Genomic DNA, 144,179 nt, shown 5'->3' on the forward strand with positions numbered 1-144,179 from the left:
TTCGCTAGGTTGGTCCAGTCATTTTGCGGCTACCTAGCGTTGGGAACTGCCTATCCGTGTCCATGCCTTCGCTAGGTAGGTCCGGCCGTTTTGCCGCTTCCTAACGTTGGGAACTGTCTCGTCGTGTTCAGCGTTCTGTGTAATGAGTCCCAGCCCTCCGTCCTGTATCCAAGGAGGGGTCCCGGCTCGGTTTTGCATGTTCCTGTCTCTTACTAGGGTCTGTGTTCTGCGTCCCCCTCCCTTCCTCGACCAAGTCAAGGCTTCGGGGTCTCGTCCAGTCCCAGTCACGTCCTAGGTCCTTGTCCTGTCCAAGCCTCTGCTCTGCGTCCTTGTCTTGTCGATGTGCCTCGCCCAGCCCGGTGCTGGGATTCCCTCGTCCTGTGCTGGGGTCCCCTTGTCCTGTCCAATAGTCTCACGTCTAGTCCTGTGCCAACACCGCGTCCTGTAGCCCTGTCTTGTCCTCGCCGGGTTCAGGAGTCTGAGCCCGAGTGAAGACCCAGGGTCTGGGTCCTTGTCTAGTCTCTGACTGGAAGTCTGAGCCCAGGCTCCTTGTACCCAGTTCCATGTCCTGGTTCCGCTCTCCTTGTCAAGTCCTAGTCCAGAGCCGGAATCCTTGTCTCGTCCGGGTCCTGTGTCATGTCCAGCGTCTTTTCTTCCTCTCTTCCCTTGCTTCCTTCTCACGCCTAGTCCTGTTCCTGGTTGTTCAGTGTCTGTGTCGTGCTTTTGGGTCCACTGCCCACGTCTCCCCATGACGCTTTTTGAACACCTTGTCCATTCACCGTTTGTTCAGAGCTGCTTTTGAGAAGGTGCAAGTTCCTGCTAAGTAGATTGATTAGCGGGAAGGAGGAACTGTGAGGTGCATCCCGTCTAAACCTGTCATGTTACATTCTGGGAGCAGCTACAGCGACAGGAAACTCCTGTGAAATGTTCGAGGAATGGAAACAGGGATTAACTGATAAAATGTTGGAACGCGAAGACGCCTTTTCCACTGGCAGGTCTGAATTTGTTTTTTTTTCCCCCTTAAGTACTTGCCGCTCTATTAGAGCAACAGAGGGCACCTCTTTCCGAGAGAGGTCTCGCCGACTAGTTCCAGCAGGGAATCAATATATTTATCAGCTGCTGCTGAAACTGAATGAAGCTAAGTTTAGTCATGGAGCAGGAGTGCCTAAACCGCCAGGTGACTCGAGTGATAGACACGGGGAGACACCGACCAGTAGCCAGCCGGGAGACATGAGTGATGGACACGGGAGACAAGGTACATTAGTCAGCTGGGTGACACGAGTGATAAACACTGAAAGAGATCAAGGGGTGGTTGAAGGAGGAACCACTGACACTCCTGAATTCCCGTGAGTAGAGACGCAGAACCTTCACATGCTTCTCGCATGACAAAGCTTTCAACCCGGAATAATTTTCTAAACCACCTTTGAACCGTCTTCAGTGACAGCATACCCTATCTCAGACAAGGGGCTCCAAACTGCTCATAATACTCACGGTAAGGCCACGTCAGCGCATTTAAAAACTTGAAAATCCCATTGCTGCATCCATACTCCATTCCTCTCGAAATGATCGCGAACATCGCATTGGCCTTCCTCACCACTTTCGGAACCTTCATATCAACCCTCAGAGAATGCTGGACGAGGAACCTAGAGTCCCTTTGCACCTCCAATTTTCCAATTTCCTCTGCGTTGAAAAAATAGCCTTCCATTTTATTTCTTCTGCTCAAGTGCAGGACCATATATTTCCTGACAGTATGTACTATCTGACACTTCTTTCCCATTCTCTTAATCTGTCTCCGTCCTTTTGTAGCCTTTCTGCTTCCTCCAGATGTCCTGCACCTCCACCTATGTTCCTCCTGTCCGCAAACCCGTCCGTAAGATCATCAGTTCCAACATCCAAGTCATTAACATACGAAATAAAATTATTCATCCATCCATCAATTCTACTGTATCCTGCATTTCTATTTGATATTTTGCTACCTGAATTGCAACCTTTTTTTACATTTAATCTAGTACGCTTCTGTTGTACAAATTTTATTTTTATAACTTTCGAAATCATATTTACTATCTGCATTAAATGTTTGAGCTTTAAGTGAATAATTTTAAATCGTGCATATTCGATCCTCTGTCAATGTGTAATTCATATTAGAAAATACTTATGAAAGAAATCAGGAGGGCTAAAAGAAGACATGAGGTTGCTTAGGCATTTAGATTGAAGGATAATCTTAAGAGTTTCCACAAGTATGTTAAGAGCAAAAGGATAGTAAGGGATAAAATTGATCCTCTTGAAGATCAGCGTGGTCGGCTATGTATGAAACCAAAAGAAATGGGAGAGAAATTAAATGTTTTTTTTTTTGCATCTGTATTTACTAAGGAAACTAGGATGCAGTCTATGGAAACAAGGCAAACAAGCAGGGAGGTCATGGAACCTATAAAGATGAAAGTGGAGGAGGTGCTTGCTGTCTTAAGGCAAATCAGAGCAGATAAATCCCCAGGACCTGAGGGTATTCCCTCTGACCTTGAAGGAGACTAGTGTTGAATTTGTAGGGTCCCTGGCAGAAATATTTAAAATGTCGATATCCACGGGTCAGGTGCTGGAGGATTCGAGGATAGCTCATGTAGTTCCGTTGTTTAAAAAAAGCTCTGAAACTAAGCCGGGAAATTATAGGCCGGTAAGTTTGACATCCGTAGTAGGTAAATTATTAGAAGGAATACTAAGAGATAGGATCTACAATTTTTTGGGTAGACAGGGACTTATTAGAAAAAGTCAGCATGGCTTTCTGAGTGGTAGGTCATGTTTAACCAATCTATTAGAGTTTTTCGAGGAAGGTACCAGGAAAGCAGATGAAGAGAAGGGAGTGGATGTTGTATACATGGACTTCAGTAAGGCCTTTGACTAGGGCCCGCATGGGAGGTTAGTTAGGAAGATTCATTTGCTAGGTATACATTGACAGCTAGTAAATTGGATTAGACATTGGCTCATTGGAAGACGCCAGAGAGTGGTAGTGGAGGATTGCTACCCTGAGTGGAATCTTGTGACATGTGGTGTGCCACAGGGATCAGTGTCGGGTCCCTTGTTATTTGTCATCTATATCAATGATCTGGATGATAATGTGGCAAATTGGATAAGCAAATTTGCTGATGATATAAATATTGGAGGCTTTCAAAGCTTGCACAGGGATCTGAACCAGTTGGAGGAATAGGCTGAAAAATGACAGATGGAGATTAATGCGGACAAGTGTGAGGAATTTCACTTCTGAGGGTCAAACCAAGGTAGAACATAGAAGGTAAATGGTAGGACACTGAGGAGTGCATTAGAACAAAGGGATCTGGGAGTAAAGGTACATAATTCCCAAAAAGTGGCTTCACAAGTAGATATGATTGTAAAGAAAGCTTTTGGTACATTGGCTTTTATAAATCAAAGTATTGAGTACAAGATTTGGAATGTAATGGTGAGGTTGTATACAAGATTGGTGAGACCGAATATTGAGCATTGTGTGCAGTTTTGGTCATCAAATTACAGGAAGGATATTAATAAGTTTGAAAGAGCGCAGAGAAGGTTTACGAGGATGTTGCCAGGACTTGCGAAACTGAGTTACAGAGGAAGGTTGAACAGGTTAGGACTTTATTCCCTGGAGTGTAGGAGAATGAGGGGTGATTTGATAGCGGTGTATAAAATTATGATGGGTATAGATAGAATGAATGCAAGCAGGTTTTTTCCACTGAGGCCAGGGGAGAAAAAAAAAAACAGAGGACATTGGTTAAAGGCGAAGGGGAAAGGCTTAAAAGGAACATGGGGGGGGGGGGGGGCTTCTTCACGCAGAGAGTGGTGGAAGTGTGGGATGAGCTGCCAGATGAATTGGTGAATGCGGGCTCACTTTTGACATTTAAGCAAAACTTGGGCAGGTCTATGGATGAGAGAGGTTTGGAGGGACATGGCGCAGTTTCAGGTCAGTGAGACTAGGCAGAGAAATGGTTCGGCACAGCCAAGAAGGGCCAAAAGGGCAGTTTCCGTGCTGTAATATCTATTATTTTATAGTTCTATCTGGTTGTCTCTGTGAGCGGTAACACCTAAACAAACTCCAGTGGGCTTCGTAGTCGCCCTGGATTATTACATAAAATAACAATTAATATTGCTATTATCATTATTCTTTTGCTTGACTTTGCACAGTGTGTTATGTTATACATATTGAGTGTTTTGGCTGTCCTGTTAGTGCGGTCCTCCATGGATTTTATTGTGTTTATTGTGATGCCCACGAGAAAGTGAATCTGATTGTACATGGTGATACATGTATATAGAAAGGCTCTGATGCAAAATTTATTCGCTTTGAAATTTCAACCAATTGGGCCTAAGGCTATTTTCCGTGCTGTGCGATTTAAAACACCTGCATTGCAAAACAAGGAAGAGTGGCCTGTTAAACCACAAAAAGAGAATATAATCCTGTGCGGAATGATTAATCCGGTATTCCCAAATCCAGAAAGGTGTTAAATGCACGTAACTGAACTCCACGGCAGATGTACGCTTAAGAACGACGATGTAAAATGCCGTTTCAATATAGAGACCAACAACGTGTCTGAATTGCCCTGATGTCATTCTGCCCAAAAAACAGCCACGGCTGAGAAGGTGACACAGACGCTCCTCAACGAGGCCTCGTTCTCATCAAACTCCGCAGCCCGAATACCATGTCATGTGACCCGTTGTTCAGTTCTCTGTTGTGACTAAATCAAAATCTTTATCTTAATTGCTTCTTTCTCGTACTCCCAAACAGTTCACGCTTTGATCGCTCAGTAAAATTACAGTGATTGCATTATAAAACAGCACATGTAATACAGAGTATTTGTCAGGAGTGGGGTTCGAACCCACGCCTCCAGGTGGAGACCAGAACATTCGCGTTTACTAGGAAGCGGCTTTCTCGCCTTAAGTCTGGCGCCTTAGACCACTCGGCCACGCTGACAGCCCCTGCAGTACTCTCTCCACATGCCAGATAAACAGCTGTATTTCGGAATAAACTGACTGACTGTTTTGTTGAGCGGGTATACATACAAACACACACTATATCCTGGGATTTTAAATGAATATGGACGTAGTGCATTTTCTCAGAATGCCGAGCATGTGCGGAATCAGAGCGTACAGCATCACAGCACTGGAATTGTGCTGCACTCCGTTCAGGCCATCCTCCAGAGAAAGGATGACGCGGATTCGGAGAGTGTGCAGAAGAGCATCACCAAGATGCTACCTGAATTAGACGGTTTGTGCACTAACCAAAATTTGGACAACCTTGTTCTTTTTCTCTGGAGCATCGGAGGTGAGGGGGAAATGACACTTTCCCTTTTCCACCGATGCTGCCTGTCTGCTGCGCTTCTCCTTGCATGCTCAGCTATTCAATATAGAATAGATTTTAAAGTGAAATGATTGGTTGTCGGAATATTCAATGAATGGGCACGTGAGCGTACATTATGCCCTTTTGATCAATAGTCTGATTGTTGATGGGTAGTAACTGTTCTTGAACGTGGCCGTGCGAGTCCTGAGGCTCTTGTGCCGTCTATATATATAGTTTTGTTAGTCTCGAAGAATGCGTCGTTAGCTGATATATAACTACAACATTTCTCACTGGAAAGCAAACGGGGATTAAGTCTCCACAGATGCCGTTCTCTAATGTTTAAAGTGTTTGCGCAGATTTAGGGCTGCTTCGGCATATATGGGTGGCAACTGATTTGCGATGCGAACAGCTTACATAGGAATTATGGAACTGTATTCACAGATCCCTCTGCTCTCCCTCATTCCTCAATTCCCTAACAATTATTGTATATATCTACCCAGGTAGGTCCGGCCAAAGTGCAGTGGCTCTTGATCCCATCTGGATGGAATGTCACATTAGATTCCAACTGCAAAATGTTCGGTCCGTTTTTCCAGCTGTTTTACATACGCTGAAAGTTTTCATAAACTACTTCGCTGTCCACTCACGCTATGAAACCCAGGTGTCATCTGCAAATTAGGTTTCTCATGTTACAATTGACTTGTATATCCTGTTCCTTAGACTGTTTCTCAATAAGTTTGGGGCGCACACAGATTTGGGAGTGTCTCTGGATTTGAGGTGCATACTAATTTGATTTGCGGGCAGTTTGCAGATTTGGGGTTGTACACATATTTTGTCATTTCTTGAAAAGGTTTTGGGATAATCTATTTTTCTAGTCGGTGTGTACACAGGTTTCAAGTTGTATATAGACATGAGGGCACACACGATTTGGAGGTGCGCACGGATCTCAGTGTTCTTACAGATTTGGTGTGTCGGCGGATTTGATGGTGTGGCGAATCTGAAAGTTGTTCCATTTATCGATAAAGCAACAAAAATATCATTGAAATTGCGCTCTTATTTAGTGACGTGAACAGATTTGGAGATGCACACGTATTTGGTGATGTGTCTGGATTCAGCGGTGCATCGTCTAATACAGAGATGTACACTGATTTGACGATGTGTACAGATTCAGCGGTGTGTTGTCGAATACAGGGGTGCACACTTATTTGGGGATGTGCATATATTTACGGGTGTATAAGCCAATACCGGGATGTTTACCGATCACGGGCTTCTCACAGATTAGTAAGTTTTTGTCGATTTGGAGTTGCGACGCATCTCAAGGTTGTTTCATTTATAGATACTTTTAAAATAAATGCACTTTGAACTTTCAACAGTAATCTTGTTATTCTATGCTGCAACCTGCTATTTTGTGAACCGTTTGAAATAACTTTTGCTCCGCATATGGTACGCCTGGATTTGGAGATGCACACGCATTCTGGGCTGCGTGCCGATTTTTAATGTTGAGGTCAATATCCTTACCCACTTGTGTTCCGGCTCGACCTAGTCCTAAAACTGCTCGAGAAAGTGCGGAAAGGACAGAAGCTGTTTTCTCCCGGCAGGCATTAGTTTTTAGGGCCAAGTGCTCCGGTCACATTTTGTCACTCTGCAACCTTATCCTTCAATCTCTTTGAATTATGGAGGACAGCAGGAAATGTCTCTCTCCAGCAGACTTCATCATGATCATCATGACTCCAGTATTTCTAATTTTTTTTTTAATGATTCTTAATTGTACACGCGATTTTTTATGTTTTATCGCCGAGCAGCAGTGAAATATCTGTTTGGCCTTGCAGAATTTGGAGATGCGCACGGATATGGGGGTGTTTTATCAAATAAGGGGGTGCGCACTTATTTGGAAAATGCGCAGATTCAGGGGTGTTTAGGCAAATACGGGTCTGCAAACAGTATTATGGAGTGTACGTGGATTTGGCGAGTCGCGCAGATTTAAAAGTGATTACCTGAGTATTTACCTAAGTGTTGGGCAAGGATTTGGTGATGTGCGCAGATTTAGAAGTATGTTTAGAAGGGTTCACACAGATTTGTGTCTGTCGCCCTATCTGCAGTTGAAATAGCATTTTGGTGTGCGTGGGGATTTTAATGTCAAAACAGCCATTTGCTGAATGGTTTGAAATGATTCTTGCTCTGGAAAAATGTAATATATGTGGTGTGTCAGCGTGTTTGGAGAGCTCACTGATTTGCTGATATGCGCAGATTTTGGGATGTGTTTTCAAAGATGGGCGTGCACATTTGGAATACATATAGATTTGGCTGTGTTTGGCGGATCAAGGTTTGCGCACGAATATTTGCCTGCGTGCGGATTATTAATGACGAGGATGCCATTTTCACATCTATCTGAAGTGATTCTTGCTCTGGGAAAGTCTGATGTGCATGTGGGAGTTTCAGCAGGTATGGGGTGCGCACTGAATACGGATTGCGCATATTTCGTTTATGTCGGCGAAAACGGGAGTACACACGGTCTTGGGGAGGGCATGAACCCAGGGATGCGCACGGATTTAGGTGAGTTCTCAAAAATGGGTTTGCACACGCATTTGCACACGTGCGCTGATTTAGGGTTGTGTGTTCCAATATGGGGTTGCGGATATATTTGGGGTGTGTCGACGAATATGGGAGTTGCAAGGTTTTTGTGGGTGTATATGATGGTTCAGACGGATCTGGCTGCGTCGGACCTTCGGATGCGTGCGGATAATTTAATGTTCAGGTCGCCATTTTGTGTTTGGAGTGAATCTTCGTCTGGATAATTTAATATGCATATGGGAATATGCGCAGATTTGGGGGGTGCACGTGGATTTTAGCGATGTGCGCATTTCTAAGGGGTCATTTTAAACATGAGGGTGCACACGAATTTGGGTGGCAACCAGACCTGGGTGTTTAGGCCAATCTGCAAACGGATTTTAGGGGGCGTGATAGCTTTTATTGTCGGGACAGCCATTTTCTGCTCTGAACCAGATCTCTGTAATAGCTGGCTCACTACGTTACGTATTAATCCAGGTTCGAAGTACGTCTGTCTTAAGTGTTGCACACCTTTTGTGACATAAACTGACCACGGCTTCGGAACCACCGGGATCATTAACTGGGTCCAGTTTGGCCTTCATTTTGGCGTTCATTGACCTCGTCTCTGCCTTTTATTCGATACTACTTGCTCACCTGTAGTTTTAGTTCCTACTCCATCCCCCAACCCCCAATAGCAGGCTTGCGCATTCAACATGTTAATGCCCGGGCAGCTGCATCAAAGTCCCCAGTTAGAATATTAAATCACTTTAGGTCCAGGTGTAAAACCCGTGCTCCTTACACCAGTCACACCAAACTGGAAGAGAGTCCAACAATGTGTGTATACGATGACCTCCTGCACAAATCGTCAGCCACCCATTTACCTGGACTTCCTTAGCATCTCTTCCCTCGTCAGATCACTAATCCGGAGTTGCTCGTTCTTAAGCCATGAGCCTTCGGAACCACTAAATTAACTTATTTGGAAATTTTGGGGGATCTATAGGCTTGCATAGTACGACTCTCCTGTTCCTCCACACTGCGATCAAATCTACCATATGTACTCTGTAATCCAGTTTAAAATTTTATTGTGTATGAACTTCTTATTGCGATGAAATTCTACGCTGTCCACATTGATTCATTTAGAGATGAAGCGAAGAATAATGAGCCACGGCGCCCAGTAAGCTCAATTCTACCCCAGCCTAATCGCTAAGTTGTGTTCTTCTTCTTTTTTTGTTTACCTTGTGAGAAGACCCATAAATATCACAGAGAGAACGTACAAATTAATTCCAGAAGAACATCGGATTGAACTCCGATTTCCATTGCCCCGAGCTGGAATCTTCTGGTTCTAACCGCTATGCTACGTGGAGCCCCAAACTGCAAGTTACCAACTCACATATACAGTTCTTCTCTCAAGTCATTTACAAATATCAGATAAATATCTGTTATTTGTGAAGTGGGGTGCCGTGCGCAATCATAATCGATTGATAACGGACGTGGAAGCACGGAGAAACATCGGGAAATTCCAGGAAGACCTTCTTCGTTGCTGCTGCTGCTTTGAGGTCCGGGACTCTGCTGGGAAGAACAGGCCCCCAGTCATCGGGGTCGCGTTGCCGATGGCTGTTCGCGGGGTCGTCTTAATATGCTCGGCAGAGGATGGTGCTCGGAGAAGCTGTGCCGGTGGGGATCGTCGTCGGCTCGGAGGTTCGACGGACTCAGGTCGCTTTCGGTTTGTGCTGCTGGTTTCGACGGAGCTTCCATTGTGTGCTGCGTCTGCGAAGCTGAGTCGGGCGGCGCCTTGGAAGTCCATAGCTGGGGTATTCCCTTCTGCTACCGGTGTGGGATGGCGAGTCTGTCGGGACCCTGGGGACTTGTGGAAACTCTGGTGATTTATTTTGAACATACAGTCCTTTAACATCTTGGTCTATTTTTTACTGTGCCCATAGTCTGTATTTTTATCAACTATGCTATTGTTTGCACTGTTGTAACTATATGTTGCAACTATGTGGTTTTGTGCAGGTCTTGTAGCTTTAGTTTTTGGTCTTGTTTTTGTCTGGGGGATTTGGAGCTCCTTTCCGGGGAACGCGCTAAGACGGTAGCGCGATATTAAATCGCAGCAGCCTCTCCAGACACTGGATTGGGGATTGCCAAACGTTACGTGGATTTTCTGGTGTAATCTGTTTTGTCATATGCTTTTGTGATATCATTCTGGAGGAACATTGTCTCATTTTTTAACTGCATTGCATTTGTGGTTTCTAAATGACAATAAACTGAATCTGAATCTGAAAGCAGGGTTACAGAACACATCTTTTGGAAACGCCCCATCTACTGCCAGCCCGATACTCACCATGACTCCCGACGTTCTGGATCGAGCTATTGTGGGGGCACTTGTCAAACGCCTCACTCAATTCCATACACAGATCATCCATCTCCTTAATTTGTTTTGTCACTCTCTCAGAAAGTCATACAGGTGCGTACGGTATGACCTTCCCCTCACAAAGCCAGTTGATTGCCTGTGGTTCTGCTTCTATAATTATTTGTCAAACCTATCGTGAAGAATCCCCTTCAAACTGTTAGCCTCCATAAATGGCAGAAGTCACTGTTTTACAATTCCCAGGATTATCCTTACTACTTATTACCCGTCTTAACCAAGCTTATATTTAGAGTTTATACTTCGATAATACCCGCTCACGATTAAAATTAATAAACATCATGGACCAGCCTCTGAAGGACTCAGATTGATACCTCAATTCAGCTTTCTCTGGTGAATGTAACATCTGAATACAAACTGCCGCTACTCCCAACATCTTTCTAATTGTAATATAATTTGTCCCCGATCGTGTTTGTTTAGAGAGACCCTTCAATTTCCCAGTTGCGTCAATTCAAAATTAACTGAACCTTTGTACTATTAAATATCAAGTTTCTGTTTCTATAACACTGTACTTTTCAACCATATTTCGTTTTTTCTTTGTCCAGGGTCAGTTCTGTGTTGGCACAGCCGAATATCTCATTGACAGTGACTAGGATTAGACCAATCACAAGTAAGAGACAATCTGTAGACTCTAGAAATCCAAAGTGCTGGAGGAGCTCTGCAGACCAGGCAGCATCTGTGGACAAGTATAAACTGTGGACGTTTTGGGCAGAGACCTTTCCATCAGAATTGGATTTATTTTCCTCTCTCTCCAATTCTGCTGCCTGAGATGAAGACTTTCGCCAGCACTTTGTGTCGGATTAGATCATATCAGTTCCTATTTCGCTTCGCTGTGTCTTTTGTTCTTGGGTTCACAGCATCGCCTCGTCCACCCAACACCACTCCTCCACCTTCCATTTGAAAGCTAATATTCTGTTACTGGAAATTAGTCCAAATCGGAAAACAGGAGGATAAAATACAGGTAGGGACAGAGGAGAAAATCAGCGTGAAGTAAAGGAAGGGTAATGATGGGAGCAGGAGTGGTTAATATCGACGAAAGTATACTCCATATCAAGCTGTTTTGTCAGAATCGGGAAGAAGGGTTGTCAGGTTCACTCAAGGCACAACTTAAGCGGGACGCGTGTGAGATGCAAAGGGGATTTTTCTAGGATGCTGAGTCTAGTGGTGCTTGCGATCGACTGTACATATTTGTTGTGTAACTGTAAGGCAACACACACAAAATGCTGGAGCAATTCAGCAGATGGACTGCAACGTTGGGAAAGAGTAAACATTCAACTATTCGGGCCGACAACCTTCATGATTTTGTGTGTGTTGTTTTGTATTTCCAGCATCGACAGATTTTCTCCTGCTTTGTTTGAAACTCTGTTCATCATATTGTTTCCGTTTATTACAAGTGGGAGTGCAGAATAGGAGCGTGAAGGCAGCTGAATTGTACAACTGCATAGCATTTATTTCTATATTTTAATGAGTTTCAAAATCCGATTCAGTGGATATTTCAGCACATTCTTGAGATCCTCTCGGAATTTGCTCTGTGTCAAGGCGTAAATACACGTGTTGGTGCAGGAACTGAGGATCCGCAGCATTCCCGCTGTCTCATCTATAATGTAAATGGGATTCATGACAGAATAATAAACAAAACTCTTTGAAATCCGTTGATAGATGAGAAATACCAAACGTGTTCCCCACAACAATATGAAACTGCCGGTTATGCTGAAGAGCAAAACGATGGATTTCCGTCTGTTCTCCATCTCCCGGTCCTTGTCATTCTCTCCACTCTTTTGTCCCCGGAGCCCCCTGCGGGCTCGACTGACCACCAGAATCTGCCTGGCTGTCAGAATATTGAGCAGCAAAATCAGAAAGAATGGGACACAAGGGGTTAAAATGTAGTGAAGCATCTCAAATACCACCCACGAGGGAGAGTTTCTGTAGCTCGGTGTAAGAACACAATACCAGGGTATACCATCAATTATTATCATAGGCTCGTATACAAAGCCCCAGGGAAAACACTCTAAACAGGCCAGCACACTCACTGTCCCGATAACCACAGCCGCCGTTCTCTCGGTGCAATATTTTGTTTTCAGCTTCTCACAGCAAATAGCCACAAATCGATCGACGGTGAAAGAGACAGTCAACCAGACAGAGGCAGTAGTGCTCGCATGAATCAGCCATCTAGCGATCCTGCACACAGGAGTGATGAACAGGAATGATCGGCGAAAATAAAGCCAAGCAGTCCACATCAGGAGCGGTAGCGAGATAACGACCAGGAGATCGGCCGCAGCCATTCCCACCAGGTAGAGAGTTACACATTTGGAGAGACCGCACTTATCCCGGGACAGGATCACAATCGCCATCAAGTTCGCTGAAGAGAGAGGGGAAATAGGAAATTGAGAAAATACTGTAAAACCCATTGCAGCAGTTTTCGGGGATCATGTAATATTCCCATTTTATTGTTGCATTCAGCGGTAGAAGGGTGAAGAGAGGGTCAAGAGAACAGCCGAAGGACACAACAGAAACAGGAATTCCCGGAACCACTCATCCAGAAAAAATGGAATATGTGGGAGAGCAGTTAACGTGTATTTTCTGAGCTGTTTTCAGAGAGCCCCCATGACACGACTTTCTCTTACTCTTTCTATACAAGCTGCCTGAGGCTTTGTGTTTCCAGCATTTCCCGTGTTTGTTTCCTATTCCAGCATTTGCCACCTCGCCGACTTTACAGCAGAACTTTGACTGAGGCAGCAGTCACAGCCTAGTCTGATACAGCCTCTCAGAGATACTTGACGCCCTTGACTGAATCCATCACAGGGAAGCCGGGAGAATAATTCAACATCCATTCGCAGGCACGGTGACACAGTCAGATGTCTGTAGCGGTGTCAGATGTGGATATATTATAATACATTTTACAGTATTTATAGTTATATGGATAATATAATACATTTCACAGTGTTGGTAGTTATGAATCAACACGTCGGTTTTGTTAATTGATCAGCAATGACGTCATTGTGTTGTCCAGCAACTGCTTCACTTTCTGTCACACCGCTCACTTTTACTGAAAATCCTCAATCTTCCTGCTGCAACAGGGAGCTCCTCAAATTTGCTGAATCGTTACCACTAATCGATTGTTTGATCATGACACGTACCTCACACAACCGCTCACATACCAATGCAGACAATTAATTAGAATAATCTCCGCGGCAGTATAAACACAGTATTTGCAAATGCAGTGTAGCTGCTTCGAGACCAATAGCACAGAGACCCGGGTATCACATTATTGAACACAAACCGTTGGAAGATATCTGCCTGTCCCATTGAGGTCTTCCGATGATTTTTAGATCCAGATATCAGAATCCACAGTCGCTGGCTTCGATTCCATTCCTAGAATGCCGAATACTAGGACTTGACATGCGGCAGTGGAAACCAGCTCAGAAACAATCACTATATTGGCATTAACTTCCATTCCCCGCAACGGCAGCCGATGCCGCAGCTTACCGAGAATTCCAAAGGCTGAAATAAAAGGATAGTAAACTTCTCCTATCCGCAAAAGGACTGGATAACCCATTTCCGTGATAAACTGCCGATTGTGTTGCTCCTGAATTCACAGCTCCTTCAGAAACTCTGAGCTAATGTATTCAAAACGGCCTTGATTTATAGAAAGGATCAGTCTCCAGAGACACTGTTATGCCGCTGACTGACTACAGTCACTTGAACAGTCCTGGTAATTCATCACCATTCATTGTCTCTGATGTAAATATTGGGCCGACAGAAGACAAGCGCTTCTAAATTCCTAGGCATTACCTCCGCGGTTCCTCACCTGGTGAAAAGAATGTCGCAGCTCCATTGATAAACACCCGAAGCAGCCACATCTACGGATTTCATTTTTTCTCTCCGCTAATTAACCACTTGTGAACAGAGTTCAACGACACGTCCGAACCCAAACTTCTCTCCCTATGGTTTGTCATTTTCAACATCATCCTGGACGCGCACACACACACGCGGGATGGCGGTGTTCGGATGACCACGATGCTGATGTACTAAAGATGACAAAATTTGCAGATGCTGGAAATCCTCAGGGGAAGGCGACACACACAAAGTGCTGGGAAAAGAATTTTGAGATGTTGCTGATGAAATTGGATCTTAAGAGCATCTCAGACCTGCCAGAACTCAAAGGAAGAAATGATTCGATCTGCAAAGTGAATATTCAATAATAAATAGTAAACATAGGACTCTATATTGGGAGATGAATCGACGTAGGATGGATGAAAGTGAATGAAAGAAAGACAAGCATTATATGTTTTATTATAACTGTGTGAAAAAGGCAGAGGGTCGGACCGACAGATTGACAGTTGCACACGCTGCAACGGCCGCTTCACACAACCGTCTGGCATATACCTCTCCCTCACCGACCGACTTTCCTTCAACTACCAACAGGGAAGAACTTCAATCAACTCCGATTTTCCCTCCTGTGGAGTCACCAGAGCAGTCGCTCCTCTCCGACACGCAAGGTGTGTTACAAAGCACAGACACACCGACAGCTCATTAGTTCCACAGTTTCAGACAGCAGAGAAATTCAGATTCAGTCCCACACTGAACTCAAGACCCAGACACAGATTACCAATACAACGGCTACACTGAAACACAGATGGTTAATATTTCCATTGACCTCGGCACCACTGTCCTACAGTAGAGACACAGACCCAGTCTCCATATCCACACCCACGAAGTTAGCAGTGTCAGTCTGAGCTCAGGACTAGGCGAACAGCTGGAAAATTGGAAAATTATGAATGTGGTATTGGAAGAACTTAAGAAAGTTTCGGATAAGCTCGTGGGGTTCTGGATAATATGACTGTGTCAGAACTAGTCAGTTGGTTAATGTCAGACCGTCAGGAGGGGCCGGTTGCGGAAGGACTCAAGTGCAGACCAATGAATGTTCTTTTACCAGGATTTTATTAGCGGTCACAGGGGCAACAGTCTTTCAACAAGAGGAGGCAGGCACGTAGCTGGAATGGCAGGCGGAGGTCTTAACCGGGAAAGGCTGTCCGAGGGCAGACGATTACGAATGCTTCAGGTAAGAATCAGGTTCTAAACAGGCAGAATCCAGAAACACAAAATTCAACAATTTCAGTTGGCAGTAGTCACTATCGCATGCTGGAACGACTCAGTTCAGGACTGGGACGAACAGGCAGAGAGTGTGAATCGAGGCAGGGTTCAGATGGACCGGGTAATGGGCGAGAACAGAAACAGGTGAGTGCTATTGAGGAGATAAGTGAGTAATTGGCGAGAGTCCAATTAGGGAAGGGGCTGGTTCAAAGCCCACATGGCCAGGTGAAAGAAGGTAGAATTTAAGGGCTGTCGTGGTCCAAAGATGTCAGCAGAGCCCCTTTCACCCAGTGTTCAGGCCGTATCCCTAACAGTACCCCCCTCCCCACGGGCGTCTCCGGACGCCCTTCCTGCCGGTACGGGATGGCTTCTGTGAAAGTCCCTGATGAGAGAGGGATCCAGGATATCCCGAGCGGGACCCCAGCACCTCTCTTCGGGGCCATAGCCCTCCCAATCCACGATATATTGCAGTCCACGGCCCCTGCGTCGAACGTCCAGTAATCGGTGCACAGTCAAGGCCTCCGAGCCAGCGATGAGACGGGGAGGGGGAGGGGATTAGGAGCGGGACAGAGGGGTTGGCAGACGAAGGGCTTAATCCTTGGAACATGGAAGGTAGGGCGAATCCTGCGAAGAGTAGGGGGAAGATCCTATGGGGAAAGGTCAAATGTACCGTGGCGCCAGCTTGCGGGAGTCCACCTTTAAGGGGATATTCCGCGAGGATAACCACACTTTCTGACCCTGGCGGTAACGGGGGGCCTGGATGCGGTGACTGACTGCTTGCTGCTTCATTCTGGCCGTAGACTGAAGCAGCGCTGCTTTTGCTCGCCTCCAGGTCCCTGAACACCTCTGGCCAAACGCTTCTGCTGTGGGAACGCCCACTTCCTCCTCCTGAGGTGCGAATAAGTGGGGTTGATAGCCAAGACAGCACTGGAACGGTGACAGACCTGATGAAGTAGAAGGCAAGGAATTGATGGCGTACCCGACCCAGGGAAGTTGCCGACTCCAAGAGGAAGACTCCCGAGACGTCACACAACGGAGCATCACCTCCATCTGCTGATTAGCCCGCTCGGTCTGGCCATTACTCTGTGGATGAAACCCAGATGAGAGGTTAACCTTGATCCCGAGTAGTTTGCAAAAGGCTCTACAAAATTGGGAGGTAAATTGTGAACCACTGTCAGATACCACTTCAACGGGAAGACTGTGAATACGGAAAACATGCCGCATCACCAGGTCGGCAGTCCCCTTGGCCGAGGGCAGCCTGCGAAGGGGCACTAAGTGGACCGATTTGGAAAAACGATCCACTATAGTAAGAACGGTGGTGTTACCGTCAGACGGGGGGAGACTGGTGACAAAGTCCAGTGCAATGTGTGACCAAGGCCTTCTAGGGTCAGGTAGGGATTGCAGGAGACCAGTGGGTGGTTGGCTGGAGGTCTTGTTCTGTGCAAAAGCTGGCCAGGCAGAAACGAAGCATTCAGCGTCGTTTCTCAGGGATGGCCACCAAAACTTCGACTGATGAAAGTCGTCGTGCGTCTGATGCCAGGGTGACATGCCAGTCTGGAGGTGTGTCCCCACTGGAGAACCTGGGAGCGGACAGACTGGGGGCCATACAATAGGTTAGCGACTCATCCTGTTGGGCCGACCGGACCACAGATTCAATCTCCCATTGTGCTCCGGCGACCAGACATTGCTGGGGAGAACGGCCGTAACCTCGGCTGCCTCGTCGGTTGTGGGAAACTGCCTGGAGAGCGCGTCAGGCTTGCCGTTCCTAGAGCCAGGGCGGTAGGACAGGATGAACCTAAAACGGGCAAAAAACAGGGAGCGGGAATTGAGGCGTTTGGCGGAACAGATATATTCCAGGTCCTTGTGATCTGTCCAGACTAGAAAAGGGGTAGTCGTTTCCTCAAGCCAATGCCGCCATTCCTCAAGAGCAAGTTTAACCGCCAACAACTCCCTATCGCCGATGTCATAGTTGCGTTCTGCGGGCGAACATTTGTGGGAGAAAACGGCGCACGGGTGTACTTTGTCGTCCTCTGCTGAACGCTGTGATAGGATAGCCCCAACTCCTACGTCAGAGGCATCCGTCTCTACTATAAACTGCCTGGTTGGATCGGCCTGAAGGAGGATAGGGGCCCTTGTGAAACGAGCCGTTAGATCAGAAAAGGCTTTCTCGGCCGCTGGATTCCAGGCGAACTTCGACTTGGAGGAGGTTAGGGGAGTCACCGGGATGCCGAAGTTTCGAATGAATCAGCGATAGAAGTTGGCAAACCCAAGAAAGAGTTGGACCCCCTGTCGAGAGGCGGGTTGTGGCCACTCCTCTACCGCCTTGATCTTCTGAGGGTCCATCTGGATCTTTCCAGCGCTGATCACATATCCCAGGAACGAAGCTGAACTCCGGTGAAATTCACACTTCAACGGCTTCACAAATAACTGGTTCTCCAGGAGTCGTTGGAGTACCCGGTGGACGTGCTGGATATGTTCGGAGAGGGATCTAGAAAATATCAGAATGTCATCCAGGTATACGAATACAAATTGGTTCAGCATGTCCCGGAGGACGTCATCACCAGAGACTGGAACACAGCAGGACCATTGAAGAGTCCGAAAGGCATCACCAAATATTCATAGTGACCGGAGGGCGTATTGAACGCGGTCTTCCACTCATCCCCCTCCCTTATGCGGACCAAATGGTAAGCGTTGCGGAGGTCGAGCTTGGAAAAGATAGACGCACCCTGGAGCAATTCAAATGCGGATGGCATAAGCGGAAGAGGATAGCGGTTCTTAATGGTGACCTCATTGAGACCTCTATAGTCCACGCAAGGGCGCAGGGACCCGTCCTTCTTGGCTACAAAGAAGAACCCTGCACCTGCTGGGGAAGAAGAGGGACGGATAATTCCTGCAGCCAGGGACTCCTGGATATACTTGTCCATCGCCCCCCTTTCAGCGGGAGACAGGGAATACAGACGGACCCTAGGTGACGAGGATCCCGGAAGGAGATCAATAGAGCAATCATAGGGGCGATGTGGGGGTAAAGCGGTGGCCCGAGTCTTGCTGAATACCAGCTTTAGGTCCCGATATTCTGGGGGTACAGAGGGCAGATCGGAAAACTCTTCTGTAGGCAGAGGAGCCGGACTTGGAGTAGCATGAGCAACACCGAGACAATCATTTAGGCAGAAGGGACTCCAGCTTAACACTCTGTTATTCGACCAATCGATGTGTGGACCGTGCAGAGCGAGCCATGGGTAACCTAACACAACTTCAGCTGTGGGGAAGTCGATCACATGAAAAATAATACTCTCTTGGTGATTACCAGAAATGAGGAGGCTCACTGGAGCTGTAGAGTGGGTAATCAAGACCATTTTTACCCCGGATAAGTCTCTGGCCTCCAGGGTTGCTTTAGACGGGAGAGTGGCATCCCGAGTTTGGCCACCAAATTGGAACTGATAAAGTTTCCTTCAGCCCCGGAGTTGATGAAGACTGAGACGGTATGTCTCCTCCCTTCAGCCAGTTTAAAAGCGGGCAGCAGGGTTCGCGTGATGGGGGACCGGGAAAAGGAAACATTGTTCGTCCTTAGTCCCCTATTTACGAACGAGCGTTGTCTTTTACAGGACAACTGGATACAGTGATCAGCCTGACCACAATACAGACAGGAGTTGGCCCGGAGTCTCCTCCTTCGCTCCGAAGGAGACAGACAGGCACGATCAATCTGCATGGGTTCCGTTGGGCTGGATGGGAGTGATTGAGGATTCGGAGAAGGAGACGTGGGTGCGGGCTGGAAGAATATCAGACGTCCCCTGGTGGTTCTTCGGGAACCCCGGATCTCACGCTCCCGCTGACGCTATTTTATGCGGCTATCAATTTTAATGGTCAAATCGACCAGCTCTTGGAAGTCGGTAGGCAGGTCACGGGCGGCTAGCTCATCCTTAACCTCCTCGCTCAATCCATAAGGAACACGTCAGATTGGGCTTCCGAACCCCAGTGGGTAGTGGCGGCTCGCGTGCGGAACTCAATGGCGTAGTCCGAAACAGAGCGGTTACCCTGACGAATCCGCAACATTTCCCTCGCTGCTTCTTGCCCCTGCTGGGAGCGGTCAAAGACTCTCTTCATCTCCTCACAAAAGCCTTCAAATGTGTGGCAAAAAGGGGCTCTGCTGTCCCACACAGCCGTACCCCACTCTCTTCCTCTTCCCGACAGCAACGTGATCACATAGGCGATACGGGATCGATCAGTGGGAATGGTAGCGGGCTGCAGCTCAAAAATCAACGAGTATTGGGACAGGAAGGATCTGCAGGTGCCTGGTTCACCATTGTAAGTTTCAGGTGGAGTTAAACGGGGCTCTCGGGCTGGGAGGGTTGGAGTCTGTGTGGCTGATGTTGCCGCAACAGGAGGGTTAAGTCTCAGCGCTAGCTGAATCTGCTGTAGCTGGGAGGCCATACTGCTCAGAGAGGCGGAGAAGGCTTCCATCGACTGGGTGACAGAGGCGAACTGCGCTTCGTGTCTCCCTAATAACACTCCCTGTCAGGAAAGGGCCTCACGGACCTGGTTGGGGTCTGCTGAGTCCATATGTCCTGTTCGTTCTGTCAGGCGGGGCCGGTTGCGGTAGGACTCAAGTACAGACCAATGAATGTTCTTTTACCAGGATTTTATTAGCGGCCACAGGGGCAACAGACTTTCAACACCAGGAGACAGGCACGAAGCCGGAATGGCAGGCGGAGGTCTTACCCGGGAAAGGCTGTCCGGCGAGGGCAGACGATTACGGGTGCTTCAGTCAAGAATCATGTCCCAAACAGGCAGAATCCGGAAACAGAATTCAACAATTTCAGTTGGCAGTAGTCACTATCGCAGGCTGGAACGACTCAGTTCAGGACTGGGACGAACAGGCAGAGAGGGTGAGTTGAGGCAGGGTTTAAGTGGACCGGGTAATGAGCGAGAACAGAAACAGGTGAGTGCTATTGAGGAGATAAGTGGGTAATTGGCGAGAGTCCAATTAGGGAAGCGGCTGGTTCAAAGCCCACATGGCCAGTTGAAAGAAGGTAGAATTTAAGGGCTGTCGTGGTCCAGAGTTATCAGCAGAGCCCCTTTGACCCAGTGTTCAGGGCGGATCCTTAATAGGAACCTGTCTGCTCAGATCCCGGGAGGTCTCCTATGGATGGACATGAGTGGTGAACTTGATCTTCTATACTGACCATTTCTTCATTTTTCTGGATTGTGTTTTCATTTAACTTTAGTGCTAGGTGCTTCTTATTAGTTTTACACATGCTGTCATGGAGTGCTGAATGCTGGTTTCGTTGTAGAAAGTATATCCTGGGGAGATATTTTACTTGACCCCTCTGCATCCCGATGTTCACCCATGACCTACCAGCTTGTACTTCTTCCTCCGCTGTCCACTCTACATTCCTTACTTCGTCTTTGCATCATTTTTTCCACAAAAATGCCAATACGTCGGGGACAGAAGTGAGTATACAGTAGACGTTATTACTAAGGATAAAATGTGCTTTGGAAACTGAAAGTTCTGAAGGTAGATAAGTCTCCCGGACAGATGGTGAACACCCCAGGCTTCAGAAAGAGGTAGCTGAAGAGTTTGTGCAGACATTACTGCCAGAGAGCACTACAGCACAGAATAATGCCATTCGGTCAATCTAGTCTGTGCCAATCCGTCTATCTGCCGAGTTCCAGCAACCTCCACTGGGACCATATTCCCCCATACTCCTCGCACCATGAACCCATCCAAACTTCTTTTACATGTTGAAATCGAACCTGCCACTTGCTCTGGCAGCCCAGTCCACAATCTCATCGCCTCTGAGTGAAGAATTCCCCCCTCATTTTTCTCTTTAGGAATGTGTAATGACCTTTCAAGAATCACTAGATTTGGGAATGGGTCTGACGAACTACAAAGTTGTAAATATCACTCCATTCTTTAAGAAGCGAACGAGGCAGAAGAAAGGAAATCATAGGACATTTCGACTGACCATAGTGGTTGGGATGATCTTAGAGTCCACTAACGATGATTTTTCGATGGAAGAGCATGATAAAGTAGGATAACGTCTGCATAGTTTCCCTCAGAGGAAATCTTGCCTGACAAATCTGTTGGAATGCTTTGATGAAATAACAGGCAGGATAGAGAAAAGAGAAGCAGTGGATGTTGTTTGTTTGAATTTTCAGATGGTCTTTTACAAGATGCTGCACATGAGGCTGCTTAACAATACGACAATTAGGGTATTACAGGAAAGATACTGGCATGAATGAAGATTGGTTTACTAGCGGGAGGCAAAGAGTGAGAACAATGCAAAGCTGTTATATTTGCTGCCCGTAACTAATGGCGTTCTGTTGGGGTCGGTATTGAGACCGATTCTTTTCATGTTAGATATCGATGATTCGATGAGAGAATTGATGGCTTGGTTACCAACTTTGCAGTTGATATGAAGGTAGGTGCAGGGCAGGTGGCTTAGAGTAAAACTGGTGTCTGCAAAAGGACCCAGACAGGTTTGGAGAAGAGGCAATAAAGTGGGAGATGGAATACACTGTAGGGACTGCGGTCTACTGTCTGGTACTCAAGTTCTCTCAGCATAACGTTGGACGTTTTGTTACATTCAAAAATGCTATTTTAGTACTACAAGTACATTTCCACAGTAGTGGAGAAGTGCCCAATCGCCCCTCGCCAACTGTAAAATCCCTTCCAACTCCTACATCACTCCCCATTTCTGTAAACCCCTCCGACCCCGACAGCACTCGCCATCTCTGCAAAACCCTCTACCATCCGCCCTGGTACATTCAGCTGACAGCTGACACGATGAAGACACTGCCCGTGCCATATGGCAGGGTTCATAAAACACCATCAGACTTCCTGTTTGTAAACCTACCGATTTTCATGGTTATCTTGACTAAACCTCTTCCCACATTACCTCCTGAAAAAAAAGAACTATTCCCTTTTCTCAGTTCCTTTGTCCCCGCTATATATGTTCACAGGATGCGGTTTACCTTTCTGGGACACCAGAGATGGTCTCTTCCTTCATAGAAAGGGTTTTCCTTCCTCCACCATTGATGCTGATCTCAGTCCAATCGGTTCTATTTCCTGAAAATCCGCCTTCATTTCATCTTACCGTCCCCTTAACATTGGCAGAGTCCTTCTTGTCCTTACCTGCAAACCCACCAAACATCGGTGGCAGACGCTTCAGGTTAGAGTAATGAGCAGTGCTGGGATAATTAGGCCAACTCCTTTGGCAATGGGAATTACGGGTGATGACCAGGAAATATGGGTAGACTTGTCCAACTATAGTCAGCCTGGATCAAGCCAGTTCCCTGTGCATTGTGGGGATCATGTCAGTCTCCCAGCCTCCCGGACGGCCATATCTGCACATGCTGTGTGGAGCTGCAGCTCCTAATGGACCGCGTTAGGGAACTGTGGTTGCAGCTCGATAACCTTAGACTGGTAAGGGAGAGCGAGTATGTGATAGAAAGGAGTTAAAGGAGTGAAAGGAATTTGTCACACCGGGGCCACGGGAGACAGATAAGTGGGTAACAGTCACGAGAGTGAAGGGGAACAGTCAGGGACTAAAAAGTCCTGTTTGAGTACTGGTGGGGGTGGTGGTTGAACAGTCTACCTGGGGGAAGCAGCAGTGTCCGTGTCTCTGGCGCCGAGTCCGGTTCTGTGGTTCAGAAGTGTAGGAAAGGGAAAAGGAAGGCAGTAGTGTTGGGGGGACTCTCTAGTTAAGGTAAGAAAGAAATGCAGGAAAGAAACTCGGATGGTATTTGCCTCCCAGGTGCCAGGGTCCGGGATGCTTCTGATTGCGACCACAATATCTTGCAATGGGAGGGAGAACAGCCAGATGTCGTGGTACATATTGGTACCAATGACACCGGTAGGAAAAGGGAAGAGGTCCTGAAAACAGAGTACAGGGAATTAGGGAGGAAGTTGAGAAACAGGGCCGCAAAGGTAGTAATCTCGGGATTACTGCCTGTGCCACGTGACAGTTAGTATAGGAATGGAATGAGGTGAAGGTTAAATGCGTGACTGAGGGATTGCAGCAGGGGGCAGGGATTCAGATTTCTGGATAATTAAGACTTCTTTTGGGGCAGATGTGCCCTGTACAAAAAGGATGTATTGCTCTTGAATCCCAGGGGGAGCAATATCCTATTTTGGAGATTTGCTAACGCTACTGGGGTGTGTTTAAACTGGAATTGCTGGGGGGTGGGAACTGCGGAAGAGGCGGTTGGCTCAGAAGTAGAGGAAGCTTGGAGACAGTGTGTGAGGGAGGACAGGCAGGTGATAGAGACACGCTCAGACCGACCGTTTGAGATGTGTCTGTTTTAACGTAAGGAGTATTGTGAATGAAGCAGTTGATCTTAGGGCGTGGATCAGACCTTGGAGCTATGATGTTGTGGTCATTACAGAGACTTGAATTGCTCGGGAACAGGAAAGTGCCGGGTTTGATATGGTTCAGAAAGGACAAGGAGAGAGGCAAAAGTGGTGGGGCGTGGCACTGTTGATCAGAGATAGTATCAAGCCTGCAGAAAAGGTGGAGCGATTGTCTATCGAGACTCTATGGGTGGACGTTAGGAACAGGAAGGGGTCAATAACAGTACTGGGTGTTTTCTTTTTTATAGGCCGCCCAGTAGTAACGGGATATCGAGGAGCAGATAGGGAAACAGATCGTGGCAAGGTATATAAATAACAGTTGTCATGGTGGGAGATTTTAATTTCACAAATATAAATTGGCATCTCCTTAGAACAATTGTGTTAGATGGGGTGGTGATTGTTAGGTGTGGAGTTCTTCTTCGGTACGTTCCAATGAGACAGGGAAGTTATGGTAGGGTTTGAGCGCGAAGTAAGTTTGCCCGTCGACCTCTGTTTTGAGATTGGCAAGGAAGATCTACCGCAGAAGACTTATCTGAAGTATGTGTCCCAGATGAGAAGGGAGCTGAAAAAGGCTTATGAATCAGCTGAGGTCTCAGCTACTAAGCCGAATCAAAGAAATAACAGGAAGTATGATCAAAAAGTTAGGTTCTCCTAACTCATGCCTGGAGACTGAGTACTCAAAAAAATCTGGGGCTACCTGGGAAGCATAAGTTGGCTGACCGCTGGGTGTTACGCCCTATGTAATGGAGACTCAGGTGTCAAACGTACCAGTGTTTTGCGCGATACCAGAGGCTGGGAATGGACCTGTCAGGGTTCTGCATTTGAAGCATCTTCTACCTCTGAAGCAAGAGGTGCGAGTTAACCCAGAGCCTGGCCTGGACCCTACACCTAGTAAGAGGACTCTGCGGCACCGTGGACAGACTGAAGGATCCGGAGGATGAGAAAAAGGGGTTGTGGTATATGCTGCCTTTCGCCAACTCCCCAGAAAGTGAGGAAGAGATTCCTTACCTTTCCCATACAGGTAACCTGGGCGGTGGGGGGGGGCGGGGGGACGGGAGATTTGTGGCATTATCAGTGCTCAGACAGGCTTGCAGCTGGACCAGGTACGGGGTATAGTTTCCACAGTAACTGGGGATGAAACTGAGCAGAGGAATCCGGTTGGCAGGAAGGCCCGAATGATAGATGGGGGGAAGCCTCGTCATGTACACCAGAGGTGTCCCAAGGAATGTCTGAAACTGAAGGAATAGTTGATGGGACAAGGAGGTCCCAAAGAATCAGGAGTCCCCCCCAGATAGGCTTGTCTATGTAGCAACAGGGGAACAGATTGCTACGACTATCCCACTAGGGAGATATGTCACTACCCTTTACAAGTGGATTGGAGTTGCTGACATCACGAAATTCCATTGAAAGAGGTGTTATTAACCTGAGATGACAAATTATTTCCAAGTCATGAGGACATGACTATTTTGTTGTGTGGAGAGTGTAATGCCCCGGTTCCTAGTTTTACTGTTATACTGTACATGTTTCATATTGGCTGTTCTGCAAAAGCAGCTTGTATTCAGCTCGTTTGGCTTGTGGTTGAGCATAAGAGATGAGGAGACGAGTGCACCATCCAATTCGGATGGTTGAATTAAGGGGAAGTTTCTCTGGTGAGGGACGCTAAGGTTGGGCTTGGGTTTTGTTCTGCGGGGGATGGGGAGATAAGACGCTGTAGAGAACCGGTTCCGACGGCAGAGCCGTTTGTTCGAAATGGGTTGCGAGCGACGTTCGGAAGGTGGGGTGAGCTTTCGGGTTGACCGAGGGCCCAGCGCGTGATTGACAGAGAAGTTCCAGATGAGTTCCAACTTGTGCATATTTGACTGTTAATTTGGATTGGGCAGTTTATTTTTGTTATTCTTTACTAAACTTCAGGTTAAGTCAAGATTCATAAGTATAATTCCTTTAATCGTATGCAGTGTACAGTCTGTTAGTGGTGACAGGATAGCAAATTGCACAGCATCCACAAAAACCGGGGTTTGAGGTGGACTCGAGCCGTCTCAATCTCACGAGTTCGGTGGGAATTGAGTCTGCTTTCCTTAGACTTACGCAGCCAAGGAAACCGGGGTGTTTCACAAGTATATCAGTGCATGTGGGCAGGCACATAAAGATCAGAACTTAAACGGAATAGGGAATTAAAGTGGCAGGAACAAAGACGTCGACGATAAGCAGGAGCGGTATCTCATCCGCCTGTCGTTTGTCCAACACACAGGTGACGTGTCTTTAAACGTTCCATGAAGCACACAGAATTAACAGATGTACCACTCAATTACTGTTTTCTCTGGATGGAGTGAAAAAAAACAAACTGTATGAACATAGACTATTGATATTTACAGCAGTTTACAGGCCCTTCGGCCCACAGCAGAGAGACCTACTCTAGAGACTGCCAAGAATTTCACTAGCGCTTCGCCCGCTATTTTGCTCAGCTCCGGGTACCTGGATCACAGAGGACGGGCCTCATCCAGGACCAGGATGTAATGGTGGCGAGGGCCGAATAGTTCAGAAAATCAGGCAAAAATGTTCCCTTCAAAATGCTGAAAGACGTGGAGTGGCAGAAAAATATAAAAAAGAGTTGTGAAGGTTGGTGGAATCGTGCTGACTCGTAGAAATTGAAGAGCATGACGATCAGGACAATCACACCTGAATTCGGGAGAGGTGTGGGGAGAATATGCAGAGTAAATATTTGAGATGTAGAAAGAAATTTCTGTCCATTGGCAGAGGGAGAGAACTTTAGAGAAACCTGTGTGGAAGGTTACAACATTGGAAAAGTACAGCAGAGACGTGGAAACTGTAAGAATGGAATATAGCTTCAAATGAGGAGTATGACGGTGGGGAAGGGATGCAGGAGGATGAAGCCGAGAAGATCAGTGGAGTGAATACATGAGTCAGAAATGAACTGAATCAAACATCCACACTGAAGACAGGATACAGAAGAAAGGACACAGAGAGAATTTTCCCCAGGTGAGGAGTTAGGAAACGCGAAAATTTGGAAATGTGACGGGGAAAGTACTCTTCAGCTAATGTAGTGAACATTCGCAACATTTCACCCGAAGTTCCGCAGACGCTCAGTCTTTGAAATACTTCATAATATTCATTTCTTTTATATGTATCAATGAGATTAGATGCTGAAAATGGGGAAAAAACACTTTTTCGTGGGAAAACATTAGCCGTGATAATGCCTCATTATGGAATAGCTTCTGCATGTATTTCATATGTCCATCCGGATTTCCGCGGATTTTTCGCAGTGTGATCGCTTTTCCCCAGTTATTACCCAGGAGGCTATGCTCTATTTGCCTCATTTCGTTCTCGGGGAAGGCTGTCATTTCTGTGTCCTTTATCATATGGCTTGGGGAATTTTGGTGGGTGAGTTTTTGTCGGGAAGCGGATCTCGCCCAGTTTTCCACTGAGCCAATGCCCAAATATGGAAGGAAAAGACAGGTTACTGAGCGGACGGATGTTACTGCGGAATTTTCACCTCAGGTAGCTGAAGGATGGATGTCCGCGGTGGAGGGAGGGCCATGCGGGAATGACTGAAAGAGCGCTGAACTCTGGGATCATGGGACTGATTTGGAAGGGACTTTGGAGTGATTTCCATACAAGTGCATAAATTATAAACTCAGCGTTCTTAATTCAGCTGTGCGGTTAGACATGTAAACATCAGTCTTCAATTTATTCCCCAAACTCCGTTTACAGTTTGTGGCTCCATAAATGTATTTTTCTCCCTTCTTCACCGATTCCACATCGCTCCCCTTATCACTTAATTTCTTGAATATTGAGATCAGTTCTCTTTATATTGGTGTGGGAATGCATTGGGGGAAAATTCCTTTTAATAAAATTGATGTATATACAGCCTGGAAGGTAGTTCATCTCAGCGAATAAAGAGTCAGTGTGGTCTTGTGACGGGAACGTCATGTCTAACGAATATGACTGTGATTTTAAAGGAATAATCTAGACGATTTAACGAAGCAGGAAGGTAAAGGGAGTTTGGATGGACTTCAGTAATGTTTCTAAGAAGGCTCCCATGTCAGATACAAGGACGCCAAGATGAGTTGGCAAACCTGTCACAATATTAGCTCGGTAAATGGATGCAAATGATAATGTGCGTGTGTCTCTCTCTTCCCGGACGCCGGCAATAAGCGGCGAGTGTAGATTTGCTGCTGGGTCCTTTATAGATTGCAAAACATTATGTGAAACAAAATGTGACTTAATGGACTTTGTGAAATAAAACTCTGGGAGGACATATAGACCTTTGTTGGGTCGCTTTTAGTTGTCACCTTGCAATGCTAGGTCATACCTCTCTGAATGCAGTGGGACAAGTGGACAGCACAAGGGGTTTTTGTTATACATGCATTGTTCACAGAGGCTTTGAGTGGAAGAATTCCGACTCGGTCTTACAGCTGTACGGAGCACTGGTCAGAGCAGAGGGACAGCAACGGGTGCAATTCTTATTCCCACGCCATGTGAAGGATTTTGTAAGAACTGAGCAATGGTAGATCAAAATTCACCAAATTGTTTCTTGGACTATGGGGAAGGGGATAAACAATAAGGAGAAGTTTGATTGTTCCAAATAGAAAATGAAGTGAAGATTCCTTGTAGAAGTTTTTCAAGTAGGAGGAGGTGTATATTGCACAGATAGCCAACAGCTTTGTCTTTTCCTACGTCAGCAGTGGCTGAAACTACAGGCACATGCATACACAGGTCTGAAGACATTCTTTTTTCGCCCCGTGTGCGTGGTGATGTGTACAGCAGACGTGCTGGATGGAGGTGATAACAAAGTAATGAAAACGTGTCTGGATAGCCCTTGTTTAACAAAGGTAGCGAGGGATACGGGCTGTATTATGGCTCTGGGTATTGGCATAGTTCGCCATAGTAGAACTGTTAACTGTTTAGGACATATATGTCAAACTCAAGGCCCGCGGGCCAAATCCGGCCCGCGGTGGAATTATCTTTGGCCCGCGAGATAATATCTAATTACTATTAAAGCTGGCCCCAGTAATCGAAGCGCCTATGGCGTATGATATGGCTAATGCTGAGTTTATTCACGTACCAGGTTTTCCGGGTTTTTAGTGTTTATTCGGCAGTGTTGCTCGGCGGTCTTCTTCATAAGAAACGGAATTTGTAAAGTGAAACACTTTGTAGTTATAGCAGAGACTGAGACACATGAGAGCAGGCTGAAAAAACGGAGGCAACGAAAGCTGCGTTCGCACGCGTCCGACTGATCCGGCCCGCATGAAGCTGCATTTTGCTCAATCCGGCCCGTGACCTAAAATGAGTTTGACACCCCTGCTTTACATAGTGTGAAGGAACCGCAGCCGATTGTAGATGCAGAATTTTAAAGCAGCGTGGGTGGGTGACGAACGGGGGTGGAGAAGGAGATGAACGCTTGGAACAGGGAAGTAAATCTGCTGCGAACTTTGAACATTGTAAATGGACGAAGTCACCAGAGGCAGCGGGGCGTAGTGACATGCGAGGAGTGACAGAGCATAGGTGACAGGATCGCTGGAATCACCATCGCTGTGAAAGTTGCCGAGGTATCCGGCTTGTACAAAACTGCCGAAAAGCGCCCTTGGCGATCAGTTGACGATGCCTCCTTCCCAAATCCCGCTCCTCTTTCGGTACCGAGTGCCGTAACCTTTCTCCATGCTTGCCCGCATTTGAGGCGTCTGCGAACCCCGAGTTACACCTTTTAAACCTTCAGAAATGAGCTGCCCGCAGAGTTTCATGGTTCCATCTTTACAGCCTCTCTCTGCACAGAGACCCATAGAGCGGTGAGACAGTAATTCAGTCTTTCTTTCTGTTGTCTCCCCCACCCCCGGTGAATTTAGTGGCATTGTGATCCTGATCCTGTCCAAGGGAAAGTGCGGCCTCTCCACCTGCACCACTCGCAGCCTGGTGGCCATGGCAATGGCGGGTCCGTTATTATTACCTCCCTGGGCATCACCGTATGCAGTGCGATCTCTGCCCTGGGAGAGGCAGCCACTGACTGTTCTGTCTGGTTCACTGTCAGCTTTACGTTTCACGGGTTTGTCACCATTTGTTGCCAGAAATAGAGAGCTACGTATTGCACCGGGAAAACTGCGTCTGTGTTTCTGACGACAACCGGCGTTCTGTTCTGTTTGGGTACTGTGCCATAGTTCTTTATATTGTAACCTGTGAAAGTGATTGACAATATACCCTGGGACTGTTTGCAAATGCCAAGCTACTATATGGACCCCAGGTGGGTGGGATATGCTTGTCTTACTACTGTTCTAACGCCATTACTCCCGTTCGTGTTAATACTACTGTTCAACGCTCTGACGGTCAGAGGCATCTCGGTGAGTAGCTGAGTCCCTAAGGGGCTGAGGGGTCAGAGCAAGGCGGAGAACCGCAGTGACCCGGAGATGGAGAGCAGGAGGAGGTCTGTGATCTTACTTCTCACCGTCTCCGGAAGCTTCATCATCCTGTGGTCCATGAAAGTTTCTGAATTCCTTTATAACACAATTGCCCAATTGTATCAAAATAACTACAACGATTCGGAATACATTTTTCAACACACCGGATACACGCTGGTGATGTTAAGTTGCTGGACAAACACATTTATTTACGACGTAACTCGGTCCAAGTTCAGAGAGCAGTTCAGCAGCGCGGTAAAATATCCGCTGACATCAGATGTTGTGAATTCCAGCTTGATATCACAGAACTGCCAGTCATCAGAGAACGTGGCGGCAGGGAGAATTAAACCAGTTTAGATCCCGAGTGGAAAATACACAACACCACCCTCAGCCCGTGACGTCCGCCTCCTACCAATTATTAAACTCAGCCTAACTTTTATTTTTATTTCCCCACCATATTCCTGCTCCTGTCACCGCCACAACGCTTTCGGTAATGGCAAAGCAGGAGAGATATACAACTCTCGTTACATGCATCTGCAAGTTTTTAGTGATTATGCAGAAAGTTTGAAGTTCGTACCTCATCTCCTTCTACCTTAGGCCACGAACTTATCAATGACCCCAGCTGTCGACCACTTCTGGAGGTCCAAGACACGGACTTCTACAAGAAGGGATCCCTATGCTCCACGACCGCTGGACTAAGAGTGTAAATGTAGCAGGGGACTATGTTGAAAAATAAATGTGCTAGGCTTTCCATAATTGACTCCTTCTACCTTAGGCCACGAACGTATCAATCACCCCTCGAATGTCTCGGAATGGCTATATCTACTAAGTACATCCGTGTTTCATGTTTATCCTGTGATATTATATCCGGACGGGGATCACGTTATCACCCTAGCTCTACTAATGGATCCGTCGGAATATAATTGTCAGACTCCGACTCTAAAACTGGATCAGGCGTATACTTATAGTAACCTATAGTATCTTTCAAGTCTTTGCATCTTCAAGCAAGATTTTGGTGAATGATGCTTGCCACTAGATGGCGCCTGTGTATGTAACAAGATTGAAGTAAACTGGTGTTGGATAATTTCAAAATGGCATATTCTGCTTTAGAGCACGAGAGAGATACAACACAGGAAAATATACTTGGTTTTGAATTTGTTAGTTTTTTTAATGTGCATTTCTGTTATTTTTGTGACCACCACCTGGTCCTATATTGTCACAAGGAACCACACAGTTTCTGGGAAGAGATCTCCAACTTTTAATGGCGTCAAACGCTTCAAGTTGACACCTCGTCTGCTCAGATGGTGGATCCCATCCATGGACAATTATGCTCATCCGGTGGTTAACTCTTTCTTCTACAGCGGAGTTTTACAACCTATTTTAGCCCTTTTGGTGTCGCGAGTCAAGGCAAACTGTCGAGCACCCTGGTTGCTACTCTATGTAACCCAATAATGTCTGTTAGGTTGGTTCGGTCGGACGAGATTGCCGAGTGTCAGACGCGCTGTGACGACAAATGCTCAAGGCCTGCAGTGCTGTGCTTCTTCCTGTGTCCCAGTGCCACATCGGTTTTTGGAAGTGCCTGCTCTGCTGACGATTGGTCAGATTTGATGCCGCAAGTTTGAGGCAGTTTACTCCCCCACCAAGAATCATTAACGCCCCCCTAGGCGAGTGTTATTTGCTCCTAAAGCCATCTTAGGACTCGTAACCGTTCCAAAGGGAATAACTGTTCTATTGTGATCATTTCTGGGTTGATCTTTCATTTCAGTTCAGAATAGCACATGCTCGTGCCGTGTTGAATCCTATTTTCATTAGATATGATTATACCTTGTGATGCCTGTACTTCAAGCTTTAGTAGCTGGAGCTGAGAAACAATGGTTATAATAGGTTGACAAACTCTGTATAGACGGATGATCACTCGACGTAAAGTCTTGGCCTTCAGAGCTGCCCGTGGGAACGAATTCCACAGATTCACCACCCTCTGTCTATTCTCACCCTCGTTCCAAAAGGACGCCCCTCTGTTCTGAAGCTGTTTCCTCTGGTCCTGGACTCTCCCACCATGGGACATATCAGTCTATCGAGGTATTTCAACATTCAATAGGTTTCAATTATATCACCCTTCATTTTTTTGAATTCCAATGACACAGGACCAATCATCAAACGCTCCTCAAATGACAAGACATTCAATCCTGGACTCATTTTCGTAAACTCACCACATTGTCAGCCCATCCTTTCTAAGGGACCAAGAACTGTTTACAATATTCTGACTGAGGCCTCACCAATGCTTTATAAAGCCTCAACATTAAATTCCTGCTTTTATATTCTCGTCCTCTTGAAATGAATGCTGAAATTGCATTTGCTTTCCTCACCGCCAACCCAACCTACAAATTATCCTTTAAGGAATCTTGCACAAGTGCTCCCAAGTTTAGACTATTTGGAAAATAGTGTATCCACGGTATTTTTTTCTCAATATGCAAGGCTACACACTTCCCTACACGATATTCCATCTGCTTCATTTATACCCAATCCTCTAATCACCGAAGTCCTTTCATAGCCTCTCTGCTTCCTCAAAACTACCTAGCCCTCCAGCTAACTTGAGATCATCGGCAAACTTTGCAATAGAGCTATCAATTCTGACATCCAAGTCCTGTGGAACATCACTAGTCACCGGCAGCCAACCAGAAAACACCCCCGTTATTACTGTCATTTGCGTCCTGCCAATCAGCCGCTGTTATATCCACGCAATAATCTTTCCTGTAATATCATGGGCTCATAACTTGTTAACCAGCCTCATGACTGGCACGTTGTCAAAGATCTTCTGAAAGTCCAGGTGCACATGATCAACCGATTCTCCTTTGTCTACCTTGCTTATTACCACTCCAATGAATTGAAGGAATTTCAACACACTTTCTCAGGCAAGATTTTCCCTTGAGGCAAACGTTAAGGCCGATTTAATCATCTGCCTCCAGGTGCCCTGAAAAACACATCCGCAACAATATCTACACAACCAGTGAGGTCAGACTAACTGTCCTAAAATTTCCATTCTTCTCTCTCCCTTCTTGAATAGCAGAGTGGCATTTCCAAATTTGCAGTCTTCTGCAACCATACGAGACTTCACTGATTCTTAAAATATCATTACTAATACCTCCACAATCTGTTCAGCCACATCTTCGAGAACTCTGGGATGTACACCATCTGGTCCAGGTGATCTATTTACCTTCACACCATTCTGTTTCCCAGGATCCTTCTCTCGAGTAACGGCAACTTCACACACATTCTGACCACTGACATCTGGACTTGCACCATCCCGCTGGTTGTTTCCACAATGAAGGCATATGAAATACTTATTCAGTTCACCCGCTATCTCCTTGTTCGCTATTACTACCCACCCCACCCTCCACTACCGTCATTTTCCTCGTCTGATGTCCACTCTTGCCTCTCTTTAACACTTTATGAATCTGAAGAAACATTTGGTGCCATCTTTAATGTAAATAGCTAGCTGCATATTCCATCTTTTCTTTCTAAATTAGTTTTTTTAGTTGCCTCTTGATTGTTTAGAAAAGCTTCTCAATAATCTAACTTCCCACCAATTTTTGCTCTGTTATCTGCTCTCCCTTTGGCTCTATTGTTGGCATGGCCTTCTCATTAGCTGTGGTTGTATGATGTTGTCGTTCGAATAGCTCTTCCTTTTTGGAATGTATATAGCCTGTGTCTTCCGAATTGCTTCCCGTAATTACAGCTTTTGATGCTTTGTCGTCATCCCTACCAGTGTTTTTTTCCCCATCAAATTTGGCCAGTTCCTCTCTCATGCCTCTGCAATTGTCCTTATTCCACGGTTATACTGATAAATCTCACTTTAGCTTCTCCTTCTCAAATTTCAGGGTGAATTCCATTATATTAAGATCACTTGTCCCTCAGGGTTCTTTTACCTTAAGTGCTGTAATTCGGTTCATTGCACAATACCAATCCAGAAATGTTGATGCCCAGCTGGACACAACCAGGAGGTCGTTGACCAGTGGAGTGACTCAGGTATCTGTTCAGACCCTTACTCTTAGAGAAATTATCTATATGGGGAAGTGGAGGGATAGGTAGTAAGTTTTCTGATGACAAAGGTTGGGGGTGTTGTGCATAGCGCAGAGGGCTGCGGGACATTGATAGGATGCAAAACTGGGCTGAGAAGTGGCAGACGGAGTGGTGAAGTGTGAAGGGTGGTGGTTCATTTTGGTAGGACAAATATGATGACAGAATATAGTACTAATCGTAAGACTCTTGGCAGTGTGGAGGATCAGAGGGATCCTGGGGTCCAAGTCCATAGGACGCTCAAAGCAGCTGTGCAGGTTGACTCTGTGGTTAAGAAGGCATATGGTGTATTGGCCTTCTTCAATTGTGAAGTTGAATTTAGGAGCCGAGAGGTAATGTTGCAGCTATATAGGACCCTGGTCAGACCCCACGAGTACTGTGCTCAGTTCTGGTTGCCTCACTACCGGGAGGATGTGGAAACCATAGCAAGTGCCAAGGAGATTTACAAGGATGTTGCCTGGATTGGGGAGCATGCCTTATGAAAACAGGTTGAGTGAATTCGGCCTTTTCTCATTGGAGAGACGGAGGTTGAGAGGTAACCTGATGGAGGTGTATAAGATGATGAGAGGCATTGATCATGTAGATAATCAGAGGCATTTTCCCTGGGCTGAAATGGCTGCCACAAGATAGCACAGGTTTAAGATGCTTGGGAGTAGGTACAGAGGAGATGTCAGGGGTAACTTTTTTTTTAAACACAGTGAGTGGAGAGTGCATGCTGGCAACGGTGGTGGAGGCGGATATAATAGGGTCTTTTCAGAGACTCCTGGATAGGTAAATGGAGCTTGGAAAAATAGAGGGCCATGGGTAACCCGAGTAATTTCTAGGGTAGGAACATGTTCAGCACAACTTTGTGGGTCAAAGGGCTTGTATTGTGCCGTAAGTTTTCTATGTTTCTATCTTAACCCTTTAGAAGCAGGGAAAATGACCCATAATGTGGAAATGAGCCATGAATAAGGAGGTTAACTACCAATGTCATTCTTCCTCAGCCCAGAGATTTGAGGGATGAAGAACATGTCAGATAGAACTGCAGTCAGCTCGACTTCTTCAGTCTACAGAGAATTCAAGAGGAACATCTTCACCCACCGAGTGGTGACTGTTTGGAACCCATCACCACAGGGAGAGTGAGAGATGAACAACAGGGGAGGATTGAAATGAACTGTCATGGAACAGAATCACTGGCAGGGTCCAGCTGGCCAGAGTTGACTCTCTACTGTACACTGTACACTGTTATAACTTGTCTACTGTAGAATAGGTGTGTTATACATTCACTAAGTACTGGAGACAGAGTTTAAAATTGAACTGATTTATTTTTCCCAGATCCAGAATATAAACTCTAGTCCCATTAAAGGTGAATATACAGAAGAAAGTCCTCCCATGCCCAGTGACCAGGGTGCAGAACTGGGTGTGGTGAGCAGCAGCAATAATTGCAGAGTTCAGCACCGACAGTCACTGTCGAAATTGCATTCAGCAATGGTGATGGACAAATATCTAGTATGCAGCTCATTGAAACTTTCTCCCCAGTGTGAACCCAGTAGCGTGTCACAAGGTTAGGTTACTGAGTGAATTCCTTCTCACATTCACAGGAGGTGAATGGCCTCTACCCAGCGTGAACTCAATCATGCACATTTGATTGAGAAGGCTGAGAGAAACTGCTCCCAGTGACTGAGCAGGTGAACAGACTCTGCCGCTGGTGTGAACTTGCTGGTGTCTCTGTAGACGAGATGACCACATGAATCATTTCCCCACATTCACTGCAGGTGAACGGCCTCTCCCGTGTGAACTCGCTGATGACTTAGTAGGTGGGATGACCGAGTGAATCTCATCCCACAGACTGAGCAGGTGAACGGCTTCTCCCCAGTGTGAACACGCTGATGTCTCTGTAGGGTGGATGACTGACTGAATCTCATCCCACAGACTGAACAGTTGAACGGCTTCTCCCCAGTGTGAATTCGCTGGTGTACCAGTAGTTTGGATGACCGAGTGAATCCCTTCCCACAGTCTGAGCAGGTGAACGGTCTCTCTCCAGTGTGAACTGACTGGTGTATCAGTAGGTCAGATGACTGAGTGAATCCCTTTCCGCAGTCAGAGCAGGTGAATGGCCTCTCCCCAGTGTGAAGTCGCTGATGTACCTTCAGTTTAGATGACGAAATGAATGCCTTCCCACAGTCAGAGCAAGTGAACGGCCTCTCTCCAGTGTGAATTCGCTGATGTTCCTTCAGGTTAGATGAGCAAGGGAATCCCTTCCCACAGTCTGAGCACGTGAATGGCCGCTCCCCGGTGTGAAATCGCTGGTGTGCCATTAGGGTGGATGAACGAGTGAATCCCTTCCCGCAGTCCGAGCAGGTGAACAGCCTCTCCCCAGTGTGAACTGACTTGTGTACCAGTAGTTCAGATGACCGAGTGAATCTCTTCCCACAGTCTGAGCAGGTGAAAGGCCTCTCCCCAGTGTGAACTCGCTGATGTACCTTCAGTTGGGATGAGCAAGTGAATCCCTTCCCACAGTCTGAGCAGGTGAATGGCCTCTCCCCAGTGTGAACTCGCTGGTGTACCAGTAGGTCGGATGACCAAGTGAATCCCTTCCCACAGTCCGAGCAGGTGAACGGCCTCTCCCCAGTGTGAACTGACCTGTGTGCCAATAGGTCGGATGACCGAGTGAATCCCTTCCCACAGTCTGAACAGGTGAACAGCTTCTCTCCAGTGTGTACTCGCTGATGTTCCTTCAGTTTAGATGAGCAAGTGAATCCCTTCCCACAGTCTGAGCAGGTGAACGGCCGATCCCCGGTGTGAACTCGCCGGTGTGCCATTAGGGTGGATGACCGAGTGAATCTCTTCCCGCAGTCTGAGCAGGTGAATGGCTTCTCTCCAGTGTGTACTCGCTGATGTTCCTTCAGTTTAGATGAATATGTGAATCCCTTCCCACAGTCCGAGCAGGTGAACGGCCGCTCCCCAGAGTGAACTCGCTGGTGAGCCATTAGTCAGATGATCGAGTGAATCCTTCTCCACAAATTCAGCAGATGACCAGCCTCTGCCCAGTGTGAACTGACTGATGTGTCCACAGCTGGGAAGACCGACTGAATCCCTTCTCACACACAAAACAGATGAATGGCCTTGGCCAGTGTAAACTCGCTGATGTTCCTTCAGTTGAGACGACCGAGTGAATCCCTTCCCACAGTCTGAGCAGATGAACGGACTCTCTCCTGTGTAAAATGACGGGCGTGCCAGTCGGTCAGATGAGCAAATGAATCCCTCCCCACAGTCTGAGCAGGAAGGATGGTTGAATGAATCCCTTGCTCCTCGTCTTAAATATCTGGATAGAGACAGCAAAACTGACGTTATCTGTTTGAGATTCCCGTAGACAAATTCCTTGTCATTTTTAACCTGTAAAAAGATTTACAAAATCCATCAATGGGTGAAGTACAACATTTCAGATGAGATCACTTGAGTTGTCAAGGTGTGATCTGGCATCACACTGTTACAGTGAAGTTCAACCCAAGTTGGAGAGAGAAGTCATCTTCTAACTGGGCATCTTCTTGCTGGTATCTGGAATGATCAGCAAATTCTCTGATGCTTTTCCTGTCTCTACAAGAATGGGGCATATCTGCCGTCTCCAATCTGTGACCTGGCTCAGTTTGACTCTCTCCATTGGTATTATTCCCTGTTCCCACTGAGCAGCATGGGTGCCTGGCCCCACAGTAACTGAAACACTCTCACACAAATAGCCGGTACTCATTCCACACACCCACCACTCTCTGTGTAAAAAAACTAACCCCTGACATCCCCTCAGTATCTATTTCCAAGCACCTTAAAACTACGCCCCTTGTGTTAGCCACTTTAGACCTGGGGGAAAAAGCCTCTGGCTATCCACGCGATCAATGCCCCTCATCATCTTTTCACCTAAAATATGCTCTGAACATAAACAAGGGAACCATACATTGCTTTGAGGTTTTGTTAGAGGTATACAAAGTTATTTGGGTACAGATAGGGTAAATGCAAGCAGCATTTTCCACTGAGGTTGGGTGCGGTGATAACCAGAGGTCATGGGTAAGTGGTGAAGGTGAAAATTTAACAGGAGCGTGTGGAAAAAGTCTTCACTGAAATGGTTGTGTGAGTGTGGAATGAGATGTCAGCACAAATGGTGAATATGAGCTCGGTTTCAGCATTTAAAAGAAGTTTGGATGGGAGCCTGGATGGTAGGGTTATGGAGAGCGATGTTCCCCGTGCAGATAGTTGCATTTGACAGCTTAAATGTTTTTTCAGCATTGACTAGCTGGGCCAAGTAGCCTGTTTCCATACTGAACTTCTCCATGTTTCTATGTCAGAGAAGCTGGACAAACTTGTTTGGAAGGGAAAAGGTAGGAGTGACAACGGAGCAGCAATGACTGGAATTTCTGGGAGCAATTCGAGAGCTGAGTTATCGATACATCCCAAAGAAGTGGAAGCATTGGAAAGGCAGGAGGACACAACTGTGGCTAAAATGAGAAGCCAAAGCCAACATAAAAGCCCAACAGAGGGCAAACAAGGAGCAATAACTATTGGGAAGCTTTTGGAAACCAACAGAAGATGACTAAAAAAAGTCAGATAAGCTCAGTGCATGGAATCATGATATTGTAGTCATTAATGCGTCTTGGTAGCACCCAACAGTCTGAGGCATTTAGAAGAACAAAATATCCAGGGCCTCAATATCTCTTAAAAACCCAGGTTCCCTGCACCAGTTACCTTTCAACCTTTATTTTGGCAGTCACATACAAACTCTACACCCTCAAAATTTCACTTCTGAAGGCCTCCCACTCACCAAGTACTCCTTTGCCAGAAAACAGCCTGTCCAAAACCACACTTGCCAGATCCTTTCAGATACCACAAAATTGACCTTTCTCCAATTTAGAATCTCAACCCATGATCCAGATCTCTCTTTTTCCATATTTACTTTGAATCTCATGGCATTATGATCCCTAATTGCTATCACCAGCCCTGGATCATTTCCTAACAGCTTATTGCACACTTCTACGTCGGGAATCCTACGTACTGATTAAGGGCACATTTGACAAACTCTATCCCATCTAGTCCTTTTATAGTATGAGAGACACAGACAATATCTGGAAAGTTAAAAGCACTTACTGAATCAACCTTTGTTTCTTGTCATGGTCTGCGATCTCTCTGGAAATTTGTTCCTGTAAATCCCTCAGACTGTTGGGTGCAACCAAGTCCCAATAATGGCTACAATATCATAATTCCCTGTCCTCAGCTTATCTGGCTTTCCTACGATGCTTCTTGCAATGTGATAAATGCAGCTCAGCACATTCATACCATGCTTGACCATTTGATTGCTGACTCTTATCTGAGGTCTGAACAACATCTGACTGGTGTCAAGAAAACAACCTTTCCCTGATTGTCACAAAAACAAAGGAGCTGTTTGTGGATTACAGGAGGAATGGAGAAAGGCTAGCCCCTATTGACATCAATGGATCTGGGGTTGAGAGGGTGAACAGCTTTAAGATCCTCAGGACAAACATCAACAAGGATCTCAAATGGTCTATACATACCGGCTGTATTGTGAAAAGAGCACAGGAGCCCCTTTTACACCTCAGATGGTTGAAGAGGTTTGTTATGGGCCCCAAATCCTAAGAGCTTTCTACAGGCAGACAATTGAGAGCATCCTGACTGGCTGCATCACTGCCTGGTATGTGAACTGTACTTCCCTCAATCTCAGGAACCTGCAGAGAGTGGTGCAGACAGCCCAGTGCATCTCTAGATGTGAACTTCCCATGATTCAGGGCATTTACAGAGACAGGTGTTTAAAAGGGGCCCAAAGGATATTGGGGACCCAATTTATCACAACCACAAACTGTTCCTGCTGCTACCATCCAGGAAACGGTCCCACAGCAAAAGGACTAATAGGCTTCGGGACGTCATCTTCCACCAGGTCATCAGACTGATTAATTCATGCTGATAGAATTGCATTTCTGCTATATTGACTGTCCTATGTACAAACTATTTATTAGAAATTACTATAACTTACACATTGCACATTTAGACGGAGACGTAATGTAAAGATTTCTATCTCTCATGTAATGACAGACTCCCAGCTGATCCAGAATACATCCATTTCAAGTTCCAACTCCTTAAAGTGCATATGTGCATAGTGATATTTATATAGTGAGGTATTCATTTTAACAGCTAGCAAATCACTGTCAATAAGAACTTTGATCTCCTCTGGGTTCGATCCAATTCATCTGCTCTCTCACACAAACTATATAGCAGGCCTGTAATGGGTAATGAAGGATTTTCTCACCAAAGCTCTTGCATATTGTCCATAAGTGGTTTGTTTGCTAAATTCCGCTTTAAAAAGTCAGAGTTCCAAATATCACTCCACTTCTTCCCACTTGTAATTTCTCCAGCAACTTATGCATCACCACAATACACATAGGTAACACCAGTTTCTATATTGGACATAAATATTTCCCGTGAACCCTCCTGAGGAATTAAGGACATATATATATATAAAAACATTTTGAACCTATGTAACCTCTGGCTAAAAGAATATTTAGGACTGAATAGGAATTTTTGAACTGAAGTAGACTCTGTGTTCAGTGGTTTGCTAAGACAGGCTTATTACCAGTTCTCTGTGGCTTGCAGAGAGACACACTGAGAGCTGATAACATTATACATTGTACCCTCATTAGCTGATAACATTATACATTGTACCCTCGTTTGAGTGAAGGGAGGAGGACTCGCTGATAAGGACAGGAATGAACACGTCTGTAATTACGTCAGGGCCTTGCAAAGGGAATAGCTGATAAGGACTGGACAGTACATCCATCTGTAATTAAAACCTTCATTTAGCGAATTCTCTTATCTACGCAATTAAGTTTTGCACCAACAGACTTCGTGGGCATACCAGCTCAAATAACATCTTGCAATAGTGATGTCTGGGGCTTACTATTTATAAATGTCTGGGTACGTGTATAAATACACGGCTGTAACCTGACTGAGTCAGTCCACTTGTCAGGTGGTGGCAGTGCTTACGTGCCTTCCCTTTGATAACTGGGTCTCAAACTCCTGCAGGAGAATGCACAATAAACTGTGGTGATGATAAGAAGCTGGTCTCCCGGGTTTTATTCAGATTCAACTTTAACATTTGGCATCAGAAACAGGATCCCAATACAGGGAGTGCCAAGCAGACGAGCTGAGTAAGCGGCTGGACCACTCTGGGGACTGCGGAGACCGACCGGTTGCCCGATAGATTTTACATTTTGTCACTCACTGTTAGTTCTTTTCGATGTACGGTCCCTCGTCCAAGGCTGATTGACAGGATCGGGAAAGAATCTGTTGGGAGACTCGTATAAGGTAGGCAAAATTTTACTAAGTGAGTAGAAGGCGGTTCCAGGTAAATTTCACTAAGTGGACAGGAGGCAGGAGGTGCCAGCCGGGTAAATTAATTAAATGAGCATGAAGTTCCAGCTGAATAAATTAATTAAATGAGCATTAAGTGCCAGCCAGGTGAATTTATTAAGTGGACAGGAGGTGTCAGCTGAGTAAATGTATCTGTTTGTTAATTAAGCAGGAGGCTTTGTGCCGGGTAAATTACTTAGAGAACATGGGTCAATTGCAGTCGATTGTTACGAGTGGGGCAGGAGCAGCCCTACACAATGTGTGAGAGTTTTCCAGACAAGGAAGAAGATTGCAGCGCTGAATAAGAAATTGGGGAACAAAATCTGGCCACTGGGGGTGAACCAGGGATATTACCTCATGAGAACAAGCAGTACATTTGATATGGAAAAAGAACTGTGGAAAGAAGTGGAAATTGTTGGAAAGGGAAGGGAAGGATAAGGCAGATGCAAAATGGAAGGGTGCATTATTAGCAAGTTGGAGGAATAATGCATGTGACAAAGGGTAGAGGTACGTACTGCAGGAGGAACGCCAAAGGTTGGGAGACGCTAAAAGTGGAGCGTGAATGGGTGGATAGACGCAGCAAGCAAGAGCAGGGAAAACAACGTAAGCAAACCTAGTCCAGCCTAGATAGGAGAGAATGGCAAGAATGTCAGTCTGAAGTTCGAACTGATAGGGAAACAAGAGATCCCAAACCCATGTCTGGCATACCAACCCTGTTACAGGACAGTGACTGTGATGAGGTGTGGGCATCCACGGTACTCCCCCCCCCCCCCCCGCCAACACCTTACCAGGAGCCGAGGGCACCCAGTGCTCCCGAACCCCAATTCTCCCAGTACTCAGATACGGTGACCACTCGGGTAAAACAGTGGCGGCAGGGAAGGGGGAGGTCCCTATACCATGAGATTCGGAAAGGGAATACCTACGACAGGGAGGGAAGAATCCAATAGAACCCCAGAGTTAATGGCTCCACAAAGACATTGGCTCAATGGAAGAAGCCAGAGAGTGGTAGTGGAGGATTGCTACTCTGAGTGGTGGCCTGTGACTAGCGGTGTGCCACAGGGATCAGTGCTGGGTCCATTGTTATTTGTTATCTATATCAATGATCTGGAAGATAATGTGGCAAATTGGATCAGCAAATTTGCCGATGATACAAAAATTGGAGGTGTAGTTGACAGTGAGGAAGGTTTTCAAATCTTGCAGAGGGATTTGGACGAGTTGGAGGAATGGGCTGAAAAATGGCAGATGGAGTTTAATGCAGACAAGTGTGATGTATTGCACTTCGGAAGATCAAGGTAAAACATACAACATACTGAGGTAGAACACCCGCAGTAGAACAGAGGGATCCGGGAGTACAGATACATAACTCCCTAAAAGTGGCATCACAAGCTGTAAAGAGGGTTTTTGGTACATTGGACTTTATAAATCAAAGTACTGAGTATAAGAGTTGGAATGTAATGGTGAGGTTGTATAAAACATTGGTGAGACAGAATTTGGAGTATTGTGTGCAGTTTTGGTCACCTAATTACAGGAGGGGTATTAATAAGATTGAAAGAGTGCAGAGAAGGTTTATAAGGATGTTGCCGTTACTTGAGAAACCGAGTTACAGAGAAAGGTTGAATAGGCTAGGACTTTATTCCCTGGAGCATAGGGGAATGAGCGGTGATTTGATAGAGATGTATAAAATTATGATGGGTATAGATAAAGTGAATGCAAGCAGGCTTTTTCCACTGAGGCCAGGGGGAAAAAAAACTAGAGGTCATGGGTTAAGGGTGAAGGGGGAAAAATTTAAAGGGAACATCAGTGGGGGCTTCTTCATTCAGGGAGTGGTGGGAGTGTGGACTGAGCTGCCAGAGGAAGTGGTGAATGCGGGCTGACTTTCGACATTTAAGAGAAACTTGGGTAGGTATATGGATGAGAGGGGTTTGGAGGGATATGGCCCAGGTGCAGGTCAGTGGGACGAGGCAGAAAAATGGTTCGGCACTGCCAAGAAGGGCCAAAAGGCCTGTTTCTGTGCTGTAATACTCTATAGTTCTAAAGGCAATTGCCCACCCGAATGCTGCCCAATCCACGAGCAGAAGGAGGAATAGCCCTTAGTGATTCCTGTGTATGCACCCTGGAAGCCTCAAGAAATGATAATGATCATGAATCAGGTCCCAGGTAGGAGAGAAAAACCAGCACAGTTTGCTCAGTGTGTCCACAGTACTATACAAATGTTTAATGCGACCCCGCAAGATTTATTCGGTCTCTGCTGCATGATTCTCTCAGCTGATGAGGGGCAGAAATGGAAGGCAGAATTGAGATACCAAACCTATCAGGAGTTACAGGCGGGAAACCATAATGAGAATGAACAGACAGACCAGATTATTCAAGCCTTGGAAAGGGCTTTCCAGCAACCTGTAAACATCACTGAAGTTCTTGAATGCAAACCTAAGCCTGGGGAATCGGGAATAGACTATTGGGAGTGATTTGTGGCCTGCTACGGCACTTTCGCAGGAGACCGAGTCTTTAATGATGGGAATCTGTTCCCCAGTTTTACACCTTACTGCTCCAATGCTTACCAACTAAGATAGCCAACATGATTAAAACAAATAATATGGATTGGCCTGACAATGATCAAAATCGAATGCGATGAACTTTGACATATTGTTGGGACCTGACATTGTGTGCTGTATCTGGGGATAAGAAATGGGAACAAAAACCTACCAAGGGACAGATGGGGACAACAACCTGTGTAGAAATTGACAATCAAGGATGCTTCCTACCGTGAGTACCACCCCTCAGGAAGAGCCCAATGTAATATTGCAAGTTGCTGGAATTCCTGTTCCGTTTATAATTGATATGGGGACAACCACAACCACTCTTGATCAGGAAATAGTACTGGAAAAGGGATTTCAGCTATCAGACGCAACAATCACTCTGTTTGGGTTTGAATGAACGGAATGTACGTATCCACATATCCAGCCACTGCAAGTGGAATTTCAGGGGAACCAGTGTGAGGTTTCATTTACAGTCACCACCAGTCGGGGGTGTAATCTAGCAGAGAGAGAATTGCTCTGTCCGTTGGAAGTCGAGATTCTATGCACAGATAAGGCTATCACCCTGGGACTAGCGAACAGCTTCCCCAGTTTCTGAACACCCAGTGGTGGGCACTTAATCTGGACTCCATTGTGTTTGAACCCCTTCTGCCAGCGGCCGACCCTCATGTGACTCTGTGCTATGACCCTCCGTGGTGCTCAACTGAGGAAAGCCAGTATTATGCACCCCTCGAGGGACAGAAGTTCCCAGTCACGGTGATTGGAGAGATTAAAGGAAAAGAGGGCAGTGTATTACTGGCCAAAGTTCCAGATTTCTTTGGCGACAGAGAGGACTGGTTGTTCCCCATACTACCGTTAGGGTTTGCCCCGGGTTCAAACCAAAGACCCTGGGGTTCCTTGCCTACACCCTGATGAAACAAGCCTCCAGCAACAAGGGAGACTGGCGAAACTTGGTCGCGGGACAACTCCAATACTGGAAAGAGTCTGAGGTGAAGATGGGACATCTGGTAAGATACTCTATTAATATTGACCGAACCCTAGATGTTGTACCCCGTCTCTGGGCAACTTTAGGCCACGAAGTTGGCCGCACTAACTGCCTCCGTCTGGATCACCGTGATAGATTCTCCCATCCATTCCGCAATACGCCCTCAAGCCTGAGGCAATGTGAGGATGGAAGCTCTTTTGTGGATCCAGCAGGGAAACAATATTCTGGCGATGCGATAGTAACTGACAGTGAAGTAATTGAGCAGGCCTCTTTTGAAGCAGCTGTCTCGTCCAGAAGGCTGAGCAGTTTGCTCGGACTCCTGCCTGTATCCTAGCAACAGACTAAAGTGCGAACGTTCACACGGACTCCCGTTATGCATTTGGAATTGTACATGACTATGGGAACGTGGGTATTCCTGACTTCCTCTAGCCACCCCATTAGTAATGCCACCTTTGTAAACAACTTACTCACCGCTCAACAGCTACCTCGAGTTTTGACTATTATTAATGTGCGGCCCTCATCCGCCAGTCATCCTTTAGCAGATGAGACAGCGAAAAGGGCGGCACAGTGCTCGTAGTTGTAGTTGTAGTCTCCTCGGGTTCCCATCAAGCAACCTTCCGTGACTTAAGCAAAACGAGTTTGCCAGACATGTGGGAGGTACGTACTTTTCAGGGGGACGCCTCTGAGGAGGAGTGCAAGCTGTAGTTCCAGGTGGGGTGCCAGAAAGACCCCAACCGAGGTTTCTGGATCACCCCAGTGGGACAGGTTTGTGTTCCTACACAGTTTTTACCTATATTGGTCAATTATGCACACACCTGGAAAAGGAGGGAATGGTTGTTAACCTGCACCCTGCACACCAGGTACGACTCCCTTGACCATTTTCGTGTCTACAAGTTGATGTTACTGAATTGCCTAGAGTACATTGCTATAGATACTGCTTAGTTATTATAGATGTGTTTAGTAGATGGTTTGAAGCTATTCCAACTACCAATAATACTGCTATGACTGTTGTGAAGGTATTATTACAGGATATAATTCCCAGGTACAGCCTGCCAGAGATGCTGAGCTCTGACAATGGCCCACACTTTGTGGTGACAGTGAACAAAGAGGTATGTAAGAAACTAGCTATCAGGCAACAATTCTACCGTACACCACCCACGGGCTGCTGGCATAGTGGAAACAGCCAATGGCACTCTGAAAATTAAATTGGCCAAAGTAACGGTGGAGACTGAACTCACTTGGTTGATGGAAGGACCTACCATTAGCTCTATTCCACATGAGGGTTACCCCACGGGGGAAAACAGGGTCATCACCAGCTGAAATGATGTATGGACAGTCCATGGGGACACCCTGGGGACCACCTAGTGTCCAATGCTCCCAGAAGTTCTACCAGCAAAATTCAAAATTCATACCCTTGGGGAAGAGATGGGAAATAACCAAAATTCTCCAAGCATTACATACACAAGTACGACAGGCTTACAAGGAAGAGAATTTTCACTCCTCCGCACAGAGGAGTGACTATCCCACCACAGAACCGGGGAATATTGTCCTGATCAAGAACTGGGATTGTGGGAAACTCGGACCTCGGTGGAAAGGAGCATATCAGGTGTTACTGACCACTCCCACGGCTGCCAAACTGAAGGGGCAATCTCGGTGGATACATTGAACAGACTACAAACGTGTTACTGAAGGAACTGAGTAGAAGGACTCTCTCGGACTAAAAGAAAATGTATTGTCTGATAGTGGTGTTCATGCTTATGTCTTTGACAGGGCTCACCCCAGCATCCGGGGACCCCCATGTTAACACATTTCTGTCTCTCTGTCACACCGATGCCAAACAGGTAGAACTAGGGTCCTGCTGGGTTTGTGCTGAAATTCCACAGCATGGTAAAACTATGATTTCAATGTCAGTAATCCCGCTCAACCAGAGTGAGGAACTCTCAGCCTAGGCTTTCTCAAACAACACCCGGGGAAGTGAGGTGAAGAACTGTGGTATTATCAGCGATGAATGTGGCTGTCAGTGTTCTGAGGGATGGTATCTCAGGCTCCCACCAAACGCAACTTCCTAGACTGGGAAACATGCATCCTGGCCATACTTGCAGGTGCCCAGCAGCGGAGAGGAATAACTGAGACTGAGCGATTTTGGATGATCACTTTTCTCTCCTATGGAGTAGCCAGGAATTTACGAGATATAATCAATTTGCCTATAGCACTTGAGGAGCTGGCCACAATACTGCAGGGGCCCTGACAGAAACACAGGCCAAGTAACAGAAATATCCACTGAAATGAATGCAATCCGGCAAACAGTCCTACAGAATCATATAGCTTTAGATTTTATCCTAGCTGAGAAAGGGGGAACCTGTGCTAATACTGACACAGAATGCTGCACCTGATGAGCCTACTAACATTACTCCCTCTCTGAGCACACTGCCAAGGAGATTGACAGCATCAAGAAAGTAGAGCAGGATTTACACGGGTTCACCGAAGGTTCGAAATGGTGGTCTTTGAAGGCCTGTTTGTTAATATATGGGGCATGATATTGCATTATGGCCTAATAGTTGTACATATCATTGTTACAATTACTGTTGAACGCTGTTTTTACTCACTGATAAGTCAATGCTGTACTCAGTTGCTTTCTCTGTAAAAAACTACTGCTTTGTTGATCATGTAATGATCAAACGGAGGGAATGATAATGTATGTAAAAGGGTTAACACTTTGTTAAACAAGAGCAGCCTGTTTTTCTGAAAGAAACTGCTGATATTCAACAGATGTGCTAAGCCATGCTGAGCCGTATTTCTGCTTGAGGGAAGATAGATAGGGCTTCAAGATGCTCATCTCCTTGTGCACTCATGCGTAGAGATAGGACAGCTGCAGTCTGGTCTGTGTGTGTAAGCCATTATGACTATTTTGTAAATTGTCTTCAGGGGCTGTCATGTAGTAAATAACTTTGGCTCCAGCCTGTCTTGTGTGGGGAGTATCTGGACGGATATATCTGTGCTGTAAGGGGTATTGTTAGTCAGTTAGTGGATTGGGCAGCAATAGTCATAGACTGTTCCTGTTTGAGCGACTGAGTAAGGCCTGGGTGCTTGGAGTAAAGAGTTTGTATTTATACGGTCTCTGAGTGACTTTTTCCAGATTCGACTTCCACAGAATGGGAGTGGCTTTAAAGGACTGAGCTGCTGGAAGCACATTACCAGACCCGGAGTGATTGCAACTGTGTCTGACAGAGGCATAACTGGTTCTGCTGGGCACATTCAGTCTCACTCCAACTATTCCCTACCTTCCCTTGTACAGGTATGTACTGTCTAAATGACCAGTGATTGAGTAAATGAGACTCACCAAACTTTCTCCTGAATGAATCACTGGAATCTCCGAGTCAGATGGGTTCTCTCCAGTTGATGCTCTCAATCCTTGGGCTGGTTCACTTCTTGCTGTTCCCTCGTCTTCAGTCGTGGTTTCCTTCCAGTTGGGGTTTTTCTTCCAATAAATCTCTCACCCCAGGTCTAACTTTAACATGAAAGATAATGAAGCACAATAACAATAAAAAGAACCAAACATTTCTGCTTAATGTTACTAAGAGCAAAACTCACTGAAATGTAAACATTGACGGCAGATATAATGATCTCAGTGAACAATCTTTTATTGTCCCTCACACGTCACAAAACGATATGGGATAAGAAGGAGCCGTCATTCAGTCATGGTAAGACATAAGACACAGGAACAGAATTAGGTGATTCAATCCATCTGGTCTGCCCCACCACTCAACCATGGCTGATTTTTATTCAAACACCATATTCCTGCCTTCCCACTGTGACCCTAAAGTGACTTAGCAATCATCAATATATTAATCTCTCTCATAAACATACGCAAATGGCAGCCTCAACCATCATCTGCGGCGACAAATTCCACAGATCAGACATCCTTTGGGCAAATATTTTTTCACATCTCAGTTTTAAAGAGAAACATCTTTTTTACGAGACTGTGCTGTCAGATCACAGATTCTCTGTCTAATGGAAACATCCTCTCCATGTCCACTGTATCCAGGCTTTTCAGCATTCGGTAGGTTTACTTAACCATACATCCCTCCACCACCCCCACCATCCCTCTGAACTCTATTGAACACAAGTCCAGAACCATCAAGTGCTCCTCATACATAAAGTCAATCATTGCTGATATTATTCTTGCAAACCTTGTTAGCAACAACTGTACTGCACACATTTCCAGGAATAAGAGACAAATTGGTACCAGGGTAATTTGCAGGCAAAGTTGTGCTTTCTTCACTCTTCTACCATCACAGAACGAGCCATTTCTGTTTCCAGGTTCAAAGAGATCCATTTCAGGAAATATAAACCATTCCAGGGTGAATGTAATAAAAAGCTGGAATTACCAGAAACACTCAGCAGGTAAGGAACAGCTGTAGGGAGAGGAACAATCCTTGCAGTTCAGGTTAATAACGTTTCATGAGAATGGCTTCAAACATTTTCAGTTTTTAGTACAGATGCCCAGTATCTTGAGTTTCTGTTTGATTCCCACTGCCTGACAGCTTGATCCCCAAGGGCATTTTACTTGGATCTAAAACTGTGATATCCAACCTCACAGAGTCACACAGCTGAACCTGCCACTTACCCACCCTGTGAGTCTCACATATCGTCAGCACATCTCAGACTGGGTAGTGCAATCCGGGATTTCCCCACAACCAATGTCCAGCTTCTCGAGATATCTTCTTCATTGCAGAAGGACGAGCATCCAGCCCCATTTGTAGAAGCACTAACCAAAGTCAAAGCCAAAACACCAACAGTTCCATATGCCTGGAATGCTGATCGCAGGATTATAGCCCAAGCACCAACTCTCCCAGTACTCCTTGCTGCCAGTAAAATGCTATAATGTGTCACCAAGTCACTATTCAAAAACTACCACCTCCACACCAATGCACAACACAACTGGTACCTGATGACCCTCCGTCATTCCAGCTAACAAAAACCGATTCTGGAAATAACTCAGCGAGGCCAAAGGTGCAAAAGAACACTTCACAATGAAGACACAGGTTAAAAGAAAGATTGCTGATATATAACATTGCGGAGGTGGGATACAGGGTGGACCGAGGTTGACCCAGATGGTTGATGTATATCACTGAAGTGCGAGTGAGGAGACTGGACAGAGTTTGAACAAGATAGGCAGAGAATGAGCAGATGGAACCAGGTGGGAGAAGGGATCAAGGACAATCAGTGATCAATACACAGATACTGAATTAACAGCATACACTACCGTATGAAAGATTCTAAAATGACAAAGTTAGAACAAACAACAAGAACTTTGCCACATATACTTTGACCCTCACCACATTTTTATCAACACACCATAGAAACTTTCCCATCTGGACAGTTCAGGTTTTGCATGGTAACTGCTCTGCCCGTGACTGCGAGGAACTGCAGAGACCTTTGGATACAGATCAGCACATCACAGAAACCATTCTCCCCCCTAGGCCTCCCAGTCCCTCGGTAAAGCAGGCAGTGAAATCAAAGATCCCCACAACCTGGGACGTTCTTCTTTCTCACCCACCACAATTGGGGAGAAACAACAGCCATAAAGCTGAAGGAAGCGAGGCCAGTTGAGGGAAGTTAACGGGACTCAGTGGCCAACATCAGATGTCCCAACACAACACAGAGGAAGCATCACCACCCATCCGGAGACTGTGCGAACACACCACCTGATCTTGCATCACAAAACAGAGGGCAGGCCAGATCTGCGGTAAAAAGCCTCAAGTGACCTGCTGGTGGGACTTCCTTTTCAATTCTGCAAAAATAGACAGCCCGGACTCCTGGTTTGGATCACTGAATGCAAATGAAGAGAAGTCTACACATTTTTGACGAGCCCGGGTAACTGGAGAAAACAACACAAGTTTGTCCAACCTCTCGTTATAGCTCATGTACTCTAATCTAGACATTATCCTGTAAACCTCTTTTACACCCTCTACTATTATTATGACATTTCACATTCTTAAAATAGTGATCCTAACTGACCTAATACAGGGAATGTTTTCTAGGATTAAATGTCAGGAATTGTGAAAAACTGAGTTTAAATGTAATTGGCTACAATGTGTGTAAACTTCTGCATTTTAACTGTGGCCATTAACATGAAAAAGAAAATTTGCCAGTATATCAAGCAGATAAATGTCAAATTTTCTGTTCTCATGGATGAATCAACAAGCAGTAAGACCACCCTAATAGATTATTTGAACTGTGAAAATGATAAGGCAGGTGGTTTGAACTGTGAAAGTGATAAGGCAGGTGATCCCCATTTTATGTTTTTAGATCTAATCGAACTGCCTGATCAGAAAGCTGCAACTATTGCTAAGCATCTATTGAACTGTCTCAATAACCATGCGTTTGATGACTCTTACCTGAAACAGAACCTTGTAGCTTTTGCTAGTGACGGAGTGAGTGTAATGCATAGTGTCAAATCTGGTGTTGCTACAATTCTCAAGGAACATTACCCTGATGTGACAATTTGGCACTGTCTTAATCACAGATTAGAACTTGCAGTAGGTGATTCAGTGAGAGAAGTGCACAGAAAAAAAAACATTTTCAAACATTTACGGACAAATTGTACTCTGTTTACAGTAGATTACCTCTGAGCTCTCTGAATGTGCCTCTCAGAATCAGAATCAGGTTTATTATCACCGGCATGTGTCATGAAATGTGTTAAATTTGCAGCAGCAGTTCAATGCAATGCATAATACAGAAGAGAAGAAAACACAAAATGAAACAATAAAAATAAATAACTAGATCAGTTACAGTATCAGGGGTGTCAAACTCATTTTAGGTCACGGGCCGGATTGAGCAAAATGCAGCTTCATGCGGGCCGGATCAGTCGGACGCGTGCGAACGCAGCTTTCATTGCCTCCGTTTTTTCAGCCTGCGCTCATGTGTCTCAGTCTCTGCTATAACTACAAAGTGTTTCACTTTACAAATTCCGTTTCTTTTGAAGAAGACTGCCGAATAAACACTAAAAACCCTGATAACCTGGTACCTGAATAAACTCAGCATTAGCCATATCATACGCGGTAGGCGCTTCGATTACTGGGACCAGCTTTAATAGTAATTAGATATTATCTCGCGGGCCAAAGATAATTTCACCGCGGGCCCGCGGGTCTTGAGTTTAACATATATGCAGTATATGTATATCTGGGACACTTGCTCATCGTGATGTTTATAAATGACCTAGATGAGGAAGTGAGGGATGGTTAGTAAATCTGCTGACGACACAAAGGTTGGGGGTGTTGTGGATAGTGTTGAGGGCTGTCAGAGGTTACAGCTGGGCTGAGAACTGGCAAATAGAGTTCAACCCATTTAAGTGTAAAGTGATTCATTTTGTTAAGTCAAACATGATGGCAGAATATAGCATTAACAGTAAGTCTTGGCAGTGTGGAGGATCAGAGGGATCTTGGGGACTGAGTCCAGAGGACACTCAAAGCTGCCACGCAGGTTGACACTGTGGTTAAGGCGGTATACAGTGTATCGACCTTCATCAATCATGGGATTGAATTCAGGAGATGAGAGGTAAAGTCACAGATATATAGGACCCTTGACACACCCCACTGTGCTCAGTTCTGGTCGCCTCACTACAGGAATGATGTGAAAGCCTTAGAAAGGGTGCAGAGGAGATTTATAAGGATGTTACCTGGATTGGGGAGCATGCCTCATGGAAAAAGGTTGAGTGAACTTGACCTTTTCTCCTTGGAGCGACAGAGGATGAGAGGTGACCTGACAGAAGTGCATAAGGTAATGAGTGGTACTGATCGTGTGGATAGTCAGGGGCTTTTACCTGGGGCTGAAATTGTTGCCACAAGAGGGCACAGGTTTAAGGTGCTGGGGAGTAGGTACTGAGGGATGTCAGGGACAAGTCTCTTACTCAGAGAGTGGTGAGTGTGTGGAATGGGCTGCTGGCAACAGTGGTGGAGGCGGATACGATAGGGTCTTTTGAGAGACTTTTGGATAGGTACCTGGAGACATGAGAGAAAAAAAGAGAAAAACTAGCTTAGAAAACTAGAGGGCTATGGGTAACTTTAGAAATTTCCAAGGTCGGGACATGTCGGCACAACTTTGTGGGCCAAAGTGCCTGTATTGTGCTGTAGGTTTTGTATGTTTCTGTGAATAGATTAAAAATCGTGCAAGAAACAGAAAAACTATATATTTTAAAAGTGAGGTAGTGTTTAGGGGTTCAATGTCCATTTAGCATTTAGTTCTAATCCTCTGGTAATCTTATAAACGTCTATCCAGTCTCACTCCAGCCAGCACAGCTCCGGAGAAAACAACACAATTTTGTCCAACTTCTCATTATAGCTCATGCCCTCTAATCCATGGAATATCCTGGTAAACCTCTTCTGCACCTTCTCCAAAGCCCTGACATCCTTCCGAAAATGAGGGCGCTCCAAGTGTGGTCTAACTAGTTTTATAAAGCTGCAACACAACTTCCCGACTTTTGAACTCAAAGCTTCAACTAATAAAGACAGCCACGCCATTTGCCTTCTTAACCACCCGATCAATCTGTGCAGTCTCTTTCAGGGAGCGATGAACTTGGAGTCTGAGATCCCTCTGATCATCAGCACTGTTCAGGGTTTTGCATTTAACAGTGTACTGTCTCATACATTCGACCTACCGAGCTGCCAAGATGATCATTACTGATCAAATCTCACTGAGATTTCTCAGGTCCTGCTGAATTTGATGTCGAGTGCACAAGTACGGAGAAACACTGACTTGTAGCATCACAGGCAAGTACATTCAGATAACACGGAACATAAGTTATACAATTCTCCGTCAGTAAAGAGATAGAAATACGTTTGACGTCATCCTGCTAACAGGACCAGAGCAACAGGCGCTGAGCGGCGGCTCATCTCAGACGGGTCGGTGTGAAGGTCTCACAACCCGGACCGACCCCGGCAGATTCTGTGAAGGAAGCGAGGCGAGGCCGCCAGTTCGGGGAAGTTCATCCCCTCCCCCTTGAAGTTTCACCGATCGCCTTGTGCTTCTCTCCGCCCCCCACCCACCATCTTTTATTCTCCAGAACCGCCAAAGGGTTTCGGCCGGTAACGTTGACTGTAATTTTTTCCTAGCTGTTACCCGGACTGCTGAGTTCCTCCAGCATTTTGTGCGCGTTGCTCGCATTTCCAGAATCTGCAGATTTTCTCTTGTTTGAGTTTAACTCACTGCCCGACGTCAGACCTCCCCGCTCGGGACCAGCTTCAGTACTCACCGAAGGGAAATTGTTGGTGTTGCCCCGCAGAGAATAATCCGTTCCTGGCTCCCCGCCCTAGGGGTGGAGGACCCCTCTCGATCCCGATCCCTAAGCCGACCCGCTTCCACAAAGAACGAAAAAATAACGGAGCATGCGCGATCTGTAATAGCGTCTTCAGGCAGTGGGCGGGGCCTCAGAAACTAAAGTGCTGCGGATCCGCGGTGAAACGTGGTCACGTGACTTTGTGTCTCCCACGTGACCCGGAGTCTCTGCTCCTCTCCTCACACGCTGCCCAATCCACCGCCACATTTCCCACATCATTTCATTATTTCCCTATCCTATTTTCATACGTACACTGGATACGTATTTAGCTTTTCCCCTCCATATCTTCCCCGATCCCTTTCCCTCCACTGCCAGGTCACAGAGTTCTCAGAGTTAGAGTTTCGATTCCCATCCCGGTCAAACACAAAATTCAGACCACACAGGGAATGTGCAGGTTTCATTTAAATCGGTCTATGTTTATAAACACTAATTTCTATTCACATTCCTCTGGCCTCACTGGACAGGAACACTGAAACATCAAGTGAGAAACAGGTGGGACTTTCAGCCCCTCTAACCATCTACAAGATGACGGCTGCTCTCCCATCTCAGCCACACGTTCCTCCCCGATCCTCATTTCCTCGATCCCTTCGGTCTCCACACATCTGCCAGCCTCTGTTTTATGTGAGGACGATCACCAAGTCTTCACCGCCCTCTGTGGTGGGGATTTACAGACATTCACAACCCGCGGAGTGGAGACATTTCCCCTCATCTCAGTCCCAGACAGTCCACCCACTTTTCTAGAGACTGGGATCCCTGGTGCAACCGGTAATGATGTTGTGCATTTCAATGTGTTCACCTCTCAGTCCTCTACTCTCTAAATGAAAGGGTTATCACATTTGATCTTTCTCCATATGATGACCCACCACTCCAGGGATCAGTCTGGTGAATCTTCATTGCACTCTCTGTAACAAATACTCTCTGAAAACTTTGGTAATCCTATATGGAATTAATTTCCATCTTCTGTAGCCCTGTGTTTCGCCAAACACTCAACTCCCACCCCTGTCACTATTTCCAACCCCACCTCCCCCCTCAGCTGGATCCACCTCTCACTCCCCAGTTCTTGCCCCATCCCCACCCCTCACCTCTTTTCTCTGACTATTTCCCGTCCACTCTCAGTCCAGAGGGAGGGTCTCGGCCCGAAATGTTGACGGTCCATTTCCCTCCACAGATGCTGCCCGACCCACTGAGTTCCTCCGGCAGTTTGTTCTTTGGTCTGTATAACCCGTGTTAGTATGGGGAGCGGGATTTTACACCATATTCCAGGTACAGTCTCAACAAATCCCAAATAATTGTCACTTTGCCCGGACCATTGGCCCTCTTGCAGGCAACAGTTTGCCGGTGTTTACCCCACAATGTGGTGAATCCCTCTGCTCGTTACCACAGATCAGCCCCTCCTGTCCCCACCGGTACAAACATCCTGTCCGCCCCCTCCCACACCATTTTCATCCTTTCAATAAAATACCCCCTCTCCTCACTTTTTATGTCGTGATCCCTCCACGGAGAAGCGGCATCGAGCGATGGATCGTGTGGTCTCCTACTACTCCTCAGACTCCGGCTGTCGGAGACGCTTCAGAAACGCCCCCAACTTTCCTCGGATGGAAATAGATATAAATCAAAAAGCGGGACATTTTCTTTGAAATTTGTTCCGCTTTAACGTGCAGTTCGAGCTGCAGCCGGAGACGGCTCTACGCCCGCTCGGCTGGTCCGCCTTCACTATTGGGTGTAACCAGTGATTGACATCACTTCGCACCAATGGGAATAGCGCAGCTCTGCAATCAATTCAATTCCTCTGTTGACTGTTCGGGGAGGGGGGCGTTGGCTCTTGCTTAATTGCTCAGCCGTTAAACCGAAAAAGCTCGAGCACAGCAGCGCGTGTGTGACGTCAGGCACCGTGCTCGTGACAGCAGGTGCAGATATGAGGAGACCGTGGGTGACGTCAGGCGCGTGGGGGCTCCTGTGTGACGTCACGTCAGGGGGAGCGCTTCAATTTTAAAACACCTTTTGTTTCGTACGATGTGGAACAACAAAATTAAACTGGGGTTTCAGCACTGAATCCGGTGCTGTGTGACGTAAAGTCCTGTGTCCAGTTGTTGACTGAGTGGGCAGCGCGGTTTTGTCTCGACTGGAGGCTCCAGGCTCTCCTCAGCCCCGGTTTTGACTTCGCGACCGAGCCCCGGCTGTGGGATCAGTCCCTTGTGGTTCTCCGAGGGGTTTGGTGTGAAGGGACGGCTCTGTCTGTGTGTGGGTAGAGATTATGAATGGAGTGTGGGTCCGGGTCCCGAGCCGAATTAAGCTGTAAACAAGGGGGGATCTGGTGAATTGGATCAAACAGCTTAGCTCGCGTGTCCTTTCAGGAAACAACAATCATTTTAATGACTGTCCAATCTCGCTGCTAACAAGATTACGTGTTACAAAATTGTGTGTTACAGAGCCCCAGAATCTAGGACAGCCGTCATGGGCTGCGAGTGCGGATAGGGAACGAGGTCACTGAATTGTACATCAGAGAAGGTCACCGGTTTGTACAGCCTCCTATGAGATCTGCTGGCACATCGGGAGTCTGAATGGGAAAGGTAATAGGGAAGGGGCTGAGGAGAGAATTTAAACATGTTCAGGGGTGGAGGGGTACAGGAGCTGTCTCATAGATCGTTTTGATTGTTTTTTGTGTGTAATCTCACAGGTGGTGACTGAGGAAGAAGCTTGTTGATGGAGGATACCCAGAGGCGAGTAGGTCAGACACAGAATCAGGAATTGAATTGAATTGACTTTATTTCTTACATCCATGAAGAGTAAAAATCTTTACGTTATGTCTCCATCGAAATGTGCAACGTGCAATCATAGTAATTTATAATAGTTTATAATAAATAAAACCGACAATGTAATATAGAGTACACTCAAATCAGCATGTGTTCATCAGTCTGATGTCCTGGTGACGAAGCTGTCCCAGAGCCTGTCGGTCCGGCCTTTTATGTTGCGGTACCACTTCCTGCATGGTGGCAGCTGGAATAGTGACAGTGATGTGATTTCCTGTGTCACGGGTACAGACTGTCGACTCAAGTGAGGAGTTTGTGTGGAGATGCAGCTTCGCCGGAGGTGGAGGAAAGAGGACACACCAACAGGTGGGACCAGCTGTAGGAAGACATGGATTGTCAGGTCTGATGATGAGCTGAATGTACCATCACATTTAGAGTGAATCAGAAAACCATTCTGGGGGTATTTGAAATGTCAGAAGCAGGGGCAGGGGTTGTGTCTCCATCAGCCCCTCAGTGAGATGGTTCAAGTTACAATGTGCAGGGATGAAAGCACAGTGTTTTGGGGCAGATTTCGTCACTGATTCTGTCACAGTGAGAGGGTTAGTTTTGCTGTGAGGAAGCAATATTAATGGAAGAAGACACAGGAACTTCATCAATTGCCAGTTGTTCAGTAGAAGTGACCAATCTATGTTACCTTGAGAGAAACAGATACTTGCAGTGGCGACAAAGGGATGCAGTCTGGTTTATTTCAGGTTGGACAGGGGTGTGGAGTTTTGAGATCAATCCCTTGTGGTGCCACCATCGTTAATTTAGTGTGTCCAGAGTGGAGGGCCACACAGCACAGAAACAGGCCTTTGGCCGGCCATACCTGTTCTGACCATCCACTCACTGTCTACACTTATCAGCACTTGGTTCATAGCCGACTGTATCTCAGCAGTTTCAATGCTCATCCACTTTGTAAGTGTTGTGAAGGGACCTGCCTCCACCACCACCTCGGACAGTGTGTTCCAGATTTCAACTACCCTCTGAGTGAAAAATCTCTTCCTCAGATCCCTCTAAACCTCTTCATCCTCTGCTTAAATTTGTGCCCTCTGATCTGTGACACGTCTGTCCCAGGATCGAGGCTGATATGGGCATCAGTGAGGCCTTTGATACGGTTCAGCATGGGAAGTTGCTGTGGAAAGTTAGATCACATGGGATCCAGGGAGAGCTGGCTCACTGGATGCACGGTTGCCTTGATGGTAGGAAGCAGAGAGTGATGGTGGGAGGCTGTTTATTGGACTCAAGGCCCAGCCTAGTGAGGATCCCCAGGGTTACAGCCATTGCTTTCATTATTCATTGATATTTAATTATATTTGCATTTGCACAGTTTGTTGAATTCTATGCTCTACTTCAGGGGTGTCAAACTCATTTTAGATCACGGGCCAGATTGAGCAAAATACAGCTTCATGCGGGCCGGATCAGACGGACGCGTGCGAACGCAGCTTTCGTTGCCTCCGTTTTTTCAGCCTGCTCTCATGTGTCTCAGTCTCTGCTATAACTACAAAGTGTTTCACTTTACAAATTCCGTTTCTTATGAAGAAGACTGCCGAGCAAGACTGCCGAATAAACACTAAAAACCCTGAAAACCTGGTACCTGAATAAACTCAGTATTAGCCATATCATACGCCATAGGCGCTTCGATTACTGGGGCCAGCTTTAATAGTAATTAGATATTATCTCGCGGGCCAAAGATAATTCCACCGCGGGCCGCATTTGGCCCGCGGGCCTTGAGTTTGACATATATCCTCCCACAAACCCCTGTATAAAGGCGATTGGAGGCACTGCTCCTCGTTCAGTCTCCAGGATGTTGTGTGGTGGTTGCTTGCTGCTGACGGTGCTTTCTTCCAGCCAGTAAAAGCCTACCTTGACTCATGTCTCTGAGAGTTATTGATGGTGCATCAGATAGCCAGAGGCTTTTTTCCCAGGACGGAAATGGCTAACACGAGTGGGCATGGGTTTAAGCTGCTTGGAAGTAGGCACAGGGGAGACGTCAGAGCCAAGTTTTTTACACAAAGAGTGGTGTCTGTGTGCGGAATACGCTGCCAGCGACGGTGGTAGATGCTAATACAATAGGGTCTTTTAAGAGATTCTTAGATTGGTACATAGAGCCTTGAAAAATAGAGGGCTATGAGGTAGGGTAATTCTAGGCAGTTTCTAGAGTAGGTTACATGGTCGGCACAACATTGTGGGCCGAAGGTCATGTAATGTGTTGTAGATTTCTGTGATTCTCTGAAATTCAAGGGAAATCTCTTCTCCGACGAACTGGTGACCAGTTGCAACCTGTCATCACGGGGAGAGTGAGAGGTGAACAGCAGGAATAGATTTTGATATACTGATACGGAACAGAAATATGGGCTGGGACCAGATTGGCCGAGTGGTCTTTCTAGTGTACATTGTGAGTGTGGTAGAGACAGTAAGTACCTGAGACAGGGGATTTGATACAGAACTGATTCAACATTCAGAGATCCACAATATTAAACATCAGTCCTGGGTCCGATGAGCAGCCGCAAGAACTGCCGAATCTGACAGTAACAGTCCCTCATGAACCTGCAGCTTCATTCAGTCACCGTGAAGGTTAAACATTTAACACGGAGCTGGCCACCGCCCAAATAGGAAAAACACCGGCAAACGCTGCGGTCGGCAAGACGCAGGAGGTTCACCGTAGCGCCAATAGTGGCCGGAGGTCTGTATGGCGCCACCAGTGGCTGTAGGTCTGCACATCACCACCTGTGGCCGGAGGGCGGAGGGACAACGGAGAGGTAAATCACAAACGACGAAGTCTGCAGATGCTGGAAATACAGAGCAACACACACAAAAATGCTGGCGGAACTCAGCAGGCCGGGCAGCATCTATCGAAAAGTGAACCCTCCTTCAGGATTGAAATGGAATGGGGGAATTATGTGAAAAAATCGGGGCAGGCGAGGAAATATCTGGCTGAAAGGTGATAGGTGAAGCCAGGTAGGTGGGAAAGCTCGAGCAGAAGAAAATAGAATCTAATAGGAGAGGAGAGTGGAGAATAGGAGCAGTGGCCCCAGAGAGACGTGATAAGCACGTGAGAGGACGTGAAAAGTCAGAGAGGAAGAAAGGGAGTGAGAGGGAGGGAGATTTGTTCACCGGAAGGAGAAATCGATATTCTTGCCAACAGGTGGTGGTGGTGGGGGGGGGGGGGGTGTTACCCGAACGGAATATAAGGTGCAGGTCCTGGACCCTGAGGGTGACCACAGCTTAGCACAAGAGGCGGCGATGGGTTGACACGTCGGGACGGGAATGGGAATCGGAATCTAATTGAAAATGTTTGGACACCGGGAAGTCCCGCTGGGAGCGGATAGTTCAAAGATCAGTTTATTATGAAAGCAGGTATCCATAAACAATTCTCGCGGGTTTTTTTCTTCTCCAGACAACCACAAAACAAAGAAAGAGCATGAAAGTCGTTCAGAGAGAAAAATCAAACTCCCACCCCACCCCCCGCATCAAAAAGAACGGCATCCCGATCATCAAACCCCAAAACCCACCCCCAAGCACAGAAGGGAACAATAACATTGAACCGACCCCCCAAAATACAACCCTACCCCGCACAACTGCGGAGGAGCTGGTGTCACCAGTGTAGAGGCGGCCGCATCGGGAGCAGCGGACACAATAGGCGACCCCGGAAGATTCACAGGTGAAGTGTCGCCTCACCTGGAAGGATGTTTGGACAACAGAGAGAGTTCGGCCGTCCGGCCCATTCACTGTGACACCCCGAACTCCACATCAAATCCGTCCAAACGAATCTGGGCGAACTTTAATGACCAATAAATATAATTCCTCTCAGCGATCAGCTGTCTGAATGAATGACTGACTTTAAAGAGGAAGGGGTGTCTATGGTCCACATTGTCAGGGTGTTGAGTTTACCAGGAGACAAAGACTGCAGGGACGAGAGATTTTCTGTTGACTAATACACTGTGTGTGGACCCCGCTGGCAATTCTGGTGGTGTGACCCGAATCGAGACAAACACCACGCTGCCCACTCCACCAACAGCACGGCACAGCCGGACACATAACAGGGACTTTACATCTCACAACACTGGATTCATTGAAGAAACCCGTGATTAATGTTGTTGTCCCACTGAAATCATCACAAACGTCCATTCAGGTGTTTTCAAATGGGAGCGCTCTCCCACGGGTGACGTCACATAGGTGAATCCACGCGACTGACGTCACACATAGGTCCCCACACCGGGACCTGCCCTCGCGTGCGCGGTGTTTACGTCACCCGCGCGCTGGAGAGCTCGAGCTTTATCGGTTTAACGGCTGAGCTACCAATCACGTGACCATCCCCTCCCCCACCGCTGAAAAACAAAGTTTCAAGAGCTGCGCTTTTTCCATTGGTGCGCAGGAATGTCAATCACTGGTTACACCCAATAGCGGAAGCGGACAAGCCGAGAGGGCGTTACCCCGCTGAGTTCGTCTCTCGCTGCGGTGCCGGAGTCTGGACAGAGTGGAACAAATCTCAATGTAAATGTCCGCTTTCTGATTTCTATTTCCCTCCGAGGGATGGTGGGGAGTTTGTGCAGCGTCTCCTGCGGCCGGAGTCTGATGTATCACTGAGAGGTAGGAGGAGACCGCTCGGCCCGTCGGTTTGATACTGTCAGAAATAACTCACACCATGAGTCTCAGCAAACTGCAAAGCGGCAAAGCTTTATTTTTCACGAGTCTGCAGAGTCGGACCCAAAACTGCTCCAGCAGTATTGAGCCCAGAGCATTACATTTCACTTCCTTTTATACAGTTTCAAGTAGGTTATCACGTGTCCCTCAGTTGCTGTATCATTCCTACAATTATTCATAGTCAACTCCACTCTCCCCCTCCCCACAGGCTTGTACATTTCGGGGGTCACATACACATTTTCTCATATCCTCTGTCCTTGGAGTTAGCCATCCGCAGAGCCATGTCTGCCAAGTTTTCAAAACACTCATCGGCCTTGGAGTTAGCCACAAGAGTACAGCTTATCTCCATCTGTTTCATCCACCTCCGCTCTCAGCTCCTAGCTCAATGACTCCTTTTTAGTTCTTCATGATTACCACAAGGTACAGATTGTACCTATACAGTTTTGCAAGAATCTTATATCCTTATTTAGCAATGTGTCAGCATATGTTTTGTAAGCTTAGATCTTAGCACAGTCTAACCTTAACCCTTTCTCTTCTTACAATTCCACCCTTTTTCTTTTTAGAGTGTGCTAAGGATTTGTCCAGGGATTCCACTCTTCCAGTTCTCTGCCTCGTTGCAACAGCATTTTAGCCGGGTCAGCTGGGTTCCCTGGCTGCATTACCTGTACTACTACTCGCGTTATTAATGCTCTCAAGCAGGGTATTAAGCATGGTAATATGATTATCATTATGAGTATTCCGCCAAATATTAACAGGGCTATTCGCCACCAGCTTCCTCCCAGCAGACTATCCAGCCAACTCAGGTTCCCTAAGGATCTCCAAGTTTGTACTGGCACATGGGCCAACTTCCGAATTTTGTCGGATATTTTCAACACTGCCTTTCCATTATCATTTATCTTTAGGCAACAGTTTGTCAGATTGAACTTTCCACAGACCCCTCCCTCGGAGGCCAATAGGTAATCCAATGCTAATCGATTTTGGTATATGGCTGTTCTCATCTGGCTTTGCTGCTCAGCCAGCAATTCCAGAGCCAATGCGGTTTGGTTGGTGATCACCTCTACTACAGCTTGTAGGCGTATTATTCGATTTAACATATATACCGGGGTTCGGTAACCCCATGACCCATCCTGGGCCCAAGTTGCTGGTCCGTAATATTCAATGATGCGTGCTGGAGGCCACTCGTCGCCCCATTCTCCCACCTTTATCTCCCGCTTCTCCCTTCTCAGTGAGTCAAATAACTTGATTCCCAATTCCCTATCTTCATCCTGGGGTAGGAGGAAGAACTCTGGCCTTATAAGGCCTAAGAAACAAACTCCTCCCCATCCTTTCGGCAATTTGGTGTATGCCTGATTCCCACAAATCCAGAACAGACCTTCTGGGACAAATCCTCCTTTCCTTGCTTTCCGCCAGGCTTTCCAAACACTGGGAATTCCTTCGTACGGGTTATGCCCACTGCAATTCCAGATTCCCGAATTGTTTCCCATAGCCGTACAATTGTCCTTTGCCCCTTTAGTTATGTACCAAGTCGGCTCCTCGGGCCACCAAGTGGCATTATTTTTTTGTTTTAGCCAACTTTATACTCTGACATGGGCTTTCTCCTACTTTCACCTTCCCTTTTCTTTCTACACATACTTGTCCTTCCGGATAGTTTGTTAACTTCCATTCTTGCGTCCTCCCAGTCCTTTTCTTATCCCAATCATGAGCCAATAGCTCCCACACACTCAAACTCTCACCTATCCATGGCCATTGCTCGCTCATGTGGGGTCCCCCACAAACCCAACAGTCACTTACATTTAAACTTGTAGCTATTCGAGTTGCTAAGTCTATAAACAGGTTTTCCTTCATTTCCGGTCTTGTTTTTCCATAGGTTCCCCATTCTTCTCTGACTCCACCAAACTCTGCCCTTCCTTTTTCTTTCCTTTCACATATCCATTCTGTCTCAGGGCATGTACTTTCTCGTACACTCCAACTTCTCCCTTCTCCTTTTTCTTCTCTCACTGATCCACCGGGGTATCCCCTGTTCTTTCTCAGGGTATATTTTATTCCTCCCTCTTCACATTCCTCTTTTTCTTTTCCATAACATTGGTCATTTACATGTGAATGTGACACAAGGGCCCCGGGTCGTTCTTTTCCTTTCTCCAAAACTCGGTTCCTACACTTGTCACATTTCCCTTCTATTTTTCCCACATACAGAATTAAATATATTACAGTCAATAATGTAACAGTCCACATTGAGTTCATTTTTGTTGCCTTTTCAGTTTCACCACCAACGGTTCTTCACTGGGAACACAGGTCCACTCCGTGTGTCCCTCAGGCTTAACTGGTCCCTTTATTCTGGATGCGTGGGTCCACCCTTTCTCTTTTGTTCGTACGGCCGCCTCGGTGGTTAACAGGACCTGGAAAGGGCCTTCCCACTGTGGTTGTAACTTCTCCGGCTTCCAGGTCCGTACCAGAACCCAATCTCCAGGCACGATCTGATGTAAAGCAAAGTCGAGCGGCGGAGTCTGGGCCAAGAGACCCTTCTTCCGCAGTTCTGCAAAGGAACGAGATAGTGCCAGTAAATAGTTCCTTATAAAAATATCACCCCCTTGTAGCGTGGGGTACCCTTCTACCTTATTCCAATACGGGAGTCCAAACAGCATTTCATAGGGGGAGATTCCTATATCCTTCCTGGGTGCTGTTCGGATTCTTAACAGGGCGATGGGGAGACACTTAGTCCAGGGTAACTTGGTTTCTAGCATTAATTTGGTCAATTGCGCCTTTAAGGTACTGTTCATCCTTTCCACCCGTCCCGAACTCTGGGGATGCCACGGGGTATGGTATTTCCATTGGATACTCAATGCATCACAAATCAACTGGTGCGTCTTGGAGGCAAAGTGTGTCCCTCTGTCCGAGTCTATGGACCCCATGATCCCATATCTGGGGATTATGTTTTCTAGTAGTATTCGGGCTACTGTAGGCGCATCGGCCTTTGTGGTCGGGTATGCTTCCACCCAGTGGGTAAAATGATCCACTATTACTAACAGGTACTTCCATCTCTGCACTGAGGGTAGTTCGGTAAAGTCGATCTGGACTCTATGGAACGGTCTCATGGCCAGTGGCTGGCCACCTCTTGGAGTGGATCGCATCACTTTCTTGTTTATCCGCTGGCACGTCGGACATCCAGTTATCTCTTGCTGGGCCAGTGTGTATATTCCTTTGCATACATAGTCCCTCAGAATTGTGTCGCACATGGCCTGTACTCCCCAGTGGGTTTGATGGTGCAACTGTTGGAGGATGTTGCGGGTTACTTCCTTATTTAGTACCTGTCTCCCATCCGGGACCGTCCATTTACCATCAGTGTCTTTTCGGGCTCCTAGTTGGTTCATGCTATCAATCTCTATTTGGGTAAACATAGGTTGTTTAGTAAGTCCTTCCCTCACTGGTATCAAGGTCAGGAGTTGGATCGGGTCTTCAACGGCTGCTCGTTTGGCCTCCCCATCGGCTAGACGGTTCCCTACTGCTTCAGGTGTTGATCCTTTTTGGTGTCCGGGTACATGTACTACCGCAATCTCATTTGGTAGGGCCAGGGCTTCCAATGTCATACTTATCATTTGCTCGTGTGCCAGTCCCTTTCCTCTGGCCGTTATCAGTCCTCTTTCTTTCCATATCTTCCCAAAGGTATGTACTATCCCATAGGCGTACTTAGAGTCAGTGTATATTGTTCCGATCCTCTTCTCCAATATCCTCAGAGCCCTCTGGAGTGCGTATAATTCGCATGACTGGGCCGACCAGTTTCCCGGTAATCTCCCGGACTCCACTATTCTTTCAGTCTCTCCGTCAATGATGGCATATCCGCTGTGCCGTACTCCATCAATACATCGTGAGGATCCATCTATATACAATTCCTGTCCTTCTCCCAGGGGAACTTCCTGTAAGTCCTCCCGGCTCTTTGTTTGCAAGTCCAGCAATTCAATACAGTCGTGTTCTGACTCCTTTTCTTCTAGTCCTCCATAGAGGAACTGGGCTGGGTTGCAACTGGAATCCTTTGCGAAGTTTAGGTCTTCTCCGGTCATCAGTATAGTTTCGTACTTTAGAATGCGGGAGTCAGTGAGCCACCGATGTGCCTTCTGGGCTAGTAGGGTGCTGACCGAGTGGGGAGAATGCACTGTGATCTTCCCTCCAAAGGTTAGTTTCCGGGCTTCCTCTACCAATACCGCTGTCGCTGCCACTGCTTGGATACAGGTGGGCCATCCACGCGATACCGGGTCTAACATTTTTGACAGGAAAGCCACGGGTTGCCGCTTTCCTCCTCTTAGTTGGGTGAGTACCCCTTGGGCCATTCCTTCGGCATTGTTGACGTACAGCTGGAATGGTTTTTCCAGGGCTGGCAAGACTAACACCGGAGCACGGATCAATTGCCCCTTGATATAGTTGAATTTTTGCTCCTCTTCCTTTGTCCATTTTACTGTTTGCTCATCTTGCCCGAGTTTATCATACAGAAATTTCACCAGGGGAGTATAATTCTCAATCCAGATTCGACAATACCCCACTAACCCCAGGAACTGTCGTATCTCCTTCTTGGTACGAGGTAGCGACATCCCTGTTATTCCAGCTATCCTTTCTGGGGTAATGCTTCGCTGTCCCTTACTGACCCGGTGTCCCAGATACCTTACTTCCTTTTCCACGAATTGTAACTTTTTCTTGGAGACCCGTAGCCCCTTTTTCCCTAGGAAGTTCAGTAATCTGATGGTATCTTCCTGCACCCCTTTCTGTGTTGGCCCGGATAGTAATAAATCATCCACATACTGTAGCAGTTGGTTCTCTGGAGCACATTGGAATTCCGCTAGTACTTGCTCCAAGACCTGCCCGAATAGGTTAGGTGACTCAGTGAATCCTTGCGGCAGGACCGTCCATCTGAGTTGTCTTTTCCGCCCTGTTGTAGGATTTTCCCATTCAAACGCAAACATGTCCCAACTGCTTTCTTCTAGCGGGCAACTCCAGAAAGCATCTTTTAGATCTATTACACTGAACCATTCATGGTCAGGGGAGATTTTACTCATCAGGGTGTACGGGTTGGGTACTACCGGGTATCGGGTCTGGACTACTGCATTTAGACCCCGCAGGTCTTGTACCATCCGATAAGTCCCGTCCGGCTTTCGCACCGGGAGGATGGGGGTATTATATGGCGACATACATTCTTCCAGCAGTCCATCTGCGATCAGCCCTTCAATTACCGGCTGCAGCCCTTTTCTTCCTTCCATCGCAATGGGATACTGCTTCCTCCTTACTGGGCGACCGTCCGGTAGCAAGGTGATCTGTAGAGGGCTGATGTTCAATCCTCCCCTATTTCCCTCTCTATACCACACCTCGGGCTCTATTTTCTGGTCGTCCTCTTCTTTTAATGCGAATAATTTTACTATTATTTCTCCATTGTTCGGCACTGTTCCAATGCCCAGTTGCACTTGCAGGTCCCTTCCTAATAGGTTAAATCCTGCCGAGGGCAGCAGGAGAAGGTCCTGCCTTGTTGCCCTTTCTTCATATCCGACTTCCACATTGTCCACAATGGGCACTTGTATCGTTTTTCCTCCGATACCGGATACCTTCATTACTCTTGTTCCTGTTCGGGCGCCGGGAGGTATCTGGATTACACTGGATCTTTCAGCACCCGAATCTACCATAAAGGTTGTATCTGACCCTTGGGGACCTAATTTCAGATTTACCAGGGGTTCCTGTCGATAGTTTCTTCTCCCCAAGGGTAGGAACCCCCGACCCCCCTAGTCTTCGTCCTCCATCATGGCATATGACCTGACCTCTCGCCGATACTTAGGACATTCCCGTTTAAAATGTCCTTCCTCGTTACAGTGGAAGCATCTTAGAGTCCTTCGCGTTTTCCTTCCTGGTTCTTGGCCATTGCCTCGGTCTGACCACGTTCCCCTCTTTTCCCTGTTTTCCGTGGTTACCTGCCGCACTGTCTGGACCATGATCCTAGCGGTCTTTCTCTGTTTCTCCTCATCTCTTCTTACAAACACCTTCTGTGCTTCTCGCAGTAATTCGCTCAAGGGTTTTGAATTCCAGTCCTCTATCTTTTCTAGCTTTTTCCGAATATCTGGCCAAGCTTTTGATACAAATTCTACCCTGATTAACTGTTGTCCCACCTCTGTCTCCGGGTCTACCCCCGCATATTGTTGCATATTTTTCCGAATTCTATCCAGGAAGTCAGTTGGGGTCTCATCGGGGTTCTGGTGGCTTCCGAACGCCTTAGTGAAGTTATGACCCTTGGGGACCGCTTGTCTTATTCCCTTTATCAGGAATTCCCTCATGTCTCTCATGTTTCCTTGACCTTCTCCGGTCTGCTTATCCCAGTTCGGGTTTAACAGGGGAAACTTAGGTTCCCCGGCATTCCCCTTCTCCTTTCTCTCTCTCCTCTTCCGCCTGCCGTTGCGGATCATCCGGATGCGGAGCACTGGCAGCTTGTTCGGGCTGCTGGGGCCGGGGAACATAAGGGGGAGGTAGATGATTCAACACTTCCCAAGGAGGCTCTTCCTCCTTAGTTTTAGTTTCTAGTTTAAAACTTCTTGCGGAGTCTCCTGGTCCGGGAACCCAGCAAGAGGCATACTCATTTTCTTCCTCTCTCACATTTGGTTTAGAGTTTACATATATGTTTAAGGCCTGTCTAACCCAATCCTCATCTGACCCAAATGGTGGCCACCATACCGAGGACCCTTTTATTGGCTGTTTGGACCATAATTTGCAATATTCTACCATTCTCTTTTTCTGCTTTCCCTTTGTTCGTCCATATCCCCATCCTGCAAACATTCTACCGAGGGGGCTATCAGGAGGTACCTTCGGGAACAAACCCGAACTCTCCGGCTCCTCTTCCTTTGAGCTTCCCCCTCCCATTATTCCCTTCCCGGCCCGGTTCTTTTTACTCTAGGTGTCGTCACACCTACTTTACCCGGTCACACCCACCTAGATCTCAGTTAGCTAGTCTCACTTACCCGGTGTGCCGTAGAACCGTCTCCTTTCCTCCCTGCTTTGCCGCCTTGCGCTGTCCGGATCTCACTCGCTCAAGCCGTTTCAGACGACGAGCAAGGAATCAGGGACTGCCGAACTCGGCAGGGTGCACCTTCTCCGATGTCCTTCCTCTCGCCCTCCACGACCGGAGTGGGGATCCCGGACGAGACCCCCAGCTGTCAGAAATAACTCACACCATGAGTCTCAGCAAACTGCAAAGCGGCAAAGCTTTATTTTTCACGAGTCTGCAGAGTCGGACCCAAAACTGCTCCAGCAGTATTGAGCCCAGAGCATTACATTTCACTTCCTTTTATACAGTTTCAAGTAGGTTATCACGTGTCCCTCAGTTGCTGTATCATTCCTACAATTATTCATAGTCAACTCCACTCTCCCCCTCCCCACAGGCTTGTACATTTCGGGGGTCACATACACATTTTCTCATATCCTCTGTCCTTGGAGTTAGCCATCCGCAGAGCCATGTCTGCCAAGTTTTCAAAACACTCATCGGCCTTGGAGTTAGCCACAAGAGTACAGCTTATCTCCATCTGTTTCATCCACCTCCGCTCTCAGCTCCTAGCTCAATGACTCCTTTTTAGTTCTTCATGATTACCACAAGGTACAGATTGTACCTATACAGTTTTGCAAGAATCTTATATCCTTATTTAGCAATGTGTCAGCATATGTTTTGTAAGCTTAGATCTTAGCACAGTCTAACCTTAACCCTTTCTCTTCTTACCCCGGGGTGAGGAGAGGGAGAGGGGGATTTTACTGAAAGGATGAAGATGGTGAGAGACGGGTCGGACAGGATGTTTGTCCCGGTGGGGACAGGAGGGGCTCATCTGTGGAAATGTCTGAGACCACGGTGGTGGCGAGCAGAGGGATTCACCACATTGGGGAGGCAAACACCGGCAGACTGTTGCCCTGCAAGCGGGGCCAGTGGTCCGGGCAAAGTGACAATTATTTGTCTTTGTTGAGACTGTCCCTGGAATATGGTGTAAAATCCCGATCCCCATACTAACACGGGTTATACAGACCAAAGAACAAACTGCCGGAGGAACTCAGTGGGTCGGGCAGCATCTGTGGAGGGAAATGGACCGTCAACATTTCGGGCCGAGACCCTCCCTCTGGACTGAGAGTGGACGGGAAATAGTCAGAGAAAAGAGGTGAGGGGTGGGGATGGGGCAAGAGCTGGGGAGTGAGAGGTGGATCCAGGTGAGGGGGGAGGTGGGAAGGTGGAAATAGTGACGGGGGGGGGGAGGTGAGTGTTTGGGGCAACACCGGGCTGCAGAAGGTGGTAATTAATTCCATAGAGGATTAACAAAGAGGTTAGAGAGTATTTGTTATAGAGAGTGTAATGAAGATTCACCAGACTGATCCCTGGAGTGGTGGGTCATCATCAGATGGAGAAAGATCAAATGTGATAAACCTTTCATTTAGAGAATCGAGGACTGACGTGAACACATTGCAATGCACAACATCATTACCGGTTGAACCAGGGATCCCAGTCTTTGAAAAAGGGGATGGACTGTCCCGGACTGAGATGAGGGGAAATGTCTCCACTCCGCGGGTTGTGAATGTCTGTAAGTCCCCACCACAGAGGGCGGTGAAGACTCAGTGATTGTCCTCACATAAAACAGAGGCCGGCAGATGTGTGGAGATCGAAGGGATCGAGGAAATGAGGATCGGGCAGAAACATGTGGCTGAGATGGGAGAGCAGCCGCCATCTTGTTGATGGTTAGAGGGGCTGAATGGCCTCCTCCTGCTGTTTCTCACTTGATGTCTCAGTGTTCCTGTCCAGTGAGGCTGGAGGAATGTGAATAGACTGATTTAAATGAAACCTGCACACTTCCTGTATGGGTCTGAATTGTGTGTTGTACCGGGATGTGAATCGAGCCCATGACTCTGTGACCAGGGCGGTGGAGGGAAAGGGATGGGGAAGATATGGAGGGAAAAACTAAATATGTATCTGGTGTAAATATGGAATACTGTGGGAAATGCGGCGGATGGGTCGGGCAGCGTGTGAGGGTGAGGAGCAGAGTCACTGGTTCAGGTGGTTGACCCTCCAACCGCCACCTGATCCCGTTTCCTGTTCACGTTTCTCTGCAGCATCTGCGGGTCACTGCTCTACGTGTACGTGTAGCTTCATCTTTCACCCGTACAGACAAGGCAGTGAGATCCGGATCTGTCACTTCCTCTCATGGTGGGTGGACAATGTTCTTTTTCTGCAATATTTTCAGCATGTTTCATTCCACTGCTTTACCTGCTGAAGTGCAGCCGATGTTTCTGGATGTGTGACCCATTTATGTGAGAATTTAGCCTTTTGATTTATCTCAGCTTCTCATAAATGTGTACAGTTCAGCGAAGCTTCACTCTAGAATTTCTAAAGCAACAACCCAGTCAGTCAAATAGTTCCTCACAATTAAAATAGTTATTACATTTTTTGTACTACTTATATAATTTAACTATTTAATATGTATATTCTTATTTAAAATAACAATTGTCAATATCTATTGTTATGAATTAGGTTCTACTGCTGCCGCAGAGACAACAAATTTCATGACATATGCTGGTGCTATTAAACCCGATTCTGATATTGATATGGGAGACCCACCACCGGTCACCTGATCCCAGTTACCGTAGATCGTAATGCGAGGTTGAGGCCTTTTCCATTTATTTGCATTCCTCAGAAAAGGCAACAGTTAAGTTTCCTTCTGTGATTCCAAAGCAGAAGCTCAGTCTGTCTAATATTTCCACACAATTAAAATGGGGATATTGTTTATTATCATCACGTACTGAGCTACAGTGAAAATCTTGCCTGACGTACCAGCCACACAGATCAATACATTACGACAGTACATTGAGTTGATATACGACAAGACAATAACTGTAACAAAGCATTATGGCTGCAGAGAAAGTGCAGTGCAGATAGACATATGGTGCAGGGTCACGTCGAGTTACACTGTGAGGTCGAGTCCATTTTATCATACATTTGGCTTATAACCGCAGACAGGAAGCTGACCTTGAGCCTGGTGGTACGCACTTTAAGGCTTTTGTATAACTTCCTTGAAGGGAGAGCAGGTTTGCAGCAAGAATGTCCAGGTTGTGAGGATCTTTGAGTTCATATCCTGCTTTTCTGAGGTAGGGGAAGTGTAGGAAGAGTCCATGGAGGGGAGGCTTGTTTCTCTGATGTTCTCTGTTCTCCAAAGCTCTCTGCAGTTCCTTTCAGTCATGGGCAGAGCAGTAGCCATACGAAGGCGTGAAGTATCGACAAGAAGCTCAGAGACATCGGCCTTCGCCCTGTCTTGTGTAGCTGGATCTTGCACTTCCTGTCAGATCGCCAGCAGGTGCTAAGTGTGGACTCCCTCACTTCTGTCTCTCTGACCCTCAGAACACATACCCCTCAGGGCTGTCTCCTTTACTCTGTCTTGTGTAGCTGGATCTTGCACTTCCTGTCAGATCGCCAGCAGGTGCTAAGTGTGGACTCCCTCACCTCTCTCTCTCTGACCCTCAGAACACATACCCCACAGGGTTGTCTCCCTGGCTCCCTCCTTTACTCTCTGATATGCATCTGTTTTTGTTACTGCATTTACCTTTCCATAATCAGTGCAAAATCTAGCAGTGTTATGCATATATAGGTGTAAATATATATTTCCCAAACTTAGCTGGTAAATGATGCAGTCTTACGCTGGTGTGGTAAGGATATTTAGTTTAGTTCACGGGATTGAAGTGAGTGAGAGATCTGGCATCCAAACAGGTGTCGTCGACTCTCTTCCAATGTCCTCCAAATCTTCCAAGTTAGCCAAACATGACCAGCTAAAGAGCACCGTCTTCAAGTGACAGTCTACCAACCCAGGCAAGGGTTTCCAGCAGATTTCACAGGGTCGCTCTTACACGCACTAATAGTCACAGACTGATTCCTCTTATCTGATCCTCAAACCCCTCCCACCCCCCCCCCCCGTGGGCATTTAAAACTTCAGTGACAACTCTTCCCACTAGCCTTTGTGTGTCTGCCTGTCCTAAAAAACAAACAGCAACACTCCTTTAAATACCATTGTGCTGAACACCAGCTGTCCATCATGCAGGCCCTCCGCTCTATCTGTCTCTGTAACAAGCTGCTTGTGCTCTTCTCTCTCTCTCTTTTACAGACATGGTTCTTGGAGGCACAGTCCATAATCACAGGTCTAATAATACCATTGTTCAGCATATATTCAATTTCTTGCTCAACCAATTTACACTTTTCTACCTTCATGCAATATGGGTGTTGTTTAATCAGTTTGGCTGGTCCGAAATCTACGTCGTGTACTGAGACCGCGGTTTGCTTGGGAACATTGGGAAATAAACCTTTAAACTTCAGAATTAATTTCTTCAGCTGTTGTTGTTGCTTTGGCTGCAGATGAGCCAACTTATTATCAATGTTTTCTTGAACAACCGAGTTCATTAGCCTAACTGGGACCGTGTTTGGCTTGTGAAAAGTCTCAGATGAGTTAATTGTTTCATTCTCAGGGTTGCCAGATTCATATGTTTTGATAATAAAACCCACAGATGGTGCCTGCTTGTCAAAATAAGTCTGTATCGTATTTATGTGTAGCACCTGTGTTGGTTTGCATCGGTCGGGTGTCTTAATAACATAATTCACATAATTAACAAGAGACTATTTCATACGGTCCACTGAATTTCGCCTTAACTGGATTCATCCACATTGGAAATAAGGCAAGCACCTTACCCCCCACCTGGTATTTTCTTTCACAAGCCTGCTTATCAAACCAAAACTTCATTTTGCTTTGAGAAATCTATAAGTTTTGTCTTGCTAGGCTACAGGACTGGTGTAGTTTGTTTTTGCACTTCAAAACATAGTCTAAGAAGTTAACATGTACATCCCATCAATCCACTGTTCCGTTAACAAGGTCAAAGGTCCCCTCACGCAGTGTACTGACTCTCTTACTGTGAACAAAAAAAATATATTCCTTCATCCCAGTATTTTCCATTTTCAACACAGTATGTCTTATTCATTTTTTTGAGGGTAGAATGAAATCTATCTAAAGCCCCTTGTGATTCCGGATGGTATGAAGATGATGTAATTCATTTAGCTCCCAGTTCATAAACCACCTGCTGGAATAAACCAGATGTAAAATTACTTCCTTGATCAGACTGGATTGCTTTAGGCAAACCAAATAGAGTAAAAAACTTGGTAAGAGCCTTCGTCACAGTTTGAGCTTTAATATTCCTGAGAGGTATTGCCTCTGGGAATCTGGATGAGTTACTCATAATAGTTAGCAAATACCGATGGCCAGCTTTAGTCTTTGGCAATGGGCCAATACAATCCACTATAACTTTGGAAAAGGGTTCACTGAATGCAGGTATAGGCCGGAGTGGGGCCACTGGGGTGACCTGATTAGGTTTATCCACAACTTGACAAGGGTGACAGGTTCTGCAAAAGGTCATAACATCTTTCCTCAAATTAGGCAGTAAAATTCCTTCATAATCCTGTTTAGTTTTATTCACTCCAAAATGGCCACCTAAGGGCATACTGTGGGCCAGAGTTAACATTTCTATCCTATAAACTTTAGGAACTACAATTCGGTGAACAACTGTCCGTTCCTCACTCACAGGTATAGCAGGTGGCCTCCACTTCCTCATTAACACTCCATCCTTGAGATAATAACTGACTTGCATTTCCTTAATCTCATCATCTCAGAGAGCTGTTTCTTTTAAAACTTCAATCTCAGTGTCTCGGTTCTGTTCTGCTATAAACTCCTTCCTAGACAGGGATAAGTCCTTCTCATCACACTTGCTACCTGAATCCTGTTGAAACATTGAAGGCAGAAAAGTCCCTGACAGGTCAGCATTACCTGAATCCCGATTTTGGCTATCACTGGTATCAGAATCATGTTGCAGAGAACTGTCTGCGTCGGCAGACTTTTTAGCCACACTTGGGAGTTACTGCACAGGAAGGATAAATGTTAAAATCCATCTGTCGGTCACCAGTCGTTGGCTTAGTTGTCAATTGCACTGCCGGAACTACTTTACCATCTGCCAGGTCATTCCCTAACAGCAAAGTAACATCTTCCACTGGTAAACTGGAGCATAATCCAATCTTAACAGGTCTGGAAACCAACCCTGACTGTAAAGTTACCTTGTGCAACGGCACAGAAGCCCCAATGCCTTTAATAAAATGCCGCTCCCAATGCCTTTAATAAGATTTACCTCACCAGTGTTAGTCTCATCACCAAACTTTAGAACGCTAATATAAGTGACAGAGAAGCCCCAGTATCTCAAAGATTTTCACTGGTACTGGGGTTGACCGTTCCTTTACTTATACAAACCCATCTAACATAAAATGATTGAATCCCTTCTTAACTTGGTCAGTCCTCTCAGTTCTTAACTGAGCTTCAACAGAATGTTCAGAACCCTGTGGGTTTATAGGTGCTTCAACATACTGAACACAGGCATTTGGGACTGCCTCCTTTTTCTTTTTCTTCTTCAGGATAGAACAGTTAGCCATCATATGAGCAGCTTCTTGCAATAGTAACAAGAAAGACCAGAATATTTCTCCTTCAACTGCTTCCCTACATCCTTACTCGTGTCACTAGTCCCAGCTTTAATTTCTGGTTTACCCTGGTGATCCCTGCTACTCTTTTTGGAAACTCTTATTCTGGGTAAATTTAACATTATGAGTTAAAGCGAACTCATCTGCTAATCTAGCAGACTCCTGCAATGTAGCAGCATCCTTTTCATCTAAATACATCTTTATGTCATCAGGGACGCACCTTTTGAATTCTTCAATTACAACCAACTCTTTCAAGCTGTTAAAATCATCATTTATATTTTTATATCTGCACCAGCCAAAACACAAACTTCTCACAAGAAAATTCCATATAAGTCTGGTTCACAGATTTCCTTGAATTTCTAAACTTTTGCCTGTATGATTCTGGGACCAACTTGTAAGTTTGAGCACAGCCTGTTTCACTATGTCATAATCAGCTGCTTCATCAACTGTCAAAGCAGAATAGGCTTGCTGAGCCTTCCCCTCAATTACACATTGTAAGAGAATAGGCCAACCCTTTTTGGCCACTTTAAACTCTGAGCAACCTTCTCAAAATGCTGAAAGTATTTATCAACCTCTGCCTCGTCAAGTGGAGGTACCAATTTAACTTCCCGACTGTCCTCAAACTTATCACCAGTGTCTAACGCTAGACCCCTTTGCTGCAATCTCTCTATCTTTTCCAGCTCGAACACCCTCTGTCTTTCTGCTTCCTCCCTCTGTTTTTCTGCCTCTCTGGCCTCAAACTGCCTCTGCCTTTCCGCAGCCTCCATCTTTAATTTTTCTAACTTGTGCTGGAGCTCAAGCTCACTAGGTTTACGTTCAGGAAACACCTCCAACTCTTCCACTTTAAACACACCTCAGATACATGATGTTCAGCTATAATCCTCTGCATCTGTGCCTTCCTCATTGTCAATTTCACCTTAGCAAGTTTAAACCTTTTCACAATACACAACAACACGATCCTTCTGGCGTCCTCTAATGCCTCAGAGGTTGGTGCTTCCAGACATTTATCAACATCCATTGCTGCTGATTTTGCACACACAAATAAATCACAAGGGATTTCCCCAATGAAATCAATAATTAATTAATCAACACGCCCTCAAATTTGTTCATATCCCAGATGCAGGCCCCAATTTTGTTATGAACAAATATTTAGAAACTAAAGCTTTAGAAATTAACCAGCAACAATAGACTACTCCTGGAGCCTAGTTTTGATGTTAAAACCACTATCTTTATTAGTATTTACTTATAATAAAGTAAATTAAGCAAGATAAACAAAAGTTAACAGTTTTATGTGTATATATGTGTGTAAATTGTTACGTACCCCAAAACTGGGTCACTTACCAGCAAAGATAGAGAGGTCCGTTGAAGTCTGATGGTACTATTTTTAACAGTATTTATTGATAAAAATACACAAAAATAATCTCAATGCAAACATACAGATATATACGTCATCAATACTAAATCTAAAAGCGCGGGTATAATAATAATAATCAATAAGAAATAACTCTATCGTTGTGTAGGGGATAATGTATTGTCCGATGGAAATATAAAAGTCACTCAAGTTCATGCAGGCTGCAGCCTTTTGTTGGAGTCAAGAGAGACAGATGTTTTAAACTTGCCTGCTTTCCTTTTTATGATGTCGATCCTTCGAGAGTTCTGTTTTTGTAGTCGGTCCTTTAGCTAAGCCGTTCCGTGGAAAACTCGTCATCCGAGCAAGGATGGACACACACACAAGTCACCACCGGCAGTCGCTATTAAACGCTGTCACGGGATTTCTATCGTTTCTCCTGGTGCGTCTAAAGGGGTTGTTCCCCAGACCCTCTTTTATCCTTACTCACGGGGTCTCAGATGTCAATCAGGTTGGGATGATGCAATCCCTCAGCCAGCCCCCTCGGCTCATTCCCTGAGGGCTTCAAATAAATAGTACAGTACTCAATACACAATTCCGTCTCCAAGAGACAATGGTCATTTCCCGTGGCTTTGTATCGCTGAGGGGCCAGGACATTCCAAACCCCATGTGGATTCTGCGTGTCTTTCTCTCATTTCCTGCGTCTCCTGACCTGAATTAATAGCGATCTTGCGATTCTCAAAAAGGTGGGGGCTACTTTGTACCCTTCAGCCCCTCAGAGTTGGGGCACAGGCGTAACAAAATATAACTCCCAAACTATTGAGCTCGGGGGAAACAAGGCTTAGAGTCATGAGATGGTAAAGTATGGAAGTTCAGTTCATCCACGGAATAGGTGATGAGAGAGAGATATTTGTAATCCAGGGTAAATGTCGAGAGAAGGCAATTACGTCGATTTCCAAAGGTTCCATTGTGGTGAAACGAGAGAACAGTTGCTGTAGATTTTATGCTTCATCGTTTCAAATCCACATACGAATTATCACCGAAAGTGACTTGTCACAATGGGTATCGCCTTCAAGTGAATTATCACACCACACCCAGCCAAGCGTTAACACATAAGTAGTCTTCACAGGATACCCCAAATCCGATCCACACCTATGGATCAAATGAGGTGATAACCACACATTCGATGTATGGTGAATCAACACTTAACCCACCCTTGTGGGCATAGGAAAGCTCTAAACAGTGACCCTTGGCCACTAGTTCCCTGGTTTCGATCCTTCCATTTTTCCTCCTTCATCTGCATCTGACTCTGAGTGTCTGAGTCCTCGGTTAAAACTAAACAAGCTGTGAGCGATGTAAACAAGCTGCAAGCCCAACTGATTTGCCTTCTTAATCACTCTCTCTCTTAAAATGAATGTCCTCAGCAAGCAAAAGTAAGGAATTAATAAGAATGTGAACTGACTGGTGTGCCAGTAGTTGGGATGACTGAATGAATCCTTTCCAACATTCTGAGCAGGTGAATAGTTCAAAATGTGTGAACTGACTGGTGTTTCTGTAGGGTGCAGGACTGAGTGAATCCCTTCCCACAGACAGAGCAGGTGAACGGTTTCTCCCCAGTGTGAACTCGATGATGTACCTTCAGTTTAGATGACCGAGTGAATCCCTTCCCACAGACTGAGCAGGTGAACGGTTTCTCCCCAGTGTGAACTCGATGATGTACCTTCAGTTTAGATGACCGAGTGAATCCCTTTCCACAGACTGAGCAGGTGAACGGTTTCTCCTCAGTGTGAACTGACTGATGACTCAGCAGGTTGGATGACGAAGTGAATCCCTTCCCACAGACTGAGCAGGTGAACGGTTTCTCCCCAGTGTGAACTCGCTGATGCTTCTGCAGGCTGGATGACTGAGTGAATCCCTTCCCACATTCTGAGCAGGTGAATGGCTTCTCCCCAGTGTGAACTCGCTGGTGTCTCAGTAGGTTAGATGACTGAGTGAATCCCTTCCCACAGACTGAGCAGGTGAATGGTTTCTCCCCAGTGTGAACTCGCTGATGTACGTTCAGTTTAGATGATTCAGTGAATCCATTCCCACACACTGAGCAGGTGAACGGTTTCTCCCCGGTGTGAACTGAGTGATGTCTCTGCAGGCTGGATGACAAAGTGAATTTCTTCCCACACACTGAGCAGATGAACGGTTTCTCCCCAGTGTGAACTGACTGATGTCCCTGCAGGCTGGATGAGTAAGTGAATCCCTTCCCACAGACTGAGCAGGTGAACGGTTTCTCCCCAGTGTGAACTCGCTGATGTACCTTCAGTTTAGATGATTCAGTGAATCCCTTCCCACAGACTGAGCAGGTGAACGGCTTCTCCCCAGTGTGAACTGACTGATGACTCAGCAGGTTGGATGACTGAGTGAATCCCTTCCCACACACTGAGCAGGTGAACGGTTTCTCCCCGGTGTGAACTGACTGATGTCTCTGCAGGCTGGATGACAAAGTGAATCCCTTCCCACAGACTGAGCAGGTGAACGGTTTCTCCTCAGTGTGAACTGACTGATGACTCAGCAGGTTGGATGACTGAGTGAATCCCTTCCCACAGACTGAGCAGGTGAACGGTTTCTCCCCGGTGTGAACTGACTGATGTCTCTGCAGGCTGGATAACAAAGTGAATCCCTTCCCACAGACTGAGCAGGTGAACGGTTTCTCCTCAGTGTGAACTGACTGATGTCTCTGCAGGCTGGATGACAAAGAGAATCCCTTCCCACAGACTGAGCAGGTGAACGGTTTCTCCCCAGTGTGAACTCGCTGATGTACCTTCAGTTTAGATGATTCAGTGAATCCCTTCCCACAGACTGAGCAAGTGAACGGCTTCTCCCCAGTGTGAACTTTCTGGTGTCTCTGTAGGGTGGATGAATCAGTGAATCTCTTCCCACATTCTGAGCAGGTGAATGGCTTCTCCCCAGTGTGAACTCGCTGGTGTGTCAGTAGGCTGGAAGAGTTGATGAATCTCTTCTCACAGACTGAGCAGTTGAACAGCTTCTCCCCAGTGTGAACTCGCTGGTGTGTCAGTAGGCTGGAAGAGTTGATGAATCCCTTCCCACAGTCTGAGCAGGTGAACGGACGCTCCCCGGTGTGAACTCGCTGGTGAGCCATTAGGTCAAATGACCGAGTGAATCCCTTCCCACAGTCTGAGCAGATGAACGTCTTCTCCCCAGTGTGAACTCGCTGATGTACCTTCAGTTTAGATGATTCAGTGAATCCCTTCCCACAGACTGAGTAGGTGAACGGCTTCACCCCAGTGTGAACTTTCTGGTGTCTCTGCAGGGTGGATGACTGAGTGAATCCGATCCCACAGACAGAGCAGGTGAACGGCCTCTCTCCAGTGTGAACTCGCTGATGTATCTGTAGGTGGGATGACCAAGTGAATCCCTTCCCACAGTCTGAGCAGGTAAACGGCCACTCCCCGGTGTGAACATGCTGGTGTCTCAGTAGGTGAGATGACCGAGTGAATCCCTTCCCACAGACTGAGCAGGTGAACGGTTTCTCCCCAGTGTGAACTGACTGATGTCTCTGCAGGCTGGATGACAAAGTGAATTTCTTCCCACAGACTGAGCAGGTGAACGGTTTCTCCCCAGTGTGAACTCGCTGATGTACCTTCAGTTTAGATGATTCAGTGAATCCCTTCCCACAGACTGAGCAGGTGAACGGCTTCTCCCCAGTGTGAACTCGCTGATGTACCTTCAGTTTAGATGATTCAGTGAATCCCTTCCCACAGACTGAGCAGGTGAACGGCTTCTCCCCAGTGTGAACTCGCTGATGTACCTTCAGTTTAGATGATTCAGTGAATCCCTTCCCACAGACTGAGCAGGTGAACGGCTTCTCCCCAGTGTGAACTCGCTGATGTACCTTCAGTTTAGATGATTCAGTGAATCCCTTCCCACAGACTGAGCAGGTGAACGGCTTCTCCCCAATGTGAACTTTCTGGTGTCTCTGTAGGGTGGATGACCGAGTGAATCTCATCCCACAGTCCGAGCAAGTGAATGGCCGCTCCCCGGTCTGAACTCGCTGGTGTGCCATCAGGTCAGATGACAGAGTGAATCCTTTCCCAGAAAATCAGCAGATGACCAGCTTCTGACTGGTGTGTCCACATGTGGGATGACAGACTAAGTGCTTTCTTACACACAGAACAGGTGAATGACCTTGCTCAGTGTGAACTTGCTGATGTACCTTCAGTTGAGGTGACTGTCTGAATCCATTCCCAATGTCTGAGCAGAAGAATGGGCTCTCCCCTGTGTAAAATGACGGGCGTGCCAGTTGGTCAAATGACTGAGTGAATCCTGCCCCGTAGTCTGATCAGGTAGGATGGTCGATTGAATCCCTTGCTTCACTTCTTAAATATCTAGACAGAGACAGGAAAACTGGTGTGCCATGTCTGAGCTTCCGGGAGACAAATTCCTTCTCGTTTTTAACCTGTAAAAAGATTTACAAAATCCATCAATGGGTGTAGGTCAACACTTCGGATGAGATTGCCAAGGTTTGAGTTGCCAAGGTTTGATCCAGCATCACACTGTTACAGTGAGGTTCCACCCAAGTTGCACAGAGAAATCATCTTCTAACTGGGCACAGTGCTGGTATCTGAAATAACCATCAATTTCCTGATGCTCTTCTTGTTTCTATAGGAATGGGGCATTTCTGTGGTCTCCAGTTTGTGCCTTGGCTCAGTTTGGCTCCCTCCATTGGTATTATTCCCTGTTCCTGCTGAGCTGCATGGGTGCCTGGCCACACAGTAACTGAAAAATTCTCACACAAATAGTCTTTCTTGACGTGCAGCTGGGATTTTCTTATATGTATTATTAACTTAAAGTGCCACAATTTTAATGCCTTATAAAAATTTCTTGCTGAGATGAATGGTTGGTCCGCACAGCTGTTAAAGGCTCTTGCAGAAAAGTACCAACAAAGAAACAGGCCCTTTGGGCTATCTAGCTTGTGCTAAACTATTTAAACTCCCCACTCCCACACCCCAACCCCAACCATTCAGGCACCTACACAAAACTCCTTAAATGTTGAAATCCAGCTCGCATTCACCATTTGTGTTGGCTGCTCATTCCACGCCCAGATGACCATCTGTGTGAAGAAGTTTCCCCTCATGTTCCCCTTAACATTTCACCTTTCACCCTTAACCCATGGCCTCTGGTTGTAGTTCCACACCATCTCCGTGGTAAAAGCCAACTTGCATTTTATCTATGCCCCTCTATCACAATCAAATCTCCCCTCAATCTTCTACATTCCAAGGAATAAAGTCCTAACCTGTTCAATTTTTCCTCGTAACCCAAGTCCTCCAGACCTGGCAAAATCCTTGTGAATTTTCTCTGAACTCTCGGAACCTCTTTTACAACTTTCATCTATCTACTGTTGTCAGTGCTTTGGTTCATGAAGGCCAATGGGCTGAAATCTTTCTTTCCGTCTCTATCTAACTGTGATACCACTTTTAGTGAATTACAGACTTGTATTCCCAGGTCCCTTTCCTCTACAACACTCCTCAGTGCCCAACCAGTCACTGTCTAAGACCTACACTGGTAGGTCCTACCAAAGTGCAACACCTCACACTTGTCTGCATTAAATTCCATTTTCCATTTCTCAAACCATTTTTCCAGCTGGTCCAGGTCGCACTGTAAGCCATGATAGTCTTCCTCGCTGTCCACTACACCCCAATCTTGGTGTCATCCACAAATTTACTGATCCAGTTAACCACACTATCATCCAGATTACTGATATAGAAGACAAACAACAACAGATCAAGCACTGATCCCTATGACACACAACTAGTCACAGGCCTCCAGTCAGAGAGGCAACCATCTGCTACCATACTCTGGCTTCTCCCAAAGCCAGTGTCTCGTCCAATTTACTATCTCATCTTGAATGCTGAGTGACTGAACCTTCTTGACCAACCTCCCATATGAGACTTTGTCAAGTGCCTTGCCGAAGTCCATGTAGACAACATCCACTGCCTTGCCTTCATCCAATTTCCTGATAACTTCCTCGAGAAACTCTATAAGATTGGTGAGCCATGAACTACCAAGCACAAAGCCATGTTGTCTATCCTTAATCAATTCACATCTATCCAAATACTTATATATCCATTTCCTGCACATAAGTTCCAATAACTTTCCCCCTACTGATGTCAAGCACACCAATGTACAATTTCTTAGTTTATTTTTAGAGCCTTTCTTGAACAGCGGAACAACATTCGTTGTCCTCCAATCCTCCAGTACCTCACCTGTCACTAAGGATGATTTAAATATCTGTGCTTGGGCCCCGACAACTTCTGCACTTGTCTTCCAAAGGGTCCGAGGGAACAATTTGTCAGGCCCTGGGGATTTATCCATGGCAATTTGCCTTCAGACGGCAAATACCTCCACCTCTGTAATCTGTACAGGGTCCATGAAGTTGATGCTGCTTTGCCTCACTTCTATAGACTCTGTGTCCACCTCCTGAGTAAATACGAATGCAGAAAAAATCTCCCCCATCTATTTTGTCTCCTCATACCGATTACCATTCTGATTTTGCAAAGGATTAATTTTTTCCCTTGAAATCTTTTTGCACTTAACATATCTGCAGAATCCATGAGGATTCTCCTTCACCTTGTCTGCTGGGGCAACCTCATGCCTTCTTTCATCAGTGTTCACTTGAATTTCCTGTACTTCATAAGTACCCCATTTGTTCCTATCTGCCTGTACCTGGTATGCACCTCCTTTTTATTGATCTGGGAGATGAAAGCCAAACGGGTGATAGAGCTGCATGGTGAGAGGTGGGGCATGGGGGGTTAAACTAACGTCCCAGGGGGAATGGATGCCTGAATAACAGAACAGATAGTGGAGGTGTTGTGGAGACAGGTGTTGTTCAGACCTCAGACAAGGTCAGGAATGAAAAACGTTGAGCATGTTGCAGTGAATATGCTGAACCCTGTATATAACCATATAACCATATAACAATCACAGCACGGAAACAGGCCATTCCGGCCCTCCTAGTCCGTGCCGAACTCTTAATCTCACCTGGTCCCACCTACCCGCACTCAGCCCATAACCCTCCACTCCTTTCCTGTCCATATACCTATCCAATTTTACCTTAAATGACACAACTGAACTGGCCTCTACTACTTCTACAGGAAGCTCATTCCACACAGCTATCACTCTCTGAGTAAAGACATACCCCCTCGTGTTTCCCTTAAACTTTTGCCCCCTAACTCTCAAATCATGTCCCCTCATTTGAATCTCCCCTACTCTCAATGGAAACAGCCTATTCACGTCAACTCTATCTATCCCTCTCAACATTTTAAATACCTCGATCAAATCCCCCCTCAACCTTCTACGCTCCAATGAATAGAGACCTAACTTGTTCAACCTTTCTCTGTAACTTAAGTGCTGAAACCCAGGTAACATCCTAGTAAATCGTCTCTGCACTCTCTCTAATTTATTGATATCTTTCCTATAATTCGGTGACCAGAACTGTACACAATATTCCAAATTTGGCCTTACCAATGCCTTGTACAATTTTAACATTACATCCCAACTTCTGTACTCAATGCTCTGATTTATAAAGGCCAGCGTTCCAAAAGCCTTCTTCACCACCCTATCTACATGAGACTCCACCTTCAGGGAACTATGCACTGTTATTCCTAGATCTCTCTGTTCCACTGCATTCCTCAATGCCCTACCATTTACCCTGTATGTTCTATTTGGATTATTCCTGCTAAAATGTAGAACCTCACACTTCTCAGCATTAAACTCCATCTGCCAACGTTCAGCCCATTCTTCTAACCGGCATAAATCTCCCTGCAAACTTCGAAAACCCACCTCATTATCCACAACACCTCCTACCTTAGTATCATCAGCATACTTACTAATCCAATTTACCACCCCATCATCCAGATCATTTATGTATATTACAAACAACATTTGGGCCCAAAACAGATCCCTGAGGCACCCCGCTAGTCACCGGCCTCCATCCCGATAAACAATTATCCACCACTACTCTCTGGCATCTCCCATCTAGCCACTGTTGAATCCATTTTATTACTCCAGCATTAATACCTAACGACTGAACCTTCTTAACTAACCTTCCATGTGGAACTTTGTCAAAGGCCTTGCTGAAGTCCATATAGACTACATCCACTGCCTTACCCTCGTCAACATTCCTCGTAACTACTTCAAAAAATTCAATAAGGTTTGTCAAACATGACCTTCCACGCACAAATCCATGCTGGCTACTCCTAATCAGATCCTGTCTATCCAGATAATTATAAATACTATCTCTAAGAATACTTTCCATTAATTTACCCACCACTGATGTCAAACTGACAGGTCTATAATTGCCAGGCTTACTTCTAGAACCATTTTTAAACAATGGAACCACATGAGCAATACGCCAATCCTCCGGCACAATCCCCGTTTCTAATGACATCTGAAAGATCTCCGTCAGAGCTCCTGCTATCTCTACACAAACTTCCCTCAAGGTCCTGGGGAATATCCGGTCAGGACCCGGAGATTTATCCACTTTTAAATTTCTTAAAAGCGCCAGTACTTCCACCTCTTTAATTGTCATAGGTTCCATAACTTCCTTACTTGTTTCCCACACCTTACACCATTCAATATCCTTCTCCTGAGTGAATACCGAAGAGAAGAAATCGTTCAAAATCTCTCCCATCTCCCTCGGCTCCACACATAGCTGACCACCCTGATTCTCTAAGGGACCAATTTTATCCCTCACTATCCTCTTGCTTTTAATATAACTGTAGAAGCCTTTCGGATTTACTTCCACCTTATTTGCCAAACCAAACTCGTAACTTCTTTTAGCTTTTCTAATCTCTTTCTTAAGTTTCCTTTTACATTCTTTATATTCCTCGAGCAATTCCTTTACTCCATGCTGCCTATATCTATTGTAGACATCCCTCTTTTTTCAAACCAAGTTTCTAATATCCCTCGAAAACCATGGTGCTTTCAAACCTTTAACCTTTCCTTTCAACCGAACAGGAACATAAAGATTCTGTACCCTCATAATTTCACCCTTAAATGACCTCCATTTCTCTATTACATCCTTCCCATAAAACAACTTGACCCAATCCACTCTCTCTAATTCCCTGTGCATCTCCTCAAAGTTAGCCTTTCTCCAATCAAAAATCTCAACTCTAGGTCCAGTCCTGTCCTTCTCCATAACTATATTGAAGCTAATGCTATTGTGATCACTGGACCCGAAGTGCTCCCCAACACATACATCTGTCAGCTGACCTATCGCATTCCCTAACAGGAGATCCAACACTGCCCCATCTCTAGTCGGTACTTCTATGTATTGTTGCAAAAAACTATCCTGCACACATTTCACAAACTCTAAACCATCCAGCCCTTTTACAGAATGAGCTTCCCAATCTATGTGTGGAAAATTAAAATCTCCCACAATCACCACCTTGTGTTTACTACAAATATCTGCTATCTCCTTACACATTTGCTCTTCCAACTCACGCTCCCCATTAGGTGGCCTATAATACACTCCTATCAGTGTTACTACACCTTTCCCATTCCTCAATTCCACCCAAATAGCCTCCCTAGAGGAGCTCTGTAATCTATCCTTCCAAAGCACCACCATAAGATTTTCTCGGACAAGCAATGCAACACCTCCTCCTCTGGCCCCTCCTACTCTATCACACCTGAAGCAACTAAATCCAGGAATATTTAGTTGCCAATCACACCCTTCCTGCAACCATGTTTCACTAATAGCTACAACATCATAATTCCAGGTATCAATCCACACTTTAAGCTCATCCACCTTTCTTACAATGCTCCTAGCATTAAAATAGATACATTTAAGATACTCTCCACCTCCTCCTCTCTTTTCATCCCTAGCAATGCATTCAAATTTATTATCCTTTTCTTTCTTCTCCCCTACAACTTCGGGCTGAGCGCATCCCTTCTCCATCGCCTGCCTTTCCTCCCTCACACACTGTCTACTTACTTGCTCTACTGGTGAACTAACCTCCTCTCCCATAGTTTGCTCAAATTGATTTCCACCCCCCCATCTTACTAGCTTAAAGTCTGCCCTGTAGCCCTAACAAACCTCCCCGCTAGGATATTGGTCCCCCCAGGATTCAAGTGTAACCCGTCCTTCTTGAACATGTCACGCCTGCCCCAGAAGAGGTCCCAATGGTCCAGAAACTTGAATCCCTGCCCCCTGCTCCAATCCCTCAACCACGCATTCATCCTCCACCTAATTCCATTCCTACTCTCACTGTCATATCTCAATGTAAGGAGCAGCGTAGGAAAGGCGGATGTGTTCAGGGCATGGATCAACACCTGGAATTATGACACTAGGATACGGCAACTGTGGACTGGGACAGGCTCCTTTATGGCAAAGGTGTGCTTGGTAAATGGCAGGCCTTCAAAGTGAAATTTTGAAAGTGCAAAGTGGGTATGTGCTTCTCAGAATAAAAGGTAAAGATAGAAACTGTAGGGAACCTTGGATTTCAAGAAATACTGAGACCCTGGTGAAGCACAAAATGGAGTTGTATAACAGGGATAGGCAGGTAGGTTGTTACGGAGTATAAGCAATGCAAGAGAACACATAATAAATAAATCAGGATGACTAAAAGAAGGCATGAGGTTGCTGTCGCAAAACAGATGAAGGATAATCATCAGGGATTCCAGAGATAGATTAAGAGCAAAAGGATTACAAGGCACAAAGTGGGTCCTCTGGAAGACCAGAATGGCAATCCACGTGTGGAACCAAAGCAGATGGGGAGATGTTAAATATGTTTTCATCTCTATTTTCTCAGGAGATGGACACAGGGTCTATGGGAGTGTGGAAAAGGACATGACATGGTGCTCCCTCGGACCCTACAGGAGGCAAGTGCAGAAATTGTCGGGCCCCTAGCAGAGATAACCAAATCATCCTTAGTGAACGGGGGGTGGGGGGAGGGTGGTTATCAGAGGGTTGTAGGATAGCCAAAGTTATTTCACTGTTCAACATAGAACATTGAAATCCACAGCATATTCCAAACCATTCAGCCCACAATGTTGTGCCAACCATGCAACTTACTCTAGAAACTGCCTAGAGTTTCCCTCGCGCAGAGCCCTCTGTTTTCTAAGCTCCATGTACCTGTCTAAGAGGCTGTTTAATGACCCTATTGTATCTGCCTCAACCACCACTGCTGGCAGTGCATTCCACCCACACACCACTCTCTATGCAAAAACTTACCCCTGACTTTCCCTCGGTATCTATTTCCAAGCGCCTTAAAATTATGCCCCCTCCTGTTAGCCATTTCAGCCCTGGGAAAAGCCTCTGACTATCCACACGATCAATGCCCCTCATCATCTTATGCACCTAAACAAGGCTCTAAGCATAAACAAGGAAACTATACATTGTTTTGAGGATTTGTTGAAAGTATGCAAAATTATGAGGGTACAGATAGGGTAAAGGCAAGCAGGTTTTTTCCACTGAGGTTGGGTGGGACGACAACCAGAGGTGATGGGTAAGTGAGGAAGGTGAAAATTTAACGGGAACATGTGGGAAAGCTCTTCACTGAATCGATTGTGAGAGTGTGGAATGAGATGCCAGCACAGTGGTGCATGTGAGCTCGATTTCACCATTTAAGTGAAGTTTGGATAGGCACCTGGATGGTAGGGGTATGGAGGGCTATCGTCCCAGTGCAGGTCATTGCATCAGACAGCTTAAATGTTTTCAGCATTGTCTAGATGGGACATATCAGAATCAGAATCAGAATCAGACTTTAATCGCCAAGTACCTATGCGCATACAAGGAATTTACTTCCGGCAGATGTTGTCTCTCTGCTCATAACAATAATAATGATAAATATAAATGAAAATATAGATTATACATACAGGTAGTGCAATCCAAGTAATAGTTAGCCGACAGTTAGCCGGCAGTTAACTGTTCAGCAAAGTGACCGCAGTAGGGAAAAAACTTCTCCAGTGCCTATTAGTCTTAGTCTGGAGGGATCTGAAGCGCCTACCAGACAGAAGCAGATCAAACAGTCCGTGCGCAGGATGGGAGGAGTCCTTTATGATGTTCCCCGCCCTCTTCTTCTGTTTCTGCACTGAACTTCTCCAGGTTTCTATGACAGAGAAGCTGGACAAAATTGATTGGAAGGGGAAACTGGTAGGAATGACGATGGAGCAGCAATGGCTGGAGTTTCCGGGAACAATTTGGGAGGTGCATGGTAGATACATCCCAATGAAGCATTAGAATGGCAGGAGGACACAACCATGGCTGAAATGAGAAGTCAAAGCCAACATAAAAGCCAAAGAGAGGGTAAATAATAGAGCAAAAAATATTGGGAAGCTTTTACAAACTAACAGGTCTGAACAACATCCATCTGGTGTCAAGAAGACAACCTCTCCCTCAATGTCACAAAAACTAAAGAGCTGGTTGTGGATTACAGAAGGAATGGAGACAGGGTAAACCCCTTTGCTGTTGAGAGGGTGAACAGCTGTACCGAGGAAGAAGAGCCCAAAGGATACTGGGGACCCAATTCACCACAACCACAAACTGTTCCTGCTGCTACCATCCAGGAAACAGTACCACAGCAAAAGGACCAACGGGCTCTGGGAGAACATCTTCCACCAGCCCATCAGACTGATTAATTGATTTCTATGTTATATTGACTGTCCTAAGTGCAAACTATTTATTATGAATTACTACAAATTACACATTGCACATTTAGATGGAGACATAACCAACAGATTTCTACTCCTCATGTATATGAAGGATGTATGTAATAAATTCAATTCAATTCACCCTTTCCACTATCTGTTCTCTCATTCTGGCTCCCATTCCCCCTACAACTTATTTTAACCACATCAGCCCCCCCTCCCCCGACACTAGCTGTCGTAAGCCTTACCACAAAGGTATTAGTCCCCTTCTTGTTCTGTTCCCCTAAATAACGAATCCTCTATCAACCCTTTGAATGACCTCTGCCAGGTAATCCACCCCCCGCCCAACCAGTTTCTAAAGTGGTCTACCTGTTGTTGTGGGGTTGACCACAAGAGTACTCTGTGAGGGCTGTTTAACCTCATTCCCCTTCCTGACTCTCACCCAGTTTCCTGTGTCCTGCACCTTGGGTGTAACTCACCTCTCTTCATATCATATCTATCACCTCCTCCAACTCCTTGGATGATCCGGAATTCATCCATTTCCAGCTCCAACTCCTTAAGTGCAGGGTTACAAGCTGCATCTGGATGCACATCTTGTAGGTGAGGGCAACAGGGACAATGGAGGTCTCCCCACCTTCCCACCAATGTCCCCTCTAATTTCTAATGACCAGTGTGCACATGAAGCCTGTATTGTGCATTTTTTTAATCCAGTGTCAACATGTGCACAGTGAATTTTATATAGAGAGGTATTCATTTTAACAGCTAGCAAATCACTGTCGATAGGAACTTTGATCTCCTCTGGGTCTGATCAAGTTCACCTGCACTCTCACACAACCTGTGTAACAGGCCTGTAACGGGTAATGAAGGATTTTCTCACCAGAGCTTTTGCACTTTGTCCATATGTGGTTTGCTTGCTAAATTACACTTCAAAAAGTCACATTTCCAAGTATCACTCCACTTTTTCCCACTTGTAAATTCTCCAGCAACTTTTGCTTCTCCACAATAGACACAGATAATACCAGTTTCTGTATTGTACATAAATATTTCCCTGAACCCTCCCCTAGGTGAACTCATGGTGAACTCATTGATGGCAATGCCAATGAATCTGAAGGGAAGGGCAGTAGTCTGTCTCATTGGAGACATCTGGCACATTTGTGATGTGAAAGCTGATCGTTGCCCAGGGCAAAAAGCTGTTTGATATAATTACCTTCCCAGAGAGAATGAGTCAAAACATGTTCTCACGGGCAGAAAAGTTCAGACCAGCAGGAGGTAGAACAAGCAACACAGACAAAATACTGGAGGAACTCAGCAGGCCAGGCAGCATCTATGGAAAAGAGTACTAATGCTGAGTTCCGCCGGCAGTTTGTGTGTGTTGCTTGGATTTCCAGCATCTGCAGATTTTCTCCTGTTTGGGATTGGAGTTAAAACAAATGTGATTTTCTCAACAGCTGATGTAAAAGATTGTTGTGCCCTATCTCCGAGTTCCCAATCCTTACATTTAGATAGCTGGAGCTCAGCTCTGTCTTAGAGACACATCTGTTCCCATTCCCTCATCAGCCGGAAGCTCCCCGGGGCCCGAATAAGGATCGTGGGGCTGAGAAAGAGGGACGAGAGCAGGACTGTGCCGGGATTGAGGGTCGAGTGACTGGACTCACTGCAATTGTCCCTCAGTCGGTGTTGTAAAGGCTGACCCAGAAAATCGTTCTTACCTGCGCCGAGTTTCCGAGGCCTTTTGTGAACTGCGCATGCGCAACATTCGGGACCGTCGGCATCTTTGACGCCTGCGCATTCAATCGGGGCTTCAGCGCAGGCGTCAAAGATGCCGAATTTTTCTAACGCAGCGCTTTCTGGGTAATCAGACATTCAAGAGTATCAGGGAAGTGACAATTATGACTGAGGAGGTGCTTAGGAAGATAATGGTCTGAGTGTGGATAAATCTCCTGGACCTGATGGAATGCATCCTCGGGTTCTGAAGGAAGTAATTGGAGAGACTGCAGAGGCCTTGACGATGATCTTTCAGCAAACGACAGATTCTGGCATTGTACCAGATGACTGGTAAATTGCAAATGTTACCCGCAATTTAAGAAGGGAGGGAGGCAGAAGAAAGGAAGCTATAGTCCTGTTAGCCCGGCAAAAGTGTTTGGGGAGTTGTTGGAAGCGATTTTTAGGGATGAGATTACGGAGTACCTGAGACACATGACAAGAGATGCCAAAGCCAGCATGGATTCCTGACATCAGTGGTTTGGGAAGTTGTTGGAATCGATTTTTAGGGATGAGATTACGGAGTACCTGAGACACATGCCAAAGCCAAAGAGATGCCAAAGCCAGCATGGATTCCTGAAAGGAAAACCCTGCCTGAGAAACCTACTGCAAATTTTAAAGGAAGTTAAAAGCCAGGTGGACAAAAGACATGAAATAGATATAGTGTACTTGGATTTTCAGAAATCCTTTGACAAGGTGCCGCACATGGGGCTGCTTAGCAGGATAAGAGGTCATGGAATTACAGGAAGTTACTACCGTGGTTGAACATTGCTAGGTCAGCAGAAAACAGAGAGTGGGAATAAATGTATCGTATTCTGTCTGGCTGCCAGTTACCAGTGGAGTTCCACAGGGGTCAGTTTTGGGATCGCTACTTTTTACGATATATGTCTATGATTTGGACTACAGCATTAATGGATTTGTGGCTAAAATTGCCGATGATACAATGATAGGTGGAGGAGCGGGTAGTGTTGAGCAAACAGAAAGACTGCAGAGAGACTCAGATAATTTCGGGGAACGGGCAAAGAAATGGCAAATGAAATATAAAGTTGGAAAAGGGATGGTCATGCACTTTGGTGGAAGAAATAAACGGGCAGAGTAATATTTAGATGGGGAGATCCTTCAAAATGCAGAGAGGCAAATGGAATTGGGAGTCCTTGTGCAGGATACCCTTAAAGTTAACTTCCAGGTTGAGTCAGTGGTGAAGAAGGCAAATGCAATGTTGGCATTCATTACTCAACGTATAGGATATAAGAGCAGGGATGTGATGTTGAGGCTCTATAAGGCACTCGGGAGACCACACTTGGAGTATTGTGTGCAGTTTTGTGATCCATATTTTAGAAACGATATACTGTCATTGGAGAGGGTTCAGAGAAGATTCAGGAGAGTTATTCCAGGAATGAGAGGGTTACCGTATGAGGAATATCTGGCAGCACTTGGGCTGTATTCCCTGGAGTTCAGGAGAATGAGGGGGATTTATACTAATATTTTGAATGTTAAAAGGCCTAACAGTTTAGATATGGTAAAGTTAATAACCATAACCATATAACAATTACACCACAGAAACAGGCCATCTTGGCCCTTCTAGTCCGTGCTAAACGCTTACACTCACCTAGTCCCACTGACCCGCACTCAGCCCATAACCCTCCATTCCTTTCCTGTCCATATACCTATCCAATTTTACTTTAAATGACAATACCGAACCAGCCTCTACCACTTCTACTGGAAGCTCGTTCCACACAGCTACCACTCTCTGAGTAAAGAAATTCCCCTAGTGTTAACCTTAAATTTTTGCCCCCAACTCTCCCGTACTCTCAATGGAAAAGGCCTATCCATGTCAACCCGATCTATTCCCGTCATAATTTTAAATACCTCTATCAAGTCCCCCTCAACCTTCTACGGTCCAAAGAATAAAGACTTAACTTGTTCAACCTTTCCCTGTAACTTAGGTGCTGAAACCCAGGTAACATTCTAGTAAATCTTCTCTGTACTCTCTCTATTTTGTTGACATCTTTCCTATAATTCAGTGACCAGAACTGTACACAATACTCCAAATTCGGCCTTACCAATGCCTTATACAATTTTAACATTACATCACAACTCCTATACTCAATGCTGTGATTTATAAAGGCCAACATACCAAAAGCTTTCCTCACCACCCTATCCACATGAGATTCCAACTTCAGGGAACTATGCACCATTATTCCTATATCACTTTGTTCTACTGCATTCTTCAAAGCTCTACCATTTACCATGTATGTCCTATTTGGATTATTCCTACCAAAATATAGCACCTCACAATTATTAGCATTAAACTCCATCTGTCATCATTCAGCCGACTCTTCTAACTGGCCTAAATCTCTCTGCAAGCTTTGAAAACCTACTTCATTATCCACAACACCACCTACCTTAGTATCATCTGCATGGTAGGGGATTAATTAATTTCCAATGGTAGGGAATTCTTGGACAAGAGGGCACGACTTCAGAATTTAAGAACATCCATTTAGAACTGAGATGCAGACAAATCACTCTAGTCAGATGGTGGTGAATCTGTGGAATTTGTTGCTACGAGCAGCCGTGGAGGACAAGTCATTGGGTATATTTGAGGCAGAGAGAGATAGGTTCTTGATTAGCCAGGGCATTGAAGGGTATGGGGTGATGGCTGGGGAGTGGAGATGACTGGAAGAATTGGATCAGCTCACTATTGAATGGTGGAGCAGACTCGATGGGACAAATGGCCTACTTCTGCTCCTATATCTGATGGTCTTATGGATTCACTCATCCATGTGTCTCCATCCATTTCCAATTTTCAAAAAGTATGTACATTTCAATTTCTTAAACACATGGATTTCTGTAGATGCTGGAAATCCAAAGAAACACACACAGAAAATGCTGGAGGTACTCAGCAGGTCGAGCAGCATTTATGAAATTAATCAACAGTGGACATATCGGGCCGAGACCTTTCTTCAGTTCTGGAAAGTTACGGGGAAGGCGCCAGAATAAAATGTCATGGGGAGGGGAAAAGTGACAGATGAAGCCCGGTGAGTATGAAAGGTAACGGGCTGGAGAGGAAGCAATCTGGTAAGAAGAGGCAGTGAAGCAATAGCGATACAGTTCCTCTTGTCCTGACCTACCAGACAATGACCCTCTGCAATCAACATATTCTGCTCATGTAAGCGGGCAGTTCACTCCACCTTGTCCATGGAGTTTCACAGCATCGATGTGTGTAGTGAGGTCTACGATGTCCAATGCCGGCGTTTCTGTCCACGGCAATCTCTTTCTTTCTGTCATGTTACAGCAGTGTATTTTCCTGCAAAGGGGAAATATCTCTGTCTATCTGTGCTTCTGTCCATCTATCTATTTTTCTATCTTCCATCTATGTTTCTGTCAATTTCTCCCTCACAAAAATACATACGTTCACAGGATCTCTCTCTCTCGCTCTCTCTCTCACACACACACACACACACACACACACACACACACACACACACACACACACACACACACACACACACACACACACACACACACACGTTTTTCAATTTATTTGTCCAAATGGAACTTCATTTTTTTGGTCTTTTTCACTTTTCGATATATTCTGTGCTTATCTTTTCACTGCTCACCTCACTTCAGGTATTCAGGAGTATTTATTGAAATTCATGCAGAAGAACCAACTGGATTTTAGTGAGAATTTTGATAACTTTCCCCAAATTAGTCCGGGTCAGGGTGGCAGGAAACAGAGGTCCAGGGGAACTTGGCTTTGTGGATACTGAAATGACCTGACCACAGAGGCAGAGGGTGCTGGTAGAGTGAGAAGCGTATTCTCTCTGGAAGTCGGTACACAGGAGTGTTCTGAACCGATCTTTTCCAACAACCCTGTTCGTTGTGATTTTTACTTCACTCAGAAGGTGATGCGAACATGGATGCAGGTTCAATTGCAGCATTGAGGAGAAGTTTGTCTGGGTACATGGATGAGAGAGGTATTGACATCTAGATTCTGGGTGCACATGGCTGGGCTCAGGCAGAGAATGGCAAAGACCAGATGGGCTGAAAGCCCTGATTCTCTGTTGTAAGAGAATGAATTACATTGTTCGTCCTATACCAGTCCAATTTCGCAGGAGATTTAAATTATTCCAATAAAACGTTCTAAAAAAAACCCTGCAAATACAAGAAACACTCAATGGATGAAGAACATCTGTGGAGATGAACAAAGTTAGTGTTTCAGCTCCAACACCCTGTGTCGGAATGGCTTCAAACAATTTCTGATGTGATTTCTGGTCTCCAGCATCTTGAGTGTTTCTTTAATTTCCAGCTGCTCACAGACAGACGACAGTGAGTGGGAATTTCCAAACATGGTGAGGATACTGAACCTGAGGTAGATAACCAACGATGCAAACACTGAACAGCTCATTCAGGTACTCACTGCCTCTGTGTATTGAGATTACCCCGCAGATCTATTCGATCTGTCTGCTCTTTTCTATCTGTGGCCATTCAGCCCCTCTAACCATCAACAAGGTGGTGGCTCCTCTTCCATTTCATTGCATTCTCTATAACAAATACACTCTAACCGCTTTGTTCATCCTCTCTGGAATTAATTTATCTTCTGTAGCCCGGTGTTGCCCCAACCACTCAGCTCCCACCCCTATCACTATTTCCACCTTCCCACCTCCCCCCACACCTGGATCCACCTCACACTCCCCAGCTCTTGCCCCATCCCCACCCCTCACCTCTTTTCTCTGACTATTTCCCGTCCACTCTCAGTCCAGAGGGAGGGTCTCGGCCCGAAATGTTGACGGTCCATTTCCCTCCACAGATGCTGCCCGACCCACTGAGTTCCTCCGGCAGTTTGTTCTTTGGTCTGTATAACCCGTGTTAGTATGGGGAGCGGGATTTTACACCATATTCCAGGGACAGTCTCAACAAAGCACTATGTACTGATTGCAAAGCTATGAAATTGCCTCCCGTTCCCCAACTCCACTCTTTCTGCGTCACCAGTGACGACAGTTTGCCGGTGTTTGCCCCCCAATGTGGTGAATCCCTCTGCTCGCCACCACCGTGGCCTCAGACATTTCCACAGATGAGCCCCTCCTGTCCCCACCGGGACAAACATCCTGTCCGCCCCGTCTCTCACCATCTTCATCCTTTCAGTAAAATCCCCCTCTCCCTCCTCACCACGGGGAACCGGCATCAAACCGACGGGCCGAGCGGTCTCCTCCTACCTCTCAGTGATACATCAGACTCCGGCCGCAGGAGACGCTGCACAAACTCCCCAACTTCCCTCGGAGGGAAATAGAAATCAGAAAGCGGACATTTACATTGAGATTTGTTCCGCTCTGTCCAGACTCCGGCACCGCAGCGAGAGACGAACTCAGCGGGGTAACGCCCTCTCGGCTTGTCCGCTTTCTCTATTGGGTGTAACCAGTGATTGACATTCCTGCGCACCAATGGAAAAAGCGCAGCTCTTGAAGCTTTGTTTTTCAGCGGTGGGGGAGGGGATGGTCACGTGATTGGTAGCTCAGCCGTTAAACCGATAAAGCTCGAGCTCTCCAGCGCGGGGGTGACGTAAACACCGCGCACGCGAGGGCAGGTCCCGGTGTGGGGAGCTCCCGTGTGACGTCAGTCGCGTGGGGGGGGCTGTGTGACGTCACCCGTGGGAGAGCGCTCCCATTTAAAAACACCTGAATGGACGTTTCTGATGATTTCAGTGGGACAACAACATTAATCACGGGTTTCATCACTGAATCCAGTGTTGTGAGATGTAAAGTCCCCTGTTATGTGTCCGGCTGTGCCGTGCTGTTGGTGGAGTGGGCAGCGTAGTGTTTGTCTCGATTCGGGTCACAACACCAGAATTGCCAGCGGGGTCCACACACAGTGTATTAGTCAACAGAAGATCTCTCGTCCCTGCAGTCTTTGTCTCCTGGTAAACTCAACACCCTGACAATGTGGACCATAGACACCCCTTCCTCTTTAAAGTCAGTCATTCATTCAGACAGCTGATCGCTGAGAGGAATTATATTTATTGGTCATTAAAGTTCGCCCAGATTCGTTTGGACGGATTTGATGTGGAGTTCGGGGTGTCACAGTGAAAGGGCCAGACGGCCAAACTCTCTCCGTTGTCCAAACATCCTTCCAGGTGAGGCGACACTTCACCTGTGAATCTTCCAGGATTGCCTATTGTGTCCGCTGCTCCCGATGCGGCCGCCTCTACACTGGTGACACCAGCTCCTCCGCAGTTGTGCGGGGTAGGGTTGTATTTTTTGGGGGGACGGATCGATATTATTGTTCCCTTTTGTGCTTGGGGGGTGGGTTTTGGGGGTCGATGATCGGGATGCCGTTCTTTTTGATGCGGGGGGTGGGGTGGGAATTTGATTTTTCTCTCTGAACGACTTTCATGCTCTTTCTTTGTTTTGTGGTTCTCTGGAAAAAAAAACGCAAGAGTTGTTTATGGATACCTGCTTTGTTAATAAACTGACCTTTGAACTATCCGCTCCCAGCGGGACTTCCCGGTGTCCAAACATTTTCATTCCGATTCCCATTCCCGATCCGACGTGACAACCCATCCCCTCCTCTTGTGCCAAGTTAAGGCCACCCTCAAGGTCCAGGATCTGCACCTTATATTCCGTCTGGGTAGCGCCCCCCCCCCCATAACCTGATGGCATGAATATCGATTTCTCTTTCCGGTGAACAAATCTTCCCTCCCACTCCCTCTTTTCCTCTCTGACGTCTCACGACTGTTGACTCTTTTCGATAGATGCTTGCGGGATCTGCTGAGTTCTGCCAGCATTTTGTTTGTGTTGCTCTGGATTTCCTGCATCTGCAGACTTTAAAGAGCAACCACGAGGAAATCTGCAGATGCAGGAAATCCAAACAACACACACAAAATGCTGGTGGGACACAGCAGGCCAGGCAGCATCTATAAGGACAGTGCTTCTCCTTATAGATGCTGCCTGGCCTGCTGTGTCCCACCAGCATTTTGTGTGTATTATCTGCAGACTTTGCCGCGTTTGTGATTTGCCCCTCCGATCACAGGAGGCGCTGCAGTGACCGCTGGCCACTCGTGGCGATGTGCAGACCTCCGGCCGCTGGTGTCGCTGTACGGACCTCCGGCCACTGGCGACGATGTGCAGACCTCCAGCCACCGGTGGTGCTGCGGAAAAACCTCCCGTTAAACGCATGCGCAGTGCCAATGCAGCTGTTGGGGGGTTCTTCGACTGGAGTGGGGGTGAGTGGGGTCTGATCTCGGCGGATTTCTGTAAATTGGGGGCCGGTTGCATTGGGAAAGGGCCGGGCCCGAGCTCTGCCGGACGGCTGGAGCAGGGGTGCAATGCCAATCTTTTAGCTGCCGGAGCTGTACGAGCGGTGATTGATAAGTTAGTGGCCTATGTTAGAAGGCCTAAAGTTATACTGCTCTCGGTACATAAACTTGCAGTTCAACTCTTTGAGTGATTATGCAGAAATTTTGAAATTAAAACTCTTGCGGTATTTCTGTTTCAGATAATGGAAAATGGCTAGTTTTTCTGAAATCGACCGTCCACCTTAGGCCACGATTTTATCAATCATCCCTCGTGTGTCACACCTAATTTGTGTACCTGCTCCTTTCATGTGCTGGGCAACTTCCTTGACTTCCTTCCCCCATTCATGTGATGAGCACGTACACAAATTGGGTGTATGTGTGTGTGTATATATATATATATATATATATATATATATATATATATATATATATATATATGAATAGGGCTTTTTATAATGTCAAATACTAAACAAATATGAAAGAAATATATATGAATTCCAGAGCTCCACAGAAATACGGTGATAGTTAAGACATTAACAAGATTCTTGCCAATCTCTGCATTTCAGTATATAACTGGTACAATAAATCTTAACACTTTGCCCTAATTGGGTGGCAATGGAGTTCAGCTCCACTAAAGAATTATCTGTCTTTGCACTCCCCAGTAGTCTGTCCAGATTAATAGCTAATCCTCTTGTTAGACACACTTTGCGTATATGGGCTCAGTTTAGGAAATGCTATGGTTTCCATGGTTTTTCTGTTTCCAGCCCTGTCGTACATAATCACCTTTTTTTTTTACCTACTACGTACGATTCAGCATTCCATGTTTGGTATAGGAAGGGCATTAGACATTTTGAAGATCTTTTCATTAATAATCACTTCGCTTCTTTTAAGCAGCTCTCTGTTAAGTTCAATCTGCCCAATGTTCATTTTTTTAGATATCTCCAAATTAGACGCTTTATTGCTCCTTTAATTCCTAACTTTCCTGAAATGCCTGCGAAAAATGCTATGGACTTATTTCTTTCCATTAATCCACTAGGTAAAGGTTTAATATCAATCATTCGAGATAAATTAGCAGCCTTACGATGGGCCCCTGTGGATAAAATTAAAATGACCTGGGAGCAGGATTTAAATACCTCCTTATCTGATGAGAGCTGGGACTCGATTCTCAAATCGGTTAACTCAACCTCTCTTTATGCTCGCCATTGCCTTTTACAGTTTAAGATTGTTCATAGAGCCCATATGTCTAAATCTAAACTATCTCGATTCTACCCTAACATTAGTCCGCTCTGTGATAAATGCAAGAGTGGCGAGGCCTCTCTCATTCATATGTTCCTGGTTCTGTCCTAGCTTGGAGAAATTTTGGAAAGATGTCTTCACTACGTTATCATATATTCTGAATCAGCACCAAGAACCAAACCCCTTAATTGCTTTGTTCGGTTTCTGGGGCGAGACAGATTTACGTTTGAGTCCGACCAAATGCCGAATATTATCCTTTGCCTCTCTCCTGGCTAGACGCTTGATCCTCCTTAGATGGAGAGATGTTGCCCCGCCCACTCATGCTCAATGGCTTAATGACATTATGGCCTGCTTGGACCTCGAAAAAATTCACTATTCAGTTCTTAATTTGGATCTAAAGTTCCATAAGGTCTGGGGACCTTTTATCGAGTACTTTCATAACCTTCCTCTTGACTAGGGTTTTTTTTCTTTTTCGGTCCCTTGCTTTCAGCTCCCTTTTTTTTCTGGTAGTAGGCATTATTATCCTCTGTTGCTAAGTGTATTCACAGTCTGGGAGTTTGATTGTCCTGATTTATATTCTCTATATTGTGTTGTGGTTGGTCTGGAGTTTTTTTTTGTGTTGTGGGGCTTGGGGAGGATACTAAGTTTACTTGTCTTCAATTTAGGTGCTTTTTAAAAAATTCTCTTTCTTTGTAACATATTGTCATTGTATGCTTAATTTTGCACTGTATTAATGTTCCTCATTGCGATTTGGGGTTTTTTAATTTGTAAAATGTATAAAAAAACTAATAAAAAAAAGAAAAGAAAAAACATATAACACTTAATTTAATAATATGACAAAGTATTGCACGGTTGCATTCACTAATTATCATAAAATATAATTACCAAGCAAGTGAAGTAACGTCGTTTGCTTCGAAGCCATAGGATTGTTAGTGAGAAAAAATTTACTTTTGCATTAGCGAGTAATCCACGGACCACCACAGTCACAGCTGCAGGATTTCACCAAAAACGATCAAATATCCTATCCTAATGTTATTAGTGGTATTCCCCCCCCATCCACCAGCCCCAATCCCCAACCCCCGCTTCCGTAAAATTCCCTCAATTTAATATGCAGCTGCTGTTAAATTCCCCGCTTGTTTATTTTGATTTTTTTACAGTGGTGCTCCGGTGAGCTCCGGCAGCACTGCACCCCTGTTTAGATCCAAGTAACATGGACCCGGGGATCAAGCTGCCCAGGTTTACGAGGTGTTGAGTGAGTATTTCTGGTCTGGGATCAACTGTTTTTTTTTCTGGAGTTCCTTTGGAAGCGTTGCTGCTAATCTGAGGAGAGAATGAGTTTGTATTCCATCCTGTTCTGTGTTTGAACCAGTAGAAATAGACCTGGGGGGGTTCAGTGTTTGAACTGTGTTTGGAAATTCCTCCTCGCTGTCACTTGTCTGTTAGACAGTGGAGATCAAACAGAAACTCAGGTTGCTGGAGATCTGCACTAAAATGAAAAATTGTGAATCCATTCTGACAAATGATTGTGAACCTGAATCGTTAAATTTGTTTCTCTCCCCACAGCAGTTCCTTACCTGTTGAGCGATTCAGGTGAATCCGGTTTCTTTTTATTCCATTCACTCTGGAATGGTTTAAATTTCCTGATTGTCTGTTGTACTTGGGAATGTGTTCAGTGCAGTTGTTGCTAATGAGATTCACGTGAATAATCTCAGGAATGATCGGCTTTATGTATGAGGAGCATTTGATGGTTCTGGGGTTGTGCTCAATGGAGTTCAGACGGGGGTGAAAGGGGACGGGGTGGTTAAGTAAACCTACCAAATGCTGAAAAGCCTGGATACAGTGGACATGGAGAGGATGTTTCCATTAGATGGAGAGTCTGGGTTCTGAGAGCACACTCAGAATAAAGATGCTTCCCTTTAAAACTGAGATGAGAAAAATTTCTTCAGCCAAAAGATGTCTGATCTGTGGAATTTGTTGCCGCAGAGGTTGTTTGAGGCTGCCATTTGGGTATATTTATGACAGAGATTATTATATTCATGATTGCTAAGTAGCTTCTGAGTTACAGGTGGAAGGCAGGAATATGGTGTTGGAATAAGTCTCAGCCATGGTTCAGTGGTGGAGCAGACTCGATGGATCGAATCACCTAATTCTGTTCCTGCATCTTATATCTGACCATGACTGAACGATGACTCCTTCCTATCCCATATCAGGTTTTGTGATGTGTCAGGGACAATTACAGATTTGTTCACTGAGATCGTTATATTTGTCTTCGATATTTAGATTTCAGTGAGCAGAAATATTTTGTTCTCCTTTGTATTGTTAACGTGCTTCATTATCATTTATGTTAAAGTTAGACCTGTGGTGAGAGATTTATTGGAAGAAAAGCCCACAACTGGAAGCAAACCACGACTGAAGATGAGGGAACAGCAACACGTGAACCAGCCCGAGGACTGAGAGCATCAACTGGAGAGAAACCTTCTGACTCGGAGTTTCCATTGATTCAGTCAGGAGAAAGTTTGGTGAGTCTCATTTACTCGAATACTGGTCCTTTAGACATCACATAACTGTAAAAGGAAGGTAGGGAATAGTTGGAGTGAGACTGAATGTGACCAGAAATACCAGTTATGCCTCTATCAGACCCAGTTGCAATCACTCCAGGTCTGTAACGTGCTGTCAGTATCCCAGCTCTTTAAACTCACACACATTCCCTCAGTGTTTGCTCATTTGAAGAGCTTGCATCTTCTGAAGTAGCTTTTGGTCGGTTCTGAGTGTGGAGAGGGAAAGAGGGATGTTTATATTTACTATCCTGCAAAAGGAGGTAGTTGTTTGCAATTACTTGCTGCAAACTCACTACCCGTACCCTGTACATTCTCAACCAGATTATTGACATAGATGACAAGTAGCAATGGGTGTCACCCTGGGGAGCTCCAGGAGGCACGGGCCTTGACTCCAATAAACAGCCTCCCATTATCACCAACACACACAAAATGCTGGTGGAACACAGCAGGCCAGGCAGCATCTATAAGGAGAAACACTGTCGACCTCTGGTGCTTTCCCCCTCCCCCTTTCTTTCTCCCGAGGCCTCCTGTCCCATGATCCTTTCCCTTCTCCAGCTCTGTATCACTTTCGCCAATCACCTTTCCAGCTTTTAGCTTTATCCCACCCCCTCCGGTCTACTCCTATCATTTCACATTTTCCCCTCCCCCACTACTTTCAAATCTCTTAGTATCTTTCCTTTCAGTTAGTCCTGACGAAGGGTCTCAGCCCAAAATGTCGACAGTGCTTCACCTTATAGATGCTGCCTGGCCTGCTGTGTTCCACCAGCATTTTGTGTGTGTTGTTTGAATTTCCAGCATCTGCAGATTTCCTCATGTTTGCTCCCATCATCACTATCTGCTTCCTACCATTGAGCTGTTCCCAGACTCTGGGCTCTGTGACAAACACAATGGTAGCAGCAAGATTAGACAGTGATTAATATAAAGAGAGATTTGTTGCTTCCTGAAAGCTGTCTGATGCAATGGACCAGATCCGCCCTTGCTCACAACTAAATCTGCCCTAGGACTCATCCGCCCGGGTCGCACTGTGTCCGATAACCCACATCCCCAACCTCCCTCCACCCCATCGGTAACCCCACAACATTCCCACCATTTACCCCACACCCGTACATGTAGACAGATCCTCGTCACCGACATCCACTCTCACAGCTTGGGGAACCAGAACTAACTGATCCTACATTCCCGGCCCAGACTATGCAGCCGTTTGGCTCGGACCCAGCCCTTTCCCACTGCAACTGCCCTTCGATTTACACAAACCCGAGATCAGCTCCTTCCTCATCGCCGCCCAACCAGGCTCAGAGCTCGTTAAGAAGCCTCATGTGTGGCACTTTGTCAAAGGTCTGAAATTCCACGTACACAATATCTACCAATTCTCCTTTGTCCACCCTGCTTATTATTTCAATCATAATTAAAGCAATCCACCAAATTTATCAGGCAATCCTTCATTGCCTATTCCAGTGGGGGTGATCCTGAGGCTGAGCCAGGATCCTCAAGTGTGGCACAAGGTCGGCCAAGTAGCAACAACCACTCCAACCCTCATCCCCCCTCGAGAACCCGTCTGGTAGGGTGTGGTTCCATGCCGCTGCCCTGTTCTGTCTCCCGGCAGCCAGGGATAGGCCCTATTTCCCCAAACTCAATAAGTTCCATTTAGTGGTCCAGGGGTATCATAAGTTTGACTCTTGGTACAGTTACTACTTCCCACTTGATAGGGTGCACTCTCATTCTGGTTACACCAACAAGTAGCACTAGCCACTGCTGGAGATGTAACTCTTATCCCCGGCCATAGCTTGGAGGGGTCTTGTGGAGGAGATCTACGTCTCCAACCCTCAAAGCAACACCATCCCCAGTCTCACCTTCCAGACCTGGATATGGTGCAATTGACAATGCTACCATTACGGCTATCAGAAAACACCATAACTGAATTTACTGCGCTAGTATTCAGGGGCACCAGTGACATAGGGATCATAGTCTGACCATGTTGGGGAATTTCATCACATACCCAACATGCTCCCCGCTCCACGTGCTTAGCCTTGGTGTGGCAGAGGGACAGTAAACTGTTAAACTGGGGGCCTCCCAAGACAGGGACAGGTTCCCTTAGGGTCATTAAAATCAGCATTAACCAGTACATTATTCAGTCCTTATCAGTTCTGCCAGTAACGTGTTTACAGTCCGTTCGATGTATCCGCCGGACCTGCCCTTCCACCATCACTACAAGAGGTGTTGTCAGTAGCACTTGGTACAGTCCTCTCCACCTCGGTCCCAACTTCTTACCATCCCAGTTCCTGAGCAGGACAAAATCTCCAGTCTTGATGGTGGAGTGGTGACCTTTAGTTTGGGTTTTGTCCTCTCGATAGGCCTGTCATACCTGTGAATGCAAGCCTTGGAGAGTTTTAGTTAATTTTCCCATCTCCTCCCCCAAGGTGTGCATATCCAATGTTGCAGGTAAGCTCTGAGGGAGGAGCGGCAAACAAGGTCGGGATCCCCATGGGGTTCTCATGGGCTTCCCGTAGATAATTTCTGCAGGTGACAGCCCTGTCTTACTTGATGGCGTGATTCTCATATGGAATAGGACTAAGGGTAAAACCTTCAACCAGGTCAATCCATTTTCTTGTCTAAGTTTTGCCAACTTATCTTTCAACTGGCTCCTTCCACTATGTCGCTGCATTCAGATGATGGGTGCAGTGGAACTGCTGTTTTATAGCAAGTTCTTTACAGATTTCCTCATTTATTTTGGCCCATTGTCCTAGCTGATCATTTCTGGAAGTCCATAGTGAGGAGTTATTTATTTTAGCAATATTTTCACAGCAGTCATAGTGGTGGTATTAGTTGTAGGAACAGCTTCAATCCATCTGCTAAATCCATCTACTATCACTGAGCAATACCTATAACAATGTACTCTAGGTAATTCTATAAACTCAAGTTGCAAACAAGAAAAAGGTCCACCAGGCAAGGGGGTATTTCCAGAACCACAAGGCATCCCCTTTCCAGCATTTGTTTTTTTTTACAATTTAAGCATGCTTTGGCTCATTTTTCAGCTGCTTTCTGGAAATCAAGGTTGTAATAATGTGTTAACCATTCCTTCCTTGCCCAAGTGTGTACAATTATGTACATAATCTATCAAAATTGGTAAGAACACGGAGGGAACACAGACCTTTCACGCAGGGGTCACCCATAAATCGGTCTGAGGTTCGAGGTGGCAACCCATTTGGGACCATAGTTTGTGCTCTCCTTCAGGGGTGTTCGTCCTCCAGTTAGTTACATATTTCACCGATGTCTGGCATATCCATCGTTAGATTTTGTCTAATTGCTCGCTGGGTTCCCGAGGGGACTAAACGTGTGGTATTCAAGGCTGTCTGTTTGGCAGCAGCATCAGCCCCAGCATTACCTTTAAATATGTCATCACATTCCCCAGTATGGGCAGCACATTTAATAATAGTCAAAACTCGAGGTAGCTGTAGAGCGGTGAGTAAGTTGTCTACAAAGGTGGCATTACTAATGGGGTGGCCAGAGGAAGTCAGGAATCCCCAAAGCCCCGTAGTCAGTTCAAAATGGGAGTCCGTGTAAAAGTCCGCACTTTAGTCTGTTGCTAGGATACAGGCAGGAGTCAGAGCAAACAGCTCAGCCTTCTGGGCAGAGACAGCTGATTCAAAAGAGGCCTGCTCAATTACACTGGCATGCAAAAGCTTGGGCACCCCGGTTAAAGTTTCTGTTACTGTGAATAGTTAAACGAGTAAAAGTTGAACTGATTTCCAAAAGGCATAAGTTAAAGATGACACATTTCTTTAATATTTTAAACAAGAAAACTTTTTTATTTCCATCTTTTACAGTTTCAAAATAACAAAAAAGGAAAAGGGCCTGAAGCAAAAGTTTGGGCACCCTGCATGGTCAGTACTTAGTAACACCCCCTTTGGCAAGTATCACAGCTTGTAAATGCTTTTTGTAGCCAGCTAAGAGTCTTTCAATTCTTGTTTGGGGGATTTTCGCCCATTCTTCCTTGCAAAAGGGTTCTAGTTCTGTGGATTCTTGAGCTGTCTTGCATGCACTGATCTTCTGAGGTCTATCCACAGATTCTCGATGATGTTTAGGTCGGGGGACTGTGAGGGCCATGGCAAAACCTTTTGCTTGCACCTCATGAGGTAGTCCATTGTGGATTTTGAGGTGTGTTTAGGGTCATTATCTTGTTGTAGAAGCCATCCTCTTTTCATGTTCAGCTTTTTTACAGACAGTGTGATGTTTGCTCACAGAATTTGCTAGTATTTAATTTAATTCATTATTTCCTCTACCAGTAATTGTTCCCCGTGTGACTGGCTGTAACACAAGCCAAAAGCATGATCGATCCACCCCCGTGCTTAACAGTTGGAGAGGGGTTCTTCTCATGAAATTCTGCACCCTTTTTTCTCCAAACAATCCTTTGCTCATTGCAGTCAAAAGGCTCTATTTTAACTTCATCGGTCCACACGACTTGTTTCCAAAATGCATCAGACTTGTTTAGATGTTCCTTTGAACCTTCTGAATAGAACTCTGGGCACCTTGGCTTTAACCCAGGGCAAACTGAAACAGTGATATGGGGAAGGACCAGTCCTGTCTGTTGCCAAAGCAAATCAGGAACTTCAGGCAGTAATGCGCTGCCCTCTTATCCTTTAATCTCTCCAATCACCATTACTGGGAACTTCTGTCCCTCAAGGGGGGCATAATACTGGCTTTCCTCAGTTGAGCACCCCGGAGGGTCATAGCACAGAGTCACATGAGGGTCGGCCGCTGGCAGAAGGGGTTCAAACACAGTGGAGTCCAGATTAAGTGCCCACTGGGGGGGTGTCAGCAACTGGGGAAGATGTCGGTTGTTCACTAGTCCCAGGGTGACACCCTTGTCCACACAGAGAATCTCGACTTCCAACGGACAGAGCAAGTCTCTCCCTGCTAGATTACACCCCGACTGGTGGTGACTGTAAATGAAACTTCACACTGGTTCCCCTGGAATTCCACCTGCTGTGGCTGAGTACGTGAATATGTACGTACCCTGCCTTTGAACCCAGACAGAGTGATTGTCTGATAGCTGTTTTCCCTTTTCCGATACCATTTCCTGATCGAGAGTGGTTGTGGTTGTCCCCATATAAATCAGAAATGGAACCGGAATTCGAGCAACTTGCAATATTACATTGGGCTCTTCCTGAGGGGTGGTACTCTTGGTTGGAAGCATACTTGTTTGTCAATTTCTAAATAGGCTGTTGTCCCCACCTGTCCCTTGGTATGTTTTTGTTCCCATTTCTGATCCCCACATATAGCCCTCTCGTGTCCTCCTTCCTGCTGAACAGATTCATCTTTAATAATAGTTCCCTTCGGGGTTGATCGGGATTTGACAGTTGGGTCAAAGCTCGTCACATTCCATTTCGGTCCTTGTCAGGCCAATCCATACTATTTGTTTTAATCATGTTGGCTAACTTAATTGGTAAGCATTGGAGCCGTTAGGGGTTAAACTGGGGGGATGGATTCCCATCTTTAAATGCTTGGTCTCCTGTGAAAGTGCCGTAGCAGGACATAAATCGCTCCTGATAGTCTGGTCCCGATTCCGCAGGCTTCGGTTTGCATTTAAGTACTTCAGTGATGTTTACAGGTTGCTGGAGAGCCCTTTCCAAGGCTTGAATAATCTGGTCTGTCTGTTCATTCTCATTATGGTTTCCCGTCTGTAACTCCTGATAGGTTTGGTATCTCAATTCTGCCTTCCATTTCCACCCCTCATCAGCTGAGAGAATCATGCAGCAGAGACCGAATAAATCTTGCCAGGTCGCCATCACGGTCACTGTCCCCAAACAGGGTCGGTATGCCAGACATGTGTTCAGGATCCATTGTTTCCCTATCAGTTCGAACTTCAGACTGACATTCCAGCCCTGCTGTCCTATCTAGGCCAGCCTTGGTTTGCTTACGTTGTTTCCCTGCTCTCGTTTTCGGCGCCAATCCACCCTTTCACGCTCCGCTTTTAGCCTCTCCGAACCTTTGACTTTCCTTCTGTGGCACATACCTCTATCCCTTTGTCACATGCATTATTCCTCCAACTTGCTAATAATGTACCATTCCACTTTACATTTGGCTTTTCCTTCCTTTCCCTTTTCAGTAATTTCCACTTCTTTCCACAGTTCTTTCTCCATATCAAATTTACTGCTTGTTCTCATGAGGTAATATCACAGGCTCCCCCCCAGTGGCCATATTGGGTGCCCGGTCAGTCTCCGCAGTCCCCAGAGTGGTCCAGCCGCTTACTCAGCCCGTCTGCTTGGCACTCCCTATATTGGGATCCTGTTGGTGACGCCAAATGTTAAAGTTGAATCTGAATAAAACACGAGAGACCAGCTTCTTATCGTCACCACGGTTTATTGTGCATTCTCCTGTAGGAGTTTGAGACCCAGTTGTCAAAGGGAAGGCACGTAAGCACTGCCACCATCTGACAAGTGGACTGACTCTGTCAGGTTACAGCTGTGTATTTATACATGAACCCAGACATTTATACATAGTAACCCCACACAGTACTATTGCAAGATGTTATTTGAACTGGTATGCCCACCGTCTGTTGGTGTAAAACTTAATTACTTAGATAAGAGAGTTCACTGAATCAAGGTCTTAATTACAGATGTATGTACTGTCCCGTCCTTATCAGTTATTCCCTTTGCAAAGCCCTGACTCAATTACAGACTGATGTTCATTCCTGTCCTTATGAGCAAGTCCTCCTCCCTTTACTCAAACGAGGGTACAATGTATAATGTTATCAGCTCTCAGTGTGTAATGAGCCTGTCTTAGTTAACCGCTGAAGATACAGTTTACATCAGTTCAGAAATTCCTATTCAGTCCCAATTATTCTTTTAGGCAGAGGTTACAGAGGTTCAAAATGATTTTTTTATATATCCTCAATTCCTCAGGAGTGTTCAGGGGAAATATTTATACCAATATAGAAACTGGTGTTACCTGTGTCTTTTGTGGTGATGCAAAAGTTGCTGGAGAATTTACAAGTGGGAAGAAGTGGAGTGATATTTGGAAATCTGACATTTTAAAGTGCAATTTAGCAAGAAAACCACATATGGACAACGTACAAAAGCTCTGGTGACAAAATCTTTCATTACCCGTTACAAACCTGCTACATAGGTTGTGTGAGAGTACAGATGAACTCGATCGAACTCAGAGGAGAGTAAAGTTCTTATGGATAATGCTTTGCTAGCTCTTAAGATGAATACCTCTCTATATAAAATTCACTGTGCACATGTCACTCGGAAAAATGCACAGTACGAGATTTATGTGCACACTGGTCATTACAAATTAGAGGGGACATTGGTGGGAAGGTGGGGAGACCTCCAGTGTCCCTGATGCCCTCACCTACAAGATGTGCATCCAGCTGCAGCTTGTAACCCTGCACTTCAAAGAGTTGGAACTTGAAATGGATGAAATCCGGATCATCCAGGAGTTGGAGGGGGTGATAGATATGACATGCAAAGAGGTAAGTTACACCCAAGGTGCAGGACTCAGGAAACTGGATGAGATTCAGGAACAGGAATGAGGTTAAACAGCCACTGCGGAGTACTCTTGTGACCATTCCCCACAACAACAGGTGAACCACTTTAGAAACTGCTGGGGGGATTACCTGGCAGAGGAAAGTCAAAGGGGTGATAGGGGATTCATTAGTTAGGGGAACAGAACAAGAGGGGATGAATATCCTTGTGGTAAGGCTTGCTAATGCTAGTGTGAGGGGAGGGGTGATGTGGTTAAAATAAGTTGTAGGGGGATCGGGAGCCAGAATGACAGAACAGATAGTGGAGAGGGTGAATTGAATTGAATTGATTTTTTTACATACATCCTTCATGTACATGAGAAGTAGAAATGTTTTTGTTACATCTCCGTCTAAATGTGGAATATATAGTAATTTATAATAGTTCATACACGGGACAGTGAATATAACATAGATATCAATGAATCAGTCTGATGGACTGGTGGAAGATGATGTCCCAGAGCCTGTTGGTCCCTTTGCTGTGGTACAGTTTCCTGGACCTAGCAGCAGGAACAGTTTGTGGTTGTGGTGAATAGAGTGTCCAATATCCTTCGGGCCCTTTTTACGCACCTGTCTCGGCAAATGTCCTGAATAGTGGAAAGTTCACTTCTACAGAGTCAGCAATCAAATGGTTAAGCATGGTGCGATGAATGTGCTGAGCTGTGTATATCACAATGCAGGAAGCATCGTAGGAAAGCCAGATAAGCTGAGGACAGGGAATTATGATGTTGTAGCCATTACTGGGAGTTGGTTGCACCCAACAGTCTGAGGGATTTAGAGGAACAAATTTGTAGACAGATCGCAGACCATGCCAAGAAACAAGGGTTGATTCAGTTGGTGATTTTAAGTTTCCATATATTGACTGGGACTCTTGTACTGTAAAAGGACTAGATGGGGTAGAGTTTGTCAAATGTGATCTTAATCAGTACATAGATTTCCCGATGTAGAAGTGTGCAGTAAGCTGTTGGGAACTGATCCAGGGCTTATGACAGAAATTAGTGATCATAATGCCATGAGATTCAAAGTAAATATGGAAAAAGAGAGGTCTGGACCCACGGGTTGAGATTCTCAATTGGAGAAAGGTCAATTTTGATGGTATCAGAAAGGATCTGACAAGTGTGGTTTGGGACAGGCTGTTTTCTGGCAAAGGAGTACTTGTAAGTGGGAGGCCTTCAGAAGTGAAATTTTGAGGGTGTAGAGTTTGTATGTGCCTGTCAAAATAAAAGTTGACAGGTTACTGGTGCAGGGAACCTTGGTTTTCAGGAGATATTGGGGCCCCGGATATTTTGTTCCTCTGAATGCCTCAGACTGTTGGGTGCTGCCAAGACTCATTAATGACTGACTCATTAATCATCATTCCACACCCTGAACTCATCTGACTTTTTTTAAGTCGTCTTCTGTTGGTTTCTAAACGCTTCCCAATAGTTTTTGCTCTTTTATTTGCCCTCTCTTTGGCTTCTATGTTGGCTTTGGCTCCTCATTCCAGCCACAGTTGTGTCCTCCTGCCTTTCCAATGCTTCCACTTCTTTGGGATGTATCGATAACTCAGCTCCCGAATTGCTCCCAGAATCACCAGCCATTGCTGCTCCGTTGTCACTCCTACCTTTCCCCATCCAAACAAGTTTGTCCAGCTTCTCTGTCACAGAAACCTGGAGAAGTTCAGTACAGAAACAGGCTACTTGGCCCATCTAGTCAATGCTGAAAAAGCATTTAAGCTGTCTAATGCAACTACCTGCACCGGAACCATCGCCCTCCATACCCCTACCATCCAGGCTCCCATCCAAACTTCTTTAAAATGGTGAAACTGAGCTCATATTCATCACTCATGCTGACATCTCATTCCACACTCTCACAACTATTTCAGTGAAGAGCTTTTCCACACGCTCCCGTTAAATTTTCACCTTTGCCACTTACCCATGATCCTCTGGTTGTCATCCCACCCAACCTCAGTGGAAAATGCTGCTTGCATTTACCCTATCTGTACCCTAATAATTTTGTATACTTGTAACAAAACCTCAAAGCAATGTATGATTCCCTTGTTTATGTTTAGAGCATATTTTAGGTGAAAAGATGACGAGGGGCATTCATTGTATGGATAGCCGGAGGTTTTTTTACCAGGTCCAAGATGGCTAAAATGAGGCTCATAGTTTTAAGGTGCTTGGAAATAGAGGGGATGTCGGGTATTTTTTTACACAGAGAGTGGTGGGTGCGTGGAATGCACTGCCGGCTTTGTGTGAGAATATTTCAGTTACTGTGGGGCCAGGCACCCGTGTAGCTCAGTGGGAACAGGGAATAATACCAATGGAGAGAGTCAAACTGAGCCAGGTCACATATTGGAGACGGCAGAAATGCCCCATTCTTATAGAGACAGGAAGAGCATCAGAGAATTTGATGGTTATTCCAGATACCAGCACTGTGCCCAGTTAGAAGATGATTTCTCTCTCCAACTTGGGTTGAACTTCACTGTAACAGTGTGATGCCAGATCACACCTTAGCAAATCAAGTGATCTCATCTGAAATGTTGTCCTTCCCCCACTGATGGATTTTGTAAATCTTTTTCCAGGTTAAAAATGACGAGGAATTTGTCTACAGGAATCTCAAACAGATTACACCAGTTTTGCTGTCTCTGTCCAGATATTTAAGAAGTGCAGCAAGGGATTCACTCAATCATCCTTCCTGCTCAGACTGTGGAGAGGGATTCACTCGATCATATGACCAACTGGCATGCCCGTTATTTTACACAGGGGACAGATCATTCACCTGCTCAGACAGTGGGAATTGATTCACTCGGTCATTTCAACTGAATGTACATCAGCAAATTCACACTGGGACAAGGCCATTCACCTGTTCTGTGTGTGAGAACGGATCCAGTGGTCGTCCCACCTGTGGACACACCAGTCAGTTCACACTGGGCAGAAGTAGGTCATGTGCTGAATTTGTGGGGAAAGCTTCATTCGGTCATCTGACATAATGGCTCACCAGCGAGTTCACACCGGGGAGCGTCCGTTCACCTGCTCAGACTGTGGGAAGGGATCGACTTGCTCATCTAACCTGAAGGAACATCAGCGAGTTCACACTGGCGAGAGGCCTTTCACCTGCTCAGACTGCGGGAAGGGATTCACACAGTCCTCCTCCCTCGTGGCACACCAGCGAGTTCACACTGGCGAGAGGCCTTTCACCTGCTCAGACTGCGGGAAGGGATTCACACAGTCCTCCTACCTCGTGGCACACCAGGGAGTTCACACTGGAGAGAGGCCGTTCACCTGCTCGGACTGCGGGAAGGGATTCACTTGCTCATCTAACCTGAAGGTACATCAGCGAGTTCACACTGGAGAGAGGCCATTCACCTGCTCAGACTGTGGGAAGGGATTCACTCGGTCAGCCGACCTAATGGCTCACCATCGAGTTCACACTGGGGAGAGGCCATTCACCTGCTCAGACTGTGGAAAAGGATTCACTCGGTCATCCACCCTAATGGCTCACCATCGAGTTCACACTGGGGAGAGGCCATTCACCTGCTCAGACTGTGGAAAAGGATTCACTCGGTCATCCACCCTAATGGTACACCAGCGAGTTCACACCAGGGAGCAGCAGTTCACCTGCTCAGACTGTGGGAAGGGATTCAATTGCTCATATAACCTGAAGGTACATCAGCGAGTTCACACTGGTGAGAGGCCTTTCACCTGCTCAGACTGTGGGAGGAGATTCACTCGATCATCTGACCTAATAGCTCACCATCGAGTTCACACTGGAGAGAGGCCGTTCACCTGCTCAGACTGTGGGAAGGGATTCAATTGCTCATATAACCTGAAGGTACATCAGCGAGTTCACACTGGGGAGAGGCCATTCACCTGCTCAGACTGTGGGAGGAGATTCACTCGATCATCTGACCTAATAGCTCACCATCGAGTTCACACTGGAGAGAGGCCGTTCACCTGCTCAGACTGTGGGAAGGGATTCACTTGCTCATCTAACCTGAAGGTACATCAGCGAGTTCACACTGGGGAGAGGCCATTCACCTGCTCAGTGTGTGGGAAGGGATTCACTCAGTCATCTCAACTACAGAAACACCAGCGAGTTCACACTGGGTAGAGGTCATTTACCTGCTCAGACATTGGGAAGAGTTTCTCACAGCCATCTCCATCAAATGTGCATCATTGAGTTCACACTGGGGAGAGGCCGTTCACCTGCTGTGATTGTGGGAAGCGATTCACTCAGTCATCTCGGCTTATGTAACTCTCGCTTCGGCTAGCAGCTTAATATAGGGGGTGATAGCCCCCCCCCCAGCCCGGCCGAACTAGAGAAATCTTGTTTGGGTGAATGCTGTGTGATGTGTCCCCTGTTACAAATGTTCCCCGAAATAACAAACAGTACACAGTATCCGATTAAACTATTGAGCTTTATAATACTTACTTTGAATACAGGGTTAGCAAAGTAAACAAAAAAAGAAGAAAAAGAGCCCACTGTCTCCATTTGCATCTTTTCATCTCCCCCAGCAAAAGACCACAAAAATCTCTCTTCCAGACTCACAAGAAAGAACATTTCTATCATCGGATAGCCCCGCACTCAATAACCCGTATCTCTAGTTGTATCGTAAACATTGCTGCTGCAGAGAAACCATTACCTCAGCAGTGAAACATTGCAGAGAGGCCATTACATTAGCAGTGAAACCTTACGGCATGTTACACTTGTGACACACTGTTCACATTGAGGAGAAAGTTTCAATGAGCTGCATGCTGGATATTTGTCCATCACCGTTGCTGAATGCAATTTCGAGAGTGACTGTCGGTGCTGAACTCTGCAATTATTGATGCGATTCACCACACCCAGTTCTGCACCCTGGTCACTGGGCATGGGAGGAGTTTCTTCTTTCACCTTTAATGGGACTGGTGTTTAATATTCTGGATCTGAGACAAATAAATCAGTTTATTTTAAACTCTGTCTCTGGTACTTAAGTGAATTTCTAACACACCTAGTGTACAGTAGAGAGTCAACTCTGGCCAGCTGTATCCTGCCAGTGATTCTGTTCCATGACAGTCCTTTCAAATCCTCCCCTGTATGGCCAAAACGGCATGGTTTTCCTCTTCCCAGACAGATCTGTTGGAATTCTTTGGTGAAATGAGAAAGGTGGTGGATGTTGTTTGTTTGGATTTTCAGATGGTTTTGAACAAGGTGCTGCACCTGAAGCTGCTTAACAAGACACCAGTTCATGGTATTTGATGTCTCTGTGCCTGTTCCCGCTGAAGTTTAGAATTATGGGCGGGGTGTGGAGTTGTGGGGGCGGGGTTCCCAAATACTGTAAAGCCAGGACAGAGAGGATATGGAGAGGATGTTTCCCATAATACGGAGCCCAGGTCCAGGGATACACCCTCAGACTACAGGGAAATCAATTCAGATGAGGAGGAAGTCTTACGATATCATGTTTATTCAGCATGACCGTGTCTGATCTATGCTTCTGTGCCCTTTCCCCTGTATCTCCAGCTCAAATGTACCCAGCCACCCGCCTACACTCAGATAGATAGACACTTCATTGATCCTAAAGGAATTTACATGGAAGATTTAGAATTTTAGAAAATTCCATATGTCTCCATTTAAAATGAGTGGCCCTTTTCGATCCCTGTCAGTTTCTCTCTCACTGATCAACAGAGATATCAAAAGGCCCGTCCCTTTCCCTCGTATATCTCCACCGGCTCAATCCCTGGTTTCTATCCCAGTTTAACTCCCCATCTCTCTTCCCTCCCATATTCCCTTCAATCTCTCTCCTCCGTCATTCTCTCCCATGCCTCCTTCTGCCCCCTCACTCGCTCCCTGTTTATTTCTCACCCACATCCATCTCCCCGCCATTCTCTCCCCTCGCTGGTTGTCGCCACCATCTCTCTCCCCTGTTTCTTGCCTCCGCCACTTACCTCTCATCTCTCCTCAGTCTGTCTCACTACCACTCCTACTGTCTCTCGATTCTCTCTCCCTCTCTTTCAATACCACCACTCAGCCTGTTCTCTCTTCTCTCTCTCTCTCTCCTCCAATCTATCTCTCCCTCCCCCTCTCACTTTCCCACTGTCCCTTCTCTCCTTCTGCCTCTTCCTCTATCTCTCTGTCTCTTTCTTTCCCTCCTCTGCTTCATTCAACTCCCAAGTGCCAGTAAGTTCCGATGTCACCGTTGCACATTGAAAGGTGCTATTATGGAGTGAACATAGGCCGAGGATCCAGGTCGGTCTGTAAAGGAGGGGTGTGGTTTGTAGACAGAAAGTGGAGTAGAGAAGTGAGAGTGAGAGGAAGTTGGGGTGAGCAGAGTAAGAGAGGGAGGTGAGGAAGTGGGAGAGGTATTATTAAGATAAGAGTGGAGAGGGGAAGGGAGAGTGAGAGTAGATGGAGGAGAGAAGCAGAGAGGAATGTGTGCTGAGGTTTGAGCGGAGGGTGAGGGGTAGGGAGAAAGGGACTGACAGATCTGGTGAGCGCACTAGAGAGAGGAAGGAGCAAGATGTTGAGGGAGCTGCACACACTCAGTGTTGAGGGAGTTGCATTTCCTCTGTCCCACTCACAGTAACTCTTCTAAGGATGTATTTGCATCAACAAAAGCAGGATTCAACACGCTGCGAGCGTGTGCTATTCTGAACTGAAATGAAAGCTCAACCCAGAAAGATGAAGAAATGATCACAATGGAACAGTGATCCCCTCTGGGGGCAGTTACGTGTCCTAAGATGGCTTTAGGAGCAAATAGCACTCGCCGGGGGTGGGGGGCATTCGAGATTCCTGGCGGGGCAATAAGCTGCCTCTAACTTGCGGTATCAGACCTGATCGACCGTTAGTAGAGCAGGTACTTCCAAAAAGGATGTGGCACTGGAATAAAGGAAGAAGCATCGCACTGCAGGCCTTGAGCATTCGTCGTCACAACGGGTCTGACACTTGGCGATCTCGTCCGACCGAACCAACCTAACAGACGTCGTTGGGGATTAGCAACGAGGGTGCTCGGCATTTCGCCTTGACTTGCGGCACTGGGGCTAAAATAGGCTGGGAAACACTGCTATAGAAGAAAGAGTTAGCCAATAAATTAGCATAATCGTCCATGGATGAGATCCCCACGATGTGAGCAAAGGAGGAAAGCGTCCAACGTCAGGCTCAAAGCTGGAGACCTCTTCCCAGAAACTGCGTAGTTCCTTGTGTCAATACAGGACCAGGCGGTTGACACAGAAATAACAAAAATGCACATTAAAAGAGTCACAAACTCAAGACGAAGTGTTGTGCTCTAAAGCAGAATATGCCGTTTGATTGCTGACAAAGACGCCATCAAGTGGCAAGCATCATTCACCAAAATCCTGCTTTATGAGACGATCATGAAAGATACTATAGATGACAATCAATACAAACCTGATCCAGTTTTAGATTCGGAGTCAAACAATTGCATTGCTACCAATCCGTTATCAGAGATAGGGCGATACATGATCCTGTCCGGATATAATATCACAGGATAAACATGCAAATTAGATTTACTGAATAGATACAGGCATTCCGACACACACAGCACGCTGAAATCAATAAGTGAAAAAACCTGAAATATCCCATGGCGTTGATAGCAGTGTGACGTCATTCACTGGCTCTCATTTTGGAAGGGATTCAATCGGCCATCGCAGATACACCAACAGCTTCGCACCCGGAAGCGACCGTTCACCTGCTCCGTGTCTGTGAAGAGACTCATTCAGTTAACCCATCTTGTGTTGTTCCAGTGAGTTCACAATAAATAGAGGCCACATTTCTGTCCGGAGTGAGCAAAGAGATTTACTCAGTCATCCCAGCTGCGGCAATAGGGATGGAAGTTCAAATTAGTTCTGTGTTAAATGTTTAACCATCACGGTGACTGAAGGCAGCTGCAGGTTCATGAGGGACTGTTACTGTCAGATTCTGCAGTTCTTGCGGCTGCTCATCGCACCCAGGACTGAACCCTGGTCACTGAGCATTGGAGGAGTCTGTTCTGCTGATGTTAGCCTTAAACTAGACTGGTGTTTAATATTACGTTCACTCTCTACTACACTCACAATGTACACTAGAGAGACCACTCAATCCATCTGGTCCCAGCCCACGTTTCTGTTCCATATCAGTATTTTAAAGTGTATCTCTGCCGTTTGTCTCTCATACTCTCTGTTGCAAATAGTCACTACTCCGTGGGAGAAGAGATTTCCCTTGAATTTCATAGAATCATAGAAATCTGCAGCAAATTACAGGTCCTTCAGCCCACAATGTTGTGCCGACCATGTACCCTACTCTAGAAACTGCTAGAATTACCCTACCGCAGAGCCCTCTAATTTTCTAAGTTCCATGAACCTATCTAAGATTCTCTTAACAGACCCTATTGTATCTGCCTCTACTACTTCAAGCACCTTAAACTATTTTCATTCATTTCAAAGGACTGGGCCTCAGACAGCTGGGTTGTTGCAATTCATCTCTCAAGTCTGACAGTAGACTAGCGAGTGAATCTTCGATGGAGCAGAGTCAGAAACCAATGAGTTGCCAGCACCAGTCAGGGCTTTGGGGCTCCAGAAAAAGATGGGGTCTGGAGGTTTTGAGCGGGAGGAGGGAAGAGGAACCAGACCAGCAGGATCTGGCTATGAATAAAAGATGAGAAACATTTGGAAACTGGTTAATTGAAAAACAAATTGGTTAATTTCTACAAAATATTGCAGGTAATCAGCAGACCAGGCAGCAAATGTGGAGAGGAATAAATGGACAGCATTTTAGCCGAGCCCCTTCAGCATGCCTAGACGGTGTACTCCTCTGCTTAGTTGCTGCCTGAACTGCAGAGTTCCTTCAGCATTGTGTGTGCTTGCGTTCCTCTTTTTCCAGCAACTGCAGAAACATGCCCACTCTGGGTGATCAGAATGGTAATCTATACGGGAGACAAAGTAGATGGGGGAGGTTTTAAATAGTAGTTTTACATCCGTATTTACTCAGGAGATGGACACAGAGTCTGGAGAAGTGAGACAAAGCAGCATCAACCTCATGGACCCTGTACAGATTACAGAGGTGGAGGTGTTTGCTGTCTTAAGGCAAATTGCCATGGATCAATCCCCGGGCCTGAAAAGTTGTTCCCTGGGACCCTGTGGAAGACAAGTGCAGAAATTGTCGGAGCCCAAGTACAGATATTTAAATCATCCTTAGTGACAGGTGAGGTACTGGAGGATTGGAGGACAGCCAATGTTGTTCCGCTGTTCAAGAAAGCCTCTAAAATTAAACTAAGAAATTGTACATTGGTGAGCTTGTCATCAGTTGTGGGAAAGTTAATGTAACGTAAGTGCAGGAACTCGATATACAAGTTTTTGGATAGATGTGGACTGATTAAGGATAGATAGCATAGCTTTGTGCAGGGCAGGTCATGTCTAACCAATCTTATAGAGTCTCTTGAGGAAGTTATCAGGAAAGTGGATGAAGGCAAGGCTGCTGATGTTGTCTACATGGACTTTAGCAAGCCACTTGGCAAAGTCTCACATTGGAGGTTGGTCAAGAAGTTTCAGACATTCAGCATTCAAGATAAGATAGTAAATTGGACGAGACACAGTCTTTGGGAGAAGCCAGAGTGTGGTAGCAGATGGTTGCCTCTCTGACCGGAGGCCTGTGACTAGTGGTGTGCCACAGGGATCAGTACTGGATCTGTTGTTGTTTGTCATCTATATCAGTAATCTGGATGATAGTATGGTTAGCTGGATCAGCAAATATGTGGATCACACCAAGTCTGGGAGTTTAGCGGACTGTGAGCAGACTATCATGGCTTGCAGTGCGAACTGCACCAGCTGGAAAGATGGTTTGAGAAATGGAAAATGGAATTTAATGCAGACAAGTGTGAGGTGTTGCACTTTGGCAGGACCTATTAGGGTAGGTCTTACACAGTGATTGGTCGGGAACTGAGAAGTGTTGTAGAGGAAAGGAATCTGGGAATACAGGTCTATATTTCACTGAAAGTGGTGTCACAGTTCAAAAGGTATAAAGAGAAAGATTTTGGCCCACTGGCCTTCATGAACTAAAGTACTATCAACAATAGATGGATGTTATGTTGACGTTGGTGAGGCCGAATTTGGAATATTTTGTGCAGTTTTGGTCACCAACCTACAGGAAAGATGTAAAAGAGGTTGAAAGAGTTCAGAGAAAATTTACAAGGACGTTGTCAGGTCTGGAGGGCTTGGGTTAGAAGGAAACATTGAACTGGACTGGACTTTATTCCTTGGAAAGTAGAAGGGTGAGGGGAGATCTGATGGAGGTATTCCACAGTTTTGAGGGTCATAGATGGGGTAAATGCAAGCCAGATTTTTCCACTGAGATGGGGTGGGACCACAACCAGACGCCATGGATTAAGGGTGAAAGGTGAACTGTTAAGTGGATCAAGAGGGAAAACTTGTTCACTGAGATGGTCATCCAGGTGTGGAATGAGCAGCCAGCACAAGTGGTGCATGCGAGCACGATTGCAATGTGTTAGAGGTTGGTATAGGTACCTGGATGGTAGGGGTATGGGAGTGGAAAGCGTAAATAGCTTGGCACCAACGAGATGGGCCAATGTGTCTGAATCTTTCTATGACTGTGACAAGAATCTTAAACAATACTAATATTCACTCTAATTTCTTTTAACAGCTGTGCAGACCAACCATACACCTGAGCAGGAGATATTTACGTGGCGTTAAAACTGTGGTACTTTAAGTTAACAGTACATAAAATAAAATCCCAGCTGCACATCAACAAAGGGTATTTGCATGAGAGTGTTTCAGTTACTGTGGGGCCAGGCTCCCATGCAGCTCAGTGGGAACAGGGAATAACACCAATGGAGAGAGTCAAACTGAGCCAATTCACAGATTGGAGAAGGTAGAAATGTCCCATTCTTATAGAGACTGGAAGAGTATCAGAGAATTTGATGGTCATTCCAGACACCAACCATGTGCCCAGTTATAAGATGATTTCTCTCTGCAACTTGGGTTGAACCTCACTGTAACAGTGTGATGTCAGATCACACCTTGGTAACTAATGTGATCTCATCTGAAATGTTGTCCTTCACCCACTGATGGATTTTGTAAATCTATTTACAGGTTAAAAATGACAAGGAAATTGCCTATGGGAATTCAAACCAGTCTTGCTGTCTCTGTCCAGATATTTAAGAAGTGGAGCAAGGGATTCCCTCAATCATCCTTCCTGCTCAGACTGTGGGAAGGGATTCACTCTATCATCTGACCGATTGGCATGCCCGTTATTTTACACAGGTAACATTCAGCTGTTCAGACTGGGAATGGAATCACTCGTTCATCTCAACTAAAGGTACGTCAGCAAGTTCACACTGGGACAAGGCTATTCACCTGTTCTGTGTGTGAGAAGGGATTCAGACGATCATTCCAGCTGTGGACACACCAGTCAGTTCACATTGAGCAGAGGCTGGTCATCTGCTGAAATTGTGGGGAAGGATTCACTAGGCCATATCTGACCGAATGGCACACCAGCGAGTTCACACCGGGGAGCGGCCGTTCACCTGCTCAGACTGCGGGAAGGGATTCACATGCTCATCTAAACTGAAGGAACATCAGCGAGTTCACACTGGAGAGAGGCCGTTCACCTGCTCAGACTGTGGGAAGGGATTCACTCAGTCATCCTCCCTATTGGCACACCAGTCAGTTCACACTGGGGAGTGGCCGTTCACCTGCTCAGTGTGTGGGAAAGGATTCACTCGATCATCCTCCCTATTGGCACACCAGTCAGTTCACACTGGAGTATGGCCATTCATTTGCTCAGACTGTGGGAAGGGATTCACTCGGTCATGTGATCTGCTGGCACACCAGCGAGTTCACACTGGGGAAAGGCCGTTCACCTGCTGTGAATGTGGGAGGGGATTCGCTCGGTCATCTGATCTACTGATACACCAGCGAGTTCACACTGGGGAGAGGCCGTTCACCTGCTGTGAATGTGGGAAAGGATTTGCTCGGTCATCTGATCTGCTGGCACACCAGTCAGTTCACACTGGGGAGAGACCATTCACGTGCTCAGTCTGTGGGAAGGGATTCCATCGATCATCCGACCTTCATAGACACCAGCGATTTCACACTGGGGAGAAGTCGTTCACCTGCTCAGACTGTGGGAAAGGATTCACTTTATTATTTCACCTACGGAGGCACCAGTCAGTTCATGCAAGGGAGAGGCTTTTCACCTGCTCAGTCTGTGGGAAGACTTTCTCTCAGTCGTCCACCCTACAGATTCACCAACGAGTTCACACTGGGGAGAGGCTGTTCACCTGCTCAGACTGTGGGAAGGGATTCACTCGGTCATCTCATCTACTGAGACACCAGCAAGTTCACACTGGGGAGAGGCCGTTCATCTGCTGTGAGTTTGGGAAGTGATTCATTCAGTCAGCTTATCTACTCAGACAGCAGCAAGTTCACACTGGGTAGAGGCCAATCAGGCTTTGGGAAAAGATTCTCTCAGTAATCTCCACCAAATGTGCATCATTGAGTTCACACTGTGGAGAGGCCGTTCACCTGCTGTGAATGTGGGAAGGGATTCACACAGTAATCTATCCTTGTGACACACTACCGGGTTCACACTGGGGAGAAAGTTTCAATAAGCTTCATGCTGGATATTTGTCCATCACCGTTGCAGAATGTAATTTCGAGAGTGACTGTCGGTGCTGAACTCTGCAATTATTGCTGCTGCTCACCACACCCAGTTCTGCACCCTGGTCACTGGGCATGGGAGGAGTTTCTTCTGCTGCACATTCACCTTTAATGGGACTGGAGCTTAATCTTCTGCATCTGAGACAAATAAATCAGCTCTATTTTAAACTTGGTTTCCGGTACTTAGTGAATTTATAACACACCTTGTGTACAGTAGAGTCTCAACTCAGGCCTGCTGGACCCTGCCAGAGATCCTGCTCCAGACAGTCCTTTTAAATCCTACCCTGTTGTTCATCTCTCTCTCTCCCTGTGGTGATGGGTTCCAAACAGTCACCACTCTAGGTGAAGAGGTTTCCGTTTTATTTTCTGCAGACTGAAGAAGTTGAGCTGACTGCAGTTCTGCTTGACATGTTCTTCACCCCTCAAATCTCTGCGCTGATAGAGAATGACATTGGTAGTTAACCTCCTTATTCAGGGCACATTCCACATTATGGGTCATTTTCCCTGCTTCTACAGGGTTGTTATAAAACACCACTCTCCTCTAAAGACTGAAATCAGAATGGAAACCATTAATTGGATGTTCAACTGAGCAAGGTCAGAAACCGGAGGCGGGTCCGCACAGGGCAGAGTTTGGTGTACTGGAGGATGGTCGGGGTAAGAACGTATGATGAGGAGAAGGGAATCAGCAGCGGGACGTGGCTACAAATGACAGAGTGGAAACATTTGGAAGCTGATTGACAGAGAAAATCTTTTGTTTGTCTGACTGATGGCACAAGCAACACCTGTGGTGAGGTGCTCTGCTGGTGGAAGAACATGTGTGTGTTGGGAAAAGTTTTATCTATTGAAGCAGTTGTTCCTGCTTGTTTATCTTGTAATGTTATATCCGGAAGTTTATTATAGATTGTCCTTTGTGAAATAATGTATTGATTATCATATAATTTGTAAGATTTTGACTCTAAAACTGTATCAGGCTGGAATTTATGGTGCCTTTATGAAGTGATAGAGGGCATTCGTGAGTTGGTATTTTAAAGCAAGATTTTGGTGAATGATATTTGCCAGTTGTTAGTAGCTTTGTAAGTAATCAGATTGAGTTAAACTGCTGCAGGATCCTGGAATGTGTTGGATTGTGTCTGGCTTCTCTTGGCATTTTCTGTACTTACTGCCTTGTTTGTTGTATTTAATGTATTTCTGATTTTTTTTCTTTCTTTTGTTAACTACTTTGTCCTGTTTTTCTGCAAGGGACCCCTCTGTTTCTGGGAAGAGGTCTCCAACTCTCTGTCAGGTGCTCAATGCTTCATTGTCACCATCTCGTCTGCTGAGGTCATTGGGATGTCTCCCATGGAGGGTCATACTCATTCCAGTGGTTGATGTTTCCTTCCATAGTGATAATTAATTTTTCAGAGTGGGCCTCACATTGAAGTTTCCTGGTCTGTGTTACTTATCACAATTGCATATACACACATGGAGTACTGAATCCTGTTCATTTTTGATGAAAATATATACTTAGTTTTATCTGACTCTTGTGTGATTTTTTTTTCATGTGTGTTATTTCTCTTCCTCCTTCTGTCCAAGGTAGTGTTATTCTAGTGGGTTTGAGTGCCAATGGTCTTTTCTGAAGTTCTTATTTATCTTTGTAAATTTTACTGATTGAAATGGGACAAATATATTTTTATTTAAAAAGTTAATGTCGGTATTGATGAAAGTTCGTATTGCCTCTGTTGTATTTGTTAAATATTGAGCTCTGTTTTACATTTTTTTTAAGCCTTGATCTAAATTTTGTCAAAGGGTTTTTCTATTTCCACTATTCCTATTCTTGTTGGTTTTCCACATACATGGGAATCAAGAGCTCCGATAAATGGTCTTGGCCCAAAATGTTGATTCCCATCCATAGATGCTGCCTGACATGCTGAGCTCCTCCAGCACTTTGTGTGATGTTCTCAGATTTCTAACATCTGCAGGTCCTCTTTTTGACTGCTTCTTTCAACGGATGCTGCTCGACCTGCTGAGTTCATCCAGCTTGTTTGTACGTCTTGATTTGACCACAGCATCCGCAGTGCACTTTGTGTTTGCAGGTCCTCTTCTTTCCCAGATACCTACCTGTTTATTGTAAGAACAAGCCAAGAACAAGCTGATAGTGGGTTTGTGTGGCTTTGTAGGTAAAATATTAAATAAAATCATTAGAAAGAGGTGGCATAGGGTTGGAAAGTGCAGAATCTGTGGGTGGAATTAAAGAACTGCAAATGTAAAAAAAAACCCTGATGGGAATTGTATAGAGACCTCCAAACAGTAGTAAGTATGTGGTCCACAAGTTACACTGGGAGATGGAAAATACGTACCAAAAGGGCAATGTTACAATAGTCATGGGGCATTGTCATCCAGGTGATTAGGAAAATTAGGATGGTGTTGGTCTCAGAGGAGGAATTCCTTTAATCCCTACAAGATGCTTTTTTAGAGCAGCTAATGGTTGATCCCAGATGGGGATCAGCTATTCTGGATTGGGTGTTGTAATGAACCTGAATTAATTAGGTCACTGAAGTTGAAAGAACTCTTAAAGACAAGTGATCTTAATATGATCAAATTCACCCTGACATTAAAGAAGGAGAAGCTAAAATCAGATGTGGAATAAAGAGAATTAGAGAGGCGTAAAAGAAAAATTGGTCAAAAGTGATTTGTAAAGAACTTGGGTATGGATGAAACCCGAGCAGCAGTAGCTGAAATTTCTGGAAACAATTCGGAAGGCACGGGATTTACACATCACAAAGAAGAAGTAGAATTGTAAAGGTAAGGTGACAAAACCGTGGCAAATAAGAGAAACCAGAGACTGCATAAAAAACAACGAAAAACAGAGCAAAAATTACTAGGAAGTTAATGGATTGGGAAGCTTTTAAAAACCAACACAATGCAACTAAAATCATTAAGGAAAAAATGGAATACATAGGTGAGCTACCCAGTAATAAACAGGATACCAAATTTTTCTTCAGGTACATATAGTGTAAAAGAGAGGCGGAAGTGGATATCAAACCACTGAAAAATGGATTGGAGAGGTAGTAATGTGGTGGGAGTGCAAGGTGATGGCAGGTGAACCGAATAAGTCTTGTACATCACTCTTATCTGTCGAAGATGCTGACGGGAATATGGAAGTCCCAGATGTCAGTGGTCAGAATGTGTAAAGTCACGTTACTCGGAAGAAGATTCTTGGGAAAGAGATGGTCTGAAGGTAAATAGGTCACCTGGACCAGATGATGTACACCCCAGAGATCTGAAAGAGGCATCTGTAGAAATGTGGAGGCATTAGCAATGATCTTTCGAGAAACGTGAAGGAAATTCTATCCCAAGGAGTTTTATCCTTCACTACTCCCCCCTCCCAGTTTCACCTATCACTTACCACTTTTTCCACCCCTTTCACCCCCACACTTCTTCCTCTGACGTCTCATCTTTATTTTCCCCCAGTCCTGATGAAAGGTCTTGGTCCGAAACGTCGACTGTTTACTATTTCCCTTATATGCTGCCTGGCCTCCTGGTTTCCTCCAGTGTTTTGTGAATGTTTTGCTTGGATTTCCAGCATCCACAGATTTTCTCCTGTATTTGATCAAAGCAAAGGTGGGGTCATATAATATAGGAAGAAAACAGTGGGAAGTGAGAGGATTGGAAAGCTTTTACATAAACAACAGGAGACAACTAATAAAACACAGGAGAGACAAGATTAAAAATTAAGGTAAGTTTGACAAAAATATCGTATCAAAAGTTGTTCAGATAGAGAAAGAGTGAAAGCGAGGCAAGAGTGTTACTCGGTGGATGAACCCAAGTGCAGAACACGTTTGCGGAGGCAGAGTCGGGAGTCGTTATTAACGTAGTCGTTATTAATGGAGTCGGTATCCAGAAGCGATGCTAGACCTAGAACTGGTAGTCCTAAGAACCATGAAGCGAGGTTACTCATACCGGAGTTGACCAACGTACTGGCAGCTCCTTGTTGTGCTCACAGGGTTTTTATACTGCATTTGCTGCTGGAAAGCAGGTGTTTGTAGTTAGTGGAACCTGGGAATGATTGGGAACTAAACGAGGTGATTGAGGCCCAATTCCTGAGGAGAATAGCCAGGTGGGCGATTGCCAGAAGGGACCATGACACCACCCCTCCCTCAACGGGAGCTGCCAGGCGATCCTCCAGGTCGGTCTGGATGGTCCCGATGAAAATCTTGGATGAGGGATGGGTCTAGGATGAAGGAGCGGGGCAACGTTCTTCTGGACCACACCCTTCCCAGTCTACCAGGTATTGGAGACCCCTGCCCCTACGGCGCACATCCAGTTGGCTTCGGACGGTGTATGCCAGATGGTCATCGATGATACGGGCAGGTGGGGGAATCTCAGACGGGGGACACAAGGGGCTGACGGAAACTCTGTTAACTGGGAAACATGAAAAGTTGGGTGGATGCGCATGGATCTTGGTAATTTTAGGCGGACCGCTGTGGGATTCATAACACTTCCGACCTTGAATGGTCCCAGGAAGCAAGGGGCAAGTTTCCTATGCTCGTTCTTCAGCAGGATGTCCCTGGATGAAAGCCACACCATCTGTCTTCGTTGGTACTCGGACACCGAAGTCCAGTTTCGGTCGGTTGTCTTCTTATTACGTCTTGCTGATCTGAGTAGGGCCGTACGTGTCTCCTCCCACACCTTAAAGGACCGACCGATAACGTCCTGAACCGATGGTACCGCAATATCCTCTACCTGCGCGGGGGACAGGGGGGGTTGGTACCCCAGGGAACACTCAAATGGGGACCTTCCAATGGCTGAGCTTACTACAGAGTTGTGGGCGTACTCAACCCACGGGAGGTGGTCGCTTCCAGTCGACGGGTTGTTTGCCATTACACAACGTAGTGTCCAATGGCTGAGCGTACTACAGAGTTGTGGGTGTACTCAACCCACGGGAGGTGGTCGCTACAAGTCGACGGGTTGTTTGCCATTACACAACGTCGTGTCCAATGGCTGAGCTTACTACAGAATTGTGGGCGTACTCAACCCACGGGAGGTGGTCGCTTCCAGTCGACGGGTTGTTTGCCATTACACAACGTAGTGTCCAATGGCTGAGCTTACTAGAGAGTTGTGGGCGTACTCAACCCACGGGAGGTGGTCGCTTCCAGTCGACGGGTTGTTTGCCATTACACAACGTCGTGTCCAATGGCTGAGCTTACTACAGAATTGTGGGAGTAGTCAACCCACGGGAGGTGGTCGCTTCCAGTCGACGGGTTGTTTGCTATTACACAACGTAGTGTCTCCTCCAGGTCTTGGTTGACCCGTTCCATCTGCCTGTTCGTCTGGGAGTGGAAGCTGGATGACAGGCTGACCGTTGCACCTTAGGCTTGACAGAAGGCCTTCCATACCAGTGAGATGAACTGGGGACCTCAATCGGAGACGATGTCTGCGGGGATTCTGTGCAGGCGGAAGACGTGGCGGATGAGAAGATCTGCGGTTTCTTAGGAGGAAGGGAGTTTAGGGAGGGCTACCAAGTGCCTTGGAGAATCGGTCTACCACGGTGAGTATGGTGTTCTCATGTGAAGATGGTAGACCGGTGACCAAGTCTAGGGCGATGTGTGACCAGGGATGACCATGGACAGGTAGAGGACGATGTAAACCCGCAGGTGGCCGATGAGAGGCTTTTCTCCGGGCAGAGATGGAACATGCCGAGACATAGGAGCGGGTATCCGCCTCCATGGACGGCCACCAAAAGTGCTTTTCCAGGAGCGCTGGGGTCCCGATCACTCCTGGGGTGGCAGGCGAACGGAGACGTGTGCCCCCATTGAAGAACCTGGGGCCATACAGGTGATCGCCGGGTCCATTGCCGGAGGTGTAGGTACGTGACAGCAGTTCAAAGACGAGGGAGCATTGTAACAGGAAGGCCCGTCACCTACCTGGTCCCAGGCGTAGGGTTCAGGCTCCAGGACATGCGGTTGTCGAGGGGATGGTGTTGTTGATTCCGGGGGAAGGGGGGTGGAAGCCATCCCGAACGGTGCTGTTTGGGTGACCGGGGTTCTTGGAGGGGACGGAGGAAAAGAAGCGGAGACCCGGTCCGCTTGTTCACTGACCTTCCGTACATTCGTGGTTGGTGTCCAAAGGTTTTCCCCGACCTCCTGAAGTAGTTGGTCGTGGGCGCCCAATAGATAGCCCTGGCTGGCCAGGGTCTGTTGTACGGGATCCGTGTCCACTGGGTTCATCGTGGCCAGTTCGTTCTGTTGCAAGGACGTGGCGCTGGAACGAACCCAAATGCTGAACACGGGCGCGGAGGCCATTGCGGGAGGCGTTACGGTCGTTGTGAGCGCGGAATTGGTGCCAAAGGAGTCTTTAGCCGGAGTCTTGGTTTTAGTAGAGAATTCAGGAACGATGCTAGACTTAGAACTGATAGTCCTAAGAACCATGGAACAAGGTTACTCGTACACGAGTCGACCAACAAACTGGCAGCTCCTTGTGTTCACAGGATTTTTATACTGCAGTTGCTAATAGAAAACACGTGTTTGTAGTTAGTGGAACCTGGGAATGATTGGGAACAAAATGAGGTGATTAAGGCCCAATTCCTGAGGAGGATAGCCGGGTGCCAGAAGGGACCATGACACTCCTCGGGCAAGAATTTTTTAATCCCCCTTTGAAGTTTGGAAGTCAAATTCTTACCACCGTTTTGGAGTCTGTATACAACTCCCATCACTGTCGTTTTACCCTTGCAGTTCCTCACCTCTATTCGCAAAGAATCAGCGTCTTCCAACCGTATGTCTCCTCTTTCGAATAATTTGATTTATTTTTCACCAACAGGGCAACGCCGCACACTCTAACTTCCTGCTTTGTTTTGATGTAATGTGTATCCTTGGACATTAAGCACCAGGCTATTTTTTTTTCAGCCACTATTCAGTTCAGCCCTGTATCCACCCTTTTAGATTTTTCAGAGACGCCAATAACATCATTCCGATTGGCAACTGTGCTGCAAGTTTATCTGCCTTAGCTTATATACTGCCCCATTCAAATATAACATCTTCATTTCTGTATGCACGCTTTTCGATATTATCCAACATTTATGTTGCATCTTGTTGACTGCAATTTTGCCCTATCGACAGCCTCTCCTCACTACACGTTGCCTCTGTCTGCCCAACCACCTACCTCATCTCCAGCTCGTTACACAACTTTCCTCCGTTACTTCCTGTATTGAAATATATGCAGCTCGGGTCAGTACTCGCACCATGCTCAACCTTTGATTCATTGCTCTGTCTGCAGTCTTCCCAACATCTTCCTCCACAACTCAACATTAACTGTTCTGGCATTCTGGTTCCCATCTCCCTGCAATTTAACACAGTGTATTGTGGCTAAGGATACCTTGGACAAGCCGCTCATCCGGGTCTTCCAACAGATACCGTTCTGTTCCGCCTCAGGGGCTGCAGCTAGAACTATGACAGAAAGAATTGAGTTAAATACTATCACAATGAAATAATAATTATCTGACACGTGCATCCTCACGAGCGCAAATGCCGTATCTGCTGTGCTGCCGAATCCGTGGTCGTGACAGGGCCCCTGGCTAATTATTATTTCAGTGTGATAGTACTAAAATCAATTATTTCTGTCATAGTGCTTGTCGAGACTTGAACCAAGCACAACACTTCGCTGCCTGCACGCTTTCGGCCTTGCCTGAGAAATTGGAGAGTTTGAGGAAACTGACTCCCGATATTCATTTTATATTAGCAAACACGAGGAAATCTGCAGATGCTGGAAAGACAAACAACAACACACACAAAATGCTGGAGGAACACGGCAGGCCAGGCAGCATCTATAAGGAGAAGCACTGTCGACGATTCGGACAAAGACCCTTCGTCAGAATGAAGGGTCCTGTCCTGATGAAGGGTCTCGGCCCGAAACGCCGACAGTGCTTCTCCTTATAGATGCTGCCTGGCCTGCTGTGTCCCACTAGCATTTTGTGTGTGTTGTTGTTCATTTTATATTAAGTTATTCCTTTCAACCGCACTGTAGGCTTCATTTTCCTTTTGAGAATTTTAGTTAATGGCCCTGTTTGGCGTAGCGTTTATTATTTTCTCTAACTCTGTTCGCATTAAAGTGTGTGAACTATCGACCTGCTTCAGTGTCTCTTGCTCCGCACTCGGGCCATATCCGGACCTATATATACATATATATTTCACAACCAGGCGGATATTATGCTGATCCTGATTGTTGCAGGATGTTTATTCCCAAATGCGAGCTGACATTCCATGCCCAGCCTGGTTGTTTTGGTGACGGTGGGCAAAAACTGGCGTACATGGTCTATCTTCCAGATGGACCTCCACTCAGCCTGTTCGACATTTTACGGGGGCAGTTAAATTCCGCACGTCTGCAGGAGAGAGGGGTTTGCATCAGAGATCTCTCATCACTGCCTTCCAGTGTGGACTGAATGCAGGGGTCCTACGGGAGATCGCAGTCCGGGACGAGCAGGATAGTCTGGATGAAATGATTAATCTGGCTGTTGCACTTGATGGCTGGATAACCGACTGGCTCCTCCCTCGCCACACAGCATCTAGTCCATGGAGGAGGTTATGCAAGTAGAGCGCGTGCGCCTGTCTCAAGAGGATGCAGGAGAAGTTTCCTGACTCTATTGTGGTGATCCAGGACAATTCTGGGCGCATGTTCCAAGCGTTCTGTAAAAGAGAATCCCCGTCAGCGGGGAGGGGAATCCTGACGGATTGTTTCTCTCTGCAGTCAGCTTCCTCTAGTTGTGTAATGCTGGCAGATTCCTTTTCACCCATCGACTGTGGTGCAGATCGGAATCTCATAGACATCTCTCCAGCTCAAAGATGGGAAGTTCAGATTCAGGAATGAAGAGAAAGAAATCAACGTCGAGGCTCTGTACGGTTGATCTCTCTGCACCGGCCATATCCACTCTTCCACCAAACCCCTCCAACTGTGAGGAAATTCATAAACACGACAAAATCTGCAGATGCTGGAAATCACACAAAATGCTGGCGGAACTCAGGCAGCATCTATCGAAAAGAGTCAACAGTCGACGTTTCTAATTGAACCCTCCTTCAGGACTGAGATGGAATGGGGGAAATAACTGAATAAAATCGGGGCGGGCGAGGAAATGGCTGGCTGGATGATGACAGGTGAAGCCAGGTAGGTGGGAAAGCTGAAGAGCAGAAGAAAATAGAATCTAATAGGAGAGGAGAGTGGCGAATAGGAGCAGTGGACCCAGAGAGACGTGATAAGCACGTGAGAGGTCGTGAAAAGTCAGAGAGGAAGAGAGGGAGTGGGAGGGAGGGAGATTTGTTCACCGGAAGGAGAAATCGATATACATGCCATCAGGTTGGGGTGGGGGGCTACCCAGACGGAATATAAGGTGCAGATCCTGGACCCTGAGGATGGCCTTAAACTGGCAGAAGAGGAGGCGATGGGTTGACACGTCGGAACGGGAACGGGAATCGGAATCGGAATCGGAATGAAAATGTTTGGACACCGGGAAGTCCCGCTGGGAGCGGATAGTTCAAAGGTCAGTTTATTATCAAAGCAGGTATCCATAAACAACTCTTGCGGTTTTTTTTCTCCAGAGAACCACAATATAAAAAAAGAGCATGAAAGTCGTTCAGAGAGAAAAATCAAACTCCCACCCCACCCCCGCATCAAAAAGAACGGCACCCCGATCATCAACCCCCAAAACCCACCCCTCCTGCACAAAAGGGAACAATAACATCGATCCGCCCCCCCAAAAAACAACCCTACCCCGCACAACTGCAGAGGAGCTGGTGTCACCAGTGTAGAGGCGGCCGCATCGGGAGCAGCGGACACAATAGGCGACCCGGGAAGATTCACGGGTGAAGTGTCGCCTCACCTGGAAGGATGTTTGGACAACGGAGAGAGTTCGGCCGTCCGGCCCTTTCACTGTGACACCCCGAACTCCACATCAAATCCGTCCAAACGAATCTGGGCGAAATTTAATGTCCAATAAATATAATTCCTCTCAGCGATCAGCTGTCTGAATGAATGACTGACTTTAAAGAGGAAGGGGTGTCTGTGGTCCACATTGTCAGGATGTTGAGTTTACCAGGAGACAAAGACTGCAGGGACGAGAGGTTTTCTGTTGACTAATACACTGTGTGTGGACCCCGCTGGCAATTCTGCTGTTGTGACCCGAATCGAGACAAACACCACGCTGCCCACTCCGCCAACAACACGGCACAGCCGGACACATAACCGGGGACTTTACATCTCACAACACTGGATTCAGTGATGAAACCCGTGATTAATGTTGTTGTCCCACTGAAATCATCAGAAACGTCCATTCAGGTGTTTTTAATTACAAGCGCTCCCCCACAGGTGACGTCACACAGGCGAATCCACGCGCCTTACGTCACACATGGGCTCCCCACATCGGGACCTGCCCTCGCGTGCGCGGTGTCTTACGTCACCCACGCGCTGGAGAGCTCGAGCTTTATCGGTTTAACGGCTGAACTATCAATCACGTGACCACCACTCCCCCACCGCTGAAAAACAAAGCTTCAGGAGCTGCGCTACTCCCATTGGTGCGAAGCGATGTCAATCACTGGTTACAACCAGTAACGGAGGTGGACAAGCCGAGAGGGCGTTACCCCGCTGAAACCGTTTCCCGCTCAAGCGTCGATCTCCCGTCAGGGCGGAACAAATCCCAAAGTAAATGTCCGCTTTCTGATTTATTTCCATTTCCCTCTGAGGGAAGTTGAGGCATTTGTGCAGCGTCTCCTGCGGCCGGAGTCTGATGTATCACTGAGAGATAGGAGGAGACCGCTCGGCCCGTCGGTTTGATGCCGGCTCCCCGGGGTGAGGGAGGGAGAGGGGGATTTTATTGAAAGGATGAAGATGGTGTGAGACGGGTCGGACAGAATGTTTGTGCCGGTGGGGACAGGAGGGGCTCATCTGTGGAAATGTCTGAGCCCACGGTGGTGCCGAGCAGAGGGATTCACCACATTGGGGGGCAAACACCGGCAGACTGTTGCCCTGCAAGCGGGGCCAATGGTCCGGCAAAGTGACAATCATTTGGGATTTGTTGAGACTGTCCCTGGAATATGGTGTAAAATCCCGCTGCCCATACTAACACGGGTTATACAGACCAAAGAACAAACTGCCGGAGGAACTCAGTGGGTCGGGCAGCATCTGTGGAGGGAAATGGACCGTCAACATTTCGGGCCGAGACCCTCCCTCTGGACTGAGAGTGGACGGGAAATAGTCAGAGAAAAGAGGTGAGGGGTGGGGATGGGGCAAGAGCTGGGGAGTGAGAGGTGGATTCAGCTGAGGGGGAGGTGGGAAGGTAGAAATAGTGACGGGGGGAGGTGTTTGGGGCAACACCGGGCTGCAGAAGGTGGTAATTAATGCCACAGAGGATTAACAAAGAGGTTAGAGAGTATTTGTTACAGAGAGTGCAATGAAGATTCACCAGACTGGTCCCTGGAGTGGTGGGTCATCATATGGAGAAAGATCAAATGTGATAAACCTTTCATTTAGAGAATCGAGGACTGACGTGAACACATTGAAATACACAACATCATTAGCAGTTGAACCAGGGATCCCAGTCTTTGAAAAAGGGGATGGACTGTCCCGGACTGAACTGAGGGGAAATGTCTCCACTCCGAGGGTGGGAAATGTCTGTAAATCCCCACCACGGAGGGCGGTGAAGACTCAGTGATCGTCCTCACATAAAACAGAGGCCGGCAGATGTGTGGAGATTGAAGGGATCGAGGAAATGAGGATCGGGCAGAAACATGCGGCTGAGATGGGAGAGCAGCCGCCATCTTGTTGATGGTTAGAGGGGCTGAATGGCCTCCTCCTGCTGTTTCTCACGTGATGTCTCAGTGTTCCTGTCCAGTGAGGCTGGAGGAATGTGAATAGACTGATTTAAATGAAACCTGCACACTTCCTGTTTGGGTCAGAGTTGTGTGCCCATGTGAATCGAGCCCATGACTTTGTGACCAGGGCGGTGGAGGGAAAGGGATGGGGAAGACATGGAGGGAAAAACTAAATATGTATCTGGTGTAAATATGAAATAATGTGGGAAATGCGACGGATGGGTCGGGCAGCGTGTGAGGGTGAGCAGCAGAGTCACTGGTTCAGGTGGGAGACCCTCCACCCGTCACCTGATCCCAGTTACTGCAGATCGTAATGCGAGATTGAGGCCTTTTCCATTTATTTGCATTCCTCAGAAAAGGCAACAGTTAAGTTTCCTTCTGTGGTTCCAAAGCAGAAGCTCAGTCTGTCTAATATTTCCACACAATTAAAATGGGAATATTGTTTATTATCATCATGTACTGAGCTACAGTGAAAATCTTGCCTGACGTTCCCGCCACACAGATCAATACAATACGACAGTACATTGAGCTGATATACGACAAGACAATAACTGTAACAAAGCATTATGGCTGCAGAGAAAGTGCAGTGCAGATAGACATATGGTGCAGGGTCACGTCGAGTTACATTGTGAGGTCGAGTCCATTTTATCATACATTAGGCTTATAACCGCAGACAGGAAGCTGACCTTGAGCCTGGTGGTTCGCACTTTAAGGATTTTGTATAACTTCCTTGAAGGGAGAGCAGGTTTGCAGCAAGAATGTCCAGGTTGTGAGGATCTTTGAGTTCATATCCTGCTTTTCTGAGGTAGGGGAAGCACAGGAGGAGTCCATGGAGGGGAGGCTTGTTTCTCTGATGTTCTCTGTTCTCCAAAGCTCTCTGCAGTTCCTTTCAGTCATAGGCAGAGCAGCCATACGAAGGCGTGAAGTATCAACAAGATGCTCAGAGACCTCGGCCTTCACCCTGTCTTGTGTAGCTGGATCCTGCACTTCCTGTCAGATCGCCAGCAAGTGGTAAGTGTGGACTCCCTCACTTCTGTCTCTCTGACCCTCAGAACACATACCCCTCAGGGTTGTCTCCTTTACTCTGCCTTGTGTAGCTGGATCCTGCTCTTCCTGTCAGATCACCAGCAGGTGGTAAGTGTGGACTCCCTCACTTCTGTCTCTCTGACCCTCAGAACACATACCCCTCAGGGTTGTCTACTTGGCCCCTCCTTTACTCTCTGTGCACCCATGACTTGTGTCGCCACTCACAGCTCCAATCTGCAAATTAAATTTGTTGACGACACTACATTGATTGGCCTAATCTCAAATAATAATTTTCAATCAATTTTCTGACAATGCTCGGTCCAAACAAACTTTTCGCCCTTCTTCAGGAGATTAGTCAGTGGAAGAGCAATACCAGCAAAGTTCTTACAGAACTTATGATAATATCCAACTGTTCCCTGAAACCTTTCAAGAGCCCTGTTACCAGTCGGAATAGAAACTTCAGAAAATTGTCTGGACTTTTGCCTGAACAGGAACCAATTTGCCTTGACCTACAACATTGCCAAGATAGGTCACAGTGACATGGCCAAATTCACTCTTAGGTAAGTTAACTGTAAGGTTGGCCTGGGAAAGCCTGTCAAACAGCTTTTCTACTTCAGAGATATGCTCTTCCCAAGTGTCTCTCCCTGTGACTACGTCATTAGTACAGGTAAATGTGTGTTCCAACCCTCGAATTACAGAATCAATCATTCTCTGCAACGTTCCTAGAGCATTTTTCATTCCAAAGGACAAAACATTGTATTCGTACAACCCAGAAGGTGTCACAAAACACAGAAATGTCTCTACCTTTGTCCGTCAATGGAACACACCTTTTACCCTTTCAACAGGTCAATCTTTGTAAGAAATTTAGCTTTTCCAGCCTTATCGATGTAATCATCCAACCTAGGGATAGAATATGCATCTGTTTTTGTTACTTCATTTACCTTTCCATAATCAGTGCAAAATCTAGCAGTGTTATATGTTAAAGTGCCGGGGTCAGGACTGAGCTTAAGTTACCATTCAATGTATTTCTTAGTAAACTATCTAAGAACTTTTTAAAAGCTATTTATTAATGCTTTTTGAGAGGGTGATTTTAGATGCATATTTATATTGAGTTAAGTATTGTATGTAATTAGTTTTGCTACAATAAGTGTATGGGACATTGGAAAAATGTTGAATTTCCCCATGGGGTTGAATAAAGTATCTATCTATCTATCTATCTATCTATCTAGGTGTAAATATATATTTCCCAAACTTAGCTGGTAAATGATGCAGTCTTACGCTGGTGTGTTAAGGATATTTAGTTCAGTTCACGGGATTGAAGTGAGTGAGAGATCTGGCATCCAAACAGGTGTCGTCAACCCTCTTCCGATGTCTCCAAATCTTCCAAGTTAGCCAAACATGACCAACTTAAGAGCACAGTCTTCAAGTGACAATCTACCAACCCAGGCAAGGGTTTCTAGCAGATTTCACAGGGTCGCTCTTACACGCACTAATAGTCACAGACTGATTCCTCTTAACTGATCCTCAACCTCCCCACCCCCCACCCCCCGTGGGCATTTAAAACTTCAGTGACAACTCTTCCCACTAGCCTTTGTGCGTCTGCCTGTCCTAAAAAACAAACAGCAACTCTCCTTTAAATACCATTGTGCTGAACACCAGCTGTCCATCATGCAGGCCCTCCGCTCTATCTGTCTCTGTAACAAGCTGCTTGTGCTCGTCTCTCTCTCTCTCTCTCTCTCTCTCTCTCTCCCTCTCTTTTACAGACATTGTTCTTAGAGGCACAGTCCATAATCACAGGCCTAATAATACCATTGTTCAGCATATATTCAATTTCTTGCTCAGCCAATTTACACTTTTCTACCTTCATGCAATATGGGTGTTGTTTAATCAGTTTGGCTGGACCGAAATCTACGTTGTGTACTGCGACCGTGGTTTGCTTGGGAACATTGGGAAATAAATCTTTAAACTTCAGAATTAATTTCTTCAGCTGTTGTTGTTGCTTTGGCTGCAGATGAGCCAACTTATTATCAATGTTTTCTTGAACAACCGAGTTCATTAGCCTAACTGGGACCGTGTTTGGCTTGTGAAAAGTCTCAGATGAGTTAATTGTTTCATTCTCAGGGTTGCCAGATTCATATGTTTTGATAACAACATTCACAGACGGTGCCTGCTTGTCAAAATAAATCTGTATCATATTTATGTGTAGCACCTGTGTTGGTTTGCGTCGGTCAGGTGTCTTAATAACATAACTCACATCATTAACGAGAGACTATTTCATACGGTCCACTGAATTTCACCTTAAGTGGATTCATCCACATTGGAAATAAGGCAAGCACCTTACCCCCCACCTGGTATTTTCTTTCACAAGCCTGCTTATCAAACCAAAACTTCATTTTGCTTTGAGAAATCTATAAGTTCTGTCTTGCTAGGCTATAGGACTGGTGTAGTTTGTTTTTGAACTTCAAAACATAGTCTAAGAAATTAACATGTACATCCCATCAATCCACTGTTCCTTTAACAAGGTCAAAGGTCCCCTCACGCAGTGACCAAATACAAATTCAAATGGACTAAAGCCCAGTGATTCCTGTACTGACTCTCTTACTGTGAACAAAAAAAAATATTCCTTCATCCCAGTATTTTCCATTTTCAACACAGTATGTCTTATTCATTGTTTTGAGGGTAGAATGAAATCTATCTAAAGCCCCTTGTGATTCCGGATGGTATGCAGATGATGTAATTCATTTAGCTCCCAGTTCATAAACCACCTGCTGGAATAAACCAGATGTAAAATTACTTCCTTGATCAGACTGGATTGCTTTAGGCAAACCAAATAGAGTAAAAATCTTAGTAAGAGCCTTCGTCACAGTTTGAGCTTTAATATTCCTGAGAGGTTTTGCCTCTGGGAATCTGGATGAGGTGCTCATAATAGATAGCAAATACCGATGGCCAGCTTTAGTCTTTGGCAATGGGCCAATACAATCCACTATAACTTTGGAAAAGGGTTCACCGAATGCAGGTATAGGCCGGAGTGGGGCCACTGGGGTGACCTGATTAGGTTTATCCACAACTTGACAAGGGTGACAGGTTCTGCAAACGGTCACAACATCTTTCCTCAAATTAGACCATAAAATTCCTTCATAATCCTTTTTACAGTTTAATTCACTCCAAAATGGCCACCTAAGGACATACTGTGGGCCAAAGTTAAATTTACAGTCCTGTAAACTTTAGGAACTACAACTTGGTGAACAATTGCCCATTCCTCACTCACAGGTGTATCAGGTGGCATCCACTTCCTCATTAACACACCATCCTTGAGATAATACCCTACTTGCATTTTCTTAATCTCATCATCTTAGAGAGCTGTTTCTTTTAAAGCTTCAATCTCAGGGTCTCGGTTCTGTTCTGCTATAAACTCCTTCCTAGACAGGGATACGTCTTTCTCATCAGACTGTCTACATGAATCCTGTTGAAGCAATGAAGGCAGAAAAGTCCCTGACAAGTCAGCATAATCTGAATCCCGATTTTGGCTATCACTGGTATCAGAATCATGCTGCACAGAACTGTCTGCGTCGGCAGACTTTTTAGCCATACTGTGAGTTACTGCGCAGGAAGGATAAATGATAAAATCCATCTGAGGGTCGTCAGTTGTTGGCTTAGTTGTCAACTGCACTACAGGAACAACTTTACCATCTGCCAGGTCATTCCCTAACAGCAAAGTAACATCTTCCACCAGTAAACTGGAGCACAATCTGATCTTAACAGGTCTGGAAACCAACCCTGACTGTAAAGGTACCTTCGGCAATGGCACAAAAACCACGCCGCCCCCAATGCCTTTAATAAGATTTACCTCACCAGTGTCAGTCTCATCACCAAACTTTAGAACGCTGTCTCATATAAGTGACTGAGAAGCCTCAGCATCTTGAAGAATTTTCACTGGTACCTTCGTAGACCCTTCCTTTACTAATACAAACCCATCAGACATAAAATAATCAAATCCCTTCTTAACTCGGTCAGACCTCTCAGTACTTAACTGAGTCTGAACAGAATGTTCAGAACCCTGTGGGGTTATAGGTGCTTCAACATACTGAACACAGGCATTTGGGACTGCCTCCTTTTTCTTTTTCTTCTTCAGGATAGAACAGTTAGCCATCATATGATCAGCTTCTTACAATAGTAACAAGTAAGACCAGAATATTTCTCCTTCAACTGCTTCCCTACATCCTTACTCGTGTCACTAGTCCCAGCTTTAATTTCTGGTTTACCCTGGTGATCCCTGCTACTCTTTTTGGAAACTCTTATTCTGGGTAAATTTAACATTATGAGTTAAAGCGAACTCATCTGCTAATCTAGCAGACTCCTGCAATGCAGCAGCATCCTTTTCATCTAAATACGTCTTTATGTCATCAGGGACGCACCTTTTGAATTCTTCAATTACAACCAACTCTTTCAAGCTGTTAAAATCATCATTTATATTTTAATATCTGCACCAGCCAAAACACAAACTTCTCACAAGAAAATTCCATATAAGTCTGGTTCACACATTTCCTTGAATTTCTAAACTTTTGCCTGTATGATTCTGAGACCAACTTGTAAGTTTGAGCACAGCCTGTTTCACTATGTCATAATCAGCTGCTTCATCAACTGTCAAAGCAGAATAGGCTTGCTGAGCCTTCCCCTCAATTACACATTGTAAGAGAATAGGCCAACCCTTTTTGGCCACTTTAAACTCTGAGCAACCTTCTCAAAATGCTGAAAGTATTTATCAACCTCTGCCTCGTCAAGTGGAGGTACCAATTTAACTTCCCGACTGTCCTCAAACTTATCATCAGTGTCTAACGTTAGACCCCTTTGTTGCAATCTCTCTATCTTTTCCAGCTCGAACACCCTCTGTCTTTCTGCTTCCTCCCTCTGTTTTTCTGCCTCTCTAGCCTCAAACTGCCTCTGCCTTTCCGCAGCCTCCATCTTTAACTTTTCTAACTTGTAATGGAGCTCAAGCTCACTAGGTTTACTTTCAGGAAACACCTCCAACTCCTCCACTTTAAATACACCTCAGATACATGATGTTCAGCTATAATCCTCTGCATCTGTGCCTTCCTCATTGTCAATTTCACCTTAGCAAGTTTAAACCTTTTCACAATACACAACAACACGATCCTTCTGGCGTCCTCTAATGCCTCAGAGGTTGGTGCTTCCAGACATTTATCAACATCCATTGCTGCTGATTTTGCACACACAAATAAATCAAAAGGGATTTCCCCAATGAAATCAATAATTAATTAATCAACACGCCCTCAAATTTGTTCATATCCCAGATGCAGGCCCCAATTTTGTTATGAACAAATATTTAGAAACTAAAGCTTTAGAAATTAACCAGCAACAATAGACTACTCCTGGAGCCTAGTTTTGATGTTAAAACCACTATCTTTATTAGTATTTACTTATAATAAAGTAAATTAAGCAAGATAAACAAAAGTTAACAGTTTTATGTGTATATATGTGTGTAAACTGTTACGTACCCCAAAACTGGGTCACTTACCAGCAAAGATAGAGAGGTCCGTTGAAGTCTGATGGTACTATTTTTAACAGTATTTATTGATAAAAATACACAAAAATAATCTCAATGCAAACATACAGATATATACGTCATCAATACTAAATCTAAAAGCGCGGGTATAATAATAATCAATAAGAAATAACTATCGTTGTGTAGGGGATAATGTATTGTCCGATGGAAATATAAAAGTCACTCAAGTTCATGCAGGCTGCAGCCTTTTGTTGGAGTCAAGAGAGACAGATGTTTTAAACTTGCCTGCTTTCCTTTTTATGATGTCGATCCTTCGAGAGTTCTGTTTTTGTAGTCGGTCCTTTAGCTAAGCCGTTCCGTGGAAAACTCGTCATCCGAGCAAGGATGGACACACACACAAGTCACCACCGGCAGTCGCTATTAAACGCTGTCACGGGATTTCTATCGTTTCTCCTTGTGCGTCTAAAGGGGTTGTTCCCCAGACCCTCTTTTATCCTTACTCACGGGGTCTCAGATGTCAATCAGGTTGGGATGATGCAATCCCTCAGCCAGCCCCCTCGGCTCATTCCCTGAGGGCTTCAAATAAATAGTACAGTACTCAATACACAATTCCGTCTCCAAGAGATAATGGCCATTTCCCGTGGCTTTGTATCGCTGAGGGGCCAGGACATTCCAAACCCCATGTGGATTCTGCGTGTCTTTCTCTCATTTCCTGCGTCTCCTGACCTGAATTAATAACGATCTTGCGATTCTCAAAAAGGTGGGGGCTACTTTGTACCCTTCAGCCCCTCAGAGTTGGGGCACAGGCGTGACAAAATATATTATTTTTATATTTTATATTATATTTTATCCCAAACTATTGAGCTCGGGGGAAACAAGGCTTAGAGTCTTGAGATGGTAAAGTATGGAAGTTCAGTTCATCCACGGAATAGGTGATGAGAGAGAGATATTTGTAATCCAGGGTAAATGTCGAGAGAAGGCAATTACGTCGATTTCCAAAGGTTCCATTGTGGTGAAACGAGAGAACAGTTGCTGTAGATTTTATGCTTCATTGTTTCAAATCCACATACGAATTATCACCGAAAGTGACTTGTCACAATGGGTATCGCCTTCAAGTGAATTATCACACCACACCCAGCCAAGCGTTAACACATGAGTAGTCTTCACAGGATACCCCAAATCCGATCCACACCTATGGATCAAATGAGGTGATAACCACACATTCGATGTATGGTGAATCAACACTTAACCCACCCTTGTGGGCATAGGAAAGCTCTAAACAGTGACCCTTGGCCACTAGTTCCCTGGTTTCGATCCTTCTATTTTTCCTTCTTCATCTCCATCTGACTCTGAGTGTCTGAGTCCTCGGTTAAAACTAAACAAGCTGTGAGCGATGTAAACAAGCTGCAAGCCCGACTGATTTGCCTTCTTAATCACTCTCTCTCTTAAAATGAATGTCCCCAGCAAGCAAAAGCAAGGAATTAATAAGAATGTGAACTGACTGGTGTGCCAGTAGTTGGGATGACTGAATGAATCCTTTCCAACATTCTGAGCAGGTGAATAGTTCAAAATGTGTGAACTGACTGGTGTTTCTGTAGGGTGGAGGACTGAGTGAATCCCTTCCCACAGACTGAGCAGGTGAACGGTTTCTCCCCAGTGTGAACTCGCTGATGTACCTTCAGTTTAGATGACCGAGTGAATCCCTTCCCACAGACTGAGCAGGTGAACGGTTTCTCCCCAGTGTGAACTCGATGATGTACCTTCAGTTTAGATGACCGAGTGAATCCCTTTCCACAGACTGAGCAGGTGAACGGTTTCTCCTCAGTGTGAACTGACTGATGACTCAGCAGGTTGGATGACGAAGTGAATCCCTTCCCACAGACTGAGCAGGTGAACGGTTTCTCCCCAGTGTGAACTCGCTGATGTTTCTGCAGGCTGGATGACTGAGTGAATCCCTTCCCACATTCTGAGCAGGTGAATGGCTTCTCCCCAGTGTGAACTCGCTGGTGTCTCAGTAGGTTAGATGACTGAGTGAATCCCTTCCCACAGACTGAGCAGGTGAACGGTTTCTCCCCAGTGTGAACTCGCTGATGTACCTTCAGTTTAGATGATTCAGTGAATCCATTCCCACACACTGAGCAGGTGAAAGGTTTCTCCCCGGTGTGAACTGACTGATGTCTCTGCAGGCTGGATGACAAAGTGAATTTCTTCCCACACACTGAGCAGGTGAACGGTTTCTCCCCAGTGTGAACTGACTGATGTCCCTGCAGGCTGGATGAGTAAGTGAATCCCTTCCCACAGACTGAGCAGGTGAATGGTTTCTCCCCAGTGTGAACTCGCTGATGTACCTTCAGTTTAGATGATTCAGTGAATCCCTTCCCACAGACTGAGCAGGTGAACGGCTTCTCCCCAGTGTGAACTGACTGATGACTCTGCAGGTTGGATGACTGAGTGAATCCCTTCCCACACACTGAGCAGGTGAACGGTTTCTCCCCGGTGTGAACTGACTGATGTCTCTGCAGGCTGGATGACAAAGTGAATCCCTTCCCACAGACTGAGCAGGTGAACGGTTTCTCCTCAGTGTGAACTGACTGATGACTCAGCAGGTTGGATGACTGAGTGAATCCCTTCCCACAAACTGAGCAGGTGAACGGTTTCACCCCAGTGTGAACTGACTGATGTCTCTGTAGGCTGGATGACAAAGTGAATCCCTTCCCACAGACTGAGCAGGTGAACGGTTTCTCCTCAGTGTGAACTGACTGATGTCTCTGCAGGCTGGATGACAAAGTGAATCCCTTCCCACAGACTGAGCAGGTGAACGGTTTCTCCCCGGTGTGAACTGACTGATGTCTCTGCAGGCTGGATGACAAACTGAATTTCTTCCCACAGACTGAGCAGGTGAACGGTTTCTCCCCAGTGTGAACTGACTGATGACTCAGCAGGTTGGATGACAGAGTGAATCCATTCCCACAGACTGAGCAGGTGAACGGTTTCTCCCCAGTGTGAACTGACTGATGTCTCTGCAGGCTGGATGACAAAGTGAATTTCTTCCCACAGACTGAGCAGGTGAACGGTTTCTCCCCAGTGTGAACTCGCTGATGTACCTTCAGTTTAGATGATTCAGTGAATCCCTTCCCACAGACTGAGCAGGTGAACGGCTTCTCCCCAGTGTGAACTTTCTGGTGTCTCTGTAGGGTGGATGAATCAGTGAATCTCTTCCCACATTCTGAGCAGGTGAATGGCTTCTCCCCAGTGTGAACTCGCTGGTGTGTCAGTAGGCTGGAAGAGTTGATGAATCTCTTCTCACAGACTGAGCAGTTGAACAGCTTCTCCCCAGTGTGAACTCGCTGGTGTGTCA

The 144,179-nt window shown here is 46.0% G+C and overlaps 5 protein-coding genes and 1 non-coding gene across 16 annotated transcripts in view; 1 reads left to right on the forward strand and 5 right to left on the reverse strand.

Moving 5' to 3' along the window:
* Positions 1–4,835: 4,835 nt before the first annotated feature.
* trnal-uaa (transfer RNA leucine (anticodon UAA)) lies at positions 4,836–4,951 on the reverse strand. The gene is made up of 2 exons: positions 4,914–4,951; positions 4,836–4,881 (listed from the first exon to the last, which is right to left on the reverse strand). It is a non-coding gene; the product is annotated as a tRNA-Leu (tRNA).
* Positions 4,952–35,532: 30,581 nt separating this feature from the next.
* LOC140724034 (uncharacterized) lies at positions 35,533–54,516 on the reverse strand. 7 transcript variants are annotated; one of them, XM_073038527.1, is made up of 4 exons: positions 54,376–54,516; positions 48,463–48,626; positions 41,476–41,548; positions 35,533–37,592 (listed from the first exon to the last, which is right to left on the reverse strand). In XM_073038527.1, the coding sequence occupies exon 4, from the start codon at positions 37,184–37,186 to the stop codon at positions 35,963–35,965; it is 1,224 nt and encodes a 407-aa protein (XP_072894628.1). In that variant the 5' UTR covers positions 37,187–37,592; positions 41,476–41,548; positions 48,463–48,626; positions 54,376–54,516; the 3' UTR covers positions 35,533–35,962. The 7 variants fall into 7 exon arrangements, with proteins under 7 accessions (XP_072894628.1, XP_072894626.1, XP_072894623.1 ...); XM_073038525.1 differs by having other exon boundaries at positions 35,533–37,521; positions 41,476–41,537; positions 48,463–48,630; XM_073038522.1 differs by having other exon boundaries at positions 41,476–41,537; positions 48,463–48,630.
* A 7,392-nt stretch (positions 54,517–61,908) lies between these two features.
* On the reverse strand, positions 61,909–69,621 carry LOC140724035 (endogenous retrovirus group 3 member 1 Env polyprotein-like). Its single transcript, XM_073038528.1, has 2 exons — positions 68,876–69,621; positions 61,909–64,428 (listed from the first exon to the last, which is right to left on the reverse strand). Exon 2 carries the CDS (start codon positions 63,377–63,379, stop codon positions 62,465–62,467), a length of 915 nt encoding a protein of 304 aa, XP_072894629.1. The 5' UTR covers positions 63,380–64,428; positions 68,876–69,621; the 3' UTR covers positions 61,909–62,464.
* Positions 69,622–76,512: 6,891 nt separating this feature from the next.
* On the reverse strand, positions 76,513–81,384 carry LOC140724033 (uncharacterized). The gene is made up of 2 exons (XM_073038520.1): positions 80,079–81,384; positions 76,513–79,322 (listed from the first exon to the last, which is right to left on the reverse strand). Exons 1-2 carry the CDS (start codon positions 80,859–80,861, stop codon positions 78,312–78,314), a joined length of 1,794 nt encoding a protein of 597 aa, XP_072894621.1. The 5' UTR covers positions 80,862–81,384; the 3' UTR covers positions 76,513–78,311.
* A 16,948-nt stretch (positions 81,385–98,332) lies between these two features.
* Positions 98,333–144,179, forward strand: part of LOC140724037 (uncharacterized) — a 388,007-nt gene continuing 342,160 nt past the window's right edge. The window contains exons 1-5 of one of the 5 annotated variants that reach the window (XM_073038530.1): positions 98,355–98,423; positions 100,889–100,983; positions 102,082–102,250; positions 106,114–106,170; positions 112,375–114,747. In XM_073038530.1, coding sequence (XP_072894631.1) covers positions 112,782–113,903 — 1,122 coding nt within the window. In that variant the 5' untranslated portion in view covers positions 98,355–98,423; positions 100,889–100,983; positions 102,082–102,250; positions 106,114–106,170; positions 112,375–112,781 and the 3' untranslated portion in view covers positions 113,904–114,747. Of the gene's footprint in view, positions 98,424–100,888; positions 100,984–102,081; positions 102,251–106,113; positions 106,171–112,374; positions 114,748–144,179 lie in introns of those variants that run through there. The other 4 variants (XM_073038533.1, XM_073038532.1, XM_073038531.1 and 1 more) reach the window with 4 other exon arrangements.
* LOC140724032 (uncharacterized) overlaps positions 141,989–144,179 on the reverse strand; it is a 2,848-nt gene continuing 657 nt past the window's right edge. Inside the window, exon 1 of the mRNA XM_073038519.1 lies at positions 141,989–144,179. This exon is cut by the window's right edge and continues 657 nt beyond it. Coding sequence (XP_072894620.1) covers positions 142,387–144,179 — 1,793 coding nt within the window. The 3' untranslated portion in view covers positions 141,989–142,386.

The sequence above is a fragment of the Hemitrygon akajei genome, unplaced genomic scaffold (genome assembly GCF_048418815.1).
Source record: "Hemitrygon akajei unplaced genomic scaffold, sHemAka1.3 Scf000154, whole genome shotgun sequence".
Taxonomy (NCBI): Eukaryota; Metazoa; Chordata; class Chondrichthyes; order Myliobatiformes; family Dasyatidae; genus Hemitrygon; species Hemitrygon akajei.

Coding starts and splice junctions, on each gene's coding strand:
- LOC140724034 (XM_073038527.1), bottom strand. CDS start 37,186: ATGGCTCACCAGCGAGTTCACTCTGGGGAGCGGCCGTTCACCTGCTCG.
- LOC140724033 (XM_073038520.1), bottom strand. CDS start 80,861: ATGGCACACCAGCGAGTTCAGACCGGGGAGCGGCCATTCACTTGCTCG. Junction 79,323..80,078: donor ACCAGAAAGTTCACACTGGG/GTGAAGCCGTTC, acceptor GTTCACACTGAG/GAGAAACCGTTCACCTGCTC.
- LOC140724035 (XM_073038528.1), bottom strand. CDS start 63,379: ATGGGAAACAATTCGGGAATCTGGAATTGCAGTGGGCATAACCCGTAC.